This window comes from Buteo buteo, chromosome 19 (assembly GCF_964188355.1).
Source record: "Buteo buteo chromosome 19, bButBut1.hap1.1, whole genome shotgun sequence".
Classification (NCBI taxonomy): Eukaryota; Metazoa; Chordata; class Aves; order Accipitriformes; family Accipitridae; genus Buteo; species Buteo buteo.
Window position 1 is genome coordinate 22,860,951 of NC_134189.1, and position 144,179 is coordinate 23,005,129.

Sequence of the window (144,179 nt, forward strand, 5' to 3'; positions counted from 1 at the left end):
AAATTTTAGAGATCTCTTGAATTAGCTGTTATAAAAAAGTTAAAGACAATGTAGCATGCTCTGACAATGACTGACAGCATGAATGCTCTCAAGATAAGCATGTATTAGGGGTGTATTGAGAGATTCAGGTTTAGATTTACTATGGCTTATGGCAAAAAAAGAAACCAGTATGAGCTGGGCTACAAATTATATAATAACTTCCTCAGTAAAACTGAGGCAAGCAGCACTATTAGAAATGGTTCTTGAATATTGATGGACATGGTTTGATTCTTCACTGACCAGTGTTTTGGCTAGTTACAGATGTGTTTAAACAAAAATTAATGGGATTATTCACTACCTAAGCAACAACTGAACAGAAACTGAGCACACAGCAACTGGTTTTAGCCCTGGGAGCATGCAGTCTAGCCAACAGTAATATAAGCAGAAACAGCAGAAGGGAACAGGTTAGCTGAATTACAGCAGTTCCCACACTCACTGATCTAAAATGCTGAATTTTAGGATCCTCACCTGAATAGCAAAGGTGAGGGATGTGGGTTTAGTTTCAATTCTTCGTAATGCTCAGGAGTTTGGGAGGAGGGTAGGTGAGTTAAGGTGAGTTGGACCAGCCTGCCTGCCCCCTGTGACACTTGCAGGAACTGAGCCAGATGAGATGCTTCAATGCAGAATGATGAGGCAAAAATCAAATGATGAGCAAACCCTGTCCTCCAGCCTTTGCTTGTAACCAACCTCTCCCATAGCACTGACATTATCTCTTGGAGAAGGAACTGAGAGGAGCTTGTTTAGTATGGAAACCTCAGAGTTCAATACAGCTTTGTTGAATGGAGCCTTCTCTCCCTTGATGGAGACTAAGATCAAGGTCTCTTAAGTACATAGTATTTGCAAAAAAACCAACAAAAAATAAAAAATTATGTTTAGAGAGACACTGTTAGTTATGGCAATGGGAGCACTGGCTTTTTCACGCTGTAATGGGCTCAGCTTCCTTTTAGTCCCTACACAGACTCTCTCTCCTCTTTTCTCTGGCAAGGAGACAAGAATGGTTGAGAGGAGCACAGCCTGTGGCAGTGAGGGTTGTGTTGTCTCCAGAGAAGGCTGGCTGAGGGAACACTGGGGAATGCTGGTGTGACTGGGAGATGCTGTGAAATACAAGAAGATTGCTTGAGGGATGTGGATGGGGGAAGTGCTGCAGAGGGGTTTGGGTGGTGGTGGGGAAGGAATTTTTGAGAGATCCCAGGGAAAATGCTGCAGTAACATAGAATGGGAATGTTATTAAACTCAGGCTGGAAGAGACAGTGGGGTGAAAATTTTTACTACAGACACTGGAGATGGGCCCATGGGTTCTAAGGTCTTGTGGGAGAACCTTCTTTTAAAATGAACAGAGCATAGCTTGTTCTAAACCCAATCAAGATTCATGCTACAGATTGCCAGCAGACTGGAAGCATTTCAAACCAAATGAGTTATGTTGGGAAGAAAGGTAGGATGAGGACGTGTAAGAAGCATATAGGACTGCATGACAAATGTCTGCATCATCTATCTTTTTGTTTTAAATTCTGTCATTACTGTATTCTGTCTCCTGGATACCAGCAGTAGGAAAAAGTGAGTTATGGTGTAAATTATTGGGGTGGGTGGGTAACACTGTATTGAAAAGCTCCACAGGGAAATTTTGTCTTTATTTTTTTGTTACCATATTACCAAAAGGCCTTTGGGAATCAAAACCATTTGTTAGGCACTATATGGAAAAAGTCTCTCCACCTTAAGCAATAACCATATAAAGAACAACTGCAGTGGAAGAAAAGATAAGAACTGGTAGCAACACCAGGAAAATCCATTATGCATAACAATATTGTGTAGAAATCTTGCTAGAAGGTGAAATTGGATTTTAGAGTATTTACCTCTGAAATATAAAATGCTGAGCTGAACCTATGGAGATAGTTTTAGGGAATTTAGCTTTCTGATTTCTCATTTTTCTTGATGCAAGAAATATTTGCATGCTACTAGTACAATTCTTAGGCTCCCTAGACTAGTGGATGCCAGGGAATGCTGATGGCATCGTGGAGAAAGTTATGCACTTCACCAGAGGGAGTTGGCAGTGGAATTGTGGAATATGCTGGTAAACAGCACCAAAAAAATTTGAAAACTGGAAAAGTAGTGACTTTACCATAAAGGCACTGGCAGGTATATAGGTGAGATTCCAATAGGATATTTTGGCCACTAGAAGTACCTGAAAAGAATGGACCATAATTCCAGGTAGTATAAATTTATTGTTTTATCACAGCAATGATCTCTGGGAAACATGCCTTCATAAGATAAACTTTGTATTTAAACAGTTGTAATTGAGGCCAAAATGGGATATTACTCCATCATGAAGTTCAAACTACTCCCTTCCCAACATTCAGGGGATGCTGGATTTCTAAAGGACAGAGCAAAAGAGAATCATGAAGGGAGTGCTGCTCACTTTATTTACAGATCAGTGTAACTCTAGCAGTTGTGGTGGACTGACTCTTGCCACGCACTACTGTACTTGCAAGGAGAATTGGGTGTGCATTTTCTGGAGTATGCTTTTTCACTAGCAAGCAGCTTTCTCTTTTCTCCAGAACAGCCATGTCTGAAATAAAGATCTTGATCTAGCTTCAGTCGCAGCAAAGCATGGACATTGTTGCATCACAAAACAGCACTCATTGCCTGAGCCTGCTTGCTGCTGGATTTGGGTCCATCCTGTTAAAAATCAAACAACCTAGAAATTAGATTTACCCATTTTGTAGATTATATGTCTGTGTGCACTTGTCCCTGGGAAGAAGGAATTGTTTTTCCTAATTATTTAGTTGAATACCCACAGTTCTTTGATTCCTTTCTTTAGAAACAGGGCAGCACAGTTCCTGTAGATTTAAGCAGATGTCATGTAAAAATCATTATGGAGTACAAGCAAGTCTTCACAGCCTGTGCTGAGTGGAATTTGATCACTGTTTATTGCATTGATGTATTGGAAGAGGTTTTGTTTTCTAATGTTGTTGATTGATGCTGACATTAGTATGATTGCCTGTGAAGGTTTCTTAACTCCACAGGATCTTGGTGCAGAAAATCATGGCAACAAACATTTAGATAAAGGGGTTGGCCTTATTTTGTTTCATGGAAAAAATACAAAAGAAGGCTAGGGTTAGAGTTAAATGGTGATGAGAAAATCTGGACTGAACACACAGATGAAATATAAGCAATCAGTCAACATGCCTGTTCCCTATGATGAGTTTTGTGTCTTCAGTGTAGTGGATGACCAACAAGACTGGGCAGGGGACCTGGGTGCAGAAGCATAGTCAGCTCTTGCCTCTGTGCAGAGGCTACTTCCCAAGAACTTCCAATTCCTCCTTTGGAGCAGCCAAGTTGCTTAAATTGCTCTACAGTTTCTCATACTGCATGGACCCTGCCCATGTGTCTCTTCTCCTGGTGGACTCAGAAATGGGAAGAGGTCCCCCAAGGTGGTAGAACATACATCCTTGCAGGCATTCAAACCTCAGCTGGACAAGCAGAGCAATCTAATCTAGGTTGAGCTGGCTGTATTTGGAGCAGATGATTGCACTAGATACCTCCAGAGGTCCCTTTCCTAGTCTCTCTATGCTTTTTAATGTCCAGATGTTGCTGGATGTACCAACATGGTGACTGCAAGCTTGGATCATCTTACTGACCCCAGTTTTCAGGAACTTCTGCACCTGTTTATCTGGCCAGAATTGCAAAACATCAAAGAGAATTGGGGAATCCATTAAAGTCTGTTTAAACTCTTTCTGGGTATTGCTTTCTCATCTGCTTCCCATGTGAAATGAAGATTGGATGTTATGCCTAGATAAAGCACATACCTGTGCATGTATATATTTCCCTTTCCTCAGCTAAAAGGTATTGAAGTCTGGTTCATTCCTTCAGTGTAAAGCTGAAGAAGGCTTCTTCAGCAGTAGAATCCTGCTGGGTAGGAAAAGGGCTGTGTTGCTTGCAGGCTAGAGGATGACTCTAAAAAGGATAAAGGGGGCATCTGGATGATGGGCATCTGGAGAGACATAGCTTTCATTAAGGGTGTATTCTACAACTTTTACTTGTGCTGAGGAAAACTGTTCTCCAGATAGCAGTACATAATATTTTACTTCATGCGCTACCTCTGTGAGGCCCGAAGAGCTTCAGAACTGCATTAGTCATTCAAGAGAGACCCAGGAATACATGGTTTCCATCTGTGTGTCTGCACCAAAACCACTTCTGCTGTAAAATGTTCATAAGAGAAACTTGGTGCCTTTCCCAGTGGTGCTGTAGTACTGCTCAGGAAAGATGATTTGCCTTGTAACAGGGACTCAAAGTTTAGAATGTGATATTACTTTTCCTTTATATTAGTTTTTTCTTAAATGCTGCTCTAGATTTTTATATCTCTCTATAAAAATATACATTGCTAGAGTCCGAGTGAGGAAAAGGTCTTATAGAAAACATCACCCATTTGCTGCCTCTGGTTAACCCAAAAGGTATTCTATTTTCTTCCTTAAGTGTGGTCCTTAAAACTTAAAACATTTTGTATTTAAGCATCTAAATTTGTTCAGAGTTGCCCCAGCAACTGGCATTTGAGGGCATTAGGAAAATAAATTTTTTGAGGGGAAATTTGCCAAAACAGAATATTTGAGCTTTTGTCTGGGAAAAAAAAAAAATCAGTTTGAGGTTAGAAAACAAACGAACACTTCATCCTACTTACCTTTCCAAAACAGTACATGTAGAAACCTGGTTCATTTTGCTTATTGGTCTAAGTATATGCATATGAAAAGGGAGAGTAAACTTCAAAGCAATATTTTTTGTAGCAGTCTTACAGGTAATGTTAAAAAAAGTTGAGTTATGTCTTATTCAGTTTTTTTAAAGCTGAAAATGCTTTACAGATAGCACAAAACTGCAAAATCTTCTGGTTGACTGAAACTTGGAATTGTTCGGAGGGGGGAAATATAGCCTCAAAGATCTTAGCTCTACTGGATATTATTGGAGATGTTATAACTCTATCAGGGTTACGGAGTTGCATTTATTTCAGTTAGTACCTATCCAACTTCAGGGCTGTGCCCCAGAGTGAACAGTATTTTTGTGATGTTCATGAACCAAACTGTTTTGCTCCTGTGTGAAGTTTGGGGGTGAACTCATGTACGCAGAGAGGCTGACCTGGGTATAAGAAGGGGATTTGGGACTCTGGACCAAAGCAGGCATGTATGAAATCGGCAGTGCAGGCACACCCTGTACTTACCTGGAATAGTTTTTACAAAGATCATCATGACAAGCTGGCTGTTCTTGCTCGAAGGCTATATTCTCATTGACCTCTCGGGACATGAGGAACTGTTAGTGCTGTGGCTTATGCCAGTGTAGCTTCATTGAGTCCAGTGGTGTAAGATAAATCATGGAAAGGTTTAGGTGGGAAGAGATGTCTGGAAGCTTCTGGTTCAACCTTGCTCAAACACACAGGCTGTGATTCATGGTCCTCAGGCAGGGGTGAGTCCCTCTCTTGCCCCAGTCTCCCCAGCAGCTGTGCCCATGGCACACTGGTCCTGTCCCAGTGGCTGGGTTGAGACCCTCGCCCACACCAGCAGCTGGGATGACAGGGTGCCTGCAGCCCCATCTCACTTCAGGTGCTAGTCCAGTGTCCTTTTGTGCCAGTGTCCCCAGCTGCTGGCACCTTGTCTTTTCATCATTCACACACATGGGATAGACTGTGAAATTGTACAGAAAGAGTTAAAGTCTGTCCTATTTTCTTATTAAAGCCTGTAGTGACTGAGTGCAGGGCTTGGTCAGACAAATATACTGACCGGTGAGGGTTTACATGTGACTGGTCCCTTTTCTGTCCATTTTTTTCCTCCCTTTGTTTTGCTGTAATTTCCATTCCCCTAAATGTTACTGAAGTTTTGCACAGGCCCACTTCAAATATCCTGAGTCCTCCTGTTCCTCTTGTTTCCCCCTTCTTAGCTCTTACAAAGCCCAGACTGGCCCTCTCCAAAGCTCTGCCTGGAGTTTCTCGATAGCCCATCACATAGTGGCTGAAGACTTTTGGTCTTTGCCAGTGCCTCTGTCTCTTGTGCAGCTGTTTTGTGCCTCTGCATGTTCTTGTTTTATTAATTTCTCCCTTATTTAATATCCCCTTTGCATCGAAAGGATCCTTGATTGGATAACCTTAATGAAGCTGAGGCGCTCACCTTCTATATACCCTTGAAGTAGTGGCTGTCTGTCTTGTTCTGGAGGCTCAAAACTGGATGTAGTACTCCAGGGTTCCCCACAAGAGCTGAATAGAGGGGCAGAGCTTTTGTTTTTACCATTTTCAGTTAATTACCACTGATTAAATATATACTTAATATGGTATTCACAGTATTAGAGAGTATGGGTAGTACTTCAGTGTGGTGGTTGCTTAGCTATCACAAAACCTGTTGCTGTCATTGAAACAGAATTAATTTCTGGAGCAATGCTCTGGGGAATGATTCTGATCCTGTAACCCTGAAAACAACAGCCAAAGTCCAGCTAATTGCAGTAGGAGCAAACTTTCAAGAAGAAAGTTAAACAGCACCAGGAACTCACTGTTTTATATGGTTATGATCTTTTTATTTCACCTGGATAGAAAGCATCAAGTAGTTATTCCCTGCCCAAGCTACCCATTATTGTTTTCAGTAGAAAAACTCCAACACTGCAGTACCTGACTAGAGGTGACCCAGCCCAAGCCCTGTTGAGGTCAGTGGTGCTAAAATACTTTCTCATTAGCATAAATAGAGGCTCAGATGGCATTGGTTTAGAAGGGGTGAGCACTCCTGAGATTACAGGCTAGTATGTGTGTGAAGGGTGGTAGTCTTTCTCTTCCACACAGATGAGATCTGAGTTACCTGGGTGGAGCTGATAGTACCACTGATGCAAATTCAGAAATTAAAATCTGTCCATTACAACCATGTGCCTATGTTAGGGGCAAAAGGCAGTGTGCTTTCCATGTTGAAAGAGGCAGGACTGTTATGCCAAGCTGTAACATTAGAAGAGCTGTAATGAGCCCAAAAGGAGTTGGGAGAGGATTAGCTTACACAAGTGACCAGAATCTGTAACTGATAGGGAACAAAATGCATTTGTGTCCTTTCCCTGCTTCAGGTCCAGCAAATCTCTTCACTCTCATAGCAATGGCCAGACTGAATAGACCTGCAGGACCTTTCATCACTTCTACCAATAGGTGACCCTTGTCCTGCTGCTCTTGTCAGCAAAGAGTACATTTTCCATCACCTCTCTCCAGACAGATTGGATTGCCCTCCTTTCTTTTGCTGAACTAATCACCCACTTGAATGACAGGCCAGCTAGATGGGATGAAGTAAAGGGGGATAAATATCATATGCCTGACCATCCTGCATGCAGGATAAACACATAAAGGAGATGGGAAACTATGACTTTGAATTCTGAAAATGTCTTTATTTAATAGAAAGGGGGAGGATTTGACATCCTGCTTTCAAATTCACATTGCCCTCAACAGAAGGGGTCAGTCTTCCTTCCTTTCCAGAGAAGGCTTCTGGAGATTGGAAAAGAAAACAAGGTTTCTTGGGATATGCCCTGCCTGTAGCTTCTCTTGTTGGTCTGGAAGGTTATGGTTCTCCTGTACCTCTCCTGCACCATAATTTCTCTGCCTTGCAGGAGCTGAACTAGGGATGTTTGTGGTCTGCATCTAATCTTGCTTCTTGGGTAACCCTGCTGAAGATGAGAAAAGAAAATAGCAGAAAACCAGCATCCACCCTTACATTGCTTAAATAGTGTGTGGTCTAGGACACTAATCCACCGCCCTGTGTATACTAGAGCGGCACCAGTAATTTCACTGGGGTCTATGCAGACTGTTGCTCTGTGCAGGGCTGCTGGACTGCGACTACTTTTGAAGCAAAGGAATGAGATGCAATGTCAGACACCTGCAGCACACAGTCTTGCCCATTCACTTTCAGGGTCAGGTCAGAGTTGTTTTGCCTTGGACTGAAAGCATCAGGAAGAGTCAGGAGGTGTTTTGTCTTGGTCAAGTCCACCGTCCCTGTATAACCTCTGTGTCTAATAGTCATTACTGTATTTATCCCAGTCTGGGGGGGATAGGCTTAACTTGCTGCTGCCCTCAGTTTACAGGTAGGGAACTGTGGTACAGAGAAAATAAAGGGTGCATTTCTGAAAGCCCAATGGCTCTGTTGCCCTTTGAGAGTTTAAGGACATCAGTCCCCTCAGCAAGACTGGTCTTAAAGTGTTTCAAGCATCCAAGAGCCTAAAAGCCGATGAAAGACAAAAAGGTTTAGGTTTCAAATTGCCCAAGTTCTATCTGAAGATTCCAAAGTCTCTCAGGTGCTTCAAGCCTGTGATGGTTGCTAAAAGATTGCTTAGACCTAATTGATTTAGAGTTAGTTGCCTTTGAGAGTCTTAAAGTACCTTGACCTTAGTCAAAGCCCTGTACACTGAGTTGACATTTGCCTGTAAAGCATTTTGCTCTTCATTGGATGTAATTCAAATAGAAAATAATGAAGTAAGGTGCCAGGTGTCTTAGTAGAAGTAAGGATGCCTTCAAAGATAGTTTTTCTTGTCCATTTTTCTATAAACTATGAAAAAATAAAACCCAATGTTTTACCAGTTCAGCTCCTATATTTACTGTGCAAACCTATTTTCCCTAAGAAACATAAGCATGTGCTAGCTGTCTAAATCAGGCTGCAATTTTGTTTTTCTTTGGAGAAAAAACTACCTCTTACATGTACTTCTTAAAGTGGAATGCAAAAACATTTGTGAGTCTTTCCAGCAGCAGGCCCATTTAAAAATATTTAATGAGTCTTTTTGTAATGGGCTCATATGATGAGAGCATGGGATTACTCCACATGTGTATCTGCATGTCTGTAGTCACTGATTCTGAGTGATACCACCAGGGTTGCATCTTAGCCTGATGCAAGACTTTCAGGACTGAGCAGTGTACACACTGACAATGCTAAGTTATTTCCAGAAACCTTTCCATTTTGGAGGATGTTTACTTTCTTCATACTGAGTTAAAACCATGATGATATCATTCAAAATGATCTCTTATCCAGAGAAGATCGGGGCTCATTGCTTGCATGTTTTAGTTCGGTCAGCTTTTTGCTTTCTCACTGGGTACAGTTCTTTTCTGTGTTGAAATCTCTCTCCAGAGGAAGAAAAAGCTTGCTCGTAGGCCAGTCTTGTCCAGGCATCAGATTTAGCATCACAAGGAGTGCTTTGATTTATACTGCTGACACACAACCTGGCTTAATTAGCTAAGCAGAGTTTAAGCAGGGGAGTACCGTTCTACTGAGACCAAAATCATCATGGCCATTTATGCCAGCAGTGATTTTGGGCCTCTTAAGATTTATCCGTTGACGTGTCTTTATCAGAAAATTGAATTGTGTGTTTCTCTCTTGGCTGTGTTACTCTAATTAGGAGGCTTCTGAAGGAGCAACAGTTGGCCTGGGAAAAATCTGTTTCACTTTCAAGAGGAGTTGGGCAAAGAATTACTTTGCTTTTGAAACCTTCCCATTTTGTTAGTGTGAGGGGTGTATTTGTGTTCTAAATCTTAAATCATGTGATGCTTTTATATTTTTTCTTTATATGGACCTACCTATGGCTTACAGCATGTTTGGGTGTAGTCATTGAAGAAAATGAGTTTTAATCCAAGGGAGAGAATCAAATCTGCACTCTCTATTTCAGAAGACCTTGTTTCCTGGGTCTTTTGCTTTGGAAAGAAGGCGTTTAAAGTCTCTGAGCCAAATAAATATGTAGTATTTCCTGTAGACTGAACTACTGCTATCATATTAAAATCATTTGGGAGAACAACTTGATCCATATTTGCCCACATGTAACAATTAGTGATAGTTAGAAATGACTCTCAATTGAAGGAAACCTTGGGCCAGATTCACCCTTGGCATGAGTAGGCACATCTCTATTAGCATTAAAATATTGGCAACCATATATAGTAGAAGTGGTTTTAGCTTTTATGCTCTCTTTTGGTTTGTGTGCTGCATATGAGCCAGTGGTTAAGCCAGTCATGCCAGTAGGTACCTAGTAAGGAGATGTTCTATGATAACCAGTAGTTATACCAACATAATTATACAACACTGACATTTACTTGTGTGGTACTCTATAGCTTGCATCACCTTTTCAGTGATACACCCTTATGTCTTTGTCTCATTGTGTAGGGAATTTTGTAATCTGATTTTTGTCTCAGTTTAGGGAAAAAGAGCTTGCTGACAGGGTGGTGCTTCATTTGTACCTGAGAGTTCTGGAAATTATTTCAACCCTTATTTCTCAAAGTGCATTGCTCATCTTATTCTGTTTGACCCAAAGAAATAAATCAAAGGAGAAACTTAAAGAAGATTTCTTGGTGGGTCTCATCAAAAGTTTGTGCCCAGTTGTGCTCTGAGTGGGTAGATTCAAGTTTGATGTATGAACTGAACTTAGTTACACCTGGCTGAGGTTGTTTCACAAAGCTAGAGCAGAGTGTTTGTATTGAATATTGAATCATATGAGTGAAACTGTCTCATACAGATCTGGAAGATGGTCATCCCCAGTGCTAAAGGGTAACTTAATTTGAAATTGCATAATACTATCTGTGTGAGATCATTCCTTCTCAGGGATAAAGAGGGTGTCTTTGCAAACATGCCGTATTTGTATTGGTTCTGTGTAGCATATGACAAGTGTGCCCTGCTGAGATGAGGTTGGAGAGAAGAGGTGGGGAAGCATTTTGTGTGCACTAAGGTCTGATACACAAGCTTTCCTCCAGTGTGTTGTACTGACATCAATTATAGAGAATGGAAATTGTGTGTGCTGTAGTTTCTAAGACCATTGATAACATTTTTGTCTCATAAGCTTTGTCTCATTTTGTTATTGATATTTTATGTTATTTATAATATTGAGTGGTGGTTGTACATTTAAATTACGATGGAATCAGAGTAACTTGGGTTGGAAAGGACCTTTAGAGGTACAACCTGGTACAACCACCTGTCAAATTAGGGTGAGCTTCAGAGATCCTGCTCAGAGCTAGACTGGGGTGCTCAGGGCCTTGTCTAGTTGCACTTGGAATACTTCTTCCACAGCTCTGGGCAATCTGATTCAGTGCTGCACCATTCTCAGGGAAGACATTTTTCTTTATATCTAAATCAAATTTGACTTTTTGCCATCTGTGACTGTTGCTTCTCATCTGCTGTGCAGTTTTGAGGAGAGTCTGGCTTCTCTATAATCTGCCAGTAGGTAGTGACAAGCAGCAATTGGATCCCTCAGACCTTCTTTTCTGCAAACCAAGATCCCTCAGCTGGGTTTTATTTAATAACCAGTGGCATTAGAGCTCTTATTCTTGATTATTTCACACACTCAGTTGCTCCCTGGCTCCCCCCAAACCAGTGCTACAACCCTAGGTCTCAACTTTGATTCCTAGCAGGGAGGTTACTGCTGGTCTGGGAAGGACAAATCCTGCTATGCAGGTCCTTGGATGTGCCAGTCTGGGGGGCTGCTGGTCAAGGTACCTGGACACCCCCCAGTGTTCATCTCCACTCAGTAATCTGATCTCTGGGATTTTCCCCCACTTCTAGGATCTTTCCTCCAATCAAGATCTTCATCTTGTTCTTTGAGACCCTTGCTTCTTTTTGGAAAACCTTATTTTTAGTGGCACCTTTTCTTTCTGGAAGTTAGGCTCCTGGATTTTCCAGTCTAAGTAGCATACATACAGAACACCACCACACGAATAGCATCCTAATTGGAGGTTCTGTCTTGTGTCTCTTTATTAATAGGAGGATTCAGGATCAGGCCACTTCTGTTTAGTTCATGTGCTATCTAAATTTATGATAATCCCTTGTTGGTTTCAGCTAGCAAGTAGCAGAATTGTGCTTGAGTTTAATCATTTTCAGATGTTCATCAGCCCACACACATGCAACCGATTATCTGCTGCCTGTAAACATTCACATTGTAAGCTATTTTTTTCACCTAGGACAACTGGGGAACCCAAACCAGAACACAGTAGTCCCAATGTGGTGAACAGAGGGTAAGAGGCAATTTCCTTGACCTGCTTTCTCCTTCTTTGGTTGTGATGTAGTTAACCTTCATCACTGTGAGGATGCACTGCTGGCGTGTGTTCGGCTTCTGTCCACCAGGACACTTGCTTTTACAAGCTGCTAATTGCTGCTCTGTGGAGTAACTCTGTTGCAGATGCAGGATTCACATTTGCCTGTGTGTAGAAGTTATAAAATTACTCTTGGCTGTAAAGACTCATAGTAAAATTGACTTCAAAAGGGACCTGTGGAGACCATCTTGGCCAACCCTCTATTTCAAGCAGGCCTGACTTCAAAGCTAGACCAGGGTTGTCAGCACCTAGTACAGTTGTGTTTTGAATATCTCAAAACCAAGGATATGCATCTCAAATCTAATGTCTATGAAATACATTTAATTGTTTTAAGGAGGGAAACAAGGTGAATTTATAGGCCAGCTGGTGCCATCCCAATCAGGAAAACCCTCTTAAAGATGAGCCAGTAGCACACTGGAGACAAAGATGTCTTGCACAAAAGTACAAAGATGTACTTGCACAATAGTCCTGCATGGATGTTAACTCTTCAGATTGCCACCTTCCAAGACTACTGAAGGACTGGTTTGGATTGACTCTGAGTACCACTAAACAAGGATGTTTCTTCTAATTTCTAGCCTTATTTCTAGCAATGTTTTCTGTAGCAAAATTAGATACAATCAGATACAAACTCTGGGGTGAAGAAGGGAAAGAGATTTGTGAGGGGCATCATCCACTGTGCTTTATCACACTAGGAGGGAAGTAGGAAGAATGAGTGATAAGAATTTTGTCTTGTATTTTATTATTCATCTGAAGTCTTCAATTATTAGTGCTATGCTAATGAAGTCGTTTTGGATTGTCTGACAGATCTCATGATAAACTCCTTAACAAAACAATAAAACTGAGAATGTCAATTGGCTAATTAGCTAATAATCAATATCCATTAGCAGTAGCTGTGATGAGATGGCAGACAGATAGCAGGCTCTGTTCAAGGGCTGGGTACTTTTGTTTGTTCATGTTTTGGGGAAGATACTGCCAAAACAGTAATAATTGTGTTGTATGACAAGAGTTAGGAGAAAGCAACAGCAACCTAATAGTGCCATTAATCTGAACTGAGTACTTAATAATACTATCTCTTACACAAATTATTATGAAGTAGCTGATCCTGGGAATTTGATTCTTTTTTCTTGAGATGGGCATTAGAGAGGGCAGATATGAAATGCCCTGGGTCAAACCTTAAATTCACAAATCTCCAAGGAGCCAGGGATATCAGCCCATGATACATTAAACATTTAATTATAACTCCACAGATACAAAGCTGATCAGAGTACTCCTTTACAATCTGAGGCAACCAGAACAGCATTTACCTCACTTAACTGTAGGCATCTACAGCAAAGACAGACATTTAATTCTGAGCAAGCTATCTTAATTCCCATGATATCCAGAAACAAAAAGCATGAGTTGTCTGGTCTGAGGTGTCTGCATTATGATAGAGATGAGGTGTCCTAGAAGTCTCTGGTTCTGTTCATTAACTTTAGAAGCCTAGATGGCCATATCAAATGACTGAAGTTGAGAGATGAATATCTCTGTGATAACTGTGCTACAAATATCAATGATAATAAGAACTTGTTTGGTGGGTCTGTTTGTGTGGCAGCTCAAATGACACAAGTTGTTTTACTTACTGATATACAACTGAAACTTTGCTTACTGAAATTCAACTTATTCCAAACGTAATGCAGAGATAGGCAAGGCTGATCACAGCTTAGCAATCTGTTTCCACTTGTTACCAGTCCATCATCTTTGAAAATGAAGGTCTCTATATGATTTTCCATTGTGCCCCATTGCACTGGATTGGTGAGAACCATATGGTATCATGGATGGGATATTTCCTCTAAAATTAAGGATGACCACCTAACTATGAGACTTTTTTTGGTGCTGAAAATCCCTAAATATCACAGAATTACTTCCCACACTAGTTGGGCATGCAGGGGGTTTCTGGGTTTGCATGAGGCAAAGCAGCAGGCTGGAGAAAACAGGGTGGCCTGGGTGATCAGGGCTGTGCTGGAAGCAGTTCCCTCCCATGGAGTAGAGGTGGCTGTTTAAAAAAAAAGCCTCCTGCGAACTTCTGCCCCTGGTGCAACCTCGCCTGAGGGTTGTGCTGTGCTGCAAAGCACCTCAGTGACTCCTTTCCTTCCCCGACATGTTGTCAGGCCTGACTGCACTCAAGCCCAGAAAGGATGACCACTGCTTTCACCGAACCTTCCTGCAGCTGAGGGGGACCTCAGGGTGGGCTTGGATATGAGAGGGGTGAGCAGTGTGTGGAGGGAAGAGGCAATAGCTCCTGACAGTGTAGCCTGGTAGAGTTTTGTGACTGTAGGGCTGATAAAAGGCTTGGGCTTGAGGTTTAGCTCACAAGTAGAAAATAAGGATTGGGGGAAAATAAAGAAAAAGCCAAGAAATGGCAACACAGCAGAAACAAACCGTTGACGCAGCTTATTGTGTGTTAAAGCAGGTTAGTGTTCCAGGGTTGTACTGCTGGGAGAGTTTGACAGGTTTACACTGAAAGACACCACTTAGAAGTGTTAACTTCTTTTATCTTAGCCTTATGGAGCCTTTTCACTGCAGTGTATAAAGCTGGCTATAGCCTTCATAATTCATTCTTAAAATGTGAGGTTAATGTGTAGCTACATTGGATATTAAGGGAAACAGATGGAGCAAGGAACACAGTGAATCACAGGGAATCTGTTCAAGAATTTTTCTCACTAAGATTTTTTTCTTACTGAATCTGCCTTAAATATCAGAGAATGCTCAAGTCACCATATAAATGCCAGTTCCACTGTGCCCTGGTTGTGGTATTCAAAGTTTCCAGTTAAATGTTGAGATTTTCTGTTCAGGCTGGGACTTACCAAGGAGAAGCAGCAAATTAATTATCATTGAATTTAAGTTAGATTTCTGTTCCTAGTTTGTTTTGAAAATCTAAGACTTTGATTTCTCTAGTGATATTATGGAATATTATCTGGAATATTATGCTTTGTAAACCTTAATTTGGCCATAACATGCAGGGCTGCTTATATCAGCTGTAAGACACTCCCAGTTCCTAACACAAATCATACTTCATATTCAAACTTACTGTAATTCCAGACTTCAGCTTCCTGGCCAACTGCCCCAAGGCAGAGGAAGGCTGTGTGGTTACATAAATAGGGTTGTTGGAAGCATCAAGTGAGGTCAACTGGCATGGTTCCCACAGTCAGAAAGCCCAGCCAGGATTTCCATTGCTCTTCAATCGGATAGGATGGAGGAAGAATGCTTCTGATCTCAACTGAAGCTGGGGGCTGATATCCTTCCAGAGCTGGATAAATAATAAATGGTGCTGGTGATGGATGTCTCTAAAACGTGGTAATAATTTTAATATAATGGACTGGATGGTATAGGTGTATGTTTGTGCCCTCTGCTGCTTGGAGCCAAATGATCTGTTGTGTGTAAGTGAACAGGAGATGAGGGCTCGTTGTGAAACTGGTGGTTATCCCCTGGAGAAAATGATCAAGGGAAGTATCACCACCTCTTGGTGTTTTCAAAACTGGGTGGCTTTCAGGAAGTAGATGCTTTAGCTGACTGTCTCTCATTGTGCTTGGTGAAGAAGTGAATGGATAAAATTGAAGTCTATGGAATACAAGGAGATCAGATTATCAGACCAAGAGATCAAAAGGCTCCTTTGTGCTTAGATTCTACAGAAAATATTTTGCCTGTATTTTCTGTTAAGAGTTTTGAGTGACATGTTTCTAACCAGCCTTTGAACTAATCAGAAAAAGTAGGTTTTTGTATCATTCTCCATTTTGAGAAAAACATTTTGGCTTGATTTGTTGTCAGCTGGTTTTCATGTTCGCTGTTGTGGTTTTTTTCCCCCCCATGGCTCATATTGCAGTAATCTGTACTTTTGGAACAAGATGATCAGAGCTTAGTATCTGCCTTTACTGAAATAATACTCTTGGCTATAATGTGTGGCAAAGTGGCAGGTCTGAAGTTTTTTGTAGCATTTGACCTCACCTGCTGGGTAGGATGTGGTAAGGAGCTGTGCTACTTAGCATGGAGCTACAGCAAAGTGTCCCCTGCTGTTCCCTCTGCAGGAGGGAAGGACTTTGCACCATCCATTTGGCTATAGAAACTCTGCTTATCTTGGCTTACCTCCACATGGGCTGGTGATGGGGAAGAGTGGACATGTCTGTGGGTCTGTCTTCCCACCCATCTTCAATTCTACCTACTTTGGAGTGTGAGGTACAGTCAACCAATTTTAGGCCAGGAGGTAAACATCCAAGACCTTTTTTTCTTCCTCTATAGCAAGGAAAGGAAACTCGGCTTCTATTAAGAGGGGACATAAATCTGTGTTGGTGTCAAGGTTCAGAGCTCCCATTAGCAGATACAGGTAGTTCATTCTTCCAAAAGGCTCTCTGGACTGATGTTTGGTTTCTCTTGAGGCAGGAGAAGACAGAGTGAAGACAGAGTTGATGCATTTGCAAAGTCAGAGCTGGAATCCTGTATCTGTTTTGCATAAGGCCATAGGTTTGCCATATTGGGGGTCACGAACAGACCGGAAGAGGTGTAGGCAACCTCCTTCCCATCTTTGTGAGAAATGGCATCCCATTGGTTTTCTGGGCTAATATGGTAGCACAGTGGAAAACTGCAAGCTGCTGGGCTAGGCAGACAATCCCCTATAGGATACTGAAGCAGGCTGTTGGCTCTTTCAGACCATAGCCTGAATGGCGGATCCCTCAAAATGAGTTAGTACTTCCATGGCCTTGCAGGTTTATGTGGCACTGTTTTAGACCTGAAATGTGCTAAGTGAATGAAGAAAAAATGGTTTATTCTCTCCCTGCTATTGCTCCTTATAGAATATGCTGTGGTGTCATCCAATGAGCCAAAGCATGGGGCTTCTTTTGCCTCCTTAATGTGTTGGTTTTCAGCGATGGTCTTTCTGGATGGCTCTACATCTCTGCCATCCTGTATTTTGCAAGGTTGCTCCCTTGCCAGCCCTTAAAAACTTGCAACTTTCTGTAATGTTCATGTCACTCCCCAGCGATGTCATCTGGGTGCTGGCAGGGTGCAGTGCAAGACCAAGTCTACTGGTGATCTGTCCAGGTGGTCAAAGCCCTTTTTTAGATCAGAGGTGGCAGGAACATTGGGTCTGGTTTACACTGTCATTCCTGTGACTTGAGTGGAGATGCTCCTTACCCACCTCCTCACCTTCGAAGTGAAAGGAGAGTCAAGGTGAGCATTTCTCCTGTTCTTTTGCAGGTGGGTGTTGTGTGGCATGTGGCTTTGGTACCCCGTGTCACCGTAGTAACAGCAAGTCATTGTTTCCTGGCAACTGTCAGGGTTGCTAAGAGAAAAATCAGCAGCATTCGTAAATCTGATGTCTTTGACATCATCTGCTCACATTACATTTGGATGAGTTTGGAGTGAAGACCTGGATGCCAGTCTCACCTCCTTTAACCCAGCTGTTCGTTGGTTTTCATAAATGGTATCTATAAGGGATTGGAATAGCCTGTCTTGGAGTTGGGAACATGGATCCTGTTTGCCCTCCTTCAATAACTACAAGTAATGCTTTGTCCTCTGCTATAAGGCAAAATGAGTTCTGTGGATAAAAATCACTGCCTAGGTACTAAGTGTTATCGCTGGTCTTTGATGCTTTGGTTCCCCGGTACATTTCATAGGTGGCTTCGCCGAGAACAACTTTCACCAAGCAGTCTCCTCTGCCAAGTACTTCATTCTTAAAACATTTTGCTTTGTAAACCCACCTGTCTGTAAGCCATTGTGTGAAAGCTGTAGTTGGAGTGGGGAGTGTGTGTGGGTAGGGGAAGGAACAGCAGATTCAGTAAGGTATTACTCCAGCTTAGCTCTGTAGAATTCAGTGGACTTATACCCATGCAAATCTTAAGCAACACAGTGATGAGTTGATAAATCCTATTTGCTTGCATCTGCCCACTCTGAACCAGAGCTGGAGACATTCCTATCTGCTGGTGCATGCCAGAGCATGTGCAGAGTGAGTTGTTGTGCTCTCTGCAGTGCACAGGAGACAGATGGTGAAACCCACCGATTCTGAAGCGTGCCTACAGAGAGTACGGTTTTTGCAGTGTCGTGGTGTTGGCAGACAATTCAATAGCAACATTCCTACATTTCAGAGAACTGGCTAGTCTCAGAAGTGCTATTTTACCAGTATTCTCTTCTGGCACCTTTTTGTTCCACAGCTGCCTGCACAATTTTTGGCACACACACCACTGATGGAGACTGGGTACTGCTCTGGCTGGGCCAGCTCTGCGATTTAGTGTGAGAACTGGACTATAGGGAAGAAAGCCAGATCATCTCAGCTGCTGGGGTGCTCTTAAGAGAGGAGAACCAGTGGAGTGATGTTCACCCCTTCTAAAATCACAGCAAACCCTCTGTTAGCACTGTATGGGCACAGCTTCTCTTGGTTGGGGTGGGGAGGACAGAGCAGATTAATGGAAAGGATGTCTTCTCTACCCTAAATGGATAATGTTTCTTTAGCTGCACAAGTGGGGCTTGTGACAAGACAATGAAGCCCTGCATGCTTTTGCAGAAGCCATCAGAAATCTTGGGAATGTTCAGAAATGCTCAGTTTTCCACATATTTCCTGCAGCTGACAGTACATCTGTGTTGATCTTGGTGACAGCAGCAGCCTTACAAATGAAAAGGCCATGCATCACTAAGGAGAATTAAATTTGCAATGAAGGGCTTGTATTTCATTTTCTGTTACTGTAATTTTTATCTGTCCTGGCTAATCCTTGTGTCCCTAGAAAGCCTGCCCTAGTGTTCTATTTCCTGCAGCAGGAATGATGCCTGCACTCACAGCAGGGGTAGCTTTCTTCAGCTTTTTTGACAAATGCTGTTATGTACCCCCTGAGCTCCTTGTTCCTTTGCAAGTGGTGGGGAGAATGCAACTCCCTGATGTGGAGTCTTCTGCCTCCCTCTCAGACAAAAAAAAATCAGCTCTGACTTTTGACTGGAACCTGTAAGAGCAATGTTTCTCAAGGGAAAGTGTTGTTCCTGGTTTAGCAGACAGGGACTCTCTGTTGGTATGAGAAGGGAGGAAAAAATAATCTGTTATATTGCAGCTGTCACTTCAGAGGTTTTCATCCCTCTCCCTTATGTAAGCATGAGAGCATTATAGACACAAGATATGGGGGTTAGGGGCATGTGAAATGGCTTCACACACCGATCTAGACATCCCTTTCTGCCTAGTTTGTGTTAGAAGAGGTGGGGGATTAAAGAACATATCCTCTTTTTGTTTTTTAAAAAAATGTAGAGGTTTAGCATAATTACCAGTGCAGTAGTGACATTGTGGGTGAATCCAGATGCAATTAGTGTCGTCTTCCTTTTTTGTTTGTTTATATAAAATGTCACTGTAGCTCATTTTTTGGGATTGTGTGATTATTATTTTATAGTGATCTGGCTCTGCTCAGAAGTTCCTACCTGGAAAATCCTGTAAGGTAAAGTTGTCCCTTAAGAACCAGGAGACAGTCATCTATAAAGTGGGCTGGTAGTCTGAGCTACCTGGACATGTTTGCCTGAGTCGCAGAGGCCCATGACCTGAGTTTTGGAAGAGAAATTATTTGATGTCAGACTTGAGTCCTTGGCTTACGGAGCTGGATGATGTCCACTTCCCAGAATTAAATCATAGTAGTCGGGGGCATGATGACAGCTGGAAATGACCAGGTGATCCAGTAACCTCTTCTGTCCTCCATAAGAGATGAGGAAGAAGAGGGAGCGGAGCAACTGGGGAGTTGAAAATGGAGCCTGTGACAGGTGCCACTGGCTATGCCCTGCTACAAGGGACCGGCTCACAAAAGAGGGAAGGGCGAGACGCTGGCTCCTTTCCACTGCGAGCTCACTGACTTTGTAAGGTCATGGCGAGGCTGCCTTGATTCCCTGTGCGCCGTGCTGCCTGCTGCCCTGCCAGCACTAATGCGCAGTGGCTGGGGAGCTGCGCTTCAGTTCAGCAGAGCAGTCTGCAGCCAAGTCTAGATGACTCTGCAGATGCTGGTGTTGCGCATGAAATGACCTGAGATGAGCCACGATGCGGCTCTCGGGGCAGGACTGGAGCACTTCACCCAGAGGACCAAGACAGTGGATTCCTGTTGTAAGTGGAGTCCCTCAAAAGATTTCCATTGCAAAAGTTTTGGGATTGATGCAGCTGGCTGAAGTGAGAATGCGTTTGTGTTTCAAAGTCAATGGGAGTTTTCCTTTTACCCTCTGTCAAAAATAAGGGAGACAAAGGAGCTTGGGAACCATGAGGAAAATGTTACCGGGAGCTCTGTGGATAGGAGAGATTTTGTAGCAACAGCTTGCTCTCTGTATCCCCAAACAGATCTAATTCAGAGAAACCTGAGCACAGCAAAGCCCTTTTCTTGGCAGTATCCCACACCATTTCCTCTCTGTGGAAGTACAGAGCTCCAGTTCTATGCAGACAAAATGTCAGGGCTTCATCTGTCTCCCTCCCTTCTACCAGTTGAGAAGCCAGCAAGTGCCTTTCTAATGAAGGATTAACTTTGCCCTCAGATATGTGGGGAGGGCACGAGGAGCCCACAGAAGTACAATCATACCCAAGACATTAAGACATGCTCACTGAATAAAGCCAGGTCAGGTGTTGAGGTGTCAGTCTGCTGACTTATATGTGCCCTGACTCCTTGAAACTAGACTTTGACTTGCTGAGCAACAGTAAGGCTGTGCTACAGGTCCAAAAAGTGGGATTGCAAAGGTTTTGCTCCCCAACCTCCCATCTGAAGGACATGGCTCCCTGAGCTGGCTGGCACCCTTTTTGTTTCTCAGTTGTGACCCACATGCAGCCTCCAGCAGAAGTCCTCAGGCTTTTAATCGCCTGCCACTGGGTGGAAGAAGAGCTGGGGAGGCAGAGCAGTAGTAGCCCAGTAGCAGGGCTGTTTTGAGTCTGTGTTCTTGGATGCTAGCCCTAGCTAGAGAAGGGGACATACTGGCTGGGTGACAGGGGAACAGGAATGAAAATGAACTCTGGGTTCTTTGTGTTAAAACATGTCTCCCTAGCACTGGCTGCACTAATCCTGCAGGACTTGGAGTGCCCTTGTCCCAACAAGCAGGGGTTTCAGGGTAGGTCTGGCTGGCAGTGCTGAGTATGTCCTTGCTTTGCATACAACAGGCATGGGGAAAAGAGCCTGAGAAAAACAGTAACTCCTGCTGCCAGCTCTGTAAGGCAGCTGACTTCTCAGATGTCAGGCAGATCTGAAACATCAAAGGGGCTTTTCCTGAACTAGCTGACCTCTTATTACACATATCCTTTTGCTAATACCCAGCAGATTATCTTTGCCTTGTTTTTGCTACTGTGTTCTTGACCTGTGGCAACCCCCCTGCTTTGAACGTGCTCCATGATGGCAGAGAGGTGGCATTCGCAGTGACTGCACTACTGCGGGTGGCTCTCGGTGGGTGGCAGTTGTCCCTCTCTGAATTTTTTTGGGGGTGTGTTACTGGAAGTGCCTCCAAGCATGTGTCACCACCCCCATGCTTCAATCCAATCTTGAGCTATAGGTGAGCAGACAGCTCAGTTCAGAGCTATCAGTTCAGCAGACACTGAGAAAGTGGGTTTAGCCCCAGATGAACTATGTATTGCTGTGAATGTAAGAGTTGGCTGTGCTTACATGTACGGTAAGCTGCATCCCAAGGCCACTGAGGACAATTTCCAGTGGTTTTCTGTCTCCTTTGAGCGGTCTTGCTGAAATTGAGGGGAGTGCTGGTGGAAACAAATGAGAGGTGTTTCTGGGGGAACATGTTGCTGGTAATTTCTGGAGGTAAATGTGATTATGAGATGATGCAGTGAAGGAAAGCCAGCACAGAGGAGAAAAAAAAACCTGCTTTTAAGTACTGTTCTGCTGTGTCTCAGACATGCTGTTATTGACCCCATCATGCAGTTCTTGTTGAGATGCAGCTGCAGAATGCTGCCACGCATGCAGATTGCCTCTGAATCTGCTCTTGGGGCTGTCTGCAGCCCTATCTTTCCTGGGTCTGCTGTTCTAGTGCTGGACTTTTTCCAGCCAATGCTTCCCACCTGCATTGTACTCTGTTATCAGTGATTCCCCTATCACGTTATAATCTGCTGGAATAACTTGCACTGCATAAGCAGTTCTTGAAATGTGCATAGAGCTTATCCTTAGGGCAGAGGATAGGCACTCACAAAGAATATGAGAATCACTAGATTAAAAACAGTTCTTCTAGGAAATAAAGGGAAGAAAGCTTGCATAATGTATTGCTCAGACCATTAGGAACCCCTGGTTTCTAGGAGAAGGGAAGAAGTGAAAGGGGTGGCTGTGTGAGCCTGCTTGCCTTGGCATACTGGACCAAACAGTGAAGGTTAGCTTCAGCCTTGAAGAGTCAAGACCCTGGAGGTCTGTTGCATTCACTACCTAGCATGTCAGCCAGTCATGGAAGCTGGTGGCTTGAGGCTGTGCCTGTAAAAATAAGTGTCTGCTTCTCTCCACTGTCCTTTTGCAGCCTTCAACATCCATGCAACTTGCATGTCAAGTCTTTCCTTTGTGATCTGAATTCATCCTGCCTTCACAGTCAGCCCTGGGGAGACTATTCAGTACCAAGTCAAATTATCCTGCAAACTGACTTCCATCTACTTGGAACAGCCCAACTTTCAATGTGCTTGCACAGGTTATCCTCTTTGCCAGCAAACTAGCTTTACTGTTTGAGTGCTGCACTCGCCAAGTGGCACTCGATTAGCGTTTTTGCTCCTGCTTCATTTTGTTGCTTCCTGCATGATCTGTTCCTTTCTTGGTATGGAGATGGGCTGCCCAGAAAGGCGTAAGTGCCACTGTGAATATGCTCATGTGCTACGTGGAGGAGCATTGGAACTGACAGAATGAATAATTCTGTTGGGCATAGCTAACATTCAAAGTACTCTTTGCCTCTGTAGTGTCCTGGGCATCTATTGACTATCATCCCTGTACTAGTCTTGAAAGAGGCTGTGGCTCCTGCCATACCAGTACCAGTGGATCAAGCCCTCTAGTTCACTCTAATTTTTTTTCCAGTTTTCTCAAACCACAGTGAGTTTTCCTGACTGAAAGTTAGTTTTTAATGATGCACTACATCCTTAAATAATGAGGTTGGACACTTCTATACGGTCTTAGCTCCAGGAAGGATGGTCAGGCACTCTATGGACAAGAAAACCATGATGATTTTTGTTAGCAAGAATACAAATAATTGATTATAGCTACCTCACATTTGCCATCTCAATCTGGGAGCTACTAGATGAGACAAATATCATGCAAAGCTCTACTTGTAGGAGATAGGCATAAACAGTATGAAACGTAGCCTGTTCTATGTAGAGATAGCTTTGCCTAGGCTATGAAATATTACTGAAACAAAATTGTAACAATTCAGGTCATGCAATGTGATGTGATTTATGAGGGTAAAGCCAACTCAACATCATCCTAATGGCATACTATTAAATACACATTACTAAATTTGATATGTCCAGGAGCACAGTGCCTGAGAACCAGTGTTTCTATCTAATTCAGTGGTTTCTACTCACTTTCAAACACATTGGATAGCCATAGAAAAAGAGTAGAAGCACTGTTCTGGAAGGTTGCTCTTCTGGCTACAGGTAGAGGCATACAATTTACAGAAGCCTTACTCTTGCACACCACCTTTGTTTTGACCACCTGAGCAAAGAATGACTGATGTTTTAAGCTAATACACCATATATAGGCAATGGCAGCCAAAGAGCCAACATACATTTGCTTCTGTTTCCCCTGCTGCAGGAAGAAAAACCTCTGATTGCAGCATGGGTTGTGTCAATATCTTAATCGCAGCTAATTTAATGGTATCTCCATGGACCAAAAACATAGCCAAGCACAAGCACAGAGGTACTTAAACTTTCCCTCCTGTAGCAAGGAAAGGAAATGGTGCAAGGCTTCCTGTACTTCATCTACCTAAGTTACTGTGAGATGACCTTTCCAATGCTAATTAAGCTGAGTCAGAGTATAAGGTGTGACATGAACAGTTCTTGAACTCAAAAAGCAATAAACATACAGAATTCTGAAAGCTTAAATTGCTTTCCTTGATGCAGAGAATGTCTGTCCCCTAAGGTAAATGCCACCAAACAATTCTGGATTCCTGTCAAAGTGGCAGCTGATGGCCATTCTGGGAGCGTGGCTACTGATGGTTCAGCATCTGACAGCTTGGACTGTTTTGTTTCTGCAGGATTCAGGCAGCAGTTCAAGCTGGCGTCTCTCAGCAGAGCTCATTCCAGGGACTGAAGGGTGGAAAATCCTTTGCATGTAACATACTTTTGATACCCCAAACTTCTATCTCTTCTTGAAAATTGGAAGGTGTTATATGCCTCAATTTCTGCATGAGGTGATAACTCTTTCCTATGCTTCTAAGGCTTTGCCCCAAAGACCACAAAGTTCTTCCTTGCTGTTTTGATAGGAATCACCTGAGAACATGGCATAGATTTTTTGCTTATAATTGTGGCTTATGATTTCTGTCCTTCTCATGAACAACAGCCAGCAAGAGGAATGAGCAAGTGGCTTATTGGTATTGAAACTTGCTTCTCTGTGCTTGTGGCCATGCAAAATCCATGGGGCATTGCAGCACTCTGCATCCAAGCACAGTGATACCTGGTGATACTCCAGGTGATGTCTGGAGTGCAGGGGAATTTCTGAGGAATGTCACAGCATCCTAGAAAGTACCCTTGAACCCTGCAAAGAGGACCTGTTCTGTTACAAAGTCAGCTGAAGTTTCTAGGAATGATATAATCATGTGAAGGGAGACCAGGGTTAAATTACCAAGTCAATAGATATCATTTGGGGGAACGCAGCTCTGAGGTGAAAACAGATAGCAGTAACAGGGTGAACCAGAGTTCATCTGAGTTACAGGGCACTATGTGTGAAATTAACTGTGCTTTACGCAGAGCAGTGGAGTGGATGGGCAGCCAGCAAGCCCTTGTAGAAGTGGGGTAGCCAGAAGTTTGTGTTGATGTCTAAAGCAGGGCAATAGGTTATTAGTTTCTAGGGGCAAACTGTCATACAGACTGAATTGCTGGGCTGGGTCCCAGAGAGATGTGCAGGAGTGAGGACCGCTGCTTCCTACAGCAGAACTGGCTTGTGACTTCTACTGAAGGACAAATACCACATCAGTGTCCTAAAGTGCTCCATCAGGAGGAAGAGGTGCCTTGGTAAAAAGATGCAGTAGTGGTGGGATTAGCATGATGCTGCTGGGGGAGATATGCAGGTTGTGTAAATATTGTTGGTATCAGTGGACCTCCATCAACCTCCTGTTTGTCATCAGCAGACTCACTCCATCTACATTCTTTTTTCATCCCCTGCTCCTGATCACACATGGAGAGTCAAACAGCTTGGTCTGTGCCACCATAGCCTGATGGCTGAGGGGGAGGCATTTTGTTTTTCATTAAAATTCCACTGTTTGGAAATGTGAAACAGAGGGGAATTGAATTAAAACACAATGTTTTGGGGTCACATTCTCTGATGGTGCAAATCAGTACAGCCTTAATGAAATCAATTAGCAATGCTGACCCTGGAGTTACAGACTTACCAATGTCTTCTGCTGTGAGTACTATGGAGGCATGCAGAAAAGTTAAAAAGAGCAATTCCCCCCCCACCCCCCCCAAGTTTTTCATAGGCAGCATTCAAAGAAATGCAAAAATGTTGTCAGTCTTTGGGTCAAAGTTTTTGAATTAAATATCAACTGCATGGAACATTCTTGTTGGTCTGCATCTCAGAGCAACCCTCACTGTATGCACTAGATGGTCATGTTCAAAGGACTATTTTCACACTAAAAATCCCCTCAAGTTAGATTAACAAATGACAAATAAGCTGCTTCAAGTTCTCATGGGAATCCTACAGGATATACCAGTGTGGGGACACACAAGAACTCTCACCCTTTCTTAGAGGAAATCCTATCAACTTCTACACATAGAGAATTGCAACAGAAGGGTCCATATGAGTTTGCAAAGGAAATGTTTCCAGTGCATTTGAGATGGCAAAACCAGACAGGATTCCTTCTCAGTATCTGCATGTGAATGTCCTCTGCAAGTGTATGGAAGAATGACCCTCTGCCAGAAGGTCCTGGTGTCCAGTCCTTTGATTATTTTGGGGGGGGGGGGGGGTGTGTGACTTAATTTTAGTTTGCAAGTGCAGCAGGTCTCTTCCCAGTCACTGATAATCAGAAACTCAGGAAGACTGGATGTGACTTAGTCATTTCCTGTAAGAAATTGAGGGCTAGCACAATCAGGTTCAAAGACTAAAGTGACAGCAGCTTTCATGGTAACAACCAGTCTTTCATTTCTAGAGCCTCATGCCTAGCTCACTAGAGTAGCTTCAGGTAAATTCTATTTATAATAGAAAAAAGTTGTACACCAACTGAGCCAAGTGCCAGAAATCCCAGAATGGCAAAAGCTCTGAAAGGAAGTAATAATTTCTATGCCACCTTCCCCTCAAATGTGCCCATAAAAGCTAAAACAGGAAAGATAAGAAATGATTGATCATCTTTCTGCCTTTACTAAGAGCATCCTTACCTGAATTTAATAGTTGACCACAACAGTAAATATCAACATGAATGACAGCATAACAGCAGCTGTAGCTTAGATATTCAGGTCTGTGTTTCAGGACAAGTTTCTGGGGGGGTTAAACAAGATTTACCCTTTGTTTTTCCCAGTTCCCCATCTCAGTAATAGCACTAAATGCAGCATACCCTCCTGCCTCATGTGACTTTTTAGACTGGACATCAGGAAGCATTTCTTTACCAAGAGGGTGGTCAAACACTGGAACAGCCTTCCTGCAGAGGTGGTCAATGCCCCAAGCCTGTCATTTTTTGAGGCATTTGGACAATGCTCTTTAACGTGCTCTAACTTGGTCAGTCCTGAATTGGTCAGGCGGTTGGACTAGATGATCGTTGTAGGTATCTTCCAAGTGAAATATTCTATTCTGTATTTGCCATCATTGTTTCCTCTCTGAATCTGGATAGTGGAGGGAATGAGAGTCCTAAAGGGTATGGCTGTTCATTGAGGCTGTGGGTAGCAGATTTCAAGTGAAGCAAATGCCAGAGCAGTCCACACATGCCAAGATGTTAGGGAAATGCAGCTCAGGAGTGAAGCGCATTTAACAGCATTGCAGAGGCTGCTTACCCAGCACCTGCCTGCTTTGAACCTGGCTCGAATCAAGTACATGAGCCTGTAGCTGCTCACAAGTTCTAAATCTAGTGTTGAGTTCTGAAAGCCCTGTAGGAACTTGCTTTTCCTCTCCCCCCCGCCACCTCAAGCCTTTCATCTCAGTGACGATGCCGGGGAGTGGGATGCCGGGGAGTGGGATGCCGGATCTCTGTTACATACTTTGCTGGATGGGAACAAGAAGGGTGCCGTCATGGGGGGAGTACCATCACTGCCCTGTGCAGGCTTCCACTTCCACAGAAGACAGAGGCTGTGTTTGCATGCAGGGCATCTGCTTTTTACAAGCCTGTTTTGTTCAATAGCTATACCTCTTCCAAGCATGCGTGCTGAACAGAAAGCTGACAGAAGCAGAACCTCCATCAACTTAAGGATTGTTCCTTAGTTATATCCACAAGCTATGAGATTGAAATGAGGGGGGAAAAGTGAAACTTGTCATTATTTCAAGCATACATACATTTTACTGCAGGGACTCCTCTTAAGTAACACTCTGTATATGTACACAGTAAGAGTGAGCATGTTTCCATATGTGTGCCTGTTTTTCCCACCAGTCCCACCACGTTTCTCGTCAGGCAGGTGAATGATTGTACTTTGCACTAAAATTATCGGTGTCATGGCAAAACATGCATGGGACAGATATTTCTTCAGCACTGCGAAATGTACATGATGCTCCTGAAAGACTTGATGCTTTGCATAACTACAGTTAGATGTGGCTGATTCTTTTCATATAGAAAGCAGAGGGTGGTGGTGTGTTCAATAGACAGCATAGCTACTGCATTATATGTCCCAAATAATTTGCTAACCTACGGTTATAAGTGTTTGGTGATTTCCTGGCTTGCAACATTTAAGCACTGACTATGTTTATGTTCCAGAACACGGGTAGCTCCTACACACACCTTGTTCATCTGCAAACTTTCCACCCAGCTCCTTGAGAGGTGGCTCTTCCCTCTAGTCAAGGCTTGGGAATCTCCAAGGATGCTGATTCCACCATAAGTCTGGAAGACCTGTTCCAGCACTGCACCACTCTCACTGTGTTTTTCTTTTCCTTTTATCTAGTCAGCGTATCCCCTGCTGCAACTTCTGAACAATCAACACCGATTAAGCAGAGTATTTTGGCTAGGGTTTCATGAGCCTGAAATACCTCCATGGCCCTGCTGGAATAATTTCATTTTGCAAAGTCTGAAATACTTGATTTGTATTTGGATCTTTTCTAATGTGTTGAATACTTTAAAATGAAGCTAACTTTAAATAAAACTTGAGGCTCCCAGTCATCCTAAAAGTAGGGAAACTTTTTCACTTAGACAAATGTTGGTTTAGCAATTCAAAAAATTTCTGAGGATTTTTCACAAATTATCAAAGCCAACATTTTACTTTTTATACTGTGATATTTCAATGTGTTTGTTTTTTTCAAAAATGATATTTTAGTCAAAACATATCCCACTGTATCTGTTCAGGAGCCTGTGGAAATGTCTGCACAATCAAGTACAAATAAATTTACTGCTAACTGCACTGGTGAGACATTAGTTAGCTTTGATCCAAACCTGTTAGTCTAACTGGAGGTCCAGGCTCCACAGGAAAACCTGCTGAGATATAGATAGCCACATTGACCCTTCTAGAAGTAAACTTTTCTTTTATGGTCTGGATTCATTCTGCATAACTACGAACTCTAAATAGGTTAGTGACTCCTTGTCCCTCTGTTGCCTCTGAGGAAAAATGAGTGTCTAGAAAGGGCCGCTCAGACCTCACCTGAGCTGGCTTCTCACCAGAGGTGTCTGCTTCCCTGTGATGACTACCCAAGGATCTCAGCTTGAGCCAATCGGTAATTTAAACGCTTCACAGGGGTGGCAAAAATCCATTGCAACAAATAAAGGCTCAAATTCCCAAAAGGCAACTACCTTTGGCCTACTGCAGGTATTTTCATCTGTGCTAAGATCCTAATTTAAAGCCATTTGTAAAATTGACATTAAAGACTTGGTTTGTTATACAGGGAATGAGGGGATGCCTCCAGAGTACAAATGCTTAAGCTCATAGTCTCCAGTAAGGGGGTGTGAACACCCCCCCTCCCAAAGAAGGTGGACAGAAGCAGAGGAGGTGATACTTGTACATCTTTCAGTGGTGGTTTGAGCTTGCTTGTCTAAACGATATTGGTGTGAATATCCATCTTCTGTGAGAAGGCAAGGAATTCCAGAAGTGCTAAAGCAAGCTCACTGCAGAGTTGGTGGTGAAAACAAAATTTGGGGTGGCAGGTTTCATCCCTGGCCCTGGTTGCTGGACTGTTATCACTTCCCTCTCATCTGATGGCTCCCTGTGGTTTTTTCAGTGCGGCGTAGGGAGGGGAACAATTTGCAACTGAATCATGATGAGGTGTTCTGCCTCTGTTGCCAGAAGGCTTAGGTTTGCTTTTTTTATTAATTACAGGAGTTGAGTGACTGTTTAAAATGCAACAGTATGGCACCAGTGTCCTGTGAAACGTATGGGCCCAGGAGAAAGGTCTGACCTGAGCCTCAGCTGGTGTCCCCTGATGTCAGACCAACTACACCTCTGTAGTGCTGCTGAGGGAGCTCGTCTCTTGCGTGCAAAGCCAAGCCCTTTGCCTAAAGGGCAGCCCAGGCTAGGCTGAAGGACTGGTTTTAGGATGAGAGAATGGATGGTTCTGTACTTCCCACCTTTTTTTTTTTTTTTTTTGCAATGTTTGCATCAGCTTACTGATGTAGTCTTGAAATAGGGAGAAAGCAAGCCTTCCCTCATGGCTCCAGTGGTGTGTGTATTCTTTAGCAGCCCCAGAAAGGGAATGCTGGCTTCCTATAGTGAGAATTTCCTGGAGTTAGAAGCTGATCAGCTTCCCAGGGTCACCGAGTCCTCTGACTCTTCTGCACTGTCAGACCAAGTAAATACACAACTGTGCCAGGGACATGGAGACTTAGGTGGTCTCTGTTCCCTAGAGTTACTGCACCAAATCTACAGCTGGGGAAAGGCAACACAATTCTGCTTTGCTGCCTTCTCCTGTTTGAAGCTTCAGCCCTGAGGATTTATTTATCAGTTCTTCAATATGCCAATATGCCATATTTCAATATGGAAATTCAGCATGTTACAATGCTAACTAGGATGACGTTTAATTTTAGAAGACACCTCCTTTCTGTGTGTAGGAAGATGGGTTTTGCTGTGCGCTGAAGTGCACAATAAGGCTGTTATCGAACATTCCATGCTGGTGTGAATTAGAAGCAGCACAGTTTTAAAATCAGCAAAGATGCACCCACTTAAAACCAGTCTGCTTTCAAAGCCCTTACAGGGGTATTTTGCATTTATTGTCTCAAGTGGCCAAGTGAGTACTGAGGGTCATCTTTTCTCTGAAGCCACATCAGTTTTTATCTGCTGAGAACCTGACTTTGAATGCGTATTCTGCCAAGCGTGTCAGGTTTGCTATGCTGTTTTGCAGTAAATGCCTCAAAGATTGTACGGTGCCTGGAGCAATGCATAATAACAGGACTTGGGTACACCAGTGCCCAAGCAGAAAAATCACTTTCTGGGGAAGGAATATGGGGGAAGTCCTTCCCAGGGAGAAGGACTTTCTGGATCACCTCTAAGGGGAGGGAGGGAAAGGGGAAGGAAGGGAAGAATGGTGCACGAAGCTCCCCATTACAGGAGCTGTGCAAGAGCTAGTGCAGAGGAGGATGAGTCACCTCCAGGCTTTGGCTTGGGTGGCAAGGGAGGTGCTTCCACCTCCCAGATTTCCACCTCCTTTTGCTTTATCGCTGCTTTTCTGCTCTCAGACTCTGCGGTGCCCCTTGATTCTCTGCTCAGAGGGGGATGGTGGCAGTGCCACACGTGTAGGGAGAGCAGAGCAGGGATCTCAAAGTCATGCCTTTCTGCTGTGCGTTCAGTCGGCTGTTAGAGGACTGGCCTTGGGGCTGTGGGTAAGTCTCCCATGTTTTATGTAGTCATTTACACCCCCAGAAATGGGGGAGGAAGCACCAGCAAATCAAAGCTCCTCTGTTTCTTTACATTACACTTTGCTTGCTTTGCATTATGTTCCACAGAGAGAAATTACATTGGAGAGCCCTAAGCAGAGACTTCAGACCCCTGTATTTCCAGTACTGCTGTTGATATACAAGACTGGAGGCAGCAAAAGGGACATTTTGCCTGACTCGAACTATCTAATACTGAGGCATAAAGTCTGAGTTGATTGTTTAGGCTCGCTCTTTGTTAGTAAAAAAGCTAGGCACTGCTAACAGGTGATTCATGCTGCCCTATGGCAGATCTGACAGAGGCATGGTGACTCACCTCCCAATAACACCAGTATGTCTCCAGTGGCTATGGGTTTGCTGAAGACATCCAAGTTCCAGGTGGGTAAACCTACGGGATATGAATCTCAGGAAGCAATTTCTGCTGCCATCTCTTGCCTTCCTCTGTAAACACTTCTATCGAAATGTGTGGTGACTTGTGAAGAAACATGCTCTTCAGTATGAAGCAGGAGCTCTGACATGAATATCGTGACATGTCAGTGGCTCTGCCCATGTTCCAGCTCGTAAGGGAGTAACCGTTAGACCTGGAGTAGCAGCCTGGAGGATGTCAGGAGTAGAAAACCATCAGTCCGAGCGCTCAGTTTGTTTTCACCCACAGAGATTCAGTTACAGACTGAGATCTCCATGGTCCCTCTGAAATCCATAGAAAGGTTTTACTTATGCCCGAGGAAAGTTTTGCCCTATTAGAACAAAGCAGAGTGATCAAATGGCCAAATCAACATGAAGAAAACAAAAAAACAACAAGCGCTGTAAACAGCACTATTGTTTTGGAAATATCCATCTCTCATGACTATTTTAGAATAAAAAAAATATTTCTCTAATAGCATTAAGTATAGCCTTCATGCATAGGTAAGGTACTTTTTTCAGACTACCAACAACAGGGAAGATGTCAGATATGGTGTATTTTCAAATCAAATGCACAAACACAGTAGATGTGAAGATTTATTCCTAAACTTCTATTTATTCCTAACTTGAAACTAGCTGGCTGGGTGTCTGTTCAGTAGATCCTGATCTAAGCAATATTACACAAAGGATCAGTCCCTAAGTTTTAAAGAGAGCTGGGGAAAGTTGCTCATGTACGTAAATAGTATTTGATTTGATTATTAAGGGTCCGTTATTATGATCATATTAAACCATTGAATAGTTGTCTATTTGAACAACTTATGTCATTGGTAGAGAGTTGTCTTTAGAAGTTGAAGTTAAATATGTAGAAACTTTAAAAACATTATGCAGATTTGTACTCACGGTACTGTTGTGCCACTGACAGATAATATGGATTTTGCCAAATACGCAGCACATTACAGGCCTCTAGTGGTAGAAATAAAAATATATATATTAGGATCTATCCCTGTAACAGTTCCTGATGGTACTTATTCCAGTCTTAATAAATTGCATAATGCTTTCTGTTTATAGATTTGGCCTGCTAGTTTGCTCACTTGAGGGAAATAGAAATTCTGCAGAGGTCGGAGATGTCAGTGACAATCTTCTGTTAATCTGAAAACCACAATGAGAAAGTAAACTAGGTTAAAAAAAAGTACATGGTGATAGCCTGACACTTGCTCAATTTCAAGGGCTGTTTGCAGTAGCCAGAAGAGGTAGAGTACAAGCCCTCCTTGTGAGTCTGGTAGGTTACAATCATGCCACACCATACATGCCAAGGCTTAAGCCTTACCACCGCTTTTTCTGCCGGGTCTGTGTGTGCACATGATCCTCCCAGTACATCTCAAAACCTGGCCATTGCCTGGCTGGTATCACCTCCCTGAGAAATTTGCAGGTGCTCGTTGTCCAGCATCCTCCCCCTTTCAGTCCTTGTAGAGGAGGGTACCATCCTGCCCGGCTGATCTCATAGTGTTTAACACCTTATTTGCCCAGCACAAATTTGTCTTACACAAAACACAAGACAGTGACTGATCAACTTCCAGAGAGTTATTTGGTGGTTTGGTTTGGGTTTTTTTGAGAATTAAATATTTCTGCTGATGTTAAGAATAATACTGTCAAACATAGCTTCATTTCTGAGAAACACGATGTCAACTTGTACCTGCCAAGTCTGGACTTCTGTACCATTTCCACTACCTTCTTTCTTCTCAAGTTTGTTTTCAAAAGGAGCTGAGAACTGCAGGTGAAGAACAGAAAGATGATTTGGAGGATGTGAAGGTAATGATTCCTGTGTTTTGTATAGGATTAAGTAGAACATGATAATGAAACTCAAAGAGGATTGGGGGTGTGGGGGGAAATTACATCTGCTTGGTAGAACAGAGATAGGAATACCTGCCTAGATTAAACACTGATGGTAACAAGGCCAGTGGTTGTTACACAGTGTCTCTAAATGGAAGGATCTCAAAATACTGCATAAATGTTAGTGAGCTAGTAAAGCTCACAGGTTGCCTGCAAGGAAGTTATCCCTGTTTTATAGGAGTGATACCAGTGAAAGAGTAAAGGTGAGCACAGCCTGGCTCACCCAGGAATAACGGAGCTGTGGGCTGTAGTGGAGTGGACTGACATGGTATAACCAGGATCTAGGCTCTCCAAACAGTAGTGCATGCTTCAATCTCAGCATTTTACTATATTTTTAAGGGAGTTAATGCTTATTAAATATTGTTGATAGGAGTACTATATGTAAAACAAGTGAGGAGTGTCAGAAGTGACTGAAGCCAGATAAATCATTCCACTCTTTTTTCCCACTTTGGTGTTCTTTATTGGACAATGAGATTCATCACTGGTCACTGCATTTTAGTGAAGAAGTAGGCAAATTTGAGAGGCTTCAGAAGAAAACTGAAAATGTTATATATTTGGGGAATAAAGAGCTGGGAAGGAAAGCTTAAACAGACTGGAAAAGGTTATTCTGGAAGACAGGTGACTGAGGGGTTGTGTAAGCAGAATCTACATCAAAATCTGTGTGACCACAGTGGTGGCAGAAGAGGGTAAAATTCTGTAGGCATTCAAGTCAGAACATCATATTTGGAAGAGAATGTGTTACTGTAAGATGCATCCTCTTGTGCTTAAATTTCTTCAGATCCTCTTATCTCTGCTTACCAGGCAGGGGATGAAGTCCCTATGTTGAATTTTGTCAGGTAGTGTAAAAAAAGAACTGACTCATCCTTTCATACATCCATTTATTGCTTTCTTTTGGCTTTCCTTGTTACACTCCTCTATCCTGTCCAGGTGATGTGTGAGTGGTACTGTTTTGGTACAGATAGCACCAATATTTCTCAAACATTCCCACTTAAGATTCACAGTGAAATTCTAGTGATTTGCAGCCATGAGCTTGGAAAAAATTGCTCTTTGTCTTACCTGTATTCACACGCTTGTCTGCAGCTCTATTTGAAGACAAGTTCAGTGTCTTCAGCTGCTGTCTAGTGAGATGAAATCCAGTGACCTACTGGAAATCATACCCAGTTCAGGCAATTCTGTGGGGAAAAGGGAAGAGTCCTACCATACTATTAGGTAGTACCCAGTTATGATAAAAAACTTCCTTCAATTTAGCCCAATAGCCCAGTTGCAGGGCATCCTGCCATTATTGCGAAGCCAACCCATGCCAACTTTTTAAACAGATTGTTTTTGCAGCAGATGCAGCTGCTTAATGTTCCCAAGTACAGAAGAAGAGACTGTGATGTCTGAGACATAAATAAAGGCTCATGACTGCATGGCAAAAAAAAAAAAGTTCAGCTAATAAAATAACTGGCATCAGTCCCCAGTCCACAACTGAGCCCTGGCATCTTTGGCTGACTTCCAGGTGGCTCACAGGGAATGCACGTTTGCCTGCGATCTACATGGTATCTCTGATAATCCATTTAACTGAGGTATAAGGGACCCAACAGAAGTGATTCCCTGAGGCTGCTGAGGGGTGGGTTATTCTATTAACTGAGGACCACAGCTGATCTACCCTCTTTATGACTGATCAGTGCCTCTCATGGGGGTGGAAACCTTCTTGCCTCCCCTCCACTGCTGAATGAATTTTCTTGCTGTATCGCCAGCATCCCAGAATACGACTGCAAGCACTCAGAAGTCACATTAGACCCTTCACTCATCGCCTTTTACTATGGCAGCTGCTGTTTGGCAAGCTGTTACTCCTGGAGAACAGGGCTGGGCAGATGAGGCTGTGAAATCCCAAAGTGAATCTATTTGTAAGTGGGGTGGGAGGGATCTACTGATGAATTACATACAGGGCGATTATGGCACTGCACAAACCAGCCTGATGACTACTTAAGTAAAAGCATGTTGCCAGTATTATCAGAGTCCTAAAAGCATACCTTTGGACGTGCCTCTGCAGGGAGCAGCAGGAAACCTTTAAATCTGTGTTTCTGCCTTACCTACTTAGTATAGAGATGGAACTATCAATCTGGGGCTCAGCATATTATTCTGAGTGCACAATTTCTTTAGTCTTAAGGAAGTCTATAAGCCATGTGAACATTTTTTTGCAAAACAGGTCTTTTTTCTTTTCTTCTGTTTTCTTTATATCATTAGTTTGGGCATTGCTAGCTATACAGTCATTATAGCATGTTTTAATTGTCTAAATCTCCTCATGACAAAGTAATTTGGAAGCTTCCTTGATATGTTAGACAAGGGAACAAGTTGTACACCATCCATTTTTTTAACAAACAAACGAGACAGAGGTATGTGATCTGCATACTCAGAAATAGTCTTTCTTTCCAATGTCAGTGTCTGCTTTGTATTGCATTTTATCTCCTGTGGCAGAGATCAGCATTTTCCTCTCGGGAGGGTACTCTGTTGACTTCCAATTAGGAGTATACGCTATCATTAAGAGTATTTCTCCTGTACTGGTATATAGAAGATTGTGTCCCACAGCACTGGAGGGCAACAAGGACAAAACCACAAGCCCAAGAGCATGTGCAATCCCAAATGGACCAGTTCTAAACTTCTTACAGTAGTTAAGATAGGAAGGAAGGCTGAAGTATACAGCAGCTTGAAGTATACTGAGCTACCAAAGCAGGATTGCTAGTCCATGTCATCGCTCAGGATTTGGCCTATAGCCTGTAAATATGACAAGACCTATGACTACAGGCTAGGTTAACTTTCCCTAGTAGATAATGCTATTGCAGGGGAATGGAAAGCAGTAGGTTTCCCATTGCTGCATGCTGCAGCAGGAGTAGAGAGAATTCCTGCGTGTTACTCTGGCTAATTTGTTGTCACTTTTATGAGGACTGTACTAGCCAGCAGCAACAGTGATATTAATGATGCTTCCAACGAACATATTGTCTTTTATCTGAAGATCTCCAAGCATATGTAAATAGTAATTAAGCTTCATAACACCTCAGGGAGTTACAAAGGATTCACGTCACTCACTTTTACAACGCAGCTCTGCAGCTGTTTGACTGCATATGGCCTTGCTAGTTATTGACAGATTCACCACTAGCCTGAGGAGTCTGCCAGAATTGGAGTCACAACTGCATCCTTTTTCTGCAATAAATGGAGGGGGCATAGCATTATTTTCCCCAGTGATCATCCATGCTGTTTTCATTGCTGTGAAAGCAGTATATAAATTCCAGCCAAAGTCCTCCCCAGTGAGGAGGTTCCTACTCTTTCAGTCTGAAGGAAAGTATGTTGCCTCAGTAAAGGTTTCATGTCGCTATGCCTTTTGTTATGAGTGATATTAACTCAAGGCAAAGTCTTCTATTTCACATAGGCTGTGCATAGATAGAGATGAAGGACGAGTTGAATCTTTTTTGGTATTGTAAATGTAAAGGCAATTTCAAGAAGGTGTCTGCTGTTTTCTGAATGGTAATTGCACCAGAAGGACAGAGATCAGAACATTAGGTACTACCTATTGGCTACACAATCCACCATTAGAAGTTGGAAAGTAGAATTGTTCATTTTCTGGCTCCTATAAATATCTGCTCTATTTGGCTTACAGATCACTGGGAGCAGGTGTACCAGATCATTAAATGAGGAAAGAGGATTTTGCATCCTCAATTTTTATTAGTCACTGCATGGGGAATTGGGCCCTGCAGAGCTTGCAATCTGCATGTTAGACATGATCAAGTGCTTTGCAGACATGGGCAGGATAAAGGTAGGAGTAGGCAAAATAGGAATAGAAAGTGGTAAGAGTTAGGGAGACATCTTGGTTTGGCAGTTGTCTGTTGACTACCACGTGCCAGGGATTTGCAGGCATAATTAGAGTGAAAGATTTGAAGATGAAAAGGAGTGAGACAGTAGCCATACTGATTTCTGCGGGGAGGTTTGTCCAGGTGTAGGGCTGAAACAGAAGGGGGTGAAAGCATGGTGGCATCACAGAGATTTAGGTAAAACTAATTTGGTGTAGACATCTTTGTGGAGGGAAGACGATATAGGTATCTGCCAGGTGGACAAGAAGGGGGAGAGAGGTCTTAAACTTTAAGAATCCCCATGAGGCTGACGGATGTTGGTGTGGTAATTCAGAGTATCTGATTTCAAAACCCAAATACATATTATTTGCTTCTAATGCTAGCATTTCAATTAAAAGATCATCCTCTTTCCTGTAGTGGGAACCCCAGACATTTGTAGGTGGTCTGCACAAAATCTGTGCACCATTTATATTTCTCTTCAGCATCTGAAGTAGCCTCTAGTATGACTGGCATTTTTGATCAGCTAGGTGCACATAGTGGGGGAATATCAGAAGGTAAGGTACAGGCACACACAAAAAAATTCCTTCTTTAATGGCAGGGGATGTTCAGTGGCAAGCACTTATGTACTTTCCCTTCGATAAGAACAACTGGTCAAAATTAATTTCGCAGTTCAGTGCTGTTGGTGGTTTTGTGTGGGAGTGAAATGGAAGAGGAAAATTTTCAAAAGAACTGAAACATTCAAGTCTTAGAGAAAGGTTTATAAAGGTTTTGTATTCCCTTGATTTTGGATGGGAAAACAAGAGATGGGAGTCATCATTCTGGATCAGCCAGCCACAGCACTATACTCTTATTATGGGGATATTGCACTAGTTGCAGCAGCCGTTAAATGTATGTTCTGCCCATGGCTCATGCATATTGTAAATGCTATAAGGGCTGGTTTTGGAGACCCACGTGTTGCTTGTATCAGAGGATTTGAACAAGCTGGTTCATTCTGTATGCTTTGTAGAGCTCTAGGACTAAAACAATATTCCTGGCACCCCTTGGGTTTGGGATTTCTCTCTCCAGTTTTATTGCCTTGATTTAGAGTTCACCGTCAGTGACTCTGTCTATAGCAAATGGAGAGAGGGGCAAGTCCAGAGAGCAACTCCTTTCTAAGACTGGCAGATAAGTAGGTTACTAGAGGATCCTATTTCTCTATGCAACTATTCCTGGGACCTGGAGTCACCAGTTCAGAACTGGGCATGTAAAGCTAGGTGAGATAATCCCCAACCCTAATGTCTAAATGAAAGCTCATTAGTTCCAGCTTTTCTCTCTTGGCTTCTCACTTCTGGCCAAGATCTTAGCACAAAAAAACCTTGTTGCTATCACTATCCCTAAAGGCTGCAGTTTTTTAAAAGGCCAATATTGCCTGATTAGTCAAGACATATTTTTTCAGTTCATTTCTGGGAGGTTTTTGAATGATGTTTGGGCTCAGCATTAAGTCACTTCTTACCAGTCACACTCCAACTTTGAAACAATACTGATTCAAGACCTGATGAATGGTCAGTAGATTTTGAGATGAAAGTCAAAGTTTTGAGTTCTTTAGGCCTAGAAGTTTGGGAATGCACTTTTGGAGACAAGGCTGTTTCAGGTTCCTACAAGCAAGACTGATGGTTGGTCACAAAAGCTCATAATGAGAACTGGTCAAATAAGTAGGCAAGACTGACAAAAGCTGGGTCTAGAAGCAAAGAGGACTCAATTCAAATGCCAATACGTTGGTATCTAGTGCCACTGGAGATGCCTTAGGATAGCTCTGATATCCATGTAGAGCTCAGATACGGCACAGAACCTGCAGGAACCCTTTTCCTACTGGAACAGCAGGAGGTCAGGTAAGATACCTTAGGGCACCCTGAATGTCAAGAGGTTCCTATGTGTGGGCAGCTGAACCAGTCCTTAGAGCTCCTGAGAGTATCATAGAAGCTAAATCAGATGTAGACACCTAAATTTAGGTGTCTTGTAAGATGGTCCCACCTGAAATCACTTGCCCAAGGTCATAAAGTTAATAGCCTCAGAGCCAGAAGCGGAACCCCGGTCTTGCACTTAAATGGGTGGAATGTGGCTGCTACGGCTGTGCACTAACTGCGGGTCACATTCACCACACTCCTGTGAGATAGGCAAGTTTTCCTTCTGCTCTACAGATTTGGAAACTGAGGCATAGAGAGGCTGAAAGACTTTTCTGAGAACACAGTTTGCTTCATATATCATACGTAGAATAATTAAACTGAAAAGTCTATGCTGGTAAAATTAAAGTAAGGCCATAGTTCATACAAGAGCTGCTGTAATCTTCCAGTCCTATGCATAGAGACAGGCTGCTCAGTACCTCTGCCAAAAACTTTCTTCCTGTAATCTGTGCTAAACCTTCCAAGGTCTGTGCAATTGGTTGCATGGTGTATAAGTGAGGCAATCAAGAAACAGAATTCCTGTGCCAGAAGGAGCTTCTTCCTTCAACTGCTTCACTGTGCATCTTAAGGGCTTCTGTTTGCTCTAACTAGGTATGTGTTTGGATTTTATCACGCACAAGAGCTTTGTGTACTAGACCCAAATACACTGAAAAGTTTGGTTAGGTTTTCAGAGTGTTTTAATGATGGTTGATTGTCACCTGAAATCACTGTATTTCTCCAGAAACATATATGAGCTGGTAATTGCATATTAGCAAAACAAACTGAGTCATTCAATTATTATTCTGTAGGAAATTCTATTGCTGTAAAAACATCTATTATGTTACCCATTGTTGAGAGTATTCAAAACCAGCTGTTACTTATTTCTGTTGTTGGCAATTGAAAGCTGATGTGATTTGTTAAAGAGCGTGAAGTAGGGGAGATTACATGAACCCCCCTTGACAAATATGCTCATGAAGATGCCGTTTCAGGAGTCCAGAGCTTTCTTCGGAGGACAGTCTTGCCAAGGAGCAAGGTAATGCTTCATCTGCTGGTAGTGTTGACAATCTGATCCTGTCCTTGAACTTCTCATGACTTGGGTACGCTCACCCTAGGAGGGATGTTGTCGCCTAAGTGGCTTTAGACCTTGTTTAGCAAGAGTGCAGATGCAGATGAGCTGAATGAGAGGTTTGGGGGGTTTTGCCTGCCTTCCTGTGCTGTGGTGTCTGCAGCTCTGACACTTACATCTTACTGAAGCTTTTTTCCAGCTCCAGGACTCTCCATGCCAGATGAAGCTGGTCAGGAAAGTGCCTCCTGAGATGTATGCTGCAAACTGGTGGTGTACATCTTCCTTTGGACTTTGTCCCCAGTCAGGTGGCATAAGTTTCATACATAAGTTACAAGTAATTTTAAATATCTGCACATAAAACATTGCATATGAGTGCCTGCATGCATAAAACACTTGAGAGGTTTGGTTCAGTTGAACAATACCAAATTCATTTCATGAACAATTTAAGTTTTCCACAGGCCAGGTATGTGCAAGTTTTAGAAGGTATATGGCCACCTCAGATCTTTAAATGTGTGCTGGTAGTTAAGTTTGTGGTGCCTTAACTGGTTAGATAGTCTCTGACCCAGCTTGAAATTCCTGCTATTATTGGTGTTTTGTTGATTTCAGTGGGCTGCTGATGGCACTTGAAGGTGTGTTCTACTGCAGAAGAGATCTTGTCTTTCATTGGTTTCACTATCACCCCATGCATCACTGCCATTTACAAACTGATAAACTCAGTTTGGTAAACATAGTCATTTTTTTTCAGGCAGACTTGTTGTGGCTTATTGGTGTTGTATAAGTGTGGCTTATACCTTTGTAACACTGTGGAAATGAACATAAATGAGATACTGGATCTGAGACTTTCCTGCCCTATAGGACTTGGCCTGGATTCAGTGGATAACTGAATAAGATACTAATGGTTTAAAGATTGGAAAAGTAAAAAGTAGGTCTTAAATTTGATGTAACAGCTTGATTAATAGCAAGCAGCAGTTCTCATTTTTCAAGCAATTTTATCTACATTAAAAGAAATTTTTTAGGTGGGTAAGTAATTTTGATCTAAGAGTTAGTCAAATTGCTCACAGCTACAAAGAACATTGCTACAAGAGGTGAGGCTAGAACCTGGTTTGGACTTCAGAGGTGTACCACGGTACATCTCCTTTATATGAAGTGTAGGTAGGAAAAGCAAAGCACACAGGCCTGTCAGATCTGATTAAGCCTCTGCTGTGGTGTTGAGAGCATCACTGTGATGTAGCCGGAATACCCAGGTGAAACTGTCCCGCTGCTCCTTGTCTGTCTTGAGTATTGAAACAAGTCTGTCTTGTTAATTTGTGCTTTTAGTACAGGTTTGCTTGGAAGGAACAGAAATCAGAGGACCAAATAACAAAAACTGCATTGTCTTAGAAGCTCTTGGAATTGTTTTACTGTTGGTATTTGTTATAATGATTTTGTGGCAAACACCCATGGCATATGCAGGAGATATCCAGGCTTTAAAATAGTTAGAATATGTAGTCTTTTAAATGTGATTGACTTGTCTGAGCTGTCAAATATTGTACATAACTGAGTTGCTTATTACTATGGCTGTCATCCATGTTCCTGCACTACCCTTTTTTCTTGACAAGTCACTGAATGAAAAACCCAATTCACTTTGGCATTCAGAGCTCCCCTAACACCATTTCGGTGAAGGAGCAATGTTTTTTTTCTATCGAGTTTTTTCTGAAACTGAAAGCCCCAATGGCTTTTGTGTGTGGTCCCCACAGAGCTGCCCTCACAGTTGTAGTAACATCCATCAAAGGACACTCACTCTTGGAGTGTAAAAGTACCATGTTACTGATGTCATCTCTCCATCTGCCAGCTGTGCTAGTGAACATCTGCAACAGTACCACCAGGAATACTTCAGGAACAGGGCAGGCTTTAAAAAATGAAAGATGCTTCATGGTATTTTTTTTTTTAATTTCAGTTTACGTGAACAATAAGATACTTTGCCCCAAATGGAATGTATTTGTGAAAATTCACTTCAGCTGAATTTTTTTCACCAGGGTAAAAGTTTGATGGAAAAGTTTGTGTCTGTAATTCTGAGTCTTATACATCGATATAAATAGCTCAACAAACATTAAAGTTACCAGATAGGAGTAATAAAATACAGTCCCATCTACACATAATAGATAGAAAGGGCTGGTCTGATGTATTACCTCCGTTGATTCACACAGATAAATCACTGAACCTTTTTAAGGATTTAGGCACCAAAACTTTAGAAATGAAACCAGTTGGCTAATGAGCAATTAAAAACTTCAAGAAAGGGCCTTTATAGGAAGCTCTGCAAAAAATGGTGTGTAGTTCATTATCATTGTCTCCCTGAACCAACAACCACCTGGATCAACAAAAACCCCACCCATATGATACCAAAGGTCAGTCAAATCTTCTCCTAAACCGGGTTGCCTTTCTGAACCCCTCACCCCCAAAATGCAAAGCCTACACTTGAAATGCCCTTTTCCAAAAGTATCTGTTTAATTTCTTCTATAGTTTCCACAAGTCATGGAAACAGTAGTTGTCCAGCAGCATCAACAAGTGATGTGTTTCAATAAAACACCACCATGTGGTATGTCTAATTATCCTGCTTTCAAAAGCTATTCTTTGGTGGTTTGCCCTTCAGAAGTGCTTGTGATGTAGCTGGTGACAGACACAATGCAGTGGTACAAAGTAGGATGCTAGCCTCTTTTTTTTTTCCAGAGTTCTGCTAATAAACTGTGCCCACTGGGAATATAAGAGGACATATCTACACCCCAGGTGCAGGAACACCTCAGGTGACCAAGCAGAACCCCATTGCTTGGCTTTGCGTTGTTTCTCGGTGGGAGAGAGCCAGGGTGCTGGTTCTGCATCGGTACCTCCCCATGGGACTAAATCACAGGCACTGCAATTACTGACCTGAGCCCCTGCTGACGAAGGCTCGCTGTGTTTTTCCTTGATACGGTTGCTGGAGATCACAGAGGGAGAAACCTGATATCACTGTCAAACTCCTCAAAATTTTTTCATATATCTTTAAAAACTGTAAATGTGACTCCCCCAGGGATGGAGGCTGCATGTGAGGGGGTGACTCCAGCTGAGTTTGCTCTGCCTTCCCTGAGTGGGTGAGTGTTCCCACCTTTCTCCACTCCCTCATTTGTGGTTTGGATGTTTTTTGAGTGCACAAAAGGCTCATTGACAGCCCCTTATGATGGGCTGAAGGAGTGCTCCAAACAGACTGTTTTCCAGGGTCTTGTCCAGGCATGATTCCTCACCTTTTACTGTTTGAAAAGCTGTCACGACATGTCCTGAAGAAACCTGCGGAAGAAATGCTGGCCTGGCTCCCACTTGGCCAGGCTCCCAAGTGTGACACTAAAGGTCAGTGGTTCACTTCTGTGGAATCCCAGTCCTCTCCCGCATTCTTTTTCCTCCTCTTTCAAGTCCCCTAATCTGATAAATCCCGTGGGGAGAGGCAAGAGAGTGAGGGGGAGGAGGACGTGATGTAACCTCCTCTCCGGCAAAGTTAGGAGCCAGCACCGCGGCGCCTGCAGCTCGTGGTGGCTTTGCGGTGGGTGCCGCGGGGCGACTCGGAATCGCGCTTAAGAGGCGTGAAGATCCACCAGGTCCGTGTGAGACCCAGCAGGCGATGTGCTCGGCTTTCTTCTCCGCACGTGAGGCGTCCGCTTAACGGCGGCTTCTCCTTTTGCTGCCTGCCGCCCGCACCCGGGGCACCCTGAAGAAAAGGAGGTGCGAAGCCAGCCGCTCTGCTGGGGTAAGTCTGTTCCTGCTTTCCTGGGTTTTCCAGTTCATTACAGGCTGATGGTTTGGGAGGAAGCGAAGGGAAGCGGGGTGGAGTGGTCTGGAATGCGTATGGATTGTTTGAGGGCATGTAACCGTATGAAATCCCTGTTGGATTGACTCTGAGCCAGCTGATAATCACCGACTAATCTCTCTGCTGGCAGATTCTGCCCGGATTACAAGGGTGTGTGTCTCTGTGTCAGGATGCATATGAGACATGCTCGTGCTGAGGGTTTCTGGGTATGTGTCAGAGAAACACACCGAAAAGGGGTTTGACTGCCACGATTGACTGCAGGAGAGAAATTTGGTGCAAATATGCTTCTGTCACCGACACGGTGCTGTGTGTGCAGTTGCACGTCAGGCTGTGAGGTCTGCAGGCAGGGAGGTGTAGATAGAGCAAGTTTTGTTGCTTGTTATGTTTTACCACAGTAAATCTGTATACAACTGGGATATAGCAAAGCCTTGTTAATTTTAATGGGTTTTATCCAGATGTGCAAAGTCAAAAGTGCAGTTGACAAACAGTGCTAGGCATGCTGTGTGCATTTGTAGTTCTAGCAGAACTATGTGGTCTGGGTATTAAGAAAGTGCTTATATTCATAAGGCTCCTTAAAACATATTTATACTAGTACAAGAGGCCTTATATTCAAGGCCAGGTTGGATGGGGCTTTGAGCAAAAAGTGCAAGGTGTCCCTGCCCATGGCAGGGGGGTTGGAACTAGATGATCTTTAAAGGTCCCTTCCAACCCAAACCATTCTGTGATTCTATGATTATATTAGGCTACAGTTTTCCCTGCCATATAATTCACAAGCTACTGTGCTGCAGGGACCCAGTGGGCACAGGAGAGTAGGGGACAGGTCCAAAGGAGGTGTGGGTATTCTTATACTCAGCAGTCCAAGATGTCAAAAGAGAAAATGTGCTTTCCTCAGTACAAGGAGGAGATGAAACTTAGAGGTAGCTGGTCCTGTGTATTTGCTAATGGAGAGAACTAGGGCAGATAACACAAGCTGTTGAAAGTAACTGCAGTAAAGTGTTTTCCAGGTGAACTTCCAAATCCCATTGAAAAGGTCTCCTTGCTAAAGGGAAGAGGAGGACCATCCTGTTATATATGAGTATTCTCTTTTAATATACCATATTACGGAATATATACAAGATAGAGCAAAACAAACTTAACGTGTAGCAGGGCCTCAGCCAAATAACCGAGATGGCTCACTTGACATCTCTGCAGTTGCAGCAGTTCTGAATGCCAAACTGCCTGCTAGCACTGTGAATCTCCAAGAACGCCTGCAGAAGAATGCAGTTATGCCACCTGGGGTGTGTCCTTGCATGAATGTTGTGCCTACAGTGCTTTAAAAAAAAATCATATGATTGATTTCCCAACACGGTATCTTGCATGCAGCTTCTCAGAGTATTTCTAGAGGTAAAACTTCAACAAAATATCAAAATCTGGAAACAGAAGCTAAATAGCTAATCATTAGAGGGGGATACTCTTCCTTCCTTTTTTCAACATGACTAATCCTGGTCCAAAACTTCAATTTCTACAGAGAGCAAACTATTTTGTTTTTATTAGCTGTAGTCCTGAGCCTTTGTCTAAGGAGCTTCCTTATTCAGGACTCAGTCAAGGCTAGGATAAATGGGGTTAATTTGATCCTGGGGGTGCTAATTTTAATTTCTTTCCAGAACTTGTGATGGCTTCAATTTGGCAGAAAACTTGGGAATTCTACAACTGGATCCTTGAAAGTGGAGGTAAGTAGAGAGATGCTGTCTTAAAAAGGAATTTCCACATAAATATCATGATCATGAAGAACAAACCTAGAAGGAATATGATCCTCATGAGCCCACATTTTTTCACTAGGCAGATATCACTTTTCCTTCCCCATGATTATGAACTTCTTTTAAGTCTTGAAATATAACTTGAGGACACTCCAGCTGGACCACAGTAAGGATTGAAGGGATGGGAGATTCCCCTGCCCATAGGGGGGAACTTGCAGCAACTTTGTTCACTGACAGGATGATGAATAACATGAGCTTGGGATTTCCTGTTAAGTCTGGAATATTCAAGAAAGTGAATTTTTTCAACTGCATATTCATGTGTCATATGAAAGCTTAGGAGACCAAAGAGTTAATACTTTGAGGTTTAAACTCCTTGTGATGCTGGTAAAACCTATTATCAAATGAAATATTGACAGAAACCACTCCTCAGGGTTTGAGATTTGATGTTTTGCACTTAGGAGTCTTCAGATCTTCAATAGCTAGAGGTTCTGCAGGTCCAGTTTGGTCCCACAGCGGTCTGTTGGATCCCTGGAGTTAAATGTAAGGAAAAGACACAAAATGGCATGAAGGTGGAATGGCAAGCCTGCGTTGCATGGTGCCTCTGATAGGAGAAGGATGTTTCAGGACTTGAATTTCAGGAGAGAGTCTAAACTGGGATTCAGGACTTCTGATGGACTGTTAAATCCAGAAGTGGAATATTAAATTGCTCTTGACACAACCCATAACAGAAATAGTGAAGGATTGGGAGGTTTAGAAGGGATGGGAATTAAGTCGTGTGGACAGGGACAGTGTTTTATAAAAATAACCCGAGGCTCATGGGCTCACCAGCGAGCCAAGGACTAAAATTCAGTAGAGGACTTCTGCAGGGATCCTGGGGCTAGAATAGTGAGAGGGGTCTGGGGCTTGGGACTGGCAGGTCAGGAAGCGAAGGGAGATGCTGAGGGAGTTTAGCAGAGCACTGACCACATTGGGAATAGGAGAGGAAAGCGTGAATGGAGAACTGGGATGTTTTTGCAGATATAACGTATCCTGTATTTCTGTGTGCCAGGGATGAGGCAGGATTAGGTGGAGGTGGCATGACCGAAAATTTGTTGAGCTTCCCTTTCCTGCAGGACTGAAGAGCAGTTTCAGCAGGGAGTGGTATTTTGTCATTTTCCAGTGAAGTGGCATGCTTTTGAGAGAATCTGCCCTATGAGTAAATATAAAAATAAAGGGGTGGGGAATTTCAGATGTCCTGAGAAATGCAGGACAGGAAGGAACCTGCACCAGTCATTGAAGCTATTTATTTTTTAGCTGTAAAGATTTACACTCCTGAAGATCCAGGAACTGCTTGGTTTGTTCCCGTGCATCCCTGCTGCATGTGTCTTAAACTTCTTCTTTTGCCCATGTGTGGGATAATCTTGCAGCCTGTGATGAGAAGTCCAGCTCACGACAGGGAAGGTCTGCTCACTGCTGTGCTGCAGAAGGCTGGTGCTCAGCAGAGCAGTCTTCTAGGTACTACAGTTCCAACTCGAATGCCGTGCTAAAGCCTTTTAGCAGAGTCCGGCGCATGGAGCTCCAGGGTAGGAGAAGGACTGTGGTACTGCTTTGTACGGACACACGAGGTACTAGTTTTCTTTTTGCTAGAAAGTGTGCCGCAGAGAGCATGCTGAAGGGAAGTAAATTAAATGTATCTGCCGTACAGTGTATGGGATGTGCTAGCTTTGCTTGTTTTCCTTTTCAGATCCAAGGACAGACCCGTGGCCACTGGTGCACTCTCCGTTCCCAGTCACACTTCTCTTTGCCTTCTACCTCCTTGTCGTGGCACTGGGTCCCTTCTACATGCGTCCGCGGAAACCGCTGAAGCTGCGAGGCCTGCTGGTTGCCTACAATCTCGCCATGATGACGTTATCAAGCTACATGTTTTACGAGGTGAGGAGACAGGATTGGCTCCTAGGTAAGCATCTGGGAAGTGTTTGAAAGCCAGAGCCATTTTAACAGCTTTTGCTGACAGACTGTAATGGAGAGAGTGGGAGCCAACTTGGATATATCTACGTTTTGCCACAAGCAGAGCAGTATTGCCCTGTTGAAAGCGTTATTTCTGAAGCATACCTCATTTCCCCCCAGTTCTCAATCTTCCTCTCATTCATAAAATTAACAATGAAAGGGTTGAGAATGAATGCACTGAAAGTTGAGATCTCCCTGGTAGACACAGATCGTATGGAGGATGCGGAACCTCCTCATTTTGTCTTAGGCTTGGCTGGTGAGGGACCTGTCTCTGAGAATGAGAACTGCTTTTCCAGACTTATGCAGTCCTCTCCAAGAGTGCCAAGCACACTGCAGCTTCCCGCTGCTGAGAGGATTGATGACATTTGTTTTCTGCTTGTTCTCAATGCATAAGCCTTTCTACAAGCCTTTCCCTAGTTTATGTAGGCCACTGAAAACTCTTCAAGGGAACATGGCTGAATAGGTTTGAAAAACATTCTGATGTTGACAAATTTACCTTTTTAGTTTATAACACAATTGTTACATTTAGTTAAAGCAAATTGCAATTTTGGGGGGCAAAAACTGCTCCATCTGAGGACAGGTATGAAAATTGCTTCTCCGTGTTTGATTGTTCAGTTATACTGGTTACTTGGTCTAGTTTTTGGCTTTCCAATTAATAGGCAAATGCAACCAGCCAAAACAAGGCAGAATGGGATCTTTGCAAAGGAAAACAGTGTATTTTCAGGGATGTTCTGAAGCCTATAATTCACTATTCCTGCTGAAGCATTTTTGAGCACGCCAGTTATTACATAAAGAATTACAAATATGCCCAGATTGAATTTTCTTTTTCAGATTCCAACAAGAAAGTACTTTTTTTTTAGGTTTTTACTATTTGCTCAGCTGTATAAATTACACGGATTTTCTGTCAGTGAGTACTATATTGAGACCCTATTACCTTAGCATTAGTATGTACATCTTTTTGGAACAGATGGTGTTGAATGGAAAATGGATCTTTGTTGCTTTTCTTTTGTTTCAGTTTCTGGTAACTTCAGTCTTGGACAACTACAGCTACCTTTGTCAGCCAGTGGATTACAGCCGAAGTGAACTAGGAATGAGGGTACAGTTCCATACAAAGCTTGCCTTATGCCCTCCTCCTCCCATGGGTATGCAGATTGTTTTGCTCATAGATAGCAATTTGCATGCCTAAGTAGGCTTTTAGTCCAGTTTGTTGCTTGTAAATCTTTTTCACTAAATTGTCTACTTCAACAGTTGCACTTTGCTTTAGTTCTCTAAATTAATCATCTCAGTCAACACAGCCATCTAAGTTCCCTTTTTCATCACTGGTGAGAGGGTGATCCTGCAATCTGGAGATAGATGTCTAGTACAGATACTGCAAATTACCTCTGAAATATATGTGACTCTTTCCATTGACTATGCAAGGATTCTGGGTGATCGCTACCAAAGAGAAAACCAATTTTTATATCCTCAACTTTGCAGGACAAATCTTACTCAGCATTTCTTTTAGCAGGGGGATTTGGCTAGAACTATTCCATGCCTGGCCATCTCAGTCAGGTTTGGGTCCCACCAGCTTCACCATTCCAAAATGCTGCATGAGTTTTTTTCTTTTTGAATTCAGAGCTATTATGATTTGCTTCCACATATAACCAGACTTTGAACAGATGCAAGCGTGGATATTAGTTTTTCAGTTTTTCAGATGTTGCTGTCAGGCTAGAAACAGTTTCTGAGCAGCTCACCCTTGCCTTGTCAAAGAGCAAGCAACTTAGCAAACCAGTCATCTAACCAGCCAAAGCAACCCCAAATACCTTTCCTCCCACCAGACCACCACTCCTTCCTGAGCTCCCACCCTGAAAAAACAACAGCCGTAAAGGAGCCCCCCTATTTTTTCCCCTTTGCTGTCAATCCCAGGTGAGCAGTGCGCACACAGTGCACAGTTTAAAATCTCAGGCAGTGAGGCTGAGCAGTGATTCTGCTTTGAGGTCTAAGAGCGTTTCCTTGTGCTGCCCAGCAGATGGCAAGAGTGTGTTGGTGGTTCTTCTTCTCCAAAGTCATCGAGCTGCTTGACACGGTAAGGACAGCTTGCTTCGGCTCCGTAGCGGGACTGGTGCTGTGAATAAGTCGCTCCCTTGTCAGAATGGGGCAGGGTGCCAAAAGCTAATGTCCTCGGTTGATCCTATATTGATTTGGTTGATGCTTTTCAGTAAATGCTGTTTTCGCATGTTCTGCTCTGCCTGTTTGTGGGAATAAGGCTGATACTGTTAAAGAAGAGGGCTCAGCTTCAGCGTGCTGGTTTTTAACAGCGTGTGGCCTGCAAAGGTCCAGCACCGCCACTGGATATCGTGCTGCTAGGCTTCCTCAAAAGCTCCTTTCCAGAAGAAAAGAATCGCTGCTGTGCAGTTTGCTTGTGTTTGTCGCAGTGGTCATGCACGTTCACTTCCCAGCACCCCTCCCACGGGGGGCATTCCTTCCTAACCACAGGGCTACGGGAGAAGCTTTAACCTTGGCTACTGCCAGATGGTCCCCCAAAATCTTAGTTACCAGTTGATTAAGGCTGCCAGACAGGATCTGCCATTGCCTGTCTGGCTGAATAATAATGGTTAGTTGGGCAGTAAAGAAACTGCAGACATACGTGCCCTGGTATTTTTGCTGCCAGAGATTATCCCAGAGTTGTGGATTAAAGGTTTGTGTCCCATGTGAAATTGAATGTTCACCTGAAGACAGTGCCATTTTATAGCTTGTTTTCACATCTTCTCCTGTACTATAAATGAACTTACTAAATGGCTGAACTAATAAGGGAATCCCACCTCTCTGCTTGGTCAGCAGGAGTAAGCTGTGTCCTAGCCTAAGACTTCACAGTCTAGTGCTCTTTGGGGTATAAGTTGACAACGCACTGTCTGAAAAGTGAATCGGCATGTGGAGCCCTCCTAGGCCTATAGCCAGTGGGTTGACCGATCCTCTCTCTGTTTTCATCAGCAACAAAAGCAGCTTTTTGCCAGTCCTGAGTCCCTAAAAAGCAGATTCACTTTTTGTTATGTGTGTGTGCATACGCATGCTGAAATACAGCAACCCGACACATTTATCTGCCAAAACCATTCTCTTTACTAAAGCAAATTCCAGAAGGGTTTGGGCATTCAACACAGCACTTTTTCTGGGGATCATTATCTGGTACCAGTAAACATCTAACCTATGTCCTGAAAAGGACCAGAGCTAAGCAGCTGCAAACTGTATGGGAGCTCAGTCAGAGTCTTGGATGTGTCCTCTTTGGACCTTGGGACCTGCATCTCAAGGTAAAAATAGTTGGGGCTCTGTGGATGAAACTTGGCTTTCTAGTTCCTCCCCATTCCAGATAATATCTATCACATGTGTTGAATTTCACCAGTTTTTATCAACAGTGGAGGAAATGGGTTTGGGAGATTCAGAATCATCATTAACTATTTTTATCACTTTTTAGTGTAAAATCTTTTGTCTGAACACATCAACTCAAGATTTTCCTTTGTCTGGCTTCTTTCAGGTTTTCTTTATTCTGCGGAAGAAACAAGAACAGGTGACTTTTCTGCATGTGTACCATCACGGCACTATGCTCTTCAACTGGTGGTCAGGGGTCAAATATGTGCCTGGAGGACAAGGTACGCTTCTGTAGACACCTTGTGTTTCAGTTTGTCTTGTGCTGTGGAGATAGGATAAACAGTGCAGATGGGCTGACTGGCAGGTAGGAAACTCACCTAATTCCAAAGGTGTGAAAAACATGTGCGTTTCAGTTGATACCATCTGCTCAGCTCTTTGGGCTATTTAGACTGCTATATTCACTGCCTCATCCAGAATGAGAATGTGCCAACAGAACGTGTCCAAACAGAAACAATAACGTCCTATACAAGGTCTATGTCTATCTCCATACAGAGCAGCACTCCCTCACTCCCTGTTCAGCTGGGTCTGGGGCAGCAGCCCAGGTTCTGGCTCTGTCGCCTGCTCTGACCATGTCCAGCCTAGTCTTCGCTCCCTTTCTGGTCTGTATCCAGACCGCTTCTCCTTTTCACTCTACGGAAAGAGATGCACTAGGTACTAAGCAACTATAGGTAGGCCCTATACAAGATGCTGGGGTATTCTTTTTTTGGGATGCTATTTTGGCTATGTGGCCTTGACACCAGAATGGTATGAAAAACTTTGGTCAGAAGATCAAGAATTCTCTCCTCTACCTTTGAAGCTCTTCTCTGAACACTAGACATGGGATGGATATATGCTGAAAGGAGAAGGGAGAATATGATATGCTTCCTAGGTGGAGTCTGAACCGAAGGTTCTTGAACACGGCTGATATGATGTATTTTGAAAGCATCATCACAGTGGCTGTGAGCTCACCACAGGGTTAGTATTGAATGGTTCGTGTGTCTTGTTCATGATGACTTCTTTACTCCTCAGCCTTCTTTATTGGGATGCTAAACTCCTTTGTACACATCTTCATGTATGGCTATTACGCCCTGGCCAGCCTGGGACCACGGATGCACCCTTACCTATGGTGGAAGCGTTACCTAACCATCATGCAGCTGGTAATTAGTTCCATGTGTTCATCTCTGCACTTCTGTGTCACGTGTGATGGCCCCTGCTGCCTGTCTCTGTCCCCTCACGGGCTCAAGTCTTTTTGTTTGCTGCCTGTGGAAATCACCATGTCCTTAGGTGTCCTCATGTACCACTACGAGAGGTGAACTGATTGGTGACCTGCTCTGAATGCTACTCTTGGAAAAACTAGCAAGAGGTCTTCAGTGACCATATCAACTAATAAGCCCTCAACTTTTTAATGGGAAGGAGAGAGGAAAAACTAACAATTAGACTTCTCCCTTTTCTGTTGTATACGGCAGCCTTTTCCTCTCTGGAGCCCTGAAAACACGGCTTGATTTTGAGAGGTGTGGGGCAGTAACTTGGGGAAACTTTGGATTCTTGGTAGGGCAGGAGGTTGGGCAGCCTTCATTCTGTTTCTTCAAAAAGGAAGAGCATGTCTAACTGCAGGCAAACAGGGTCGAGTTAAAGAAAAATGTGAGTTTTACTCTTTCTGGAGAGAATCCCTTTGGATTTTCTTTCCCTCATCTCTGAAGAGGTGACAAATCCTGACAACCCTGTGGTTTTTCAAAGATACAGTATAAAAGCAATGTTCCAGACAAGGACAATAATTATAGTTAAGCGTGTGTGAGTTAATGCCACACAAAGAGACATTATGCAAACAAAGTATGCAGTTACCAGAGAGAAGGAGGAAAAGCTAGGGTGTATGTAAAATAGTGGTGCACTGGAGGCTGGTCCAGAATTCTTATTTATCCTGAATGGCGAAAGCAGAACCAGAAAGCCTTGCATGAAATGAAAAGGTGTTTGTAATGCAAAATATAGCACAGGAAATCGGTTTTTATTTCACATACTTTCAGTAGGTAGAACTCATTGCTTCAGGGTATTGAGACAGGTAACATAGTAAAATATAAAAAAAAAGTATTAGAGTTGAAATGAATAAAAGTAGCATCTGTAATTCTTCTCTGTGAGCTAAAATACAAATCAAAATTGTTATGGGTATAACAATCTGATTGCCACTGGGGAAGAGGAGTATGTCACCTTTAGTTTCCATATTCCAGGATCTCAATTACTGGCCCGTGGCAGAGAGGTGGCACAAGGGCAGCAGTCTGCTCCCAGGCAGGAGAGGCTGGATTCCAAACCTGCTCCCTGCAGCCTTGGGCAAGCCTCAGTGTTTGGTGGGCACACGACACCCTTTCATGTTGGGAAAACACTGTTGGGCTTGAAAGACAAGTTTTTCAGTGATGTCAGGAGAGGCAAGCAGGTGATCCTCTGGGTTGAGGATGCTACTAGTATCTTGTGATAGTCTTTATGATGGCCCTAATGGTCAGCTGAGGTATGTCTCATGTAGGTTCCCTAATCTGGCTGCTGCTTTTTTTCCCCCTCTTCCAGTGCCAGTTTGTAGCCATTGCTGCTCATTCTTCCTACAACCTCTTCACAGAATGCCCGTTCCCTGATGGTTTCAACGCTGCAGTCTTCCTCTACATTCTCAGCCTCATTGCTCTCTTCCTACGGTTCTACTATCAGACCTACATTAGGGGAAAGCAGGAGAAGCTAACTTAAAGAAAATCAGAGGAGAGTGAGCACAGTCTGATGAACTCGCCCATTCTCAGCTGCTTCTAACATGATTGCATGAAGAAAATGTATTTGGGGAGTGTGTGTGAGGCTTGTGTGCGGACTTCACAGTTGCCTTCAAATATCTCAAGTTAGGAGGAAAAAAGGAATGCCATAAACTCAGGGGTTAAGGTATCAAGGAGCACACTTAATTAAGCTGATGCAAAGCCAAGCCAAGTAGTCCTCAGCATAGCAGCCTTTGTAAAATTAGTACCAGATCTCCTTCCCTTCCATCTGTTAGCTCAGTTTGCAAGGTCTAGCATCCAACCATGACTCCTTGGCTATTTCTTAGGCTATAGAGGGTTTCTTTGCGTTCATAAGACCATCTCAGCTTGCTGTTCTATATCAGGCAGGGTCAGGTGCCTTCAGCCTTGAAAGCAGTGTCCAGGTAACAGCAGCAGCCAGGAACTCACTGGGACGGCAGGACGCACTCACCTGTACACTGCATCCCGGCCTTTCCCATTAAGGAAGCTCTCACTAGGACTGGGGTGAAATTATTAGCATAAGCATGAAGGAAATTGGACATTATGTTGTCCAACTAGACAGGTGCCTCTGTTCCTTCACTGTTCTGAAGCTAAAGAAGGCATTATTAGCACTTTCATCCTAAGAAAGACATTAATGCGGTAAGAATTGTCATGTACCATTTTCTGGAATGCTTATTTGCCTTTGGTTGCTTTCATAACAAAAGAGAGCTTTTAATGCATGAAGACTACTTGGCATTGCTCCTTATAGATGCCATATTTTTTGATAGAATAGATTGAGGATCCCTATTCATATTTTTTTCCTCCAATTTGTTGCTGTTATTTTAAAATTGTTCTTCTCATCAAAGATAAATTTTACACCACCATAAGCAACCACCTCCACTACCTAATTGTACATGTATTAATACAAAATGTATAAAGTCAATTCATTGGCTAGTGCAAAGCTGCATAGCTCCATTGACTTTAGTACATCACTTATTGGCTTCTTTCTTGCTCCTAAATAAATTACAACTAGGATTTGGCACTTATATTTATCTGCAGCTGGTTAAATACTGTTAAAGTTTTGATCTGGTAGTGCTTTGAAAAATCCTAAATTCAGATTTTAAACTACAAAGTGGTATTCATTTATTGCATTCTGCTTTGTTGATTAAAACAAGTATTATGGAGTAGTGATTTTTTCACAGTTGAAACACAGAGCTCTTGAAGGAGAGCATTGGAATTAGTCACATGGTGCATTGCCATTGCCAAGCCAAATTCACCTCAAATGTAAAGAAGTCTAACTCCTCTGGGAACATCCAGAGGACTAGATGCCACCCTGAACCTAGTAAATGGATGTACACAAACCTGTATGCTCTATGCCAATCTGGAGTTTAGTGGCTATGCAAAATAAATGCAATCTCTTCATCACCCATCCGTGTTCATATGCCAAACCTTTCTTTTAGCTACTACATGCACATGTATAAGATGAAACAGTGTTCCTCCATTCCTTGCCCTCCTCCTCTTCACGTACATACTCAAAGGATTTGCTTACATTGCCACAATGATACATCACAAATGTTATTCCATTGATTGGAGTCGTCTTTCTTCTCATTTTCACTGGTGAGTATGAAAAGCATAGCAGGGCTTATTTTGTATGTATGTGCTCTGTCAAATATTTTTCCATGTGACTTACTATATAAATTGTACTGCTTTTGCATATAGACTGCTACTTTTGTTAGAGCTTTAATAAACCTCTGGGTGGGTCCTCCATTCTTCCCTTTGGTAAGGCAGGAAAAAAGAATAATCTGCTGTGTATCTAACATACTGTATTTATGTTGAGGGTTTTCCCAGAGGTCTCTCCAGCACTGAAGACTTGGTGCAAGTAAAGCTATTTCATTACTCCTGTCCACTGAACAATTCACTTATAGCCCTATCCTGCTTAAACCATCAGTACATTTGGCCCCCTAGTTTCATGGTAGAGCGTACTTTCCCGCAGCTGGCTAAATTATCTGTGCTTCCAAAGAAATCTAATGAATTTACCTCTTTCCTTTATGTGAGGGGATCATGATGTCACAACCTCGGTTTGCCCTCACAAAAGCTTTTTCAGATTGCAGTTGCTAATTTCAAGGGCTTCACTAATAATTTTATACCAGAGTAAGTATCACGTATTTTGATTTTTTCCTTGTCATTCATAATTCATGACTGCTTAAAAATTAGAAATGCACAGGAAATTTGGATGAGCTTACTCAATGTTTTTGTGAATCCACTCCTTTTTAAAATGTATAAACTCGTAAACATGTCATTTAGCTTTTCTTAAGCAGCCTATGCAGCTTAATTTGTGCCTGTGTATGACAGAGCTTACTGCAATGGATTCTGGACTGTGACTGGCTGGTAAAAAAAAAAAAAAGCCAAAGTGTGAATTTGGTACCTGACCACTTGAAGTGATTGATCATCTAAATCACATGCCACTAACTATTTGTCCTAGACATGCAACCTTTGTTCTATCTGTTCCTGTCCCTCTTCCTCACAGCCTGAGCAAGTGGCCTGATCTTACACTTTTGAGTTGGTAAGAGCTCTTTGGCAGTGTGACTTCAATGGCCATAGGATGAAAATGAAGTATTTTCAGCTGGGTGATAAGGAGGGATTAAGCTTGCCCACAAACACCACGCTTTGCATACAGAAATAGATATTGGTATGGAGCACAGCCATTACAAAAGCATCGATGCAAACAAGTCACTTGTGAGAGTATTTGCGCTAGCAGTGGAGATAAAATTGCATAGGTATAGCTGAATGGCTCTGCAGGTCTTGATTCTTTGCTCCTTCAGATTGCACTTGTCTTCATTCTCCTGTTTTAAATTGGGTTATCACAGTCGGTACTCTCCACTTGGGGCATCCTGTTGTGACAAGAGCAAAAACCTGGGCGTAGAGGCACGTGCTCCTGGAAAGTAAAAGAGAATAAAGGCACGGACTGAGATTTCCCTTTTAAGATCAAGTCCCTAGAGTTAAAGATTACATCACAGTAAGGCACTGTAAGTCAAAAGGGCTGGAATTTATAAATTGCAATTTTGGATGATTCATGCTGTCTGGCAGAGTCCAAAGCTTTGAGGGTGAATTGAAAATATCCTGTCGCAGCTGGATTTATAAAAACCTCTGGGCCAAATGCTGATTCCACCGCTATCAGTGACAAAGCCTGCAGATTTCACTGGAAACAAGATGGCACAGCTGTGTGAAAAACAATGCACTCGGCTACACGGCCTGGGTTGCGTGTGAGCAAACTGGGGTGTTATTCAAGCTTAACAGATGACTTTTAAGGGCACAGTTGTGTGCAAGTCTTCCCCTTACAAAATGGGGGTCATTATACATTCTTAGAGTAGTTTACATTCACAAGATGTAGAGCATAATTTAAGTAGTCTGTTTAAATGAATAAGCTTGATGTCTGGTGGTGCTCAGCATCTTTCCTGCTGTTGAAGTCAATGTAAATTATGGATGTTCTGATCAAATTACTTTTGAATTAACCAGACCATTTACTCAATGCTTACTTTATCTCTGAAGATAAATGAGAGGGATTCTCTTTTTAATCAAAACAAAATACAGAAAAGAAAATCAATTACTATTTAATGTTTTTTCCATCACTGTGTGATGGAAAGTTTCCAGAGGAACTTGGGCTTAAAACTGCAAGACAATATAAAATGCAGGAACATGGTTAGGTTTTAATGATTGGACTTTTTTATATACTATCAGAAAACACAGCACTGTGTTGTTTTTTTTTTTTTAAAGGCAAAATAATTACTCTAAACAGTTAAGCAAGCTAAAGTAGAATACAGTAGATTTCTTTGTATTCTAAATAAAAAATCTGTTGATACAGATGTAAAACACCTCCAAGCCAAACATTTAAAAAGATCAGCCGACCCTATATATAGACCAGCGTGAATTTGCTGAATTCATTAATGAATAACTTCGTGGATTAGGGCTTGATAGATGGAGTGCTCGCATCCAGATGTTTACTGTGATTTGTCAATGGCCTTGTACTTAATCCTCCTGAACAGGAAATACGAGTCTTTTCTCTGGGGTCTCCCTTGGGGACAGTGGCAGTCTCTCTCTCTGGCCTGAATCATCTCAACACAGGATCAGGCTGCTGGGGAATTAACTGAGTGGAGGAGGCACGGATTTGCCTTTAACCCCTTCAGTTTCTACTCTGCTTCAGATGACTTCCTCACCATCTGCCATGATGGGAATGTTATTTAGTCAACACATGGAGAAGGAAAAAAAGGAGTCACCCATGTCACCCCACAAGGCACATACAGTCGTGGGGTCCCTGTCCCCACAAAACGTGTCGAAACAGGCACCTCTAGTCCCACTACCACTGAGGAGGAGGGCTGGGGGCAGATTAAGGCTCTAGAGGCTGGTGTGCATCTCTCCAAATCTCAGCATGCTATTTTTATTTTTGTGATGCTGCAGCTCCCCAGCCGCTGTCAGCGATCGGGATGGCCCAAGAGGCAGTATTTGTGAAAGGTGTCCCTAGTCAGGTGTACCAGAGGGTGTGTAGTGTGTGTGGGGGGGTAGACAAATGCAGCCTCTGCAGACCACCCCCATTGCTCATTTGTCAACATGCGAGACCCCTACATGGGCTGGGTCACTCGTTTTGCTGTGAGAGCGTCCCACTGAGCAACAGCTGCCGGCAGCCGTGCCGCTGCTGCTCCTGCTATGTAATTGCACATAATGGGTGCTGCTCATCAGCCCGTGACAGCTTGGATCAGCCAGTTGCATCTATCCCAGTACCTGAGAGCAGGGGGAGGCCAGTGCAAAGCTGAAAATGCAGCCGCTGATGGGAGGCAGTTACAGAAGTCTCATATGTGGTGCACATGATTACACAGGTCTGAGCACAGGCGTGTATTATTCATGTCCCTGGCTGTACAGGGCATAAGGATATGATCCTTCTTTTCTCGCCATGTAAGGTAGCATTGGGGATGCAGCCTGCCTTTAGGTGAAAGGTAGAATATCTCTAGCTTGGACAGTATTTCTTCTTTTGCAAAGCTTGTATGAGCCTCTCATACAAGAAAGGCTAGCTGGCAAAGTAGGGCATCTTAAAAGAAGCACATTTAGGCAGCCCCTTGATGTTGCCTGACCAGGGGAGTCCCGTTTACTAGCCCTTTGTCCAGCCTCGGAAGAAAACCTGCATGTGAGGCTGTGGGATAAGCCATTAACGGTGCTGTGTGGGCCAGATGGGGCGTGGGAAAAGCAATATCCCAGTCAGAGGGCATGACCACAGGTGTTATAACTGGATTAGAAGAACTGCGTGGCAGGGAGTGCTGGAGAGAAAGCTAAGTTTTGGTGTGGATGTGCTGGAGCGTACGGGACTCTGTGCATGTGCTCGGGGTAGAAAATACTTTTTGTTAAATCACGAGTATGGGGACAAATAAATTCTTTGTCAAGGAGTGCCTGGTAAAAACATTAGTAGCACGCCTTGGTGCTTGATATGTCCCACTATTCTGCACGTCATCCTTTCTCTCCAGTACCTTGGCTTTCTGCTGGTAGGGCTGCTCAGGAAGGCGTTCAGAGTCTTTTCACCACACTCAAAAAATTAAAGATGCTAAACAAGAATTGCCCTTGAAAATTCCCTGCTTGGAGTAGATGTTTCTTCCCCTTTAACATCATCCTCCTACTTTCTCTTCACCCCTTTCTCCCCTCTTCCTTTGTACCCACATACACGGATACCATACCAGATTCTCAGAATTGTTAAAGCTGCAAAGAAAGTAGTAATATTCTACGCAAATGCTATACAGAGCAGCTGTATTTTCCTGCTATATCAATTAATAACGTACATTTTCTTCTTAGGGTTTTCAGTGAGGCTTTCAGCAAGATGAATGTGGGCAAGCCTGTCTTTTTCTCCGCACTTTAGCATAATGCCATCTGCCTGCAAATTCAGGATGTGAACGCTGCAACACAACATTTAGAAGGGCTGGAAACTTGGGTTTTAATCAAGGGAGAATTTAAATTCAGCGCAATCTCTCCCAGGCATCAGAGAAGCGCTGCTCCCTGTTGTTGATGAAGGAATGGCAGAATGGATACAACCCTTTGAGAGGCAGCAAATTTACCAGCGCTCTGTACACTTTTTTCTGCTCTGTGCGATGCCCACCGTCACCCCCCGTAGGCTGTGTCCCCAGAAAGCCATCTGCCACGGTCCTGAGGACGCTTACTGGGGGGGGGAAATTTTTGAAAGCATCTCTAGGATTGAGAAGGGAAGTGTAGGAAGAGGGTTGAGAATGGATGTGGGGGTTTTGTGAGGGGTGCTTGAAAGATTGGGGAGAGATCCACGATGGTTAGCACGTGTATGTCCCTTTAGGGGGCTGGGGTTTGTTCTCGGACTCGTCTAATGCAATGATGGGTCACGGGGCGATTGCAAGCAAAGGCAAAACGTAACCCTTGGGGAGGAGGTCCTTGGAAGGGGGGTTTGCAGATGGGGAGAAGGGCGTCTGTGTTCAAACCCACGCAGGAACAGCAGGCTGGATGAAAAAAGTACAGAGGTGAGGGAGCAGGCACAGGTGCTGGCAAGTCCTGCGTTTTACGTGGTGTTGCTGGTTATATTTGTATGCAGATGAAAGGAGAGTTGAGTGTCTGTGGGTGCCTGTGACTGGCCCTGTGAAAGGGACATACAGAGCTGACGCCAAAGGCGTTTGCTGCGATAGGCAGGTGCCACTGTTCCTGGCGCTGCAAGTTATTAATTTTGATGGCGTTGCCTCCAGGAGATCTAGATGAACTTGTCTAGGGATGTTTCCTCTTGAAATAAATGATTATTCCTGAGGTGAGGTTTGGAGGGAGAGTATCTTGCATTAGAGGAGCTGACAGAGACAGAAAACCAGAATCATTTTCCCGTGTGTAAGCCCTTCCTCTGGTTATAATCCCTGACGTGCATTGATAACAGATCAGCTGTTATTTGTTTGGGTGCCCAGGTGTGGTGGGTTGACCCAATAGACCAGGTGTGTCTGTATTTTTGCAGTGTTTGCTAGTCCCAAAGGGTATTATACTACATTTTGCAGGTTTGATACATTATTCTGTTAAATAACTGTAAATCAAAGGACCATTATTTTCAAAGGACTGCTCCAGAAAATGTACCTGTAGTTTTGCTTCTAGGAATTTCTTGTAAGAGTGAAGTGGTCCTTTACTTCACCGGCACGGTGGCAAAACAGGTCAGCGATTCTGTGCTCAGTTCTCAGAGGTAAATTACAGAACATACCGTGTCATGGGGAAATCATCACTTACAGTAACCATTTAGTGTAATTATGGTTTTCTATTTTGGCACTGTTTTTAATATCTTTGGGCATGTTTCATACACAGAGGTAATGTTTTAAATTAAGTGAAAACCCACTAATCGCAGTGAATCTAGGTAAACTGTTTGATGGAGCTATGAGCACCAGCACAAGGATTTGGTAAAAATGTCACTGCAGTGATGCCAACTGGAAGGCAAAATGGTTTTTCACTTAATTTAGTATTTTTTATACTTTTGTTAGAAATCTAGAAACTCCGCAAGAGCGGAGTGGTATACATATGTATAAAGTTTTAATCCTACGGTATTTGTATAGGTATTTAGTATGTTCCCGTGCAGACCCTGAATAGAATAGATGAGTTTGTGGTTTGAATATAGAAAATAAGATCTTGGCATCGACTGTATTCCTGAACTGTAACTGAAGTCATTGTGTAAAGCTGCTTCAATTCCTTTTCTCTAATAAACTGTGCATCTATCTAAATGTTACCGGCCTTGGACGCGGGTTGAAGAATGCCTCAAAGGGAAAGCAGGGTCCCGGTTTGCAATCGCTAACGGGAAGGGAGCCTGGTAGAAACGTTGTCTGCTGGCTTCGGTAGCACCTTTTGGAGCTGCACCAATTCTGTGATCAACCGGGACGAGGAGGAAGGGGGAGAGCGAAGCAAAGCGGGGGGAAAAAAAAAAAAAAAAAAGAAAAAAAAATACCCGCTCCCTTTGTTCTCATCACGCTGCGGGAGGGAGAGGGGGGGACACACACACGCCAAGAGCCGCCAGGACTCCCCGGGGCTTTCTCTTCTCGTGTTCGCTATCGGTGAGTGGGGCTTTACAGCCCGAGCCCTCCCTCCCTTCGGCGAGTCATCCACGCGTGGGGCGGGGGGGGGGTGTTCCTCCCCCCTTCTCAGGAGCGGCTCCACGGCCGCCAAGCCCCTTCCCCACCCCCCCGCGGCACCTGCGGCCACAGCCCCCCGCGGCCGCCCCGCCGGGCCCGGAGCGTGTCCCTGCCCCGGGGGGAGTGTGTGTGTGTGTGTGTGGAGAGAGGGGGGGGGGGGGGGATGCCCGGGGGAGGCTGCGGCGGCGAAGGGATCCTCGTTGACGTCAAGGCAGCAGCCCTTAACGATCGCTCGTTCATATCCGGGTCCCCGGGCGGCTCCCCCGGGGCCGCGCTCGGCCGTGAGGGAGGCGGAGGCGGGCAGGGGCAGGGGCAGGGGCAGGGCGGCCGCCCTCCCGCCCGCCCGCCCGGCGGTGACCGGCGGCGAGCGCAGCATGCCCGCCGCCTCAGAGGCGCCTGCCTCCCGCCGCCGCCCATGGAGATCGCGCTGGTGACTCTGGAGAACGGCACCGGCACCACCACCACCACCACGGCCATCGCGGGCGGCGAGGATGCGGCGGCGCCCGGCGGCAGCGCCCGGTCCCGGCGCCGGGGGAACTCGCTTCACCTCGTCCCGACCGTGCCGAGGCTGAGCGACGGCAAGGAGGGGGCCCCGCCGCCGCCGCCGCCGCCTCCCCCTCCGCCGGGGGGCGAGGAGCGGGAGCGGCCCCCGCCGGGTCTCCGCGGAGGCGGCGGCCCCGAGGGCCAGGCGGCGGCCAGCGGAGCCCCCCCCGCGCCCCAACCGCCGCCCCGAGCCCCGCGGCCCGGCCCGGCGGTGGAGATGGGTCCCCCGGAGGAAGGGGGGCACCGCCGGGGCATGGCCATGGCGGCGGCGGGCGAGGAAGAGGAGGAGGAGGAGGAGGCGACGGCGGCGACCCAGGGCGCCATGCACCACCAGCGGGTGCTGATCAACATCTCCGGGCTGCGCTTCGAGACCCAGCTGGGCACCCTCAACCAGTTCCCCGACACGCTGCTGGGGGACCCCGATAAGCGCATGCGCTACTTCGACCCCCTCCGCAACGAGTACTTCTTCGACCGCAACCGGCCCAGCTTCGACGGGATCCTCTACTTCTACCAGTCCGGGGGGAAGCTCCGCCGGCCCGTCAACGTCTCCATCGACGTCTTCGCCGACGAGATCCGCTTCTACCAGCTGGGCGAGGAGGCCATGGAGCGCTTCCGCGAGGACGAGGGCTTCATCAAAGAGGAGGAGAAGCCCCTGCCCCGCAACGAGTTCCAGCGCCAGGTCTGGCTCATCTTCGAGTACCCCGAGAGCTCCAGCTCGGCCCGGGCCATCGCCATCGTCTCCGTGCTGGTCATCCTCATCTCCATCATCACCTTCTGCCTGGAGACGCTGCCGGAATTCAGGGACGAGAGGGAGATGCCCGTGCCCCTGCCTCCGCAAAGAGGAGGTTTGAACGGCACGGCCGGGGACTCCCCCCCCGTGCAGCCACCCAGCAGCCTCTCTGACCCCTTCTTCATCATCGAGACCACCTGCGTCATCTGGTTCACCTTTGAGCTCCTCGTCCGCTTCTTCGCCTGCCCCAGCAAGCCCGAGTTCTCCCGCAACATCATGAACATCATCGACATCGTGGCCATCATCCCCTACTTCATCACCCTGGGCACCGAGCTGGCCCACGAGCAGCAGCAGCCCGGGACTGGCAATAGCAACGGGGGCGGGGGCCAGCAGCAAGCCATGTCCCTGGCCATCCTCAGAGTCATCCGCCTGGTCAGGGTCTTCAGGATCTTCAAGCTCTCCAGGCACTCCAAGGGGCTGCAGATCTTGGGACAGACTTTGAAAGCCAGCATGAGGGAGCTGGGCCTCCTCATCTTCTTCCTCTTCATTGGGGTGATCCTCTTCTCCAGTGCTGTCTACTTCGCTGAGGCCGACGACCCCGAGTCTCATTTCTCCAGCATCCCTGATGCTTTCTGGTGGGCGGTGGTAACCATGACCACCGTGGGCTATGGGGACATGCGACCTGTCACCGTGGGGGGCAAGATTGTGGGCTCCTTGTGTGCCATCGCGGGTGTGCTCACCATCGCCCTGCCTGTGCCCGTCATCGTGTCCAACTTCAACTACTTCTACCACCGAGAGACTGATCACGAAGAGCAAGCTATCCTCAAAGACGAACACAGTAGTGCTCAGGGCAGCACAGCGGGGGGAGATGCGAAGAGAAGGTCCAGTAGAAACTCTCTGAACAAATCTGTTGTGCACTTGGAAAACAGTGAGGGGTTCAACAATGACACCAGCTCCTTAGAGAAAACCAATATCAAAGCGAAAAGTAACGTAGATCTCAGAAAATCCCTCTATGCTCTCTGTCTGGACACCAATAGGGAAACAGACCTGTAAGGAGAGGAGAGAGTTAGAGTTCGGAGAAGCAGAAGGATTTACCGGTGTCAGAAACTTACTACTATAATTATTCTTTTGGTACCCACTAGTTTTTTAAATCAGGCTATATTTTGTAAATTGATCACTGTCTTGAGTAGTCCTCCAAGAATACATGTTTTTATGTTCTTTTTCCATGACACAAAGGGTCACCTATTTTTAAAATGGACTAAGAATAAGCTACGCTCCATGATGCAGGAGCTGGTAAATTATGACAGTGCAAAATCTAATTTGTAGAAAAGTTATTTTAGCAAATGGTGGTTGGTTTTAAATGGGTCATTTGTAACCAATTCAGTTGCTCCAAGTTTAGTATTAAAGAGTTGGGGGAATGTGTGTGTGGAGAATGAATGGAGGGGGGGGGGTGTCAGTTTTTTGTACTGTAGTTTCAAACTGAAATTATTCCAAAATATTTTATATCTGTATAACTGTATTTATGGTTGAAAGGGGATTTCTTATTCCTGTGAAATACGACATCGTTAAAGCACTAGAACATTAGCAGATCAGCACTTTCAGAGTTTTCCACTTGTGATCAGTACAGATCTGGTTATCTAGTATGTGAAGTGAATTTGGTGCTTTTAACCCTATAGCAGAAAACTTTTACTGTCATTGATATGTTAGTTTCTTGTGAGCCTTAAATTATTAAATATTGTAGATATACTTCTTTATAAATAATTTTATTAATTACCTTGCTCTTTCAGAATTTCTAAATTAAGTCAGTCTTGTGCTTACTGTCCCCACTCAAAAAAATGTATGTGCAGCTTTTTTTTTTTTTTTTGGTAGTTTTATACTTCAGTTATATTTTTGAGACCGAAGGAAAAAAATTATTGTCTGCTGTTACTTGTTGCGATCCAAGTGCACAACAGATCAAAAACATGAGGGAGTGGATAGATATAACGAGAAAGTAGAATATGAGTGCAATATCTGCAAAACTGTTTTCATTGTACACTCCAGGTTACTTTGGCGTGTGTATCAGTCACCTTTGTGTATCCATACCGTTTGTGTACACAGTTCACTGTTTTTAATTATCACAGACTGGAAACGGATGGCACTTAAAGAGTCTAACAGGGCATGCCGTGCTACTTAAATAACCATTGCGTGGCTTATATCTTGGACTCGGACGGACAGCATCACTCTTCATCAAAACACATCCTTGTTTTCTTTTATTTCCAAAGAAAACCTTTGCAGTGCTGTGGATTTTACAGTTAAGATGCTGTTGAAAGGCGAATGACTCATTATCTTCATCGTGATAACACAGCACTGTACAGCTTACTAGTGAAGACTGACACAAAGATGCTTCTTTAACTCAAAGAGCTGCGTTATCATTTTTCTTGCAAAGGACATCCCTGTTTTCCCCTCAAACTTCTGTTTTATTGCTGAAGGATGTTTCACGCCTTTACCGCATACAGTGGCACAGCAAGACTAGCAGAAAGAGAAGCCTTGATTGTCAACGCTCAAGGTTTGTTTCTAACAAATTTTCTAATACAACTCAGTAAATACTAAATCAGGATTATAATTTCTGCAAGTACCTCAGATATATGTACTGTGATAAATTTAAATTGGCTTTGCAAAACAGCGCTTTGACATTCTCTCGTCCAGACGCAAATTCTGCTTACCCGTCCCTTACCATGCTGTTTAACGATCATGGCCAAATGCGTAATGTTTTTCCTTCCTGTTCAGTAAAAGAGGCATGGTAAGTGCCAATCAAGTAGTGTTTTTCATGTTCGGTACAAAGAACTGTCACACAGAGCTCAGCCCAAAGCCCAGGGGTGAGGGGGAGGGAGGTTGAATCTGGTAATAGAGAACAGGATCTTTCACGTGCATTTTAGATGTTGGTTTCTTGCTTGGTTTGCTTGTTTATTTAGATGGGGAATGATGCTGTAATATGCTGAGAAACTGCAACAAGACGGACGGAGAAAGTGCCCAGTCCAGCTGCACTCCAGCCTCAGGCAGATCTCCTGTTTGCTTTAGTGGGAGTTTTTGCATCAAGGTGAAGTGCAGAATTAGCCCTTTGGTGAGGCTGAATCTAAACTGAAAGAAAGAAGTGGTGTAATTGCCTGTTGCACATGCTGAGATCTAGATGATTGATGGACTTAAAGTGAAGCTTTTTGCTCAAGTGAGTAGTTTGATTTACTTGCAGTGATTAAATCCATCTGACTCACCTGAGTAAGTACCAAACAATTCAGTGAGTCTTTCAGATCAAATTTTGGTTGTGTCTTCCTCTGACTACTTACCCCCACCCTCCTGACCACTTTTGTCTTCCATAGTTTGCTCTTCCAATTGTGCAGGATTAGACTGTCGGCTTCTCAGGGCAGGGGCAATGTGTATATACCATCCCTTGTTTAACAGCAGAACCCTGCTTATTGGCCAAGGCTTCTGGATATTAATGATCTGAATTACACAATGGTAATTACTGCAATTAGTGGAGAAATACCAGTGTAAAACTGATGTAGGTGAAAGCAGATCAGGGCTATAGGGGGTGGGTTGAGCTGATCTTAAAAGCCCATTGCTGATGGAAAGGGAAGGTCTTGTCTTCCTCCTTCCTTTTCAGTTTTCTTCCTCCCTTTGTATGCCCTTTTGTTCCTTACCCTGAACTGGTTCTGTCCTTGTGCAAGTGCTGCCTTCTCTACCGGGAGCTGCTTGAGCTCACTAATCTGGCAGAAAATCCAATGCAGCAACAACAACAACAACGAAGTAGGTCTTTTTCTGTCAAATTAGTGAGTTGGAAAGCAAGCGGGTGCCAGAGCCAGTGCGAGGAAGGGATGGGGAATGTCAGTGATGTGGGGAAGCAGGGAGGAGTGAAACCCTCACCCTTCAGTGGCAGTGAACTGTCAGATTAATCACAACTGCTTGTTGAACCCTACTTCGCGTTTGCCGAGGTACCCCAGGACTTGGTCTCGCAAGGCGGTCGGGGCCTTTAACTTCCCACCGGAGCCAGTCTGCAAAATTCAGCTCTGGATTCCGGCGTATGTGCCCTGCTGTAACCGAGAGTAGAATTTGTCCCAATCAAGATCAAGCTCCGTGAGAGCAAAATGCCCTGATTGCTGCACAGGGTTCTATGCAAGCTTGTCAAATCATTCCTTGACCTTCAGTTTGAACATGCTGCGTTTTTCCATAATAAAACAACAGACCTTTCCAATAAAAAGAAAACCAATTATTCTCAAGATATGGTTGAAAATATTTGTTTGGCTTGGCTTTCTGAACAGTTGTCAAGCACAGTTCAGGCAAACTCGGCTTTGACACCTTCTTTACAAGGATGCATAATTTTTATTGGCTTATAAGGCAGTAAAGGATTTGCTTTCTAATGAGAGAGGTTGCTGCCAGACACTGAGTAATACAACCAGAAACATGGTTAGATCACAGTTCAGCAAAGCACTTAGCACGGGCTCAGCTTTAAGCACATGCTTAAGTAAAGCATTGTTCAGCAGGTATTTTAGATGCGCTAATCTTTGAGATTGTTACTTAAAGATGAACTACAGACCCTGCTGAAACCTTAGAGCCATCAGTTCCCGTTGGACTTCGGGGCAAATAATTGAGGTGCGCGGTACAGATTGTGAGCCTGGAAACAAGCGGTGCTGCAGGACAGTAGTCAGAACACCAGATCCTTACTACAGAAAGAGTGCCTCTGTCTGCAGCCACTACTCATCAGAGCAGTCCTCTTCATACGACCAGTTGCAAACTGAGTACCGGGATTGTCTGCATGAAGAATTGCAACTTTGGTCTGGATGAGAGTGTAGTTGCACTTTCCAGCAGCGAGAACCTGCTTTTGTTGTAATTGATTTTGGTGTCAAGAAGCTTGATTGAGTTCAGTAGGCAGCATGCTTCTCTGTCTGCGATACAAACAGTGCAGAAGCCTTGTAACATGCCGATGCAAATTTCTGCTGCAAAAGAATATGAGAGAGAGAACCAAATAACTCTGAGAAAGCTCCTGTAAATGAGACAGGAAGAGAGTTTAGGCTATGTATGCCAATTCTAGGCTCATTACAAGAAGGAAATCTGTCCAAACCATTATTGATCTTATGTTAGTTGACCTGGAATGAAAAGCAAGCTGACTAAAACCTCTTTGGAATATCAAAAGCCACAAGATATCAGAGCTTAATGAATAGCAAATCATTGTGAAATGTAAAAAAAAAAAAGCAACAAAACAAAAAAAACCCCACACCACTTTTTTGTAAACTGTTTTGACTAGGAGCTACACCATGGAAGATTTCTCACCCCACATGTGCCTATATGCCACAGTTATTAATGGCTTGTCATTTGTGCGGGACTGTGTGTACTGAAATGCACTACCCTTCCATTCTTCCATTTCGGAAGTGAACTGACTATTCTTTTGGGTCACCAGTAACGTTAAGTTTAGTTTGCTTAGCCTGGCCCCAAGGGGAGTCTACGTTCCCATTTTACTTTTCCATCATTCTGAAAAACGATAGAACAGTAACTAGCAGTTATATAACACCATTCATCTCCTAGCACTTTATCAACAATAGTACAATGATCTTTCTGTATACAACCATGGTAAAGAAAAGGCTGTGGAAGGGAAGACGGAGCCTTTCAAAGGGGAGAGAGGGCTAGGAGAGGCACAAAGCTGAGTGGGCTTGGCTGGACTGGGACATCTAAAATGTGAGATCTCTGGGAGGAGGGAAGGGAGGAGAGAGATTCACCCTGTGGTCTCTTTTCTGGTCTCTTGCGTGGCTCTTGGTGGCTCTGCTGGCGAGGGCTGTCCGCCAGTATCTCCGCACTGTGACCCATCTGGTGGGGTCACTGAACCCAGAGGCAAAGTTAATGCTGCTTTGGGCAGCATGAACAAATCCCTCTTTTGTGTGCTCTTTTTATTTGGACTCTGTAAGGAGAAAATGGCACTTGTGCTGGCTCTTCGCTGGCCTCTCATGCTGCGAACACCGCTGTTCTGGTGGTGGTGGTGGTGATGGGGGGTCTTCATTCGCAGCACACCGAGCACTGCTCAGAAGTAGCTTCCCTCTTCCATGCACTGCCCTTCACCTCTCATTAGCTAACAAAGCAAATACCAGCGCACTTCCAGTCTCACAGAAGGTATGTATGTACGCAAAAAGCCTTACTCTTTCGAAACGTGTCGGTGAAGCTAGTTCTGAGGTCAAACAGGGAAGATCATTTAGGGGCACGCAACAATGCCTCTCGGCCGTAGTGAGGAATGTCACTACTGAGCTGAGATTTGTTCAGGTCATTTGTCAACCTGTCATGACCAGCAGTGAAATTCGACAAGGGTCTGCAGGCAGATCGCTGCTATGCTTAGGGAATAACGAAAGGAGGGCTTTAAAGACCTTATCAAGACTTTGGCCTCGCTACTTGGCCAGTGATGGGGTCGGTATGTTGTATGGCAGTCAGCATGATGCAGAGACCTCGCTAATAATGAGGTTGATCCTGTTCAGGACAGAGGAGCAGCAAGGAAACTGTGAGACACAAAGCTTTAACAGCATCTGCCTGCTTTTGGTGCAGCTTCAGCCTGTCATTGCGCGAGCACCAGTTTCACTAACCTCCCTCCATAGGCTAACTTAGCTACAAATGTTTAAAAAATGAAATAGGAAAGGTCTTTGTAATAACATAGCCTATAATCAATCAAAGTCATTGTTCCAATATCATTCTGCCAAGGCTCATGTTATATTCAGCACCACAAAATATTTTTTTAGAACATGCCATTCAGTGTACTTGTAGCATTTGTAAGGTTTGGATTTTGTTTGTTTCCCCCCCCCCCCCACTTCCTTGCTGTATGTGTTAACTGCTCCCCAGTTCTCCTTGTCAGCTTGTTAAATTTCTGTTGCTCTTGCCTTAATTTGGGACCTAAGGGTGCTGATACTCTTCAGTGAACCTGGGTCATGCTGTCTGACGTCAGTGTGTTAACTCATAGCAGGAATAAACACAGAAATTCTCCTGTGGGTCCATTGGCCAGAACATCCCCCATATTTTTATGATGAAACATTGTGAAAAATGTGGGTATCGTATCATTAAAATCATATGAAATAAGAAGCTTTATGTTAATTGGAATAGGAAAAAAGAAAAGCTCGTAACGATATGACTGAAGAATTAATTGGAATTAGAAATTGCAAAGATAAATACCAACTTGTTTCAAGAACAGCATTCATACACAATTAGAATATATATTGCAGTGCTTTCTCGCTTCTGTAATGTAGTAATGTAGTGTCCTTAGTTGGTATTTTTTCATTCCCAGGTGTCTATACCATATTTTTACCAGGACTGAAAAAGACAAAAGCCAGAGACGGACCCAGAGCTGTTGTGAACAGTGCCTTGAAGATGGCTTGTTTACCTGGAGGCTTTTTTTTTCTTTTCTCAGTAATACCAATTGATGCAATGAAAGCTCATTTCTCTCTTCATAAGTACTGCAATTAAGCATGTTTGCATAGTTAGTGTAGCTTGGTTGAAATCACCTAAGGATCGAACCCAGTAACGCCAGCTCCAGATTCTCACCACAGAACCAGCACAGCCTAATTTTGTTTCATTCCCCGCTGTTGTAAAGGCACAGGACTTGATTCTGCGCTCATACCAGCTTGTGTGCCGCTTTTCCTTTGAACTTAGAGCTCAGCTGCCCTCTGTAAGGTAATCACATATTTTTGCCAATGTGATGAATCTGACTTAGCGAAGAGTTTGCCATTCTGCACTCTAAAATCCCACTCCAGGGCACAATGAACAGGTAGTCCGATTTAGGACTAGCTTTGCATTGCCAGCCTTGGGGCTTTCTTTTAAGAACTTTGTGCTAGGGACAGATCCCTGAATTTTGTTCTCATTGATGCCTGGGTGAATCCAAAACAGACTTCTTAAAATCCAGTGGCTCTGACTACAGTCTCGTTTCCATTGTTCTAAAAGAGATGCAACATCCTTTGTTTTCAGCGAATTTCTTCTCATTTGACTTGGTGTGACGTGAAAATGAGATTACCCTTTTCAATGGAAAAATGTTACTTGGAATTTTCAGCAAATGGACCTGATTTCCAGAAATGACCTGATCTAATAGTAAAACTAATAACCTTCCTAGCTGGCAACAAAGTTTTTCCATTAGAGCATGGGCTTCCTAGCACGCATAGTCTATATGATTACTGCAGAATTAATTTTCCAGGTAGAATTTAGAATTTACCAAAAGTAATTTGCAAATTTTCTGTGTTAGTAATTCAGCCGTGTTCACTGTCATAGGGAGGGTGTTTCCAAAGAAATCAGTGCAGGTTGTAACACTTGCTGACTTGCAGAAGACGAAAAAGAAAGATATATCTTATTTCTGTGTTTCAGCTACAGTGTGCCATGGAGACTGTCATTTGTGATCTTGTGGGAAACAGCTTTTAAGCAGCCAAGGATAACTGCATTTTTTTTTTAAAACATTCTGTGTTGTTTTCTCCTCTGTACTTTATGTCACCCATTGCAGTCCTTCTCACATGAGTAATGGCTTAGACTCAGGGCTCCCCAGTCTTCACTGATACTATCTGAGAAGATGCAGATCCAAGATGAAGAGTTCCTTCTGAAAATAGGGGTGGTATGCCTTTTTGCTTTCTCTTCCAACTCCAGTTATTTCATTCTTGGAAAACCCTGGCTCTTACCCTTTGGATGAACACCTCACTGCTCACTTCCTCTCTTCGCTTTTATCACACAGTATATTTGAGAGTGATAGCAGTCATTACTGCAGAGCAGTAAATGGCAGAGCTGTCCCGCTGCTGGACGTAGAGATGATGTGATTAGTGCTGGGCGTTCTACGGCTGCCTCCCTTCATTTTCAGGTGGCTGTGTTGCTAGAGGTGGTCGTGTTAAAATATAGGAAAACATAGGAAAGCATGTTGCTAGAGAAGCCACCTTGGATGGAAATCCGTAATAATTCCCCTCTCAGGACAGTGGGAATTGTACCCTTCTCCAGATTTCTGACAAAGCCCATTCGGTGGTAAATGTTGTTGAAATACACAGTCTGTTCTGTCAGATCACGTCTCCAACCCAGGCCAGGCAGTGGTGGTTGCCAAGTGCTATGAAACCTTGCAGCTCTTCTCATGAGAATACAGTTGCATAATAAATACTCATATTCAGGGTTGCGGTTTCTATGAAGATACTGGAGGAAAAGGTGCAATTTAAAGATACTGGATTGGTAGCTCGGCTCTCTGAAGGTCTGAGATGTGTACAGGGAGCAGAGGTTGGTAACATTAAAATTCCTTCCTTTGTATGGTTGCACTACAATGGTGGTGTTCTAGCACTTAGTAATTCCCCAGAAAATCTCACAAATCCATACCAGGGTTTTCTTTGCTCCCTCCAGAGTTAGTAGGGATTAGTTAGATTCTACTATACTTAATTCTCTCAAGCACATTCAACAAATTTAAAACCTCTTCCACCTCCTCTTCCTCTCCTTCCTCCCTGTTTAATTGTAAGTAGAAATGCATGTGATGCAGTAGAAATGACTTGGGGGGGGCAGCTGAAAATTATTTGAATTATTTAAGCAGTGTAGCCTTACAATTTTTTTCTGTCTTGTTTAAAGTGATTTGAAAATCTGAGGGGGCGTAATTGAAGGAAGGCTTTAATGTGAACTTGCAGAGAAAATTTTATGAGTTCCTTAGTTCAGAAAACACTATAATTTTCAAAGCAGTGCTGTATAAGAGGCTTATTTAAAGAAAGGTTAATGTGAAAATACACGTTGTTGTTATTATTTTATTGTTATGCAATTAATTCTTGGAATATTTTAATTAGGAAGTATAATCTTTAACGAGCTGAGAAATTCTGGCCATGCAAGAGAATGATGTGAAGAAATGGTCAGTCTGGAGGGTGACAGAGATTGTTCTGGGAAGGAATACCCTCTAGCAAAAGCTTAGCCACTGTGCTTTGAAGGAGCCAACATTCCTCCAGCCAAATAAGAAGCAAAGGCAAGAGCAGGAGTCTATAGCTGAGATATCAGGGCATTGCCTAAGAAAGGGATGGTGACTCGCAGAGTTGTTTCTGGATTTCAGCTACTGGGCAAATATCTCTCAGGACTGTGTTTTAACATTCTGCTCAGTGCTTTGAAGGAAAGGATACAGGTACCTGTCTTCAGGAGAGTGTGCTAAAGTGGGGATCCAAAGCAGACACTGGCATCGTCCCGCAGGCCTGGTGGAGTAAATAGCAAAATTTTGGTCAGATTCCCATCGCCCGCTTGTCTCACAGGGCATCTAAATGACCCATTCCTTGAGTTAAGATGCTAACTTTAGTTGCCAGTGAATTTAGTTGTTGAATATTTAGAGATACCCCAAACCTCCCTGTGGGCAAAAGCTCTGTAGGCAAGGCATTTCAGTCTGGATTTCTCTGGAGCTGAGAAGAGCACCGATTCTTCAGTGGCCCTGTCTATCTTTGTGACTCACGAAGCACAGAGGAGCACCGACAGGTAGGCATAGCTTGCTCACATATAGTGGTTGCAACAGGTAAACTATTGCAGTAATGCTAAATATTATTATTATTACACAATGGAAAAAAGTTGTTATTAGAAGCTAATTAATTTTCTAACTTGGTCTGATAGTTTTGCTCTGATAGCAGAATGCATTTGACCGCATCACAGAATGTTCACAAGTTTGTCCTGGTTGGGTTTTGGAGGATTGGGGTTTTTTTCCTTCAAATTTTAGCTGTCTTCTTGACATTCTGAATTGAAACCGTCTTAAGCAAGTGCTGGAAGAATACCAGGGGATGTAAGAAGGATTTCAGTGATGCATACTGATAACGGAGCAGAGGCTGGGGAGTGTAGAATTTTGGACCATGAGAGAGAAATCTTTCTGGAAGGCTTGGAAACACTGTGCATTTCAAAATGGAATTTGTACTGCTTTTTGCTAGTGGAAAATGGGGTTAGGTTCTGTTCTTAATAAGGAAGCTAGATATTCCACTAAGGAGGAGATAGGAATTCTCATAGACATCCTGACTGCATCTATATTAGAAAATGAAATGTGCCCAGGACCATTCTCTGGCACTGAGGCCAATTGGCATGGAACAGCCTGGGTTCGTACCGCTAGACTCTCCCTGGAAGACAAGGTGGCCGGGGGCAGGCTGCCTAATGGGCTCGGTTCCTGGCCTGTGCCGATTCCCAGATTGTGCCTAGGAAGTATCTGGGAGAGAGCGCTCTGGTACAGACTTAAGTGTGACCAGGAGCCTTTAACAGCATTGCTGATGGTCATTAATTGCCTGGGAAAATTCCCTCAAACTATTTAACTGACAAGTGTAGATATTGCTGAGTTTCACTCTTAGGGCTGAGAACTGTGCCTGGCTTTGATGCTACACGGCATCTTGCCCTCAGGCAATTTCTTGGAGTATCTTAAAAGCTTTACAAATTCCTCCTATTGGTACTTTCATACCTTAAACGGTAATCAGTCTCTATTCACTGAGCACAATTATTTCTGCAGAAATCGGTTCTCATCTAATTCTGCTTCCACCTGAGCTCCTTTATATGCAATTATACTAAAAGTCACCACACAAAGCCCTGACTTTTCTAACTGCACATGCAGGAGCAGAAGTGAGTCTGACAGTGAGAGCAGGATACTGTTGCTTTGTGTTTTGACTGACTGATTTTTCCTGTTTGCACAGCCCTAGCGTAGGCTATACCTTGTGTTTCAGTCACTGCATCTTGTAATGCCTGTAATTCCTGTTCTTGCTCTCCGGCAGGCTGTACTAGATAATAACTGGAAATTTAAAAAAAAAAAAAACAAACAAACAAAAAACCAAAAACACCAAGGGAAGGGGTGGGGAGACACTCCTAACTGCGTACAAAGACATTCAGGCAGGATGAGACCGGCAGAGGTCTCACTGAGGCCAGCCCCCTTCCCACAGAGATGGTCAGCCTCACCTAAATGATCTTCTGCAGATGTTTGCCTGGCCTGTACCTGACACCCACAAGGTCCTTCTATGCTGGTCCATGGTGTTTACACTGTGGGTTAAGTTTACTTCCCTTTGCATATATGCTAAAAGGATAATTTGGTCCTAAACTAACTGCAGCCTGAAAGGGGGGTAACTAAAGATCAAAACAAATATGTACTTTCTGAGCATTGTTAGCTTCCAAATGACTTTGACTTCTCTAAATCCATTGAGATAGCCTCAGAAAAATGCATGTGCAAGTAAGGACTGGTCTGAAAGCATCACCAAGCTTGCCTTAGCATCGAGATTTTGGATGTAATCCTGGAAGCAAAACTATTACAAGCATGTGTAACTGTATTACTGCTTCTAGTGTTGTAGAAACCATGGACCACCCAGCACGGGTGGGAAGTGGACCGACCACCATTAGAATTCTTCTGTAACTTCAAGGTGAATCTGTGTGCCAGCAGTTGCTCTGCTGTGGTCCCCAGGGACTGGAACATTAGTTAAATTCAGTCAGACTGAGAAGTAAGAGTGCATGTCTAGAACTAAACTTCCACTTGAAACCTTTTCTAGCATGGTAATTCATGGCTGTTGACAGCTCTAGCTGCAGTAATTTAAGAGGTTAATGCTGTCAACCACCCCAATAAGTGGGTGAGAAGTAAGTCCCTCTGAAGGGACCACTAAGGACAGGTGAACCTATCAATGGGCTTTCTTTTTTCAGTTTTCGTATAGACAAGCATCCCATGTGGTCTTCCATGGAACATAGTCCTTCTCTCCTAATGACTCCGTTTTCTCCTTTGTTTCACTCCTCTGACAGAGGTTGTCATCCTTCAGTGGGAGTGGCAGAACAAAACTGCTGAGAACTGAAGACCTCTTTGGTGATGGCAAATGTTCTGGACAATAGAACTTGCTGGCTGAGGAATTTCTGCTGTGGAGGTGGTTTCTTCCAGCAGATGAGTGGGCAGATGGCTTAGCATGGGGATCATGTCTTAGGTGACTAGAGCAAAGACCACCAGAACTTGCGGTCTGGAATGCTGAGGTCTACCACCTGGAAAGTCTGATGAAACTTTTTATGTCAGGGCATCAGTCTTTAAGGTCTGTTTCAGCAACGATTAAGGTTAAAAATTCTGTTTATCATATTTATGTATTATTCAATATTTAGAGACAGTATACATACTTAAAATAGACATGTAAAAGACATGTAGATTTGCAAGAAAGCAAAAGTGTAATTCAAGAACCAAACACATCTTGGAGGTAAGTGAACAAAATCATCATTGGAGCTAGTAAGGGGAGGGGGCCTTTCTATTAATTTCCCCTAGAGAGAGAAGTTGTAAAGTCATTATTGCAGCATTCATGGACAGTGAAATATATATTTAAAGTATTTCAGGAGCACATCCTGCTCTCTGTTCACTCTGTAATTATGGATTAGTCCTACTGAAGTCAACTTCTGTTCCATTCCAGGGATCCTACTCGGATAGACTCGAGGGCTGCCGTCATATCCTTTGTTTTCCTTGGGTCTTGACAGACCGAATTAAATAGAGATCTCTCTTACAGCGATAGCATGCTGACGGCATGTGCTGTGGGGAAGCAATATTGCTTATTGCCTGAACTCAGCTTGCAAAACGGCAGCATAGCATGTCTTGTTCGTCTGCACTAGTTTCTCAGGCAAAGCAGGTGATGCTGGGAAGGTGTGTGAAGGGTCCAAATTTGGATGAGAAAATAATCGGAGACTGATGACTGGAACAAAATACTCAAGCCAAAATGCTTCCTCCCTGGGGAAGCTCTCCCACAGTCAGATGTAGTGTTGTTTAGCTGTCTGGTTTTAATTCCAGGACTGCAAAGAAAGCATGGCTCTTAAGGTCCTGCCTGGGACTTTTTTTATCTGCTGTTGGGTAATGAACCCAAACATACAGGAATCGGGCCTGAATAAGAATCTCACATACCATCCAGTTCTCATCCCTCAAACCCATACTATTCCCTTGGCTGATTTTCTAATTGAATTGTCATGGGTGTAAAGTCACACTGTAAAATTTCCTCCAGTTATTTGCATAGAGCTCAGAGGCAGGAGCCAATGTAACATACTTTGAATTTGTTTTCCTTTTTAGAAGGGGCTTGCATTTTGGATATTTTTTTTTTTTTTCCCGGGCTAATGTACATCTGATGTCAGGCTTCCCAGATGAGAATGGTTAGACTGGCGTTGACATTTTTAGAAATATGTGCGAATGGAAAAATATCCTGGGAGCGCTGCCAGCGGCTGATTCTGTAAAGTTTTAGTCTCTGTTGAACAGGAAACATGAGCCAGGTACCTTTACTGAAAAGAAGCCTTACTCAAGAAGTCTCTCTACTCAGGTGTATGCCATGCATGCCTTCTCAATTTGAGGAAAGGGCAGGAGTGAATTCCAGCAGGCTGTGACTCATTCAGGCCATATTCAATTCCCCTTTCCGACCAGATGATAAACAGCCAATTAGCATCTTTCCCAAAGGGAGAAACGACTACAGCAAAAGGTTTAACTGCAAGGATAACAAACAAAGTGGTTCAGACAAATCTCCTGCCTGATCCGTGGCTGTTCCTTCCAGTTTGGTGCTGACGTGACTGGGACAAAACAGCGTAGAGCTGAGGTGATTTGCAGTGAATCAAGCCTGCAGCTTTCCATTCCACAGTGAGATGGTAGGGTTTGGAGGATGAGTGCAGCTGATTAATGGTGCTATGAATGTCAATAATTTTTATAGGCTTTGCAGTATGCTCATTTTAACTGCCTTGTCAGAGCAAATGTCTCATTAACAGATAGTAGTAGGCTTTCACGCTGCGCGGGTCAAACGCTCCTCTCCCTTGAAGAGAAGCAGACCACCCCGAGCGAACAGGGGGCTGTAGAGGGGTTAAAGCAGTGCGGGACGTGCTCTGAGGGTGCACCACCGCTGCTGGCTGAGAACAGATTGGCTATGTCTATATCCAGGGCTACAGCCGGCTCCCGCTGAGCTGCTGGCTCTGTTGAGTTTGGATCTCAGTGGGAGCCTGGAGCCAGGAGCTGGTGCTTTTCACTGAGGGAAAACAGCGCTCAAGCGAGCGGCAGGGCCTTGCAGCTCCAGCTGAGCTCCGTGCTGAGCCCAGTCTGCGGACCGGTAGCATCTTGCCTCCGTCAGAAGCGGAATCTGCTGAGATGCCCCGTGGGTCAGTGCTCAACGGGAGCAAGGGCTCAGCTTGGGCTACGGCGGGCGTATGGCACGTAGCCATCCCGCCGCTCTGCCCCGATGAATCCCCGGGATGCTCGTTTGCAGCGCGGTCTTGCATCGTTCTCCCAACACTACCTCTCTTTTGCGGAGTCGGCGGTCTCTTCCTCATCGTCACCTCTCTTCTGTTTGCCTTGCGCTCGCCCGTCGACGAGGCTGAGCGGACGCGGAGCGCGTATTCTGCCCTTGGCAGGGCTCCCAGGGCCGGCCGGTATTGGGGATGGCTCCCCACACAAGGACGCCGGGGCTTAGTGGTGGCCTTAGCAGGAGATTTAGATACAGCTATTTTATTTTCACACATCGTTTGCTGGTGGGATGGCTCGGTAACTGCCGCGTGGAGCAGCACAGAAATAGATTATATCAGCTTTACAGAAAACAGTTTGTCGAACTGATCTGGGTTCGTTCTGATTCATTCTGGAGAAGGGTTTGGTGGTTTCTAAGGGAAACAAAGTTCTTCTAGTCACTTTTGTGTTCATCAGTAACTTTTGAGCTCGTTGGCTGTTTTCAACCAAGTTTGGCAAAAGGACACCAGCTGTGCAGCAAATAATTTTTTTTTACAGCTTTTGTAAAGGTAGCTGACTTCATGGGGGAAAGAAAGACCTGAATTAATAGTGCTTCTCTTAGGGAAAAGCTGTGGCATTAGCTCTCCTAAATTGTTGCTCTATCAAAACAGGAAAGATACAGTGAATGAAAGGCACGCTATCAACCTGCATATGTTCGCAGGCTTCTTCTCTGAAGTGTAGCAAATACTGATGAGATGGGATTTATAAAATAGCAGTGAGAAGCAGAGTTGTGCTTAGAAATAAGGCAACTAGTGGTTTGCATATTGAGACAGAGTTCCTTCCTTCCTTCTAGCAGTACTTTCAGAACATTTTTCAGGCTTCTAACATGTTCTGAAGTCTGTTGTAATTGGGCGGGGGAGGGCAGGGGGGAGAAAGCCCCCTTGATTTCAGTAAGTTTGGGGTCAGGCTCGTCATGGTCCATCTCATGCCATCCTGGTGTTTTACAAGTTGGGGAAACAAAACCTTGAAATTAAAGCTCGTATCCTTTGCTGCTGCATTGCAGTGGTGAGCTTGGAGGGGTAAGAGGGAGGGAGGGAAGAGTTTACAAGAAGACTGGATCTGTACTACTGGACTTTAAATAGACTGGGTTGAAGTAGATCGGTTTGCACACCCCTTAGGAGCCCTGCACAGCAGCAGTATTACCTGCAGCTCCTTTACGTCCTGGAGCTGAGTAATAGCTCATCCTATTTGCTTTTCTAAGCATAAGGCACTCAGCAAAAAGTTGGTTGATTCTTCCCTACTCACTAACCAACTATCCATACATATTATGCCCACCGGTGGCGTTTGCTGTGGGACTTTCTGGGCTGATTTGAGAATGGACAGGAAGAAAAGCAAAGCATATTACTATGGCGTGTTTAAGACTGGACCTGAAAAGCATAACTGAGCTCTAAACAACTTTCCCAAGATCACATAGTGCTGGGGTGCAGAGGAGAGGGCACATTTGCTGAGGGCTTAATGCCTTAATTTTAAGGACGATGTGGTCACACTTTTTGCCCACGTTTTGCAGCCATAAACTAAAATGAAACTGTGAGGTACACCTAGCCGAAATAACTGTCCATTTACTACTCTCTAGTAGGATAGCTGTTACGTGCGCTTTTCTGTGTTATCTGCAAATATGTTTATTGCTCTAATTGCTGGACTTTACTCTCCTGGTCTAGCCAAGGCAATCTGTTTTATTTACATTCTTATACTCTGTTCATCACCAGTTCTGTGGATGAGAGCCTTCCAAGAATGCTATAAGAAATGTGGCTAATGGCCCTCATGTATTGGTTCTCTCAGCCTCTTCTCGTGAGAGCTGTGAGCAGTGGAGCTGCTGGGGTTTTTAAAGAGAATATATAGATACCTATGTATTAGCAATATGTGATTTCTGAGAAGAAACTACATCTTGGAGTTTGTTCTTTATCCTCCAGACTTTGGCCCTATCCCGAAGGAAGCGTGATTTCCTGGTCCCTTATGGTAGGAGGTTTTGCTGTGCTTGAGGAAGAAATTCACTTGCTGTAACTATCAACTTGGAGCTCTTAGCTGATTTTTTTAATACCTTGGGCCAAAGTTCTGTTTCCTCAGGGTTCAATTCTAGGGCAGTTCTGTTCAATATATTTATCAATGATCTGGATGCAGGAGTTGAATTCACCATTAGCAAGTTTGCTGGTGATACCAAACTGGGAGGTGCCGTTGACTCTCTGGAGGGACAAGAGGCCTTGCAGAGGGATCTGGATAGATTGGAGCATTGGGTTATGATTAATGGGATGAAATTCAACAGGAACAAATGCTGGATTCTGCACCTGGGTTGGAGTAACGTTGGTCCCAAGTATAAATTGGGAGCGGGGTGCCTGGCGAGCAGCCCTGCAGAAAGGGGTCTGGGGTCTGGTCGGCAGCAGGTTCAGTGTGAGCCAGCGGTGTGTGCCCTGGCAGCCGAGAGGGCAAACCCCATCCTGGGGGGATCCGGCACAGCCTGACCAGCCGGTCAAAAGAGGGGATGATCCCGCCGTGTTCAGCGTCGGTGCGGCCCCACCTGGAGTACTGTGCGCAGTTCTGGGCCCCACCATGTCAGAAGGATGTGAAGGTCCTCGAATGCGTCCAGAGGAGGGCAACCAAGCTGGTGACGGGGCTGGAAGGAACATCCTGTGAGGAGAGGCTGAGGACTCTGGGTTTGTCTAGTTTGGAGAAAAGGAGGCTGAGGGGCGACCTCATTGCTCTCTACAGCTTCTTGAGGAGGGGACGTGGAGAGGGAGGTGCTGAGCTCTTCTCCCTGGGATCCAGTGAGATGATGTGTGGGAATGGTTCAAAGCTGCCTCAGGGGAGGTTTAGACTGGACATCAGGAAGCATTTCTTTACTGAGAGGGTGGTCAAACCCTGGAACAGGCTTCCTGGAGAGGTGGTTGATGCCCCAAGCCTGTCAGTGTTTGAGAGGCATTTGGACAATGCTCTTAATAACATGCTTTAACTTTGGGTCGGCCCTGAAGTAACCAGGCAGTTGGACTAGATGATCACTGTAGGTCCTTTCCAACTGGAAATTTTCTACTTTCTATTTTTCTACTTTATTTTCTAAAGTTATGGATCACCCTGGAGGCAGGACAGTTAAACTTGATTGGTTCACATACAGACAGATCTGCATGGGGATTAGAAGGCATTTGATCTCTTGCCATTGTTAAGAAAGACTGCAGCATTTTGTCATCAGTATAGCAATGGATTTCTTGTGAAATCTGTTCAAAAACACTGGGACATGCTTACCAGATTGGACACTAGCAATATTTCTAACTTTGTACCATGCAAAAAATACAGTATCTCTAGCAAGCCAAAGGTAAACAGGAAGAGCCCCACACGTGAAATCTGATTTTTAAATTCATCTTATGGTGCTGTGAAGTCTGACTCATGATTGTTGAATACTCAGCCTATCCTATTCTGTCAAAAAGCAGCTTTATTTTGAATGATAAGAAATGCTGTAGAAGGGCTGCAGCAGAGGGGCAGAAGCCCAAACATCCTGGCCTTGTAGCCAGTGAGGACTCCCAGGTTCTAGAAAAATCTTCAGTAAAAGTCTTGTGCATGATTCGGTTTCCCTTTATATTCTTTTACCACTGCAAAATAAATCTATCAGTCTGCTACAAAACAAATAGAACACAATCTGCCATTTTATCTTGACCGTTTTGAAATAGTCTGCTAGACTAGCCAAAGAATGGCATGCAGGGAGTTTGCAAAATCATTTTGCATGAAGGGATTTCAAAAAGCTTCCCCAAAAGCTACCTACAAGTTATTAACTCACATTTGGGGACCATCTGCCTAGTGGCTTTTCAAAATAATGCTATAAGCACACAGGCTAAAAGCAAGGAATATCTTACAAAAGCATATTTTCCAGAAAAAAATAAAGAAAAGGCAAATCCCCAAGAGTTGAGCCTTACCTTTTGTTATACCCATAGGTGATAATTCATAAGGTATTTGGGAACAGAAGTGTATCTGGGGCATTGCCACAACATATGTGTGTTCTGAGAATCATATTGCAGAATTTTGACCTATTTTGGTGCGGCTACATTTGTTTGAGGAAAGTGCAGTGTATGTGTCAGGGACATTACTATGGCTCTTCAGACTTTACAATCAGGAATTTACAGCAATTTTGCTGCTGTAGAGAAAGACCAGGCATTGGAGATAGGGTTTTTCTAAAGCTGTAAGGCTTCACCTACATGAGAACACTTGGGAAGTGTAATCTGAATGAAAAAAGCTAGGTCTGAAGTACGATGGCTTGAAATAGAGCATACTTCTTTGTGAATAATCACATTTGGAATAAAGGTAGGCCTGACTCGTGTGTAACTTAGTCCACTTCAGAATACTAAACCAAATTTAATCTTTATTATTTTAAAGGAGAATGACTGTGCAGGGACTAACCAGAATAAACATGGCTTTTCCCTAGGCAGACAATCTCCATTTTTAAAAGTCATCTGAGAAGTCAGGAAAGACACTGAAAGTCATTGGAAAAGAGACATGCCATCTCTATAATTTGCTGTACACAAAGAGCACAATTCAACAAGGTGCTGAGCAACATATTTTAGGTGCTAAATTCCTTTTGTCATCTGTGGGTCTTGAAGGCGATTGGTATCACCCATGATGAAGCACCGATGGCATTGAGAATAACCTGTGCGGCTCAATGTGCGGATATATCATAGCTCTTACCAAATTTTGTGGGTATTGAATGAAGAGTAACTTAATCATAGAAGGTATGAAAAAAACTTTACCATTCTTAGCTGCAAAACACGCTGATGACTGGAACTTGGGCCGGAGAGAGGCCTGCTCCACCCTTACTTGATTAAAATTGTGTTTGGACTCTGAAGGCCTGTTCCTCTACTGTAGAATTGAATGGAAATTTTGCAACTGGCTTCAGCACCTGTAGGATCAAATAATCCCGCTGGTTCTTTCAGTAAACTTTCCCACTGCTGGTTGGATGGAGTAGCAGTTGGTCTGAGCCTTGTTCTGAACTAGTGAGAAAAATCACAGAGAGTGCGCTTTCAGAAAGGGTGGGGGTGAGATAATTATTATTTGCTGACAGCTCGGAGCCCAAATTAGGATTCAGTCTGTTTCTGTGCTCTCTAGAAAGGCATCACATGGCATTATATAAGGCTGGGTGTCACTGTGAGTAGATAATGCTTAACCTGGAAAAAACAGAGCTGCAGAAAGTAGAAGGAATTTGAGGCAAACGGGACTTCTGAACTTGCCTTAAGAAAACTTATCTGAGGGGATTCAAGTAAGGCCCTGTGTAGCATCACAGCATGCCACGCTAGTACTAAGTATTTGAAAAGATAGCTGGAATAGCCATCTCTTCCATGTTTTTGTTGTCTGTAGTTTATAACTCTGGGTAATTTGGATATTCTCTTAAGTGTCCTGTCCCTTTGGAATCCAGTTAAGTTTTTGGCCTGTATGATTGCCTGTGTCACTAAGTGCCATAGCTTAATTACGTTTTCTGTAGAAAAGCAATTCCTTTTCCTCTTTTTAAATTTTCTGCTTTATCTATTATTCACCATCCCTGAATATTTTTTCAGAGAACAAAAAGTCCCAGTCTTATCTGGTTTACCAGGTTCTATGTAGCATACGTTTTGCCCAGAGTCTTCTTATTTGTACCCTTTATAAGGCAAATAATTCAGTCTTTCCAACAACTTTCAGTCTGACAGATTGTCAAGGCCCTGGATCATTAGCACATTTCCTATAAGCCGCCTCATCTGTTTTGAGCTCCAGCATCTCAAACTGCACACAGGATCCCAAGAGGGGCTGATCCACTGATTAATGTAAAGACAACGTGATGTTTTCAGCTTCATTCTCTTTTCCACATGCCCCCTAGCATCTCTGTAGCTTTGACTGCAGCTTGCGTAGTGATCACAAACCTTCACTTTGCAGGTGATGAAGGCTGTGTCTCCTACACCAGTGGTCTTTCTCACTAACTGGAGTACAGCACCGACCCGAAGTGGTGGCAGCCAGGTCTCTTCAATGTTCACTCTGGCAAGTGTTGGGCTGATTCAGATTTAAATGCTAATGTTGAACATTTGGGCTAGTGGTTTTTTTTAAACAGCTTGTATAGACATACCCAGAGGTGCTCAAGCCCTTTTTCAGAACGTATACAAACATTTAGATCTCTGTAATACATATGAGGATTTTTTCTTTACAAATTACGTGGCTGTAAGTTTCACTGGCCATTTTAGTGTGTATTCATCTAGCTCTTTCCTCTTTGTCTAAAGGACCTCAAAATTCCTTTTTGTCCCAACTACTGTCAATAAATTCCACATTTGCAGGCTACTCTATCTCACTTCTACCTTTCCAGAGAAATAATATATAAAATAAATATTCAATATAAATATTCAATAATATATAAATATAAATATTCAGTGAAACAAGATCGTTCGGGACCCTTGCCTGGCCTTCTCCCATGATTCCACCAGATGTGTCAGTGACAGTGGACATTTCGCCTTCCCTGAACCGGGTGCAGACTTCACAGGAACAAATGACTAATGCATTCTCTGGAAGACTGTCCTCTGAATATGAACGAGAAGGCTATGACCTGCTGGGATCTAGTTGTGTTGATCCAGTTGTTTCTGTAGATACTGGGAGGCCAAGCTAGGCTCCTGAGCTAAGAGTTAAGAGGAACGCCAGTGAATGGTTAAGGACTCTGTTGGGCACCGACTGTGTCCATTAGCCATTCTGAGCACAATAAGCTTATTTCTGAGATGTTCAAGTGTTACAGTGAAAGTAACACCACGTGTCTTGGCTGTGGGGGACTCCCCTGAAACGTGCTTTCACCTTTCGCTCTTTTTCAATTTGTGAATGGCCTGGTTCTTTGTACAACTACCAAAGCTGTTAGCGAGGCTGCCTTAATCAAGCTGTCCTGCCAGTTTTGACAGCCTCTGTGAGGCTCAGAGAGAAGAGACAACACCTCCTCCAGGCTCTAGCAGCACCTGTTAAAGTTACACGCTGTCAGACTCAACATTGCCTTGCCAGCCTGAATTTGCCTTTGCAGATAGGCAGCTGGTAGCTGCAGGACCAGGAACCTGACCTGATACTACATTAGATTAAAGGAGCTGGTATTGTTTCAGCAAACCGTGTGTTTTTGTGATGGGAATGTGCTTCTGGTCTACATTCCCAGTTCACGGAGAAAAAGGCTGCCCTCACAGAGCCTGTGTAGAAGCAGGAACAGAGGAAAAGCGATGCCTCAGAATGATTCCTGTCATATTGGTCAACGTATCAGGGCTGATCTCATTAAACTGCATGCATGGAAATGAAAGAGCTAATCTAACCCTTACCATAGCAGTCAAAGTGTGCAGTTTAGGTAACTGCCAGTATCTGTCTTAAAACCAACAGTCCTGGTGCGGATGCAGTTGAAGATACTTGGCTGTGCTGCTGACTTCACGGGGGTCAGAACCGAGCTCAGTCTTCTATTTTAGACAGAGCACAGTGCAAGGAGAGGATACTGATCTCTCACAATAGCTTAAAAATTAATCCAGTTGCCACAGCATCAGGTAATTTCTTAGGAAAGTTTGTTAGACTTTTCAATATCAATACTGGGTTTCAGAGGTATATTTGCTGAATTACTCTTTTGATAAAACCCCTTAGTAAGCAAGTCTGTCTGCTCTCCATCTGGTGCTGATCTTACTTAAAATACAGTGAGATTGGCAACTAATTTGTTCATGGACAGAATAAGTATAAAAGTTGCATAAATCAGTTAATACTGGTAAGTCCAAAACTTACTTGTAGTTTCTTGAAAAAACAAACTATGAACCTTTCCTGTTAGGACAGAAACTCTCTGTAAGATGGAGAAATACCTCACACGCTTCTGGTGCCGAAATATCGAGTAGTGATGTTTTTACAAATTCCTTTCCTGTTAATTCTTGTTCCAAATATAGTGCTATACTTGTCTTGAAACTGGTTATGCTTCAAGTTCAAGGCAAAATTCTTGCACTTCAAAGATTCAGTTTTATCTTTAAGGCTTTAATGTTGCATCAATAACTTTAAGTGCTTTCCAGTGATGCACTGAGCAAGGAACTGACATCCTTCTTTGTTGTTTTCAGTGCCAGTTAACATTTATATCCAATGGTGGGCTCCATTTGCCATGAAGATGGAGTTACAGGGGATGCAGTGTACAGATGTTAGGTAATTTGATCAATGCTCTCTGGAAATTGTAATGTTTATATATATTTTACGATTTAGTTTACCTTCTAGGTCCCAACTCCATCTTCAGAAGCACTAAAAGAAAATCATGCCAGTTTTATTTTTTCCCAGAATCCCTACTAAAAATCTTGTTTAAAATGAGTATGGGAAATCCCCTAGCAGATAAGGATGAAACTTCCCAGGCATGGGATTAAAATGGGATGACTTTGGAAGAGAATAGTACATGCATGGCTTTATGGCTTAACAGTGACAAAAGACATTTTTCCAGGTAAGGATGTAAATATCCAAACTAGAAGCCTGTCTTGACACACACCAACAGTCACAGAATCAGGGCTTCACTGACCTTCTCATTGAAGGGTCAGGAAGGGGGAGTGGGTTGGTCTTGATGTCTCAGGCTGTCAGAGGTGCATGAAAACTCCTGAAGGCTTGAAGTAGTGAGAAAAAACTGTAGATGGCTCTATTTGATAGCTAGTTGACCAAAGTCCTTTACAATCCACATTAGAGTTCCCTGTGTACTGTATTCCCGATCCAATAATTCCTGTTTTCCTTTCTCCATCAACTCCAACCATATGGTTTTTCATGCAAGATGAGAGGAGGATAGCACACCTCATCAGCGTGAGAGACTCAGGTCTCTAATCAACATTAGACACTCAAGTTCAAGTTCCTCATCAGAATGCTGCCAACTTGGGGTTTGAACAGGCCCTTTAGAATTCCAAGAGGATATCTGCTAGAGGGTTGGATTTCTACTGTTGCACTCTTTTTTTTTTTTTTTCCCCCAACCAATCCCATCCAGTGCCTAACATGTATCGAAGAATCCTGTAGGCAAAACTTTGTTCAGTCTCCTGGCTGCTGCATCTGGGAATGTGGCAAAACAGAAATCCTCCCTTTTAATTTCTCTTTTGTGATCTTCTGCTGTAAGTTTGATAGTGTTCACTGTTATCTTGTGAAGCCACATCGAGTGAGACCATTCTTTGCATTGTTTTAGTTAGCAATGTGCTTAGTCTGGTCCAGAAAAAAATTGTACAATTACCATCCAGGATATGTGGTCTTTCAGCCTACAGTGCCCTTCTGGCCCATCAGCCACGTACAAGCAGCTATCACAAAGAGGTGTTTCAAGACCAGCCTGCTCGAGCTTGTAGGAACTGCGAGTTATTGTCTGCTAGAGGTGGTAGAGAGCCCATCTCCCATCTGACTGAGAAAATCTTTCCCAGAGAACTCTAAATTGAAACAGGCATGTTTCCATGAAAAATGTCTCTTCTGAAGACCTCACATCCTCCAAAGAAAACGATTTACTAAGAAAGTCCCTTGCTTTGCTCTATCCCATGTACTAGTTGACTACAAGTGAGCGCAATGGACTGTGCCCTGGCATCTTCCTTTCGTTGTGCTTGGAGGAGGGGAGTGGGATGAAGTGCAGGGACCCAATACCAACTCATGTGAATGGAGAACTCCTCTTTACAGGTGGTTTCCCAGCTCTTCTGAGCAATTGCTTTCCTGGCCTTTTGTGCCTCTCAGATGATAAGACAAAGCTGAAAGGTAAGATGTTGTAAGACTCCTATTTAATTCATACAGTCAGCTTAGAACAGCTGCAGACAAATACAGGTTCAGGACAAGAGACTGCAGCTCAGGACAAACATTACTCTAAAGGACTGCTGATATGAGTTTGACAAGCAAAAACTTGTTGTTTAAGTCAGTAGTACCAAGGAGCCTGACTATTGAACAGAAAGCTCACAGCTGCTCGCAGCAGGACGCTGTTGCTTTAACAAGATTTTCTCTGGCTGCTCCAATTCCCTTCAGCCTTGTTTTTTTTTTTTTTTTTTTGGTAATCATCTTTCAAACTGCAGCAGCATTTGTTGTCCTGAGGTGCTGACTCTAGTGAAAGAGATTCTAGTGGAAGCTTCTACTGCAGTTTGCACAGGCTTCATTTCAGGTCACTAATCACATCCTCAGGCTTTCCTCCGGCTCTTGCATTGATTGTCCTCCAGCTGGAGGAATTGTCTGAAATGACATGACTGGTGTGTTGAGGTCACATTTCTAGATTGAGGGTGGACTGAGGGAAGCTTCTGCCCTTTGGATTCAGGGAAGACCTGACATTTGAACGTGGTGTGGATGTGCAAGCCTTCAGTCTTCCTTCCCTATAATGCACGTCTGCTGCCCTCCAGGCAGTCAGTTACGTTGGGAATGGACAAGAAGAGAGAGCAGAGGATGTGATGGGTGACTTGAGCTGGCGTCTGGATGCTGAGCAGCAAAGTGTCTCTGCTGGATTAGGCTACTGCACCAACGAAAGACTCATTGACTATTCTCTGAGTCACCATCAGAAATCCATATGAAGGACTTGAGTTGAGGTGACAGGGTAGGAAGTTTGTCCCAAGGCAAATTTGGATAACAAAACGGTCATAGAAAGAAAACATGCTTTATGTTTTCCAGTGTTACCTGTATAACCAGATGTGACAGAGCAGAAAAGCAGGAGGCCAGGGGATCTAAAAGCATGAGATGAAGGGCTAGTTGAAATCCTTTGGTACATTTTTCTGTGAAAGCTGGAATAACACAACAGAGCACGAATGATCCTTCTGCTAACCTTACTCCAGAACCAAGCTGATTCCTACCTGCCATCTCAGCAAAAAGGCAGATTACTTTGGCTAGATACACACTGAGGTCCTTGGAGAGCTCATTGCTGCAGTACCTACGTGAGAGGAATCTTGCTACTGAGTGGAATTCTCATCCCTAAGTTAGGATTTTATTCTTTCCCCACATAAATGCCTTTTTTGGCAAGATGTAGATATTCTGTGGACAAGGCTTCTTTGACTCCTTCCAATGAAGTTCATTTTTTAAAGTGACAGGGCAAAAAAGGAGAAAACATGACCTTCTAGCCTGAGATTTACTGGTTATTTTCTGGTAAGGATACTTTTTGAAGGATGATATGGTGTCCAGTTGCTGATTCAAATGGTGTTGAAGTACTCCCTCTAGCCTAGGGACTATTTGCTTGTTCATATAAAGAGTGAACCCTCTGTGATCTTGGCTTCTGGCTGGTTAGAAAATGCCCTCAGGAAGATGGAGATGAAAGTTCAGCTACAGGAATAAAGGAGGGAATTGGGATTCTTGAGCGAGGGCTCTTAACACTCAGCTAGGAGGTAAGAGAAAATAATTATGCTTACTCTGATCACCCTAATTTCTGGGATGTGGTAGAACTTAGGTTCCTACCTAGTGAACACCATGCTACTTCTGGATTTAAACAGGGGACGGAGCCTAGGCACCTGGGAAACTGAGTCAGCTAAGAAGTATGAGTGCAGGATTATACAACAGCAGACTGAACTGGGATTTTGATGTTCTACATTTTGGATCACAGTAGGTATCCATCCAATTAGTAAGGATTTAAGTATCTAATTCCTCTTGTGACCTGGCCTTCCCATCCCACATCATATAACTGCTTTGGCCTCATGAAACATAGATCCTTGATGGTCTGTCTAGTGTGGCATCGAAGACCGTATCCCGGAGGTGATAAAGTTAATGAAGAAATGTGTAAGCAACAGCTCTTTTACTGCTGTTGAATTTCATCAGCCTGTCTCACAAGAGCCCTTTATCACCTCACAGGATGAGTCCTGTAACTTTCCTAAAGGCTTGTGCCGTGTCAGCTTTCCACGTGACTACCTGCGACTTGGAACACTTTCGCCGCCTTATATCCAAGTGCTGAGGAAGAGCTGCAACCCTCACAAATACTGAAGACAGTTCGCTAAAGAGGCTGCAATAGTCAGAGCAGTGATGCGATAAATCAGTAAGTGATGTTGTCTCTTTTTGTTTTTCAGAGCGACCTGGAGCTCATGCCGTAGCGCTCTTCTCCAGATGGCTTTCCGCGGCATCGTCTTCCGTAACACACCAGTGAGCCACGAGACTGAGACAGAAATTCCAGTGTGGGGAGGGTGTGAGTCATGGGATGGTGAGTGAAAGAAACAGCAGGATAAAAATAACAGAGCACAGTATGATGCAGAATATTAATCTCTCACCCTGTGTTATCCTAGCTTGTATTACATACACTACTATGTTATACCGTAGATGCTCTACTGCTCAAAACAGATCTCTCTATGCTACTCTGAAAGATTATGGCTCCGGATGCCAGATTGCAGGGACTTCTAAGACTTGTGCCTTTAAGTTGGCTGAAAATTCTTAATCAAGAAGTTACTGCAATAAAACATATGTAATCAAAGAGTATCAAAATGCCACTTCTGCAACATTCATATTTTTTATATTTTATATGAAAACATCAAGTTCAGTTAATTTAACAACAATTGAATAAATTTATTTATTCAAAAATTAAAATTATATCTCTTTTAAAGTCACTCTCTTTTTCCAACCTTCCTTTTTTTCTTCTTCCTTCAGGAGGAGAAAAGAAAGAAGTATAAAAATACCATGAAAAACTGACACAAAAATCAGCTTTGATTCTAGCTAACATGACTCAGTAGAAAAAAAGTAGAAAAAGTAGAATCAGTAAAATCAGAAGAAAAGCCAGGTATTTTATTTTGAAATGTGAATCCCTATTTTTCTACTCAAATCTGCCATTCTGTCCTGGCTGAGCTTCGTTCTGAGATCACTCACAACAAAATTGGGAGCACTTCTAGGGAGCTATTGTTTTCAGCTCAGCTAGTTTGAAGTATTTGAGTAAAGCATCTAACCCAGTCACCTTGACATCTCCTATAATCACTGGAGCAAGACAGTGATCTTCAGAGAGCTATTCAGAGCTTAGGAAGCCTATTACCATGTTATTTTTCAATTCAGTCAGGAATCTGGGCATCATAAAGACAGCAGGAGCTTTTCCTTTAACTTCAAAGGGTGCCAGCTCTGGCACTGAGTCTTCACTGCAGATTAACACATAGACAGCTCTTTTGATAGAGACTGTCTTTGTTATTTGGGAGTGGGAAGAAATGTTTATTTTATTTCACACAGATTCAGTTCAAAATCTTTCAAATGGATTTCACTTTGTCGGTGTTTTTTTTTTATCTAAGTCACCTTTGGGCTTTGTCAGGACTGTGGAAAACTTTGTCAAAACTGGGGAACATAGAAACAACTGACGGGACAACCTTCTGTGACAAGCAGTGAGGTGGCTGTGTGGTCCCCGTGCTGTAGCGCTTCGAATGTGAAGAACCAACCTTTGCAGGGCTCTCCCTCCTCTTTGCCCTTTCAGGCCTGCCTGATGAAGTGAAGCATTTGCACACACACTGAAAAAAAGATGCCGTTTAATCATGATCGATTTAAGGTCACTTGATTTAAGGCAGGCGTGTGTGTAAAGTAGTATGGTTTAGGTTTGCAGTTATGGTCAGAACACTCTGCGCTCCCTTTCAGACCCTGTTGAAACCAATTTCTTTGATTCCACTAAGTTGAAACTACTTTGAAATATCCCTTTTTTTCTTCTTAATATTTTTCTATTTTCTCTTACAAAGTCTGCCTGGGAAGCTACTTGGCAATATCTTTTCTGGTTTTTAAATACTGCTCTTAAGCAATCTTCTGTTATTTTTTACATTTATATTTCCATCTATTTAACTTATTCTTGTATATCAAGTCTCTTTATTTTCCAATACGTAAAGAAAAAAACACTTATTTTTGAAGTTATACAAAAATGGAAGTCATTGTAATCATGATTTGATATCCTTGGAACACATTTTATTTACTATTCAATAGCAACTGTTTTTATTAGGACATTGTTTGAACGTAACTTTAAGCCCAATAAAGTTCCAGGGCTAATCTCCTGGGAGAGGATATTTATGGTCCCTATTTTCAGAGAGGGAGAGTGGAAGTAGAAAAAGGCTTAAGTATTTAGGCCTCGGTTCAACTCTGAAGTCAGGGGAAATCTGTCCATTGCAAATAGACTTTTGAGCCGTTGAAGTAGTTAGTTGCATGTGCAAATGCCCAGCACGAAGGGGTAGTTGCGTCCAGTGTACTCATCGCGAGCAGAAACATAGGCCTCGGATTGAGTATATTACTGCGGGGGAACTGACCTATTTTTCTGGAGAGAAAAAAACCTACCATAAAAATCTAATTTGCAAGAACTGTAAGAGTGTAAACAATACTGTTTTTCTCTAGGATATTTGGTTATGCAAACAAATTGATGAAGAAGACATTTCCAGCAGGAAAGCCACTGATGGTGCTTGGTGTCACTCAATTAATATTAACGTCCTTGAAAGGAAAGTGAAATAATGGTGCATCTTTCAGTCGGTTCTAAGCCATAATTCTGTATCCAGTGTGGAGCCTAATGATTTGCTCTTGATATTTACTGTAGCTTTTTGCATTACAGAAGTCTGATTGCTTTCCTCCTGCGGACACCGACCATTAGGAAGACACTGCTGCAGAGACTGAAACCAAACCCATTTATTCCTTGTTCTCAAGTCTTCTTGGGTTAGAAGTTGCCGAAAAATTTTCTCCTGGATAAATGACTGTGATGTCCCCATCAAGTATACTTTCTCAGTGAGTTGGATTTCTTTATTCAAATTGCTGCAAATCTGTTCTGCGTGGAGGTTTCTCTCATAGAGGAATTGTTCAGCACCACAAAAGGAGTGTGCAGGGGTCCCATAAAAGTTTAAATGCTTTGAACTCACTCCCAGGCACAAGATGACTTTACTGCTTGAGGTTTTGTTTGGAAATAAATGAGTTCTTGTCATAGATTGGGCATCTTCTACCATGGTTCTTACATGTCAAAATTTCTCATCATTCTGGAATAAGAGTCACGTATTTGTTCTTTTATTGGCATTCATCTTTGTTTATTTATTTTGTATTCTTGAGATGTGTTGCATCTCTGGAGTTTGTATTTCTACTTTTAACATAAAAATGCTGTACATACAAGTCTAGAATGCATCTGAAGATTAGTCTAATTTTTCATGTGACTTTGACTTGAACATTTTTCTGTTTATGTTTATATTGCTATTTCAAGAATGTGCATTACCTGTATTCTTTATGCCTTTTTCCCATCTATAACTCAATAAAATTATGTCCCCATTCTGCAGAACCTTATAACATGTGCATATCAGTGATACCAGTTTTTTAATAATAATGACTGATAACTGTAAATGGGTTAATCTTTATCTAATCTATTTCTATCTGTCACAGCCTGAATTTCTTCTGATGTGGGATTTGAGATGGTGAAAAAATTACCAGTGAGCGGTAAGCTTAGCTCAGGAATAATTCTTCATAAGGCTATTTGAACTTGAAAAGTAGATTTCTCTGTTCCCTGAAGGCGTATGTTCTTTATTTCAATTCTCACCATGGCTTACTTTAGAACTGGTATTAGTCATGTAAGTCAATGGGGCGTTACCCATTTCATCAGGCTGCACGTGTCTTTTATGTCACTACAGCTCAGGGATAAAGAAATGACTGCAATATTGTCACAGAATATGCAAGTTTCGAAGGAGCGCTAGCTTAACCTTTCAGAGCTCCCAGCCATTGTATGATTAAGAAGGAATATAGCCCAGGAGATCTGCCACTGGTGTGGAACAGCAAAGGCTTGGGTTATGTGGAAAGCTCTTCCATGAGTTTTCTGTGGGAGAAAAGGTGTATTAGGTGAGTTCCAAGCCTATGGCTCTCATTGGAAGCTAACAAATACTAATTTGAGTACACCACCTAACATTTCTGTGAGAATCCACATCCTGCTGACTTTTTCACGGACCCTACATTTGAGGCAGAGCGCAGACAAAACCAATGTCTTCTGATGAACGGCCGTTCAGTGAATGAGCCTAGCGAGCACCAAAGCAGCAGATCCAAGGGGTGGCGGTTGTTTTGCTCCACCATTCGAAGTTAAGGCAAAAGAGAAAGCTCTGAGAAGTTTGTGTGAGGACAGTACTTTCCTGTGCTACTTTTTGAACCGAATGCTGTAGGACCTGGCTCTGCCTTTTCAGTCTGTAAGGCAAATTCTCATCTGGCATGAACTAGCCTAATTTCTTTGACATTAGCAGAGCTCTTCTCATTTATACCCACTGAAAACCTGAGAGCTTAGCTGCATTTAAATGAAACTTGTTTATATGAAGCACAACCTTTTTAAAGGAATTTGTTACTTTTTTATCCTCTCCAGTAAGGAAAAGAAAAGAGTAACTTGACCTGGGGAATCTGTGGGCTGATGCAAGCCTTAGGCCTTTAACTGTTGGATCTTCACCCTTGCCATGTGGATATTCAAGTTCTTTACAACTCCCTGGATTTTCTGTGCTTCTCTTTTGTAGTGGGTAGATCTAGCGAGGTGCTCAATTCTGTCCTTAAGTGTAGCCCTAGATGACATGAACAGACTGCATAAATGCACAAATGGATGCAGGACTGAGGCTTTTTGAGTGCCTGGAAATAGGCTTTGATCTTAGAGTGAACTTGTCAAACTTCTGTGGGCTATGAGCGTTCACAGACATTAAAATCCCTCAGAGCAAGGACGTGAAACCTTCTAATGTCTCTTCTGCTTTGTGGATATTCTGCTTTTCTTGGCATATTTGTTAGAAGATGTTCACTGCCAGGAGAAACTTGAGGCCATTGTACAGCAGTAGCTTTCTACTGCTGTAATATTCCTTTGGGTCTCCAAAGTTTAGTGAAGTCAATGGGAAATTTTCTATCAGTTTCAGTGTGTTGGGAACATATCCTTGCTGCAAGTAAGACTCCTTCAAATACAGTTACTTTCAAAGCATTCAGAGAGGGAAAGACATTCCTCATCCTTGTCCGTTTAATGCTGTATGCCAAGCCTGTGTTCAGGATTTTAAATCGTATAAATTGAAAAGCGCCCCATTTAAATAGAATAAAGTCTGAACCAATTCAGTCTGCTACTCTGTAGGATAGTTGCTACAGGGAAAAGGCAGTAGGACCTCCAAGGAGATGTTGGAGGACTGTGAGAGATGACAGTAGTCATGATGACAGGTAACTAGTCTGACTCTATAGACTTACATACACCAAGACATATCTTCCTCACTGCACTGTTGACTGCAATTGTATTTTCTCCTGTATGCCAGAATGACAGCTTCTGAGTCCTGTTACATCTTGGAGATATAGTATACACATCTAGACATCTCCAATCAGTAACAAGATATATTAATGTAAACAAACAGCTGGGGCTGGCTTATAATTAGGGTTACTAGTTATAGGACATCTTCTTTCATTTAGGTGAACAACTGCTGCTGTTTTGCCAAAAGCATGTTCATTAATTTCTTTCTAACTTCTCCTTGTCATCATTAGAGGATAGAAAGCAAGTTTTGATCTCCTGGAGGAACTTGTTTGCTTTCACAATTTGCTTTTATTAGGTATGGCCAACGGCCTTTCTCTTTATTACCTTTCTTGCTCCATTCTTCTGATAAACACGGCTTACAGTCTCCACTGTTCACTGTTCTCACAATCCAAAGATAGCGCTTCTCTTTATAATTCAGTTACTACAGTAACTTTTGGAGAATTCTAACAAACGCATGGGATTGCAACATATGCACAGTAAAAAAACCCAGGACTTTGTGTCTACTTCTTGTTATGGTAAAGCCAGCAGATCAGAGCCTGGATAGAAATCTTGAAAAAGAAACACTTATCATAGGGTGCAGCCCTCATTTCAGGAAGTCCCCTAAAATTGATTGACTGGGGCCAGGAGGATATGGTCTGATTCTAACATTCCTCCTTAAGTATCTGCCATAGGATGAGTAGATTTTGTTTTGCTCTAGAACGGAATTTCTTGTTCAAGGAAGAAACTGGTAAAGGGATTCAAGCAAAGCATAATGATAAAATGATAACAACTTGAAGAATCATAATCTTAGCGATGTGGGCTGCTCTAGTAGGGGCTGTATGTCTAGATGCATCAATATTTCCATGGTAGACTTGAAAGCCTGCAATGCTGCATACCGGGATCAAAGCACATAGATAGGTAGCTGAACTGGGTTTACTCATTCTTTGAGAATTAGGAAGTTCTGAGGATGATTTCCACTCTGGGCCAGGATGAAAAGCTAAAACAGCAAATACATTCATGGTTTTAAAAGCTTATATTTCAGACTGGATGAATCAAATCACTTTGATTCTATTTATCAGCTTTTACTTTACAATAAAAATTCAATTTGGGTGAAAACATCTTCAACCTGAAAAAGGCAGTTTGCTTAGAAATTGACTCTGTCCCTAACCAGCTCCTAGCCCTGTGCTTGGGCTTTGTGCCTATAATTACAGGAGAAAAGTCCAAGGTGGGCAGGAAACACAACAGATGTGTCTCCTAATAATAAGAAAGGTGAGAGACTGAAGTCCACAGAGGTGAATGTGGTGCAAAGACCTGGCTGTGATAGGATGTTTAATCATAGGATTCAGATCCATAGACTTGTGAGCGTGTCTGCAGCAAAGAAACCTCGCAGAGCACGTGCCCGCAATATGCCCAGCCGAATCGGCTGCCAACACTCTACTGAACACTGAGTTCATTCATTATTATTGCTGGGTTTTTAGGAGGCAAGATGAGCAAAATCAACATCAATCTCCAACAGATGGGACTAGAGAAGGGCAGCTGCAGGCATACGGTGCACTACATAAGGCATGCAAGCGCACGTGGGATCCTCTGCCCCCGGAGCTCTGGCATTTCCGTTACACAGGCAGTAGGGAAATGCAATTATCTGAATTAACCGTCACTCCACAAATCCCTTTACTTTGTGCTGCCCAGTTGGAAAAATAGGCAGGACTCGGGGAACGCTCTGTACAGAGATGCAATTTGTCACGTGGCAGCAAGGGCAGCGGTGAAAGAGCGTATTACTGCCTACGTGAGATGAGCAAGGGCATTCCTGTGAGCCTCCTGCCTTTTCTTTTTTGTTCTTGGTATCTCATTTTATTTTTTACCTTTGGGGCTGAAAAGCTGGTAAATAAGATTACAGCACAGGCATGCAGAAAATAAAATACAGCGGAAACATGTGTAAACAAGATTACTAGGCCAAAACAGTGCCTCTCAGCACATTAATTGCACTGTGGGGGATGTACAGCCGGGGCAGGCCCTGAGGTGTTTTTTTGCCTGGGTACAGCAGATGTGGGCAGAAAATACTAACGCAGTGCCCTTGGGAGAGCTCCTCTCATGCCTGTTCATTGGGTGTAGACAAACTGAGGGTGGGAAGGAAGCATAAGGAGTTTGATTTATTTGGTGTTTTTTTTTATTATTCTTTTCCCCCACCCCAGCCCCCTTGAAATCATGTTGGATTGCCACAACTTTAAAAGGATCTCAGCTGTTATTTCACTGTCTGTCATGCGTGTAACCACATACACTTTCTCGCTCTGTAGGCCACAAGGATAAGACATTAGGAGTCGCCTTAGGACGAGAAATCCAATAATGACCAAACGTAGTTTATTGATAATATGGAGGGGATACTTTTGGGTGGGTTGGTTGTTGTTGATTTAAAATTCTTGAGGTTGTCGATACAGCCCCTGTCTGCCCAGTCAGGTAACCTGTCCTTAGTATGGTCTGAAGTGCCACAAACACTCATCTCCGAGAGCTCTACATGAGGAAGGGGCCACAGGAGAATAAAATCAGCTTGTGTTGAAAAAAACCAAAACCACATCACAACAAGCCTTCCACCTTTCTGCTTGCTGGCAGAATCTCCGCTCCCTCCCACGCAGCCCCAGCTGGAGAGCCTTTACTTGCAGCAAAAGCTGCTCTGCTTGTGCCAGTCTCTTTCCACTCACTGCTCCCGCTCATAGGCAGCCGCAGCATCCCTCTTTTCTGGCTCCAGAGGGGTACCCCGCTTACGTAATTTGCAGAAGGCAAAGGAGGAAAACCTTTATTTGGTGCTAGATGGAGTCGGGGTGATCTTCCCAGCTGCAGAGATTAACGGGTGCGGTTGGGCAGTGAGCATCCCACTTCACTTGCAGGTTGGAGTAAATCTATCTCACCCATGAAGTTAAGGCAGAGGAGCTCTGTGCTCACGTGCTTCTGGGTTTAAAAATGCCTTCCAGGCTATAGTTGAAGCTGGTGTTTTGAGTGAAGCTAAATTAATGCGTTATGAGGATGCTGGCCGTGTGGGAGCTTTGTTGCATGCGACTGGCAAAATCTGGTCTCCTTTGGCAGCGGAAGGCTCAGCGCTGCTGCAGAGGGGTCCTCTAGTGAGAATGACCCCTTATTCCCCTCTCTGTCAACCAGGGGAAGGAGAAACTCTTGCTGAACCATGCCGAGTCCCGGCTGAGTCAAGGGCCCTTAGTTTCTATCCCTAGTGAGTAAAGCTTTAAGTAGCTTCTGGGAAGAAAAGGGAGTAGAAGGCAGGAATTAATTTTCCTCTGGTAACCCTGGGGTCTGCCCCATTCCCACCCATCAGTGAAATGCATGCTGGTGTGGAAGTTAGAAACAGATGTGTGCTCCCCTAGTTAATGAAGTGTGAGTGACTGCTGCTCTTCTCGCTTAGGAAGCACAGCAGAGCACTTGCTTTTGTGCCACAGGCAAGCCTCCCGTCCGAATGGCGACCCTGAAGCTCCAGTAAGGCTGCTAGAGAAGAAGCGTCAAGGAATGAGCTGAGCAGCCTTTGGGAACTGAAGGGGTGGCAGCAGCTTCACTGCTATTTATATGTAGCTAAGATCTATTGTATAAATGGATCACAGCTATCGTTCCTCAGCTGCGTAGAGGTTACAGAGCTCTGGGAAGGATAACCAGTACCTGGGATTAACTTAAACAAGATCACTTACTGAAAGAAGAAATGCAAAATGCCGTTTTGAGGAGAGCATGCTCCTAAAGTGTAAAAAAGATGGAAAGCTGACCACATTGCCGGGTATCTCTTATTTACTTTCCTGTGAACTCACCAAAGTACTTAGAAACCTGTTTTTCTTCACACAGTTCTGTGATTCACGTTTTTGTAGAGCTGGAGGTTTTAATGCCTTATTAACATGGATTGTCAGGTAACTGTGTGGTAGGAGGGTTATTGTAGCCATTTTGAAAGAGCTTTAAGGTTTTAGAAGTTGACCAGATATGAGTGATAGAAAAAGACCCGTGTGACTTAGGTGGGCAGGGGCATTTCATGCTATTGAGTCACAAATAGAAGCTCCCTCAAGCTTTACAATCTTCTGCAAGAGTTTGGAGCTGAGATATCCGTACAAACAACTCATCGGAGAGTCACAAACAAGACTGTAGGAAAAAAAATCCCATCTGTCAGTGGAGAATTCTCACACAACAACCCGATTATGCTGTTTGCTAGAATTCGTTACCCTGATATCCCATGAATTTCTTTCAACTCTCTCTCATTTTCTCTTTACAGCTCAGGCTGAAAGGCAAATAGCATGTAAGAGCAAACCCTTTCCTATCTGATTACAGAAAGAATTGCCTCTGTTCAGTGATGCATCACAAGAAAGGTGTACTAGAGAACAAAACTCTCCCATCAGAGCCCTCGCGATGCCGTTCTCCATCCTGTGTTGTGCATACCTGGGTCCCACTGGCACTGCCTGGCTATGCCAGTGGAGAATTCCCAGGCTCAGCATCCCACCCAGGGGAGCTGCTGGGTTGCTTCGGCTTTGCTTGATTTTTCCGTGCCCTTCGTGTTTCATCAGTGTGACAAAAAAAGCAGTCTGCTCCCAGCATGTATTTGTTACGCAGACATAGAGGAAAGAATAAAGATCTTTAAATGTTGAGGGACATATTTTTCTCCTTAGCTTTTTCTGGCCTGCTTTGACAAACTGGCACTCCCAGGTCAGCCTCTCTTGGAAATCTCCACAAATAAAGCCCGTACTGAAAACCTTCAAAATACAAATAACCATAAAGATAATGAGTCCAACAATTCATAGCTGACCAAACTTTTCTTCACTTAAATTGGGGTTTTGTTAAGCAAGGTTTGGCATCCTGGAAGAGAAAACTCTAATAGCTAAATAATTTTAAAATTTATCTTTTTTTTTTTTTTTTTTTTAAGTCTGTTTAAAGCATTTTGATGCATCAGGATGCAGTTTGCAACACACATGTAGAAGCAGATTTTATCACTTACTGTTGATCATCTAACAGGTTTTCTGTGTGGAATATGAACAGGAGCTGATGGGAAAAAGAAAGGGACAGGCAACAGTTAATGCTAGTTTTTAAAACTAGTAATCCAGGTTAGTGCAGCTAAGTAAATGTGACAGCTAAAACTCTGACTTCCCTGACTCTGTCTATATGAATTGCTGGTAAAACAAAATATCTTGCCTTCCACTGAGATGAACACTTAGCCTATTATAGTGGTGTATGTCCTGAAGAACTCCATGGTGAGCATTGCCATTCTCTGGATTTGCACTGGTGCAAGTAATAATAGAAAATCCTTCTCACAACTTTCTTTATGCATGATACAAGGAGATTCCAAGAATAAAATCTAGCTAATTATCTCCTGACCCACCCCCCAAAAAATGAAGCTCAGGCCTAAAAGGGTCTTGACCTTTGTGGTTGTCTAGTTTATAAACTGTTCATTTTTATTATGGTTCTCCTAGTGTTCAGGGTAGGCACAAGGGAAAAATCTTTAAAAAGTCATCCTCCTGAGAGCTATAGTCTAAGTAAAAGTGGGAACACATGAAAGAGTGTGGATGGGATATGGGATAATAATAGATTCTTTTACCAAGACTGAAGACCAAGAAGTTGAGATGGCTGATAAGCAGGTGAATCGGGTGAAAATGAGGTAAGAATGTTCTCTTCTTCTCCCCTTGGACACAGAGACATAGCAGATCTATTCTGAAGAAGGTGGTTTGATTAAATTGAAGCTATTTTCAGGCTACGTAACGCTTCCCTTTCTCTGTGTAGAAGTGAGCACCAAAGATAGCACGATCCGTCTTACCAAATAAATGTACCAAATTCCTAAAGGGATAGGTTACTCTAGAGGCTGCTAACAGCCTTGTAAAGACGGTATGAAAGGCTTGGAGAAGAGGGCTTATAGAATTTTGTACAGTGGGGAAGGAAGTAATAGGGAATAACTAAAAAAAAAAAAAAAAAGTAATCGAAACCCCCAAAATTCAGTGCAAGGAACTGCAGTGCGTCATGGGTGTCTCCCATAGAAAGTAGTCAAGTACCCAACCTGTGAATTTCAAAAACAGGCAAATGATGTTTAATACTGCAGTTCACAGATGATGTTACAAGGCCAGTGAGATCCCTTCTCTCAGCCTGTTAACGTAAAAACAGTGTGGGCTTGTAGGTGCCTTGAAAGCCAGCAAGCAGACTTGAATCAGCCTTACCTTTTCCTGTATTGATACCAAAGGAGTGTATGTGTAAGTATCACAGAATCACAGGCTTGGTGGTTGGAAGGGTCCTCTGGAGATCCGGAGTTCAGCTTCAAAGCCGGACCCCTGTCACTGGGGGATTAAATCAGCTGCAGGTGCCTCCACCCAGGTCTTGAAAACCTCCGAGGATGGAGTTTCAATCGCTCTGCTGGGGCACCTGCTCCGGGCTGTGTTACATCTTGGTGAAACACTTCTTGATGAAACACTTCTTGATGACCAGCCTGACCCTCCCAAGAGCTAAGTAGGTATGGGTCAAAGTGAAAAATCACACCGTATTTCTGTTTCTCTAAACTTTGTTCAATCCTAGGGTTTAAGGCTGCTGTTTCAAACCCTGCAGAAGTTCACAGTTTTCCATAGCATCAATCTATTTCAAACTAATTTCCCACCATGCTGCCATAGTAATTATGTTTGTCATGAGGTGCTCTGAATCAGACAGCATTATGGTCTCTCTGCTTTGTGCTGAAAATGCGGCTTCACTAGTCACAGAACAACACATGCAAGAGAAGTGGAATGGGGGAAAACTTGCACCAACTAGTATTCCAAAGCCGATCTCCTCAGCACAACTTTCGGAACAAAAGCCTGATGTTCAAGATACCTAGGGCTTCGTGGCTATTAGGGAAGGTGTTCCCTAGAAAGGACTTTCTGTGCACAAAGACAAATACAGAAATGCTCATTCATTAGCCTGCATTTTTTGAGTGAAACCATCTGTTACCTATTTCAAACATACTAGCTTGTGTCAACGAACAAATACTCAGAGCTGTAGCACGCGTGGTGTCTGCCTACCAAAAGGGCTTGCCTAGGTCTTGGTATATATTTAAGTAAGTGCACATCAGCTACTTAGTGCACACTGTCTTGTGATCCTACATCTGCCACAGTTAGCCTCCTGGCTTTTAAAATAAGGTGGCCAACAAGAGCTAACGTGGAGTTGCATACACAGCGCTGGGATTTATCACAACAGACTGTGTTAGGAGAAAAGTTACAGCTAATGAACTGATCTCAGTGAATTAAAAGGCTGATGCTGACACATCTTTCTTTCATAGCATGGATTGATGTCATCAGCCTTTTCCTTTCAGTGAAATGCCTGAGTACAAGTGATATTGGTATCTCTGAACTGGATTCTGCTGGTAATATCTCCAGTGAAAAAGCCATAGGATGTACAGAAAGTTTCCATAAACCTATTGTCTCAAGTAGCCATGTTACTGAGAGCAGTTTTCATGACATTTTCCTGAAAGAAATTGCAAAAAGCAGCTTCACTCAAGGGCCACATTACCAATGTAACCACTTTTTAAGAGAGTCTAGCAATAGTGTAAAGACTTCAGCTCTATTCCAACATAAATTTCTGATCTTGAGGCACACCACAGTGTGTGTGACTGAAAACACAAATGGTTTCAGAAAGACTTTCGGCTTTCTCCTGGTGTGGATTGATGCATAATAGTTGTTCATAGACAGTCACTTTTTGTATCACTTGGGAAATTCTTGCTTCTCATATTTTGATTTTCCCCCTTATATTTTGTCCCAAATTTAGAACAGAAGTAAAAACACTTAATGAAAGGAATTGAAAGTTTTGAAAGCTCAAACTGAAATGGTTTATAAGCTAGCAATTTGTTTCATAACTGAAATGAGACACAGAGTGCCATGAACAGAATATGTATGAAATTACGGTTACACTTAAATAATCTTATTTCTATTAAGTGTCATAGAAATCAGGTAAGAAGGTGAAACAAAGCTTACTGTTATGTAGGCTGAAACGCCTCCATTCACCCAAACCATGTTATCCAGCAGAACATCCTTCTAATTTTTTCCACTAGCTCCTTTTCTGCTCAAAATTGCATGACACATCTTCCATTTGCCAGGAGATTAAAGTGGAAACTACAGTGATGACCAAGACAGAAACTGAGAGTAAATAAGGTCTGCATTTATTCTGCTGCGGAAGATGATCTGGTCTGATGTGTGTGGTCAGCTTTCTGTGGCTCACATCCAGGAGCCCCATCAGCCTCTTTTAGCTTTCCTCTGTCTTTGTAGTCTCAAAGTACCTCCAGCAATTCATTGGAAACCATAGAAAAACAGGTCCTGCACTGAACATGGTGATCTAACTCTGTGCTGGAAGAGCGATGTGGAAATATGAAGAATAATCTGTGAGGAGAGTAATCTCATATTTCTGATCTCCATTCTGGGAATAACATCATTCCCTTCCAGTGGTACAGCTCCCCAGATACCCTAAATTAGAGTGAATAAACATCCCATATCTCGAAGTGTGTTTGTTAATGCAATAATACAAAGAGGAAAAGTATGAAACAGCTGAGACTTGTGGTAGAGTTAAGAATAATGAATAGGATTTAAAAAATACCAGCCCTACTGAGGTAACAGCTCTGGTGTGCTTCACCCTAGTATTACAGCCCTTGTGTTTGTGTCTCTATTGCTGGAAAGCTTAATGGGGAATAAGTTTTCTATACTTGAAATTTTATTTTGATATTTCAGTTATGACAGAAAATAACTCAGGGAAATAATATAATTTCCTTTAAGTAGCACTGATCCAATTTGGGCCTCATGTAGTTCTGAGTTCTAACAAGTCAGAATAATTATCTTGATCACAAAAGAAGCAACAGAAATGCCTTTACTATACGGAGATTAAGAGAAAATGGTGTGATTGCATCTTATTCCCTTATGTAGATTAAGGTAAGAACAGTCTGGCACCAGGACAGTGTTCTGATAGTGAACACTGTTTATGCAGACACTCCCACCTGCAGAAGTTCCAGCCTTTCCAAAACCTAGTCTTTGATCTTTGGTAAATTAAGGAAGATTTTCTGCCCTAATCCTTCTTAATGTCCTTAAAAATATATTTTTTTTTCCTTCTGATTGTAGTTATTTATCCTTTCTTCTTAAAATGTAAGGAAACACATTTTCTTGGTTTTAATCTGCATAATCACTGATTGCGTATGTTGTCATATTATTGTATCCCATGAAGTTTCCCTGTCTCTGTGGATTGTTCTTTATTTACTCATCGTATTTCACACTTAGATGTCTAAGAAAATAATATTTATATCTATTGCTGTGAAACTTTGAATGATTGTTGTTCCCTACAAATGTCTGGTGGTCAAGGTGGCCCAAAACCAATAATTTTTTCACACAGGATTCAATTTAGATTGTCTTCCACCCTAACACTTACCTGAAGGTATGCAAATATGAAATGAGTGTGAAACACTACGAAGTTGCACTCTATCTGTGTAAGTGTGAATAAATGCACAAAGTAAAGAACAGTGGAAAAACTTCTCTCTTCTCTTTGTCACACTTAGAGAAGTTTAAGTGCTGGTCTTCAGATAAGTTAGTCCAGTTCACATCAGGTGAGTGGGAGAAGATTCTAGGCCAAAGAGGTTGAACTGATCACAACATGAAGAAAACTTGACCTGACAAAACCAAAATCTGCCCTTACATTAGCTGCAGGATCAGTGACCTCAGTGGCTCTTTCCCCTTTCTCTCCAGTGATTTGCTTCATGCACCATGAAATGTGCATTAGTTTGACAGCCAGCAGAGCACTGAAAGATGGAAAATGAATATTACAAATGTAAAGTTCTTGACTCATTGAGTTGATCTGGCAAAGTAGATGTGTTTTGTCATGTATGTTCTTTAAACTCGAAAACCATGAAATTACTTTAAGAAGACTGTGTCAAAAAGAGATCTGTTTGGATCCCTAATCAGCCCTTTAATTTCTGATTTCTTTCCTTTCTCTCTTGTCTGCTGTCCTTTGCTAGCAGAACACTATTAACCAGAAGTCAGATGCTTGAAACAGCTCAAAGCATTCGGTGTTTGCAGTCGAAACTTTGCTTCTGATCACTTGCAGTCAATGCTGTTTGCTCCTTGTCTTGCTTGAAGATAAAAGATTTTTCTAAAAGCAGCTGCCTGGCTAAGAACAGAATGTGGAGAGCTGAAATTCCAGGGATTAAATCGGATTTTCCCATGCAAGAGCACGTATACAGTGAAATACATGCCATTCTGTTTACTCCTCTATAGAGTCCAGTGAAGACAGCTTCAAAAGCTCTCAGAGAGCTCACATACCAGGAGAAGTTACTTCTCACTGTTGAATCCATACTAAATTTATCTCAATTCCAGAACAGCAGTTTATAGTGCTATAGTTTATAGCAGTTTATATTTTAAAAAAGAACCTTCTTTCCTTGCTTTCTGAGTCTTAAGTTTCACTTGGGAAACTTCTCTCAACAGCTCTGTTTTTTTTTTCTCTTTCAAGTAAAATCACGAGCTGCTGAAAGGTCCCAATTTAAGTTCTGTGGGATGGCAGGGCCCCCCAAATCATCTCTGCAGAAATGACTCTTGGCAAAGGCCACACGCCTGCTCTTTTCTTTGATTTCCTCTCCGAGGGTGAAATTCCCACCACAAGGACAGCCATGGGCTGGAGAGGGAAGGTACTATGTAGTCAAAACATTAGTAAGCTTAACTCAAGTGATGGGAGGGAATACAGAGCTTAATGGGTATGTGAAGGCACATAGGTAGGGGTACAAGTTGTGGGGATACAATGAGAAAGGCAGGCAAAAAGAAGAGTGTGGGGGACATTGTCTTCTACTCTGTGAAAGACTCCATGTAGTCAGTGGATGTCACCGAAAGGAAATTTGCCTGGGTACAGGATATAAAAAATAATTAGGAAGAGGCCCCATAGTCAGATAACATCATTATAGGAAATATTCTGGAACGACTGCTCTGAAGCATTTTCATTCCCCAGTGAAATAGGTGCAAGATATATGGAGGATTTGTAATCATGGAGGTTTCTCATCATTCTCAGACTGTCAAGCTGAGTATAGAGAAAGGAACCTGCAATCAGACTGAGTATGCAACTGGGCTGATATCTTTCTGATATGTTGTTTTGAGGGTGTTTTTTGTTATTTTAAATAGTTGTCAAATTTATTTTGTAAAATGGGCACCCAGTAGTAATAGCTGGAATGCAAAATGGCTCTGTTTGTTTTCCTCCAATTTGTCCTCTGAGACTTAAGTCTGAAATCAGATCACTGTAAGTGGACCTTTTTGGCCCATGGAGGTTCACATTGTTCTCTCTTCCTCCAAGTCCACTGACTTTGATGCATTTATAGAAGCAGGTGCCAAGAATATAACAGGTATAGGTCAAAGGTCTTAATTTTCAAACATGTGATGCTTCAATGTGTAGACCAGTTCTGGTGGTTCTACAATGCTAGCAAACGTGGGTTTAATTATAAATTTTAAAATAAATTATTTATTTAAAAAGTATTGTCAATAGCTTCTCCCTGAAAACAAAACAAAGGGATTCTTTCCTTTCTGCTGAAGATTTTAAGAAAAACCTGTAGGTTTTAGGGATGTGGATAGATTTCATACCCATACCCATTTTGATACATAGGTCTGTCCAACTCATGTCTGAGCTGAGTGGGAGTTCTTGAACATCGTGGCAGGAGATGTGTGTACATATATAGTGTAAGTGCCAACACACTATCCAGTAGAGCATGTGTAAAATACATTGGTCACATGATGTCAGTAGGTACATGGTTAAAGATCACCAGCTCTAGTGCATGTTTTGGTCTATATGACATTGCAGAACAAAAACAGTATTCATAAAGTTGATGTAAGAAGTGCAGTGGAAATGCAACCATTTATTTCAAATCCTGTTCCCAGCTCTGTAGTGACAGAAAATATTTCTTCATTGCAGTCTTGAATGGTGAACTTTGAGTAAAAGGAGGAGAGAAGAATTGTAGATCCGTGCACAAGCACTTCTTTCTTGGGAGAACCACTCCACCTCTGAGATGTGCAGCTGAGTAAGGAAGGGTGAGAGTCATGAGTCAGCTTAATCAAGAGAAGCAGAGACAGCAGAAGAGGTGCAAGCAGTTTAGGGAGCCACACTGGAATTCAAGGTAACCTTTTCAGGTCTGGAAAAAAAGACCAAAAAATTAGGATGTAATTCAGCAAGGAAATGTGTGTGGACTTAAACTCAAGTAGTTGCGAATTTTAATCTAAATGCAAGCTGGGAAATGACTGGTGAAACAATGTTTCTGTAGAAAAGGACCAAAGGATTACACTTGGGTGCAAATTGACCATTAATCTGCAAAATCATAATACAATAGAAAAATCTACAGTTACCCTGGGTTATATAACTATGTTGAATGAAATATCCTTGAAATAATCCTTCCTTTGTCCTGAGCATAAACATGATCTTGGCTGGTGTGCTCTGTCTACAGGTCAAGGAAAATGAGCACAGGTTGGAGGAGGTCCCCATGTGAGGAACAAGAAAGGCTCGGAACGCGTGCCTTCTGGGCCAGAGTGAAAGCTGGGTTTGCTTAGTTTGGAGAGGAGGATTGTGTGGAGAGTTTTGATTACAGGCAAAGAGGAGGATAACATTGTTTTGGGGTATTTTGGAAGTGGGATGAATGCTGGAAGACATTTGTGAATGGAAGCAAGACTAGCAGAGGAACGCCAAGGTGATTCATGATGTAGGAGGAGACGATGAGGGAGCTGGGTTTGTTCAACTGGGAGAAGAAAAAGCTAAAAGGGTTATTATTGCTTATCTCCTATTACCTCCTGGGTGGTTACAGAGAACAGAGGGTCACATTCTTTTTTCTCTGAGATGCACAGTGATAGGCTAAGGGGCAGCAGACATAGTTTACAGCAAAGAAAATTCCAACTAGATATGAGAAAAGGCTCATAATGAAACCCATCAAACAGTGGAAGAAGTTGTCCAAAGAAATTGTGAAAATTTTCAAAGATCAACTGGAGAAAGCCCTAAGCAACTTGATCTAGCTTTTAAGTTACCCCTGTTCTGAGCAGAAGGTTAGACTATAGACTTCCAGAAGTCCCTTCCCACCTAAATATCTCTGTGATTTTATGAAAAGAAATTCAGGTTAGAAATCAGGTGTCCTTTTTTTAATGGTAAGAATAGGAAGAGCCTGAAATAGACTGTGTGGGAACAGTGAGGTGTCTCAACTGCCAGAGGTTTCCAAGAACAGGGTAGACTAACATCTATCAAGAGTAGTCTGGAAAGAGTAGTTCCTAACTCAGAACAGAAAAATGGTCTAGATGATATTTTAGAGTCCCTTTCAGCTTTGTTGTCTCCGATTCCCTGAGAAAGGCAGTAAGGGTGTGTTTATGCAAACCCTCAAAGCTTTGGCTCTCTCTTTTGTTTATCTATTTGTCCTAGCTAGAGAAAAGAATGGCAAAAATAGTTTCTGGACTGAAGCAGTGAATACCTTGTAGTGACACCATCCATTTCATTGGATCTCGGATATGTGGATTGAATCATAAATTTTCAGTCACTGAGTACCTTTAAATCCTCAGCTGCAGAAATTAAGCTACAAGAGGGGACACCTCCGGCTTTTCCTTGCTTATGTTTAAAAGACCTTCCTGTCTTTAGAGAACATGTCGACCGTATGAATGGAACAATCTAAGGAGGCAGAATGCAAACCCCATCATTTCCTCCAGTTGGGGTTAACAGTAGCAGGAGAGTTGGGAACAGCAAGATTCAAGAAACAGGCTTGCTCTTGAGTTTTTATTGTGTTAATTAATTACTGTAACAATGCCAGTCCTCAGAAGAGGAAAGAGCTTGTCATCTACCACCATATCGTAACACACAGGGTTAATGGTATGCACCAGAGGTACATTTGCTTCCAATAGGATTTGTCCAGTGATACCTGTTTGTGTGTGTTTAAAAAAAGTGCCTCAATACCTACGGTCACCCTGGTGTTCCAGGAGGAAAACAAAACAAAATTCTGGTTGAAACTATATCAGAATGCTGCTGACTGTGTGGGAGATGTTGCCTATTAAAGCCAGAAAAAAGATAAGATTGAAATCACGTGAGGATTACCTGAACTGCTCCCCTACCCCTGCATGCTGTCCCATGTGCTAGAGGAATAAAGCAAGATAACTGATTGACAATGCACCTTCATTCATTCATTTTAAAAGGAAATAATGCCCTGTTAGATTCTTGCTAGCTTGCATTTAAATAACAAATACTTACAGTCTCAAGATCTTAAGGGCTGCAATCTTCTGTACAGAGGAAACCATCTTTAGTGATGAAAAGAAACACTTTATTCACAAATCTTCCTGTATGTTCCAGAAAATTAAGGTTTGGGGAGTAGAGTTGCGGGGGTGAGTTCTTCTCCTGGGAGAGGAGATTCAACAAAAATCACTTCAAGTAGTTTCACTAAAAATTATTTGTCTTTTTCTGGATCAGTAGCTTGCAGGCAGATTGTCTATTACTTTTGCAGAAAATTAACAGCTTGTTTTAACAGCTCTCCATTATGCAATCTTTTTGTATCCATCTCCTCTTGTGCTGTTCCCAATTTCATAGGGGCTATATAGTGTCAAAGCAATGTTTTCTCTGCTGCCAGATTATGTGCAAGTTCTACTGTGGTTCAGTGCCAAGCGTTCTTCACTTCAGGGTGAGGAAGGCAGATTCTCATCTGGGATTTATTCTTATTCCACTTCTTTTGTGCACTTGAGATGAAAGACTTTTGAAATTAAGTTGAGAAATTGTGTATCAGAAGAAATCAGGCAATTCTGGGCTAACTTGGGTCTAATATGTGTTTTTATCATATAATGTTTGATCTAATGATATACAAGTAGAGTATCACACTTCCAGTGGCCCTACAGGGAGACTTTTCCCGAGTGAGGCTTTAATCTGTTTCCTGAGGGTTTTTATGGGTTTAAAGTTTTGGGGTTGTGGTGGGGGTTTTTGTTTGTTTGGTTGGTTGGTGGTGGTTTGGTTTGGCATTTTGACATGTGGCTTCTTTAAAGCACTGTCCTTAAAATCCCCTCTGACATCCACTCAAAGTATACTCAAGTTTGCATTAAGAAATAGAAAACTGGCCAGAAGTTAGGGAACCTCAGGGTTGTATTTGCCTTGTGAACAGCAAGGAGTCTATGCTTGCTAAGGGAGCACCAAAGGAGGAACTCTATCTCCCAATTTTCTTTTTTCTCTGTTCAAAATTAGTTATCAATGTAGGTGGAAAACACTGAACCTATGGCAATGGATCTGAGAGGACCCTTGGACCTTTCTCAATCATGTGTTTGTCCTTAGAATTCTTTAGGGTAAGGCGTCATACGGTAGTGTTTCATAAGTAAGGTGGAGTTTCAGGTTATCATGCCACGGTAGTGCACGGGACATCAAGTGGCAGCTTGGAGGCAAAAACTTACGCAGAGATGTTTCAAATGTGGAGCACGTTAGTTGTGACCTTTCTGCTTCTGAAAGGCTCTGCATGTTGAGAGTTTGGTCGTTACCAGCTATGTCATCATCAGGTTTAAATTTAGTTTGGGGTTGGAGGGCCACACACCGTATGTCTTGTTGTAATACCTACACTGATGTAGGTAGGCAAACTTAAATAGGACAGCAAGTAATCTGTCAGGTGCAGCATGACTGCAGCAAAATAACTTACAGTCTGAGCTGTCTAGAAAGAGGAGTGTGCAGGTTATTTTGCTGATAAACATGCCATATTCAACAGTGGAGAAATGGTCCCAGCCTCTTCCATGAGTAGTAACTGTCCACCGCTCATTAAAAGAAAAAGGAAGAAAGCCCATATGCGTCTGGAACTCCCTTGAATCAATTGTTCCTACTTTGGAAAAGACCGTTTCTATAGTTGGAGATTGACAAAGCTGGAGATAAAAATCTGAAAAGGGGGAAAGTGACAAATTTCCCTCAGCAGATTTAGAAACAGAAAAGAAGGTTACAAGTACTTGAAAGCTGACGTTACCTGCTGGTCTACCCACTGGAATAGTGAATGCTACTTTGTGGAAAACCTGAGCAAACTTTCTGCTATATTTTGGTATACTCATTTTTTCTGACCACATTTCTGATTTTTGACTACATGTGCAGGAATAATGAGAGTGTGCAGGCTTCTATGGTCACAGGAGTTTGTTTCTGTTTTCGCACACGTTGTCTGAACATGACCATGTGAACTTCATGACAATTATGGTCATGATTTTAAAGCGTAACCAGAGAAACACTTTCCACATTTCCATCCTCCTGATTTTAATACAGACAAGTGACAGAAGGAAATGGTTAGTACAGTGGTGGTGTGATGCTGCATCAAAAGCCGATCATGTTTCTTCAATATGTTATATGATGAGGCATTGCCATCGTGACCTTCAAAGCAAGGTTATAACATGCAGATGCACACATCATGAGCTGTGAATTAGTATTGTGATGGCAAAGCTGGGTTTCGAGGGCCTTTGAAATTAAGTTGACTGAGACTTGCTTTTCTTAAAACCAGCTGTTGTGCTGCACTGTAGTCACCTTTGTTGCTGATTCTAATGAAAAGCACTTGCAATGATATGTGATATAGCCTGCTAACGTTTTGGAGATGTGAAAGCCAAAGGCTGGTGTGGGGTTTCAGTTAAGTGATTTCATAAATTAACTTTAATGTGACCTGTAGTTCCTTTGTCAAATAATAGGCTAGCAAATGAGTTTGAACATGTGTTATCTGAAAGATGAAAGCTAATGTTAGCATCTGAATGGGACCTGGAAACCTGACAGGTTTTTATTGAGCTCCAGCCTTCTTATCATATCTGGTGAATAATTCATGGCCTGAAGGTGGCTATGGCAGAATGACTGCATAAGCAGACATGAGACAAAACCAGAGACATTTACCTCATCCCATTCGCACCTTAAAGTGTGCGTTCAAATAAAAACAAGACTCAGAAACTAATTTCCTTAAGCGTTCAGTAATTCACAACATCTTGATGCAGCCTTGCACTTAAGGCAGTGGACCACATCGCTGTGTCAGAGAAGACCGCAGGGGTATGAGGCAAAAATGCCGGTGTTTGAAGTTGAGGGGGGTATAGTTTCCTACACAGACAGCACTCCACTGTACAGTAAGCTTCTCATGACCCACTGATAAGGGTGTGCCAGGAGTTATACTTCATGTGTGTGACATTATCCCATCCTAGATAACAGACAGGTGAGAACAGATACAATGTGGATGTGGGAATTGCACATTTAATTCAATATACTACTGATGTGTATAATTTTAATACATAGTTTATGCACCTGTTGCCCCAAATTCTTGCCGGTTAACATAGTAGAGTGAACTAATCATAGTCCGGGAACACGATCAGAATAGGTCTGCGGAAAGAAAAGGATTGTCTTTTCCTTCTGGTTGTGGAACATGATGACAAATGCTTCTACTAGGAACTAAGCCGAGATCGCAGAATTTCTTTTTACAGCGTGCATCAGGCAGGAGGAGCCAGGGGTCTGGTTCTGATCCAGGTTTGACCTCACTTTGGAAAGCTATGGGGCTCAGTGGACATTCTCAGGCCTATTCAGCCTTTCAGCATGATGTGGTCTGTCGCAAATAACCTCCTGCTTTCTGGAAATCACTTAGTGCAGAATTATTGAATAATTTTCTCAGCGAGATCAAGGAAAGTAAATGCTGTTAAAATGCATAAATAATTGATTCTATTGCTTGAAAATACCCACTGAAACTGATGCCATGACTGAGACCAGTTTTTTATTCAGAAAGTAAAATGTCAAATTAAACACAACTCTATTGATACATCAAGAAAATGGTTCTTGGTATAATGCCAACATCAATAATTATAAAGGGGAGGCAGCAGGCTAAAAGGCATGGCTGGCAGCAGTTTTAAAATATTTGTCCTTGGTGAAGCCAGAGACTGATTTAGTTTAAATCTAGATTCCAAAGAAAACTAACATCTCAAAGGGTATATCGTAAAACTTAGTGTTTTATTTGTTGCAAATCAGCACGAACAAGATACACTAGAACTAGCTAACGTAGGCTTTAAAATACTGTAACAATGCTGCAGTCAGATGAGCGAGTCAATGCAGTTCACAGTGGGTGAGGATTTAGCCTAATAAATCACAGGAAGTGGGAAGTGAAAACAGTAATATGAATTTATGAGGCACACATTTGTTTAACAGGTACTCCCCCAAGCAGCGCCAAGCAAAGCCTCAAAGCCTCTGTACCCAGCGTGAGCCTTGATGATGAATAGACACTGGTCTTTTTATCTGCTGGTGTTCTCAGGTGCAACCCCTGCAGAGCAATTGAAAGCTCTTTGATTTTTTTTTTTCTGGTTGGGAATTATCAATGGCTACATAAAGTATCGCTGGTGTCAAGGCATGACACTGGCATTTCCAGGGCAGTTTTTGAGGCTTTTGCTATGCAGGTGATCCTAACAAACCTTTCTGAATCAAAATACTTTTAGTCACTATGGTGGCGTTATATGAAGATGCATCTGAGCATCCGTTGGTTCTGAGTGGTGGGAGAAAGGCTTGCAGGGCATGGTTCTGCATGAGGAAGGATGGAGCATCAGGTAGATTTCAGGTCATAATTGTTTGTGAGAAGTTTCTACGTGAGACTAGACTGTCCTGCCTTTGAGGAAGATATCATGTTTTCAAATCTCTGTTTGTCAGTGTCTATGAGCATGTGGTATGTTCTAGACAGTTCCACAAGATGAAGAAAAGAAATTTAAATAGACAGATTCTGTCTCAGTTATGGTTTATCTCTTTATGACTTATCTCAAAAAGGAAGCAGGTCCTGAGTGTGGAGGGCAGACAAAAGGTCTCCAAGCAAGTATTAGCTATTGAAGTCTATTGAGTGGAAGTCTGCTTGTAGTTTATCAAGTGGTCATACACTTAGACAGTTAAGGCAGAACCTATTGCCGATGGGTGATCTAAACATTTTCTGGCAGATCCTGAGAGAAATCTATATGACTGAGGTTTGTGAAAGAAAAAAACTTGTTAGCTCATTCAACGTTCTCCAACCTGTAGTGCATGATCAGAGCACAAACATGGGCTGAGCTGCACTAAACACTCATGAGTGGCACAGGTGAGAAATACCTGGAGCAACCCAATTTGTCAAAATAAGCAAAAAAATGTTTACTGCATCTTCCTGCTGCTCCTGCTGCTGCAGCCTGCTGTGTTCGTAATACAGAGAACACATTGCACAGGTAGGTAGCTCACCTCTAGGGCAGAGAGAATAATGTCTCCGGACACAATGGAGATGACTTAGTCTTTGGGACCAAGTCTGACAGGACTGTGAGGTGCAGTGGATGACCTTTCCTAACCATGATTTGATAGTTCCATACTCTCAAAGTTATGCCCTTCCAAGGAAAAAAATAAATAATGGTTATCCTTTCAGGGCTAGTGCAAGACTCTTCCATGCAGCATACTTTTCCAAGTGTATTTTGTCAAAATTTTGCCAGAATGTCAAGAAAAGAAATTTCCATAACTCTTCTACAACTCTTTTTAGGAAGACAGTGTCCAAGTGGGTGTTCCTGGAAGAACTGATTGCCTAGTAGCTCCCTTATAAAATAGTTCTCTTAGAACTGATTTATCTCTGTTTTGGTGGAGAAAGCCACTGCTGTTGTTTATAAGAGTGCTGCAGGAGTGTTTTTAGTTTGTACCATGAAATACTACTTTCATTGAGATGTGAACTGGTTACAAATGGTCTCTCATATCTTGCTGCTTCTCAGGCAACTTACAAAATACTAACTTAACAGAAAGTGTTCTACATCAAGCTGATGCCTACTCTAATGTAATGACAAATGCTATTTTGGGATTACCATGTCTCTGTCAGAGATGTTTCATGTTACCACAATGCTTGGGTCTAATAACCCACATTAGATTGCAGGATTAACCCTTGAGGAAGAGGATATAAATTGCACCCCCCTGCAGACTTGGCCTGTGGACCCCTTGCTAAACAATCTGTTCCTTCTCTAGGATGTTCCTTGGGTTGGAACTTCCTGAATACAAAACATGGTGATGTAGTTAAAGAATAAAAATACATCAGATTTCCTTTGGTCTTTCCCCTGAGTATCATATCACCTTTTTTGCCTAGCAATCACCTGATCTCACATATAGTGCCTAGTCCAATAATTAAAACAGGAGTCTAACCCAGCATCAGAGGTTCTAATGATAGCAATAGGGATACTTTTTCAAGAGCATATGCTCAAAAGTTATTTTAAAGTCTTAATTTTCATTCAAAATAGGAAAAAAGAAATCAAAGCAAGAAGCTTTTATGGTCTCATTTTAAGTGAGCACTCTAAAATTCCAAGTGTGACAGCCTAAATACTGAAAAAATGCAATGTACATTAACTTTCCAGTGATTAAATTTGAATCTGCAATATATTTTTATAATAACAGTGTCTGTATGTTTTCTGGAAAAATACATCACCTACTTACTACAATAGCTGTGTAATCCCAGTGGAGATGCCACTTGTTGGATAAAGACCCTTTCCTGTGCAGCCGCAATGTTCTGTAATCTTTTACCTTCCATGTTGTGAAATTACTCTGCAATTGCATAATTTTAAGGGATTATTTAAGATTGTCATTTGATTGTGTTCTTTTCTAACCCGATGTGAAAACTTGTTCCCTTCTACCTACCACTAGAACCACTAGAATTTCTCTTGAAATATTTTAAATATCCATAGCATCATGCCAGGTCACATCAAGTCATTCAGGCTTTCAAGACATAACATAAGCCTACACAATGTGACATGCTTGCTGCATCATGTCACAATTCTTCAGAGATGTTATAGTTTTTTAAAAAATGAATGTGGAAGTCACCATGGCTACAAACCCTCTTTATTCGGTTCAGATTTGAAACATTTTAAATATTGAGTAAACCACTCTTTCCTTTCCAGGAACAACACAGCAAGCGTTTCAAATGTGCTTATTGTCAAGTTTTGCAGATGAAGAAACCCCCAGCATATTTCCATGGGTTTTTATCAGCTGCAATTTCTCTCCTTGGGATAAGTGTAAAATGTGAAGAAAGGGATTTTGTTGCTATGTAAATAGCAACTAAGACGGCTAGAAAAAAGTGCTTTTAACTGCTGTAGATCAGGATGACCCCAGTTTACACTCTACAGACTCAGTGGCCTGTGAAGATCAAGGTGTGTGGGGGTTAGAAGTTTCAGAATGGTTCTCCTTCTTTCCTTAGAACTAATCACAGAGACATCAGTGCAGAGCAGCTTGTCAGGAAGCCCTCTGCTCTGTCCTGTGCTGAAGAGGATGATGAAGAAGCTTCACTTTCCACCATAATACTGGTGGAGATTTGCCGGTTTTATTGGTGAAAGTATTTTACCTCCTTCTGTGGTGTCTAGTGATGGTGCATTGTAATTGCTATAATGAACAGAAAAGGGTAAAATAGTGCAAAATGTCAATTCGACAAACCTGAAGCCTATATTTTTCCCTTCTGCCTGCGTGTAAGGTCCTTAGCTGGATGTAGGATTCAGCATGCTTGTTCAAACATGACGTTCCTCTAGTCCAGACTTCTGCCTCTGATGGTGGCCAGCACTGGGCAACCCCAAGGGAAATGGAAAAACTTTGAAGGAGATGGATGTGGATTATGATTCCCCACTTCTCTTTTCCTGACGCCTCACTGTCAGGATAGCACTGATCTCTGAGGAGAGACCTTAAAGCAGTTGGTTTAATAAAATTGGAGGGAAGCTTTTTTTGTTTCTCTTAGTATGCTGCTGTTTCCCCCTCTTACTTCCTCCTCATTTCTTTTTCCTTTCTCTGTTCTGAAGGCAGAGGCTTTTATTTTCAGTGTGCTGGTGTCCTCCCCTAACAAGTCCCAAAGTCGGACGCTCTTTCCAGGAAAGCTTGTATGACTCTTTTCTGAGCTTGCAGCCAGATGTTGGGAGTCTCAGAGTCTGGGGAGGAATGTAGCCTGGGAAAATAACCTCTGCAGAAAGAAGGTAATTGAAATGAAAAAATCATTTCACCAAAGGGGGACCAGTCATAGTATGTCATACGACACATTGCAATGACAGACTAGCAGCATGGGATCTTACTCCTGGCTACAGCATTCTGAGCGAGAAGAAGCCTTTAGGTTCTGGTTCCTTATTTCTATAAGTAAACAAATCACAAAAACTTACCCTTGAGGTGGGACAGTAATTGCCTCTTCAGTTTTCTCTGAATGTGAAGGAAGCCTGGAAAAATGAGACATGTAGTGCCCTACTCAGTCTTGCAACGTGATTGCTGTTTTCTAATGAAGTTGTAGTGTGCCCTTACGTCGATCTGAGGAGGCAGCCTCTTCTAGGAGAGAAATACGCAACCAAAAATGACAGACAAAATGTAGATAGCTCTTCCACTGGTTACAACACCTTCTTCCTGCCATGTTGCAGGAGTACAAGTGAGCAGAAAAATGCTGGGAATAAGTGGCATGAGGTTTACATATATTTGAGGACCAGATGTGGACGGGCAGTTGCTGTTACTTTCACCTTGCTGATCGCACAAGCAAGGACACATCTGGGATAATCTTCTCTGTGTGTAGTTCTGGAACATGCTGTGGCTGGTCTTACTGTGTTGAAAGGAAGGAGAATTCATTTATCTGTTGCCTTCTTAATTTTCATTTGCTTTTAATTATTTGGACATATTTTTAATTTAAGGATTACATTATTGAACAATTGATCTTAGTTTTAGCTAAAATACATCACTTACTTTATACCAAGCTTTCTTTGCTTGTTTTCTTAGTAATGATTTTGAATATTTTCCATAAGTAATGAATGGGAAATTTACTGGAATTTGACCAGATGATTTAATACTCTTTGTCATAATTATCTAATATCCATGTGATGTAGATGTGAAATCTAGGAATTTAAATGAATTGAATTCTATTATCCTTTCCCTCTGGGGATTTTGCCCACACTACTGTTTAAGGGCTCTCTGCTCAAAAAAATTAATCATGAAACCCACCTACCCTAGCAATTTGAAATTATTTTTGTTATTGTTAGGAAAATTGCTAGGACTATTGCTACCAAAGTAGCAGCTGGCAGGATGGAAGAACTCGAAGGACAAGTTTTAATAGAAAAACATCTATATTAGGAACCTTTTTTCTGTTCTTCCTCATTGTCGTCATAAAAATGGAACAAATTTTAGTGATTAAAATAGTTTAAAAAAAAAATCTTCCTTCTCAAATGTGCACAAAAATGTTGATGACCTCAGAGGAGATAAGCCTACTATCTGGCCAACAGCAGCTACGTCAGACTTGCCTAGTTTTATAAACCAAGAGTCAGCGTGCAGTCTCTGAGTCCTGCAGCTCCCGCTTAACTTTTTTGCAATGTATTTTCCCTTTGTATTTTATTAGGTTTTTCCTTCCTATGGTTGCTTTCTGTAAATTCCTGTGACTAATCCATTTCTTAGGTGGCTGTTATTGTAGTCAAACCTCATTCCCTGGGTGAATGAGACTTTGTCTGAACCAGTGGGGGCCAATGGCATCTGAATAGAAGGTTGATGAAAGTGATGCAAGTAGCCAATTTAAATTGGCAGGGAAGGATAACTGATGTTCTGATTTTTCTCCCTCGGCAGCCTCCTCACAGTGGGTTCGAAGGGACCATTTTCAGTCGGTTTCTGTTCTGTGCCAATTGCATCTCCTTATAATACATCACCTGAGACCTTTTAGCTTCTGTAATTTTTGCTATTCATTTCAGAGGGAAACCTAGATGGGCCAAATTTAATGAAGGCTTTGCTGGAATCTGATTCCTTTCATTTCTTGTACCCATTCTACCTGAGTATGAAGGGATTTAAGGTAGTGTAATTTAAGTATCTGGGAACCGCAAAAAAAAAGAGAAATGTTATCATCTTCGATTAAGTTGTTCTTTGGTTTGTAAGCAAAACCTAATATTGAAAAGAAAGAGCAGAAAGAAATGAGTTATCTCATTAGACTCTAATCCTCATCGTGGGGCAGCAGGAGAACCTCTCCCACGCAGCAGTTCAGTTACTCCTTCGGGGTTCCAGTTTCCCATAAGGTGTGATACTGGCTCATACCCTCTATGCAACACATTCACCTGTACGACATTATTGTGTGCCGCTTCCTCGAAATGTATTGACGATGGTGTGCGTCTCCGTGTGTGTCTGTGTGAAAAGGTGGATGGCATAATCGGGAGTAGGCTCAGAAAATCTTTGGGAATTTACCTGTGCTTGGTCATTTCCAGAATTCCAGAAATCAGGTTTTTTCTGCCCATTGTCAGGGAGCAGCAAGGCAGGCTGCTCCGTGAGGGAAGGGGACCTGAGAGCCGTGGCGACGCACACGGGACTAGCACCCTCGTCGACAAGGGCACAGTCCCACCCACCCAAACAAGAAGATCGGAGAGGATCCGTGACGATAACCAAGATTCTTGGGTCAACCAAGGATCCAGCCATCACCCAGCAGGTCTGTAGCGACGAGGCAGGTCTGAGATCAAGCCAGCAAGTCGAGTCAGTGATTGAGGAGTGGGGGGGGTGGCACGAGAGGGGGCACAGACAAAGCCACCGTGCAGCTGGAGCCGACCCAAATCCCGGCGGCAGGGCGATGCTCTGGGCTCTGGCGCTTCTCTGCTGTGTATTGCGCTCGCAACGCGAGTGCCAGCCACGAACGAAGCTTCGCCGCGGCACGCAGCATGGCAAGCTGTGCGGGCTGGTACTCGAGGTGGTTAATTATCGGGGCCCTGAGCACACAAACAGGTTTTCGTTGCCCTGACCCGGAGCCTCCAGCCATGCACCCTCTGCGGATTGCCCCAGGAGCTCCACGTGAGCTCCAGCCTGGGCACCCGGCTGCGGCTTTCGCGACGTTGTAGGTGTGCCAGCACCCAGCCCTGTCCTGCTGAGTGGATTTTTCAGGGCTAACCTTGGATTTGATTTTTTTGCCTTGCCTGATGATCACGGCGCCATTGAGGGGACCTGCTGCTGTCACCCCCCGGCTCTGCTCACCCTGCTCAGACCCTGTGGGACTGTGCCCCGGTCCTGAGGGTGCTGCATCTGCCCATGTTGTGGTCACCCTGGGTTTCTTGCTCCTTTCCTTCACAGAGCAGCCCTGTTCCTGTTGTTCCCTTGCGGGAGGTCTGGCACCTTTAGAACCCTCTTCAGGCACGGCTGGGAGAGACAGGGACATGCAGAGGCAGTTCTGTTCTCAGGTGGGTCGGAATGGTGCTAGTGGGGTGCCTTTATTCCTCCAAACTAGGTAGCATGAATAGCACGAACAGAGCGAATAGAGTACACTGGCAGGAAACATCGTGTGAGTGTTGTGATAAACAAACGTGCTGCTTTTGAGAAGGTGGAAAGAAAAACTAAGAGAAAAGGATAAGGAGAACAAAATGATAGAATATAATCTAGAAAGGGAAGCTGTTGAATGGAGCTGAAAACATAAGAAAGAGAATGCACTATTAGAGTTGGAAATTGCCAACCAGCACAAGATGGAGAAAATCCAATCAGAGACACGATAAATGATAAACCTTTCGGTGGTGCTTCTATCATTGTGTATGGGCACGGGGTCACTCTGTCTGAGTACTCTTTCTGGAAATTTGATCTCAAGCCAAATGGCACATGTTTTACCCTCAGGCCAGAGGAGGTACCGCTTGTGTCCTCTTTGCTCTTAGGAAGCCTTCCTTGCTTACTTCTGGTTTTTGAATAAAAACCAATCCTGGTGGGAACTCCCACCCAGAAATGCTGTACCTGCTTCTGCATCTGCTTCTGCCACATCAGTCCTGCATTCTGAATCCCTAGTTGTGAAAAAGATATTCCTGCCCTCTGTGCTTGTTTGGCTTTTTACTGGGACACAAAGTCATCCTCTGCAGTAGAGTCAGTGTAAGGATGGGAGAGAAGAATCCACAAGGTGAATATATTCGCATCCATTGGCAGATGGAAGGTGATGGGGAAAGGCTAGTTTGAATAAAAAGAGTAGCTGGGCTATTGTACGGCTGGGCTTTTTCAGCACGATGTCCTGCTGATGGGATCCTGGAGCACAAGAGCTCTGGGGTGCCCCATTCACAGGAAAGGCACAGCCCAGCCCTACATGTGTCTTCTCCTTTCCCACATGATGATGTGTTTCACTCACGGACTGGCTGACCCCAGAAACTTGTTTGGCTTGGTTTGGCCACAGCAAGGTTACACGTGCTGTTTAATATAAAAATCAGGTAGCCCTGCCAGTGCTTTTTAAAGACCTGGCACTAGCACATGGAAGGGGTTTTATTACTCTGCAGAGTGGTTATTCTTATGAGTTAAATGCAAATGGAACCAAAGCTTCACATTTCTCAGTAGGGATCTAATACCTAAAGGGTCTGTTTTTCTAACATTCCACTAAATGATGACTGAATATTTCTAAATGAGAGCTATTTTAGAGGCATTGCACTCATTACAAGGTGCTCCAAGTATGATATCAGTGTTATGGATTGGATTCTGGCAGTCATTTGCCTCTAACCCCTTAGTTGGTCAATGATGTAGAAAGGGGATCATCTGGTGGGGTAGACTTGTGGGTCCAAGCTTCACAGGTTGAATTTCGACTAGAGACTAATCCTGAGCTATTGTGAAAACTGTGGTCTGACTTCACCATGCTCTGGACTGTGCCGTAAATCCACTGCTCCTCTAACTGGGATCAGCTTTGGCTTTTCCTGGAGAGCTGACGATGGTGCTCCAGGGAGAGGCTGAGTCATGTCTGTAAAGCCTTACTGGTGGACGGTGCCTTCAGTTCTCATTAAGGTGAGTAGGAGTATCGATCTGCTGCTCCCCTTCCTCAGAACAGCACCACGTAAAAGCAAGCTGCTGGTTAGCTGTTCTTGTGCTCAACAGTGCATTGGCCACTAATAACAGCAGGCAAAAAGTCTAACCGTCTGATGAACGGCTGAGAGTCTCGGTCTCCTTTGAAACAATACACTGTGGAAAATTTGGACATAGCTCTTGACAAATTTTAAGGCAAGTGGATGCTTCTCTATCTGAGCAAACTGTCCCCTAGCCACACAATCACAGCTGATTACAGCCACTGCACAGGAGCTGATGAATGGTTTATAACTAATATGAGTGGCTGTAGGGCAAATGTTCCTTTTGCAAATGTGAGTCTGAGCCAACCAAGGGAAGAGGTCAGGCTGAAGCAGCTTGCCAGAAAATTGGGATGCTGCAAAGGTGGTTTTAAGTTAAACCTTTTAAACTGAAACGCAAAAACATTTTACTTGCCATCAGGGTTTGAATTCCTGGTCCTAGCTCAAAGTCTGGCCTTTGTAATATTTGCTGCTTCTTTTATTGAAAAAGTTCCTTTTGCGGTGTGCCTGTATTTTCAAGCTTCCATAAGAGATCCCAACATACAAACAAATTAATAAAATCCAAGTATTATTTGCTCGCTAATACCTGCTCTTGGATATGGGAGGGCTGACTCCACTGAAAACAGTGGAGCAACATCTGTGCCTCTGATGTATTGATGCGGAGCACTTAGTGCAAACAAAAATAGCAGATGACAACAGCAGAACTGTGCTGCTGAGCTCTTAGAAATCAAACTCCTTCAGATGATTTAATGGTAGTGACAAAAGCTGTGTCAAATGGTTTCCTTGTTTATCTGATAGCATCTAGGTATGTCAGATATTAAAGCTCCATTGTGCTAGGCTCAGTGCTTATACATGATAATAAATATTCCTTGCCCCAGAGCTCTTGCTGCGTGGATGTACAGTGAGACAGACTGGCAGGAGGACTGCACAGTAGCTGTGAACTGATTAAGATTAGTATAATGAGCAGCAGCCATGGTGCACCAGCTGTCTGTCCTTTGTCTAGAAAGGATAGAGCAGGGACTAAGTCTTAAAGAGATATGTGAAGAAAGCTATGGCAATGGATTTTCACATTATGTCTGGAAGCTTTTCCCATACATAGAAGAAAGAATAAAAAATGAAAGGGTGAGCGTGAAGAAAATCTAACAGACAGTCAACAAAGGCAGGAATCAGTATCTGCTGTCTAACCCATAACTGAAGATTTGTTATCTGTATTTCTTCCTTGTTGACTGGAGTAGATTACTCTGGACCTCATTTTCTTTGAATGTAACATACACATCCACCAAATACTTCAGCCAAATAATTTCCAGCCTCTGGACTGTTTGTGAACTGTTATTTTCTTTGCCTTGCGCTTCCTCCTAAATTGCATGCCATTTTTGTCTTAATTACATGAGTGAAGGAGGTTAACTAGAACAGCAGACAGTCACTGATGAACATTCCAGAGTGCCTTTGTTATACTAAGTATTCTGAAGTGCATGAGATTTCCATTAATGAAGACCAAAGTGCCTATATAACCAATTAAAAAAGTATTTGTGTTCTTCTAATCTCTGTGGACTGATTAATCTCCTCCTCCGCTTCTTCTCTCATTTACAGAAAAATATCTGTATGTTTTGCTATCCAGCTAGCAGGGCTTGTCGTAACTATATGCCCTCTCTAAAATGTGCCTACATATCCTCTGTGCTAGAAGTCCCCCAAAACATTCAGCTACGAAGAGCACAAAAGTTAACCTAGGATGATATCCAGTGTGAAGGGAAACAGACTCTTGGCCCGTACAAGTCAGGGGTCAGCTCTCACATACCACCCTCAGGTCCACCAGTCCCCTGTTCCTTTAGCAATGCGACCGGTGTGATGCCAGAGTTCAGGTCTTGAGATACTCGGTTGCTTTGGTAACTACGGCTTATTTTCATGCCGAAATATGTGGGCTTTAGCCAGCGGGACGGTCTGTGTTCTGCCACTAGCAAGTTTCTTTGCAATAAAAATAAACTCTGCTGCTAGTTCATCAAATGGAGCTTCTGCCTCTATTTTCAGTTTTTTTCAGGCCTCTGGCACGACTAGCTTTAACCTTCTGGTGCTGCTTGTGTGTCCTCCAGTATTTGTCTTCTGTAGTAGTTTGGATGGGATAAATTTGTTTCTTCCTCTCCTTTTTCTCAAATAAATTGCTAGCTCACATTTCCCCCCTTTTTAATGGCAAAAGCACCGTTCCCTCTGGCCTTTCCCTCCCAGTTTCTGGAAGAAGAAGGGCCCATCGCGAGCTACCTACAGCAGGAGACAGCGTACTCCCGCGCGGTGCTGGCGGCAGCTCAGCGGAGCCGAAAAGTAGCGGCACGCGAGCTGGCAGCGAGGCTGGCGGGGCAGGCAGCCGCACAGCTGCCCGGCAGTTCCCCGGCCCAGCACCCCATCCTATTCCCCCGCATCGCGTTTCCCGCGACGTTGCTCACGAACGCGGCTCCCAAAGGTTTTCGGCTTGTGCAGAGCGGCGGCTGCAAGCGTTCTCTGAGCAGCGCTGGGTGAAAGCCCGAATGCTCTTGCATCAAATAAATCCTTGCAGGCAGGTCCCCCCTTCGAACTGTCCTCTCGGTGGGCGGCTGCAGAAGCCCACCCAGTGCTGCTGTGCAATGGGGATGTCCCCGGGGCGGGTGCACGTTTTGAAACGTGCAAATTTGCGTTCTTTCTTGGTTTGGTTTCTTGAAGTGCTTCACATCCCAGTTTCGGTTTCTGCCCTTCTTTCTGGTTCTGTTTCCTCTCGTTGGGGAAGGGGTATGACTGGAGCGCTCTGCTGGCACCTGTGGCCGGTATTTTATAGGGTTTTACAGAGTGGTGGGGAAAAGAAACATATCTGGCTTCTGTTCTTGGGAGGGAATATGACGTGGAGTTGTATGAGTTGAAGATGGTACAGGGAAGTTTTTGCTTTATTAGCAGTGGAAGAAAGAGGCATTCTGTGTTTTACAGCAAAGTGTTGAGTGGAAAAAAGTGCTACTCTCCCTCCCCTCCCCCTGTTTGCCCTATAAGCATGTGGAGAGCAAGAAGCAAGGGAGGGAGGGTGAGGGTATTTGTGCTTGTGCACATAAAAGCTAAGGTTAACTCGCTGCTCTTCTTGATGAAGAACAGCCAAACATTATCACAAGAAAAAAGATTATAGTTTCATTATTATAGCAGCTTCTCTCAAAGCCATTCTAAGTACAAGTATTTAAACATAAGATTTTTTTTTAAAAGAGTGAAGAAAAAGATCTGGAAACAATTTGTTTTCATTCTGCCTGGGGTTGTAAACTTAGTAAGACGAGACCTCCTTTTGCCCCCTTTACGGATCTTGGCAAGTGCTTGACTGAATGTAGAATCACGTTGCTAACAAACATCGTCATGCCATGGCCCTGGCCTCTTCTCCGTGCGTACTGATCCTCTAACAGCCTGCTTCTGAAATGAACTGTGAGGAGCTGTGCAGATGGTGGGAAGTTTTTATGCACTCTATTGGCCTGTACACACCTTTCACAGGAGCACAAGGGCTTTTCATGACTTGACTTCAAAACTCCTTTAGGCTCAGTGGGACTTACGCTGGAGCTTGTAAGGTTTGAGGTGAAGTATACGGCTTTTCACCCCCCCAGCGAGGTATCTTTGGAGCCTGGTAACGTGGACCTTAATCATGCATTTCACGCCGCTGACAGGTTTTGCGTGTCATTTAAGGACAGTTTAGGTGAAGACTATTCAAAGGTGGGCACAGGGGGGTTTAAAGGTCTACAGCAGAGGTCTCTGAAGAGCTTGTAACTGCCTGACTCTTTAGAACTCCTATAAATACTCTTTGGACTGTGAAGGCATCTGGGTAAGAGACAAGCATTTGGTTGTGAAAGTCCATGCAGAATCATGGCTTTGTGTGAGAAAAAATACCTGTATGCCTAACGCAGTCAGGCAGGAAAGGGTTGCGAGCTGTCTGCGTTCAAAGCAGCCTGACTAGCTCTGGTTTTGCTTTATTAGCAGTGGAAGAAAGAGGGATTCTGTGTTTTACAGCAAAGTGTTGAGTGGAAAAAAGTGCTACTCTCCCTCCCCTCCCCCTGTTTGCCCTATAAGCATGTGGAGAGCAAGAAGCAAGGGAGGGAGGGTGAGGGTATTTGGGCAAGTGTGGGCACTGCTTGTGCTCGTCTCTGCTCTTACACCTCATCTCATTCACCAAAAAATGTGAACTGTGGGTTTGCTGGGAGGTGCCCTTCAAAACGTGTTGTACAACTTTCCTTTCCTTAAGAAGGGTCAGTTCTAGTCCTAAGCAGCTTGGCTGTGGTCCTGTTAATTAAGTAGCTGTCACTGATTTAAAGGATGAATCAGCAGGCGCTTCATTCGTTGCTGGCTGAAAGCATCAAAGCAGTCAGTAAAGCTGCCAGGATGTGTTTATTCCTACATATTCCTACACTGTCCCCTACACATGCCACAATTTTGTGTGGGGCTGAAAGAAGCCTGGCTCCACGAAGCTGACGTGAAATGTCAATACTGCAGATCATTTCTGACATGCGTGAGCTTATACTAATCCAACTTAAGGTTTATGCAGACCCAGTCATTCATAAGTCCGTCAGTCACCCAGCCCCTCACGTGTGCTCTGAGCCCCCGGAACACACAGGGCCATCTGTTGTTTTAATGGAGGATTAATTTCTAGGAAACTCCAGTGTCTAGTATCAAAGCTGACATGCTTACATCCATGTTTGGCCAATTTTTTTTATATTTTTGTTCTGGGCAATAGTTGAATCTCACTCAAGATAAATAACACACATGCATATCTTGAGATTGGGCCAGCATGTGCAGTCTTCAGAGCAATACAGTCAGCTTTGCTAAATCCTGTAATTCCAGGTGAAGGCTTTGTCATTTATTCTCCTGGTCCTGCAGATGTGTATGGAGATGATCAGTTATTGTGTCCTTCTGAGGAAGAAAATCAATGCAAAAGAGAGGTAATAAACCACAACATGATGTCATAATGAAGCCAATTTATCAGAAAAATCTATTTACTTTACTATTATTTTTAGTAGTAAATTTGAATGTGTGTAGTGCTAAACATAAAATGCTTATAGGAGGAGGATGAGGAAGGCACTGTCAGTGTAAGGTAGGGGCCTGCAACTTCTTCCAGTGGTGTGACAAACTGGCTTTCCCTTTTCCAAACTGGAGGAAATTTGGAAAAGAGAGAATCTGGAGGCAGTATCTGGAGGCAGTATTTAATTTTGCAAGCAAACTTTACAAGAACATGTAAATAAAAATCTGTAGCTGCTCTGAACTTCATTTGCAAAGTACATTTGCTGGGGACTGTTAGCACTGCTGTTATCCAGTGAAATGCAGCAGGAATTGGTAAGGCTGCTACTTGCCATAGCAGCAAAGTATCCTTATAATCATCAGCTCCTGGGAGAGTGAGATGATTATTCATGTGCCAGGAGAACCAGCTGCCGGGCTATACCTGCCTATACCCTTTCCTACATGTGCTGTAGTGTTAGGAGCTGGCATAGCATCAATACGCTGCTGTGTCCATATGGAGTGTCATTTACTTGCTTCACATGCGCCTGGTGTTAGCTCAGGCTGATTCCGTACCTGGTGACAATGGTCAAGACTAAGGCAATCTCAAAATTCTCTTGGGGTTTCTGGATGGAAATGTGGTGATTAGTTTATATATGACGTTTTATGGAAAGTATCTGGTTTCCTCAAGCTTCGTGTTTTTTTTTCTTGGGGGAGGTGGTAGGGTTAGGGGGTAGGCACACATTTCTGGAGGTTGCTATTGTTTTTCTTTGTCAGCTTTTTCTGTGATAGCTTCTGCAGTGATGGTTTTCTATGTATCTAATATACAATTCTAACTCCCTTTCCTAAGCTATCTAGATGAGGATGGCTTAAGACTCTGAGAGCTTGGAGCTCTGACTGGTGCCATGGATCCAAACCATACCTCTGCCTTCAGGCAAGTTTTAGCAGGATCCGTTGTTAGAAACTAGCACACAATCCCAGGCTATACTGGGGTATAGAAATGAGAGATCAAGTAGGCCTTTTTTCTTTTTTTTTCATTCCTAATACTGTCAAAATCAAACAGCTTCTCCAGACTTGGTGGGATATATCTATTTTAACTGAGGGATTGAATGCTGTACCATGGCCCTTGTTAGTTCTGAGGCTTACTGAAGAGGTACCAAATGCAACAGCAATAGCTCTCTTTGTCTTCCAGAAACAGTCACCATCTTTTTTGGCTGTCCTCACTTACAGTTCCATCAGTAGATGGAACAGCTTTTATGTAAGAGCTAGAGTACTGATTATGAGTAAACTTTAGCCTCTGTTCTTCTGTTAAAGGCTAAAAATACCTGTCTTTCTCTTCCTCCAGATTGTTCTGTGCCTTTTGATCTTGCTTTTCAGCCTTGCCTTCCTGTTCTTCCACCATTTGATCTTCAATAATCTTCTTTCCTCTCCAGTTTCTTACGAGTTGCCATACGTTTGTAGTCTCTCTCCCCCTTGCTTCCCATCCTTGACAGCCATTCTACTGCTCCTGTCTCCTCCAGCTCCTAGTTTTCCCCAGGTGTTGAACAAGTCTACGATTCATGTTTCTTGAAGTCCATGGCTGTTGTCACCCCTAGCAGAGGAAGGAAGTTTCCCCATGCCATCTACTCCATGCCTCACTGGAAATGAATGCAGTGAGAAATGCAAGAATGGTGCTCAGAGCGGAAGGTGAACAATCATATTTGCAAGAAACTTTACCTTGGAGAACAAAACAAGGCAAAAAACTAGGAGGAGGCTAATGATGTTGGAAAAATGTAGATCATAAGAGCACTTTCTTTTTTAATAAGATATAGGAAATTGTTAAAAGGGTTTGATATGGGCAATGGTGTAAATAACCCAGGTTGTTATTTAAAATTACAGTTAATGATAAGGAATATTTTAGAAAAGATATTACAACCTATTTCTAAGGCCAATTTCTCTTAGGGATCAGGATAAATTATGATGTTTGTGCACAGGACAGAGTGAAGGTCACTGTCCAGGCAGATCATTCTACTGCAAGTTTGTTAAGCTCTCTGCGCAATTTCTGAATAAATGTGATGGGCTGGCTGGAGAAAGGTCTGTGTCACCCTGACCCACGATGTTCCCCCAAATCGCACCTTTTAGAATCCCTGGCCCATGCAAATTGATTTGATCAGTGCTCTTGGGACCCTATGGTGCAGCCACACCATAGTCTGCGTAGCTGACTCTTGCCAGAAATTCTGCGGGCAGAAAAGCCATCAGGGAGGTGGGCTGGTGGCTGACCAGCCCTACTGCCTTCCCCTGCTGATGCTGGATCATTCTGGGATTGCTCTGTGACACTCTGTCAGTCATGAACTTCTTGTTGACTACAAATTAATTAAAAAAAAATTAATTTTTTTAACTGAGCAAATCTTTGATTAAAAGGGCAGTTGGTCAGACTAGCCTGACCCATCTCCTTCATTTTAACCTACCGTAAGCAGCTTGCTTTCTCTGGTAACAAAAAAATCATTCTGCAGCAGACTACTTTAAACCCAGAGTCTCTATCAAAATATCTGAAAAGTAGGTTAAATCTGATACAAATACCACTTGATTTTTTTTTTAATGGGATGTTTTTGAAATAGGATAATTAATGCTGCTTGAACTAAATTAAAAAGGAGAGAGTGGAATGAGAAGAAACCAAATACAAAATATGTGAATTGGGAATGAGAATGCTGAGAACAGATTTGCCTTGACCTGATGTGTTTAATCTTTTTTTTTTATATATATTCTTCCTGAACCTATAGAACAGTCCTTTTTACTACAAACGTATAGTTTGTTGTACTGAAGCACAAACAGGAAACTAATCTAGGATCAAACCGATTGTCTGACTGTGCTTATATGAAGGAAGGAAACCCTTAGGGAATACAACACATATCTTGCCATGAAATCCTAGGCTTCCGCATTAGAATAAAGAAACATTTTATTTTTATTACTTTTTTTAAATAATCTGCTCTCACCCCCCCATGACTTGACCCACCCTTTTATGATGTTTTCCTTTTTATGCCATCCTGAGGTGTGTGTAAGGGGTGCGTGCGTGATTATTTTTGGTTCTGTTTTTTAAGCCTTGCCTTGCTCAGTTCAGCATTGCCCATGGGGATCCAGGCATATGTGATCTCTCCAAGTTTATGGCTTGATTTGCTCCCAGATGCGCAAAGTCTATTCTGATTGACTGCGCTTCCAGAAGCTACAGCCTGCTCCAGACTTGCAGTAGCTTAGTAGCTCTGACCTTGGATTTGCTCAGGCACTGCACCACGCAGCCTGGTTCTATCGTCTCCTCTCAGCTGGGCACATTCTGATGGCTGTAAAAAATAAAATTCATTAAATGCTAGTATCCAAAAGCAGTAGTGTAGCTGGGCAATGACTGGACTGCTTTGAAAAGATTTGGCGATCAGGAAGATGAATATTTTATGTAAACATATAAAACAATGAAGGATATCTTACGATCCTGTTATCAAGATATTATTGTATCTTATTATATGTTAAGATATTAAAAACATAATCCTTCCTCCTTTCCTCAACCCAGCACAGATGTCGTCTATGGAAAAGGATGTAAATAGGGTCTTTCCCTTGAACCGCTTGGAGTTTGCTGTGAACCAGAGGTGGCTGAGCTGCAAAACAGCCTTCACCAGGCAGCTGATGCTGCCCGTTGGCAGAGACAGGATACCAACCTACACAGGACACTGGTGATTTTTTAGGCGGAGAAGAGGAAATGGAAGCTGGCTCAGACTTGCCACTGTCCCCTCTTAGTCACAGGTGTAGTCCCCATCAAAGGGATTCGATGGGGATTGAAAGCGACTCCCTGGCTCCAGCAGCAGTGAAGTCTGAGCCTGTAATTTTTTCCCACCATTTGGAATGATGCACATTCAAGTCTAGACTTGCTGGCTTTTGGGGTATTCAGGCCCCTCCTCGTCTTTTACGTGCCATGGGCGACAAGGACAAGGCAAGGAAGGGGGAATCCGATTATGTGGGAAAGGAAAGGTGGAGAGTTACTTCAGGCTGCAGCCTAGCACATGGGACTTTGAGCTAGAGATGTGCAGGGTGCCCCAGCCTCCGTTCTGCTGTGTTGTCCATGTTTTGGGACCCCCCTCCTCTGCTGTGGTCCACTCGCCGCTATATTCAGAGGATCCGGCTGATCTGCGGTCTCTCTCCGGCTAAAAGGGCTGAGAGGCAGCGGGTGTTTTTTTGGAGCGTGGCCCCAGCTCTCGCTGGTTCTAAGCTCGTAGCTGTTCTCCCTGCTGCGAGGGCGCAGGGCATCCTTCTGCTGAGGGGCAGATGCCGGGGCCGTGGTGGCCTGGAGTGCAAGCTGTGCGGCTTGCGCAGGATTAGGAGGGGGTGACAGATGCACAAGGTGGCCTGAGGGCTTGGAGAGAGGCTGGCCAGGCAGAAATACCACAGCAGGCGGTGCGCACGGCTTATACTGCGGGATTCGGGAGTCGGAGGGGTCTGGGGGATGCAGGGATGTGGAGTGGGGAGGAGGAGTGGATTCAGGCCCTGCTGGGTAGAAGGGAGGAAGGTAGGAGATGGGTTTTAAGAAGGTGGAAGAGACATAGCCCAGATTTAGGGCTTTGGTTCAAGGAGAAAGAGCCAGCGTAACGGCAGTGTGGTGAAATTCTGGCTTGGGAAAATGCAGCGGGGTCGAGACAGCACATGAGGAAATAAGTCGTGAGCTAAAGGCATGCAAGGATTTCTGTAGAAATGTGAGGCTTTTGCTTCTGCACATGTTGGATCACAGCTCCCGGCGTTACTGATGCCTTTGCTTTCCGGCTCCTGCCCTCCTGCGTGGAGCAGAGGATGCCCCCAGTGTCCCCGGGGTGGGGGTCACCTCCAGCCACCAGCACGGCCCAGGAACGTACCAGTCCCACCCGTATGGGTGCTGCCTAGCCCTGACCGGAGTTGTGGACCCGCGTATCCCAAATTTCCCCTCCAGCGGAGCGGCGGCGGGCCGGTGAGGAGCCGACAGCAGCCGCGAACCGGCGGCGCCACCTCCCGGCTGCGCCCGGCCTCGGCCCCCGCCCGCCGGGGGGAGCCGGCTCCGCTCACCCGGGGGCTGCACCCACCCCCGAGTTATTTTATTTTATTTATTTTATTTTATTTTAGGTCCGAAAGATGCTGTGTAAAGGTGTTACTAGCCGTTCTTCCCTTTCTGGCTGCTGGCAGGCTGCTGAATATGCTGTAAGATCATGAAATCTGCAAAAGTTCTTGTTTTGCCAGTATATGAACTGAAAGACGCCACTTGCAGAAATATTTTTTTCTTCCCTTGCTTATTCATTTTCCATTCTTTAATGATCATTTTTTGGGGTGTTTAAAATCCTCCTCACAGGATCTACCGTTGCTGTACGTTAACCTGGTTCTGTTTTTATGCCAGACTTCAAGTAGATGAAGTAAGATTCTGCGGCAAACTGAGTTTAACCGAGCATAGATGAGGCACTTCAGGACGTGGTTTAGTGGGCATGGTGGCATTGGGTTAATGGTTGGATGCCATGATCTTAGAGGTCTTTTCCAACCTAAACGATTCTATGATTCAAAAACCTCCAGCCAATCTTTGTGAATGGATTTAATGAGCACTACACTGTAGGTAGGCTACTTATGAATAGCCATGGTCTTTTTCTTTTCTTAGGGTTTGTAGGTTTTGGGGTTTTTTTTTGTTTGTTTGTTTTTTGAAGGAGGGTGAAGAGTCAAAAGAAAGCTTCTGGCTTTCCTTGCAAAATAATTTATATTTCTGTTTACATACTCAGTTTGGGCAGCTCCCTAAACCGGGAGCTTCCAGGAGCCCTAAAGTAGTGAGTTTTGCACTGAAAATGAAGATGGTTAGAGTGGTTTGATTATCCATGTCTCAGCCAAATCAACTGACAAAGATGTGGTCACTCAGCTGTGTTTTCTTCTTTCCTTCTTTTGAAACTTTCTTTTCTAGTAATGGAAGTCTGAGGTCTAGTCGATAACCCTCTTTGGCCCTTTATATGAAGAACATAGTTGTAAATATCGTACCATGTATTGAAACACAGTTTTATTAATTCTAAGGTCAGAATTTGTGACTTGCAGAGTTGCGGACCTGTATAGTGCCTCTAACTGGGTGTATTTACAAGCCATGTGTATTAACCTGTCAATAATCTCATCAAGAACAGTAGTAGTGTCTTGAGGCACATCCCACTCTCGAACACTTACTAACCTTTCTGCAACGTGTGTGTCTCTGTTTTATGAGTCATCTGAGGGGCCAGAGATACAAGAAATCCACTGAGTAGAGAAAAAATGGAAGCTTGTTTTTTGAGTTGTGTTTGTGATTCATACAGCCAGCATACGAGGTAGCCATGCAGGGAGTTGGATCGAGCTGTTTTGGGGCGATGGGAGGAAGGATTGGGAGTACAACGAGGTCAGGCGGGTCTTACAGAGTAGCGTCAGTGTGTAACTGCGTCCCGAGTACTAAGACTTAAAATTCAGAGACAGTGTGGCTTTTATTTATACCCATTACAGCTTTTATTTATACCCATTAAGAGAGCTGGAGCTAAACTCTATCAATCAGCGGCTTTACTCTAGGAGAGCCCCTTTTCCGGCAAACCTTTCCACTTCTGTCCTTGGATCATCCCGACAATGCTGCTCCTACTGCCTGGACTATAACTTTCATCTCCATCCCTGTCTTTGATTTGCAGATGCTCTAGTTATGGGAGGTTTATAAAGCTGTTAAAATGCAGACTATTGTAAAGGTCAGTTTTCCTCTGCATACATTACTAAGAAGCCAGGTAGATGGATTTCTCCACATTTCACTGCGTAGGGTGAGATACAGCATCCAGTCAGCTTATTCTCATCACGGTATTAGGCACGTATTTTTGTGCTTCTCTCTGCTAGACACTGAAACAGGAAAGTTTTGCAAAGGTTAATGATTTAAAGGTGCCAGGAATGATTTCTACAGAACAAAGGCCCTTTTTAAAGGTGGAAAGAGCAGAAAACTTGGAAGCCGTTAGTTACTAATGTGGGGGATTGACTGGGAAAGCTCCCACTCTTCTAGACCTCGCACAGACAGATTGAGAGGGACTCTAATGGATGTTACAAGAATTGGCATCAATTATCTCTCATAAAATTTGCAGTACGTTCTGTCAGAGGGAAGTCATACTTCTTGACAGTGTATGAGATTGCTGCAGTTCTGCCTGGAATTTGGATACTTGCCACAGCCTGTTAAGCAAAGCAGCACGCTCCAGTACCTTTGTCAAGCTTGTCTTTTCATTTGACTAAGATTTTAATTAAAAAAAGAGTGAAATTCTTGTGTGACCATATTTTTAAATAGATCACATTATACAGAAGTAACTAAAGCTCCTCAGTGCTTCAAATTCTGCACATGCAGCTTGGCATCTTCAGTGGGGAGTGATTTTTCTTCCTCCTCCTCAGCGGGTGGTGGTTCCCTGGACAGCAGAGCAGGAGAGTGGCTAGTACGGTGAAACCTGAGTGGCCAGTGATTTCACACTAAGGTGATTTTGTGATTGAAAGCAATATAGAAAACTCGTTTTTTTGAGACTTTCTGCTTGGTGGAACCTTTAAAAAGCAGCTTTCAAAGTAAAATTCCAAGCAGAAAAAAAACCAACAACCCAGTTGTGTAGGATGCAATGTGAATAACAAAGTTTTCCTGGTTTTTGACAAGTGAATATGTAATTTTTTACTCCTTTCTAATTCTTACTCTGTTCTGAAACATTTCTCCTGCACCCATTATGGGAATTCATAAATACAAGCACTTGATACTTCTTCCACATTTGGCCTAGCAACTTTACACTTTAGAGAACATTTGCTGACCTCTATATTTCTGAAAAATGCTGATTTAAAACCTTCAACTTTTTACAGAGAAGTTTAGCTTCTGAAAAAACTCAGACTCAAATATATTAGGATGAAAAAGTTTCAAGATGGTCTGTACTATGACTTAACAGTTTTGAGGATTTGGGGTTTTTTTTCCCTGCTCAAAACTACTTTGTACAATATATTTTTCAAGTTTAAACTCTAATTTATTATTATTTTTTAATCTTTAAATTGAATGGAATGCTTCATTTCCTAGAAAAGATCTTTTTTTCCTGCAAAGGTCACTTGTCTTGAGATCTTTGAGGTTTTAACCTAATTCAGGGAAGAAAAAAATAAAAAACACCTTATCAAAATTGTTAGTAAGGTAAGGAACCATTTCCCAGCTGGAGCCATGGGTACCTGAGTCTATTGGCCCAGATTTTTGCATTATAGCTGGAAGTTCTTATACTGAAGACCCTGGATCAAGTCATAATTTTGCCATAATTAGAGGAGAAATCTGATTTGGGTTTCTCCTGCCCCAGGATATTGTGCTTCCAAAGAGGATGTTGTCTGAGGTCTTCAGCGGGTGATTGGTTATTCTTATCCCATGTTCAGCCTGAGTAACCTGAACTGAAGCATCATCTGAAAGTCTTACACAGTTCTGCAAGACATTCTGATGAAATGACGTGAATTAATTTTTTACTAGCTCTACTTCCCTAACGTATCACAAAAGGAATAGCAGGTGAAGGCATCCAAAGGCATCTTGTCGTCTGTACGTGAAGAAGGAGAATCTTTTGCGGGTATATATGGTATCTTTTTACAACAAAACTTTCACGTTCATTCACGGTAGAGAGATTCTAGGTACATCAGCTACACCAATGCCTACGTGCTTTGTTGTTCTTTCAGATTAGGCATGTTGGAAAGGCAATGGAGCCTGTTTACATTACTTAGGTGTTTGTGCCATACCTTCTGTGTCTCTTTTCATTTGTGAAAGGGTAAGAGGAATGTGAATGAAATGTGGGGCTGTATTTCCTAAGTACATTGACAGGACTTGGCAACTCATCCTTCAGATCACCTTACAAATGAGATTCAGCAAGTTTTTCAGTCTTTACTGCTTCTCACAATCACTTTGAGTTTGATACCCTTTTTATTAGAGACATGTTTCTTTTGTAGCTTGTCTCTTCAAAGTCCCTGTCTGTTCCCCATGTTTATTCTCCATTTTTTTGCCTCTTATCACATATTCAGAGTACTCCTGGGGCCATTTGACTTTCCTCTTTGTTAGTCACAAAGTATCTGCTCTATTGGTGTTCCATCTAAGGAGTCTCTAAGGGCTCCTGGGAAGGACATGAAGTATAAAATTACCCAGCTCTGTTTTCAGATAGTCATGATAGTTCTCTAATCCCAGCACACAATATCAGGATACTTTGCTTTATGCAGACAAACATTATTATCTGAAGAAGAAACAAGATTCCAACTCCAGCTCAGTTAGGTATTTCTGAGTGCAAGCTCTCATCCTTCCCATCACCAGGTATAAATTTGTGCTAGGTCATTTGAGAGAAGATCTACTTATAGCTAATATCCTGGTGGCTAACAAGCTGGTAGCTTGCCAGAGGATGTGGTTTAGGATTATCTGCTTTCAAAATTCTCCAGGGGAACATAAATTTAAAAGATTCCCTAGGGAAAGAAGTGGGAAGGTTGGTAGGAGGGAATAATGGAGGTCTGTTCCAAACAGACCAGACAGGCTTTAGAAAACTCAAATCAAACATTTTTTAACTGAAAGGAAAGGTCTGTGCAAATGCAAAGGTAGCATTGACCCAGTCAAAGCACTATCGAACATCAAACTGGATTGTGGTTTTTTCAAATGTAAAGCTTATTTGTGACATATGTGGTAAGATAAGGAGAGATACAGCATCACAGCATTGTCCAAGGGAAGGGATTGCCTGTCACAGAGCTCTGTTTGTCTTTCACTTTGGCCATTTTCATGATCTGGCCTTTCTGCTATTGACCTTCCCATAAATAATGTTGCCTTGAACACTGTGAAAAAGTATTACTCTCTCCACAGATACTAGCATGAACTCTTAGGTTTGTATCAGACAGGCCAGATGAGATTGCTGGTATTTCCTTGATTTCCTAGCACGCAGAACAGATGTTCAAAGGCCCTCTTCTTGCTTGTTACCTGGAGATCCTGTCCTTTTGGGGTGACTTGGACTGGCCCAGCAGTGATAAAGATCTGACCTAACTAGATTCCTGAGCAGGACCCTGGGATTTGGGGTAGGCTAAACAGTAGGGTGAATGGACAAGTGGTCCCTGGAGCATGAAACTAAACAGAGTCCTGTTGTGTTGCTTTGCTATGCTCATTTATGTATGTGGCTATGTGGAGATTTTCCTGTTACCATTCCCTTCCCTTTTTGGCAGCCTCAGTATCGGTGGCTCCATGTTTCTGAGAATTTTAATGTTTCTGAGTGGAGAATACTCAGTCAGTGCTGACCAACAGTGTGGCATTTTTTTCCTACAACCCGAAATAAAAGCGTAGCTCAAGGAAGGGGCTTGGGTTTTTTTTTGTTTTGTTTTCAGAAGAGATTTAGCTGGATTGATCCTGTCAGCAGGCAAAGACTGCAGATGAAGCAGGCCCTTACGATCCCTTCCCATCTGTTCACCTGCATGTGCTGATGCTTTTATTTTCGAACCAGGGAGCACCTCTCTCTCCTGTCCAGGTACCTCTGAGCACGATGGGTGCTGGTCAGTGGTGATAACTCCACAGTTCTGCAATAATCCAGAAAGCCCTTATTAATAAATAAGTAGTGTGTCTCCCAGACATCAGGAATATTTTAGTGTCCTTGAGATTCTCCTTTGCTTTTTCCCCTGCTTTAGCTAATATTTATTTTTATTTCTGATTCTTTTTTGCAGCTGCCAGCAGAAGTTTATGCAGCCTTGAGTCTTGGAAGTCAGATGTTGGTGTTATGAGTCCTATTTTTGCTCTTAGTACTGGCAGGGCACCCGCAGGCGGTCTGAGATGGCTCAAGTTCATAGTCTTCCTGGTTGTCGTGTCTGTGTGCTAGATGGAATAACTCTTCCTCTTGACTAGCTTTCCCGTTTATATTTTTTTCATGTTTTCAGATGACTTCTCTTTTTCTGGATTTAAGCCACTTGATAATAATTAACAATGCAAATGGCGGGCAGTTACAGTTAGTCTTCTCTTATGCTCCTTTGGTTCTAAGGGGATCTGACATAAATATGAATAATATAATGACAGTGTAATCTATTTATGAACAAAGTTCTAAAAGTCCTGCTAAGGATTTCCCAGCAGGAGCAGGAAGGAGGGAGTCCGTGCCTCCATGCTAAGAAGAAGTAGCACCATCATATCAAAAGGAAATTTTACAGTTGCAATATCAGCCTCTATGGAGTTGCTGTTTTCTCCTGCTGCAGAGGGAGCGGCTGCTGGTTTTGTGGAGGTTAATTGTAAATCACTATGATATTGCTAGTCTTTTTGCCAAATACCCACTATGGCCTGGCATATGGATTTGTTGCCCTGAAGAAGGCTAAATGTTTCCTTGCAATCGCTTCCCTCTGTGCTTGAATATTCACGAGTAGTGGGACCAGTCAGGCTCCCTGTGTTTTAAGTGCAGTACACCTAACAATAGGTTGATCTGAGTTTCCTGAAAGTAAATGTAAATTTAATTAAAAATTCAATGTTTGTAGGGATTGAAACCTTTTTGCCCATTGGCCTCAAGGACTCAGGCCCCAGTGATGTGACTGGAATGGGCAGATGTATTCCAAATGTCTTTTCAAGTCTCCCGAGTCTTTGCTCCACATGAAGCTGTGTTGAGAAGGGAGAGCGAGGGAGGAAGAAGAAGAGGCAAGGCAGTAGCTTTCCTGCAGAGGAGTTTCACTTTCTGTACCAGTGGTAGCAAAAGCCGGGACTGCAGGAAGGAGGTTGCGGTGATTTTGCCTTGTTCCCTGGACGGTGGCTCTTGCTACTGATCTCCTTCTAAGGTGACTTCTACTCTTCAATACTCGGCGTCTGACTCTTTAGAGTATCTGCCTTCTAGATATATTGGATTGGTTTTGTTGTTATTAAAATTAGAATAATCGTTTCCAACAGGAAGCTGAACAGATGTCCTGATTTAATCAGAACAGAACCCTTTTTTCTGTGTAGCATCCAGCTGTCCTAGCACTTTTCAGAGCAGACCCATTAATCTCAGTTTTCTTGGTGCTGAGATTCCTGAAAACTCTCAAGAATTGCTCACTAATAATTGCATCTCTGATCCTTTCATCAGGAATAAAATATGACTCAAAACTCTAGGAAATACTGGTTAGTGCTCAGAACTTCTTTAATAAGAAAAGGAACGAATACTCTCTTTGCAAGGGAATGCTGCGGTCCATCCCTGGTGCAAATTATTTTCAAAAGAGTTCATTATTAAAGCATTTTTGGATTATCTTTGATTTAGCTTGTGTGCTGTTTTCTCAGACTGTAGGAATGCAGTCTGACAGAATGTGTATGGGAGAAAAAATACACATTTTTACATACTGGAGGGCTGGAAGACTGGGCAGGGAGTGCCTTTAGCTTGCCATTATGGGAAGGCAAGTTTTCCTTAAGAATGATAGCCACTGTTGAAAATGAGACTTATCCACAGACCGAGTAGCGTGGAAACTAACTCCTTGTCTCTGCTAACAGCATAAACAGCACAATTAAGATGGGAGGATGCTTGAAGTTATTTTTATTCCAGTCATATGACCCTGGTACATTGCATAATTATTTTGATATTAAGTAATTTATAATATTCAGTTTATCTGTTTTCACGAGATTGGAATAAACTACTTTGGGATAAACTGTGCTTTCCACTTTTGGTGCAGTTTTAATTCAAATAGTGTATTTAATGAACAGAAGTTCTTGGTGCACATAAGCACTCAGTCTGAAAAGGGGAAGAATGGGATATATAATCATGGGCAGCTACCAATATGGGCACTTCCTGTCCCACAGCAATCTGCCACTCTGCTCAGATATTTATTGTCCACTCTAATTACAGCAAATCTTTAAATCCTTTCAGATGTTATTTAGATGCTCTGGGGGCTCATGGTTGTTGTTTTCAAAAATTGTCCCAGGGTGTCTAATTTCCATTTGGCAAGATAGCCATGGTAGGCAGAATATGGATTAGATTTAAAGTCTCGGGTGACTTCCCACAGCAGCACCTTATTTACGCATATTTACTTGACTGGAAATGTTCTCATATATGGGAAGATACTTTTTGATAGAGTTCATTGTCTATGTTGTTTGTAGTACACAACAAATTCCTTAAACAGTTAATGAAAGGAAAACAGGCCCTCATTTGTTCGGACTGCTATTGACCTGGTGCTTTTGATCCAATCCGGCACAACAGAAGTCCAAGGAGATTCCTGGCAGTGACAACAATTTGAGCAAGATAGCAAATTTTTTGGACATTGTGGTTTGCAGAGTACATTACAACTGGCGTACACAGCTATGGTGGTCTACTCACGCGGAGACATCCAGCTACGTGGCCATAGGACAGAGTAAATGCAGTAGACTCAGATGCTCGGCTGTACAAGGGAGGGCTATGAGAAGGGAGACTGAAGCCTTTTTCATCACAGAAGGGAAAGAAGTGTTGTTCCAGAAAACCCTTCTAAACAAAGTATTTAGTGTGTGCTGGGGAAAATGAGTGTGTGCTGGACAAAACTTAAAAAGGACCTTTCATTGTCAAAGTGCAACAAAAGCGAGGGAGGAATACTGTCCCGTGGATGAGGAGTCAGTCACGGCATATTTTAAGCAGCCAGCAATAGATCCTTTCATACCTAAAAATAAAGATCTGTGGGTCTCATCCAAAACCCGTGGAAGCAAATGAGATTATTTTCATTGACCTTTGAATTGGCAGCCATAAATAGATTGGTTTTTCTCTTTTTCCCCTTCTGCTGGGGAGGAAGAGGACATTCTGGGTTTCATAGCTCTTTGAGCTAAACTGCTGAAAGGCTGCATCTGCTGATAGTTACACACAGATCCCTCTTCACTCCCATTCTGGAGAAAAAGAACACTGCTGGTGGTGAGGTGAGCCGAGAAGGGGTGAATCGTAGGAATGGCAGCCTCCAACATGCCTAAGCATGAGGAAAAGAAAAGAAAATATTTTTATGCAGAAAACAGCAATTGGGATAACTCTGGTGTCATTGGTGGGCGTGAGAGAGTTGATTTTTTTTTTAAGGCAGGAAAGGAATGAAACTTCAGATACCTGCTCTGATTTTCTTTATAACATGTGCTGTGAAGCCATGCTGGGCAGTGAGCCTAGAGCTTCTGCTTGAGGAGTAAGACATCTTAGAAAGCCATTTTCTTGATTTCAAAGCAGTGTATGTTTAAATGACAGTGAGTGTAAGGTGTCTGACTGACTGAATACCATGCCTGCAATTCTGCATGGAACCTGTCTTTCAGTATATTTACAGAAGGCTGTCCACTGTGCAAGTAGGAATCTCCTACAGTGTTATTGCTGTATCGTAGTATTGTTATCCCTCATTGTACTAAAAATCAGTGCAATGACTTTAGTGCCTATGCACAAACAGGCTTAGGGCACACAGTAGCTTGAGCAGATGAAGGACAGATCCTGTGTTGGCTTCTCAACATGATATTGGCAATCTTTCTGCTTGAGGGTAAATTCCAGTCCTCCCATGTTCCTGCAGACTCTGTCTACGGGGATGGCTAATTCTCCCTGTAGAAGGTGCCTGGACAGGTTTTGGAACTACACACAGTGGTCCCTGTTTTTCTTAATGTTTCAAGCCAGTCATTGAGTTTTGTCCCTCCAGAAATACTTAGCCAGTGCTGGGAACCAGTCTCCTGGTACCCCATCCCATCTCCCACAAACAGAAAACATCTCCAGTTGGGCCTGAATTATTATCTGACCATGCTGTTGTATTTGTCTTTAAAAATCATTGCTGGACTGTTCTACTGACACCTCTTCTCTTTTTCAAAACCCCAAGGTCCCTTTTTGGCTCTAGAAGTGGTTTTTTTCATATCTTGCTGTTTCTTCTTTAATCCCTTTCTCCTGAAGAAAGGAAAAACCTAGGACATATAGTGGAGTCAAAGCAGCCAGAGCAGGTAGTGTGATGACTTCCTTCTTTGAAGAAGAGGAGATTTTGGGTAGAAAAGAAGATGCATTATAACTTTCAGTAAGAAACAGAACAGCAGTAGCAATGGCAGTTTATGAAGCAATTAGTAGGACTGGAGTAACTAGTTCAGGCTGAATATGTAATTAATGTCACCTTTTCCATATTCAAAACTGATTTTTTTTTTTTTTTTTGCTGTTTCTTTAGAGTGTTTGAAATGCTTTGGATTTGGAGGAATTCAGAGCAATGTACCCAAGAAAACATTCTTCAAGAGAGGAGGCACCAGGAAGAGCCTGTGATGAATGCCCAAAGTCTAACACCAGGGAAGTTTTGGCTGAGTCATGAGGGTTGGATTTCCAAGGAAATGGAGAGGGGCACATGTTATATTGCCCCAGAAAGTTAGCAGGACTTGATTGTCCAGAAGCTTTTTTGAAAATCTGGAGCTAATATTATTAGTCTAGGTAAAGCCTTGGGTGTTAGTGTTGAGTGGAAGATGGCTTTTTCTAGTTTCTGCTTATGGCTTCATACTCTGAAAACTTTTTACAACTCCAGATGTAAGAGTCAATTAACCAGATATTCCTAGAATCAACCAGCAACTGCTTTTGCTAGAGCTGAATTTGGCTTTCATTCCTACTCTCTCACTTTTTCGTTTCTTACAACTACCTTAGACATATTTCAGACTATAGGTTTCCATACAAGCTTTCAACCTACCACCTAAAAATGAGAATTTTGGTTTGTACAGCTCTCCTTTTTTGGGGGGGCATGGAAGGGTGGGTAGGAAGGACAAGTGGAACATACCCCTTGGATAACTGAAACCTGGAAGAGGCCTGAGAAATGTTTCTAGATGATTCTCTCACACTTCGGTGTAGCTACCATTGTCCTTTCACAAGATTACATTCTAGAAAACAAGCTTCAGCTGTGCTGCTGTGTAAAACGTATGGGATCTGTTCTCTGTCTCTTATGCAAAATGACATGGCACAGGTCACGTCCCTTCAACTGGGTTTTCTTCCTTTCCCAAACCAACTGAAAAGATTGCAGTCTGCCTACTGGGAACGACCCCTGGCTCTTGTTGTCACCTGCCATTCCCAGGCACTGTCTGGGAGAAAGCAAGTTGGCAATTTAAATAGCATGGTCAGTACTTGAAACCACGTCCTGGACCTCATTTGTCTACAAATACAGACTTAGCCAAGCACAATGGTGCCAGAAATGGCTGTATTATTGAATTATGTGCTTCAAGAAACCTATGTCAATGTAAAGCAATGCTGGACTCTTTCCTCCCTTTGCCCCTATAGAGAAAATTCAGAGGCCTGGCCATCATGTCCTGCCAGGGAACTGCAAATGCTGCTGTTAAAGATTCATCCTCTCAAGAAGACAATACAAACTGCTTGATATGTGAACCCCAAAGCATGATTCTCTTTATTTACTCTGAGAGGACCTGCTCGATAGGATTGTTAAGTATGTGGTTGACTTCAGGCATGCAGCTTCCCCTGAGTCGGTCCCGCTCACGCTCGGAGATAAGAACTTACACTGTTCAAGTAAGCTCGCCAGGCTGAATGGAGACAGCAGGAAGGGTCCTGCAGAGAGCCATGTCCTTTGATATAAACAAACTCTGATTTATCTCATGCCTTGATCCTGTCCATATTCTTATGCCCTGATACTGTCTATTCTAACCCTGAAAGCAGGGCTTTTGCTCAATAACACCAAATTCATATTTGTCTGGCAGCATCCCAGTCCCCAAGCATGGCCTTGGAAGATACAGATGGTTACTTGCAGTGTGGAAGAAAGAGTCAGAGGGTGGTAGTTTTCCTTCGTGGTACTGTGACTTGAGTATCCATACACCGCTTTTCTTTGGGGAGGGGCATGAGTTTGAGAGGCAAAAATCTCCCTCATTTTGCCCCAGAATAAAAACAGTTATTTGAAGGTTTGTTCAGTTATTTCTCACAAAAAGGAGTTGTTTTGAATTTTTGGCCAGCTCTTGT

The 144,179-nt window shown here is 43.1% G+C and overlaps 2 protein-coding genes and 1 long non-coding RNA gene across 4 annotated transcripts; all 3 read left to right on the plus strand.

Moving 5' to 3' along the window:
- The first annotated feature begins 45,411 nt into the window (after window positions 1-45,411).
- On the plus strand, window positions 45,412-54,501 carry LOC142041864 (very long chain fatty acid elongase 4-like). Of its 2 annotated transcripts, none has more exons than XM_075051070.1 (7): window positions 45,412-45,840; window positions 47,591-47,778; window positions 48,869-48,949; window positions 49,862-49,918; window positions 51,362-51,476; window positions 52,264-52,391; window positions 53,788-54,501. In XM_075051070.1, the coding sequence occupies exons 1-7, from the start codon at window positions 45,783-45,785 to the stop codon at window positions 53,956-53,958; spliced, it is 798 nt and encodes a 265-aa protein (XP_074907171.1). In that variant the 5' UTR covers window positions 45,412-45,782; the 3' UTR covers window positions 53,959-54,501. The 2 variants fall into 2 exon arrangements, with proteins under 2 accessions (XP_074907171.1, XP_074907169.1); XM_075051068.1 differs by lacking the exon at window positions 45,412-45,840 and adding an exon at window positions 48,714-48,760 and having other exon boundaries at window positions 47,333-47,778.
- Window positions 54,502-62,534: 8,033 nt separating this feature from the next.
- LOC142041863 (potassium voltage-gated channel subfamily A member 5-like) lies at window positions 62,535-64,801 on the plus strand. Its single transcript, XM_075051067.1, has one exon. The coding sequence runs from the start codon at window positions 62,535-62,537 to the stop codon at window positions 64,443-64,445; it is 1,911 nt and encodes a 636-aa protein (XP_074907168.1). The 3' UTR covers window positions 64,446-64,801.
- A 78-nt stretch (window positions 64,802-64,879) lies between these two features.
- On the plus strand, window positions 64,880-93,695 carry LOC142041865 (uncharacterized). Its single transcript, XR_012653574.1, has 3 exons — window positions 64,880-65,937; window positions 90,522-90,652; window positions 93,002-93,695. It is a non-coding gene; the product is annotated as an uncharacterized LOC142041865 (long non-coding RNA).
- Window positions 93,696-144,179: the final 50,484 nt, after the last annotated feature.

Coding starts and splice junctions, on each gene's coding strand:
- LOC142041864 (XM_075051068.1), top strand. CDS start 47,535: ATGTATCTGCCGTACAGTGTATGGGATGTGCTAGCTTTGCTTGTTTTC. Junction 49,919..51,361: donor TCATCGAGCTGCTTGACACG/GTAAGGACAGCT, acceptor GGCTTCTTTCAG/GTTTTCTTTATTCTGCGGAA. Junction 51,477..52,263: donor ATATGTGCCTGGAGGACAAG/GTACGCTTCTGT, acceptor TTTACTCCTCAG/CCTTCTTTATTGGGATGCTA.
- LOC142041863 (XM_075051067.1), top strand. CDS start 62,535: ATGGAGATCGCGCTGGTGACTCTGGAGAACGGCACCGGCACCACCACC.